The sequence below is a fragment of the Canis aureus genome, chromosome 20 (assembly GCF_053574225.1).
Source record: "Canis aureus isolate CA01 chromosome 20, VMU_Caureus_v.1.0, whole genome shotgun sequence".
NCBI classification, from domain to species: domain Eukaryota; kingdom Metazoa; phylum Chordata; class Mammalia; order Carnivora; family Canidae; genus Canis; species Canis aureus.
This window is the reverse complement of record NC_135630.1, coordinates 41616563-41718444: the sequence shown is the minus strand read 5'-3', so window position 1 is coordinate 41718444 and position 101882 is coordinate 41616563. Positions and strand designations below refer to the sequence as shown.

The window sequence follows — 101882 nt, the reverse complement described above, 5'->3', positions numbered from 1 at the left end:
TTTCAACTTACAGCACCTTTGGTTGTATATGTGTAGACGCTGGCCAGGATGAATTTAGATTTGTAACATTGATTCGATGTCAGATTACATAAGCATGGTGCATTGGAAAAACAACAAAATGAGACCAGTGATTGAAAGTTTTATTCTGGTTCTACAAATGATACAACTCCTTCAACTTAAATTTTTTGTTGTTACTGTTAAAATGTGAAAGATATATTTGTATAATCGTAGACAAAGTCTTTGAACTTTTTGGATCTTAATTAAATTTACTTAGAAGGTGGTAGTATCTGGATTAACTGCAGTTTTTATGATTTGTGAGAATTGATTCATTTGTGATAAAGTTCTTTGATGTCTCCATTTTTAATAGGGCTTTGATCAATTGGGAAATATTAATGGACAGAAATAAAGTAGATGATGGTTATCTAACTTGCATACTCTTCAGTATGCTGGTTTTCACAACTGATCTTTACCTACTAGTAAATGGCATGCACTGCAGTTTATCACCTTCTTCTGGTCTGCCTGCCTTTATGATAAGAGATAAAAGCAGTTATCTATTCAGGTCCACCAATATAATGTTTGGTTTGCTTTCAAGCTACTTGAACAAGTCAAAGTAACTGCTTTTGCAGTTATTTGTAGAAATATCTTCAGAAATAAAAATATGAAGGTTAGGGGTATTAGGCTATTCTTTATTTAATTTCTACAGAGACGCCCTAGAGAATATATCTACATAAGTAGAAACTTCCTTCATTCAGATAACTATAAAGGTGGTACCAGAATACTTTGTAATATTGGTGATGAAAATTATTTCTCGTGTCAAAGGGTATTTGTGCTATTTTAAAGCATGTTGCTGTTCCGCTAAATACTGGACTAATCAGTCAGTAATAAAGTCCAGTGTATTTCTACTTTTCTTACCAGCTTAGCTTTGACTCCTGTGACCCTCTATTACCTGATCTTGTTTATATCACCATACTTGATAGCCAGTAGTCTTCTGCAGTTTCTGTAGCTGTTAACACCTCGAATCCCAACTTAGGTTAATATCACTAAATATATTACCCTAAAGGACACACAAACCAACGTATGTACAGACTCTCAGAGTGAAACCTTCTACTCTGTGCCTTAGAACATATTTAAACATATTTATAAGCACATAGCTTATACACCTGTGGACAGAGTTGTCAGCAAGAAGTTGTGGAGAACTTTCATAGCAAATCCTAAAACTAAGTACTTTGTTTTCATAATTAGGTCCATATCACACCTAGGCTGACCTTAAGAATTTTTAGGTCTGCTGGAGGGTCTGGAGATGAGTGAAAAGGAATTTCTGCCACTGTTTGTTGATGTCTCCTCAATACTTTTCTTTCTTCTTCCATAATTTGTTTTTCAGCATACCAGAACTTTCATCATAATATACTTGGTCTTGATAGAATCTTAACAAAAATAAATTAAAATGTGTGATGGTCTCTGGTACTCTCTATGCCCTAATCCAGTTTAAATGATGCATTTGGAACTTGGGAGTGGAATTAAATCATATTATTTGATTTCAGAATTGTATTAATCTTGCTTCAGTGAATGCAGCAGCAATAAAAAAGGTACAAAAATAGAAGTGAACGATTTAGCAAAAATGGCAACTGAAAAATATATGAAAGAAAAATTAAAAAATTAAAAAATACATTGTTTTGTTATTTTGATTTAACAACTGATCGATATTTACTGTTTTTTAGCATTTTCATCACTTTTGGTGACTTTTACACAATATTTTAAAACTAAGGTGCTGAATCAAAATGGTTTCACATTTATTCAAACACTATAACTCATTTATACTACCCATGTACTACATACATCAAGTTTTGGGCCTCCAATCTTGGAGGCATTTCTTGACTACGTACTGTGTTTCAGGCACTCTGATGATGAATAAAACTTTCTCTCCTGAGCTCAGAGGATAGTGTAGTGGTAAACACACAGAGGAGTGAGATTTCAGAGATGTCTTAATAGGCTTAGGATTTTTCTTCATAACGGTGATGGTTGTGATGGTTGTTTTGAGGGAAAAAAAACTCATCTAAGTACAGTAGAAGTTACAATATGTGGCTGTGGTTTAAAATTGGTCTTTTATATGTTCCTGACATTCTTATTTAAAACAGTGATAAATGTTACATCCAGCAATAGTTGAAGAAAATAATTACACAGTAGGATCCATCTCAATTTATTTGGTATATGTAGTGCCTTACATATTACCTGGCGCATAGTAGTGTTTATGGATGAGTGAATAAAATCATCTTTCATTTTGAAATTGAAACTCAATTACTTGTGTATACAACTTTTCATCCTTTTAAAAAAAACTATTTGTCAAGAAAAGTAAAACTGAATTACTCTGTTTTTCTGTTCCTCTGGTTTTTATCTTAAAACCGTGATATTCTGTATACAGCAGTGGAGGATTATTAAGTGTTCATAAATTTTCTGAAGTGGGTCTTCTGTAGTTCTTTAGGTTTTGGTAATTTGAAAATCTTCATAGTATAAATGATTGTGCACTCTAAATCTGAGCATTGTACAATGCTAACTGAAATGCTTTTAAATGTTTGGTACCATTCAACATCAACAGTAGAAACCCTACTAATTTCTAACTTTGCTTTTGTTGATCAGTTTTGATTCTTTTTTTTAAAGATTTTATTTATTTATTTATGATAGTCACACAGAGAGAGAGAGGCAGAGACATAGGCAGAAGGAGAAGCAGGCTCCGTGCACCGGAAGCCCGACGTGGGATTCGATCCCGGGTCTCCAGGATCGTGCCCTGGGCCAAAGGCAGGCGCCAAACCGCTGCGCCACGCAGGGATCCCCCCCCTTTTTTTTTTTAAGATTTTATTTATTTATTTATGATAGTCACACAGAGAGAGAGAGGCAGAGACATAGGCAGAGGGAGAAGCAGGCTCCATGCACCAGAAGCCCGCAGTTTTGATTCTCTTATCCAGATCCCATTTTGAGATAATTTAGAAATGATGACTTAAAACTCTCTGCAATTTCTTTTCTTTGTTTCTTGAGAGAGAGAAACAGAGAAAGGGGCAAGGGAAGAGAGACAAACAGAATCCCCACTGAGCAGAGGACCCCATACGGGGCATGATCCCAGGACCCTGAGATCATGATCTGAACTGAAGGCAGATGCTTAAGCAACTGAGCCACCTGAGTGCCCTCAAATTTCCTCCAGTTTTAATGAATAAGAATCATTGGTACATCAGGTTATTTCTCTTTCTTGAAGGCTTATTAGAAATTTAATATTGGAATTGATAGTATATCCTTTCTCTGATTGGAAGTACATAGTATCTTTTGCAAAGAAATTAAGAATCCACTGATCAGAGGGTTGTGCAATAAGAAAATACGAGACTTATTTTGGTGCAATAATACTTAGTTGGGATGTCTTGTACCTTTTTGAGGTGACCAAAGTACTTTACAGGGCAATTTTGTTAGAATAGACTGATGTCTCTTTACCAAGACCTTGAACAGTAAGATTTTGATAGATGGAGAGAGTAGGTAGGGAAGATATTTTAGGTATGGAAGAAGCAGCCTGAGTACCAGTTAGTGATTGTGGGCAAGGGTGAGTGTGTTGTGACTGTAAGCATGTTGGAAATAGTGGGGATAGCATAGCATTGGGGATGTCTGCTATGCTCATACATGGGCTGAAAAATTTAAAAATGGATGCAGTTAAGGTTGAGATCATACATGCGAACAACTGACATCAGTTATAATGAAATTTTCAGTTTGATGTAGTCCAAATCACATTTACAGATAGAGAACACACTGTGATACTGTAAGTGACTTAGCAAAGGCTGCATAAATAGTGGTAGAATAGGACTGGTTGATAATGATTCTTTTTATGTTTTATTTGTACTGAATAGCAGATGTTTTTTTTTTACGAATTAGGAAGTACCCAAAATAGTTTTAAAGGCCAGGAAAACATTTTTTGGCTATAAGTAAAAGTGAACTTTTTGATAATGTTATGAAATAATTCTTGGCATGTGGAAAATGCTCAAGTATTTGTTAAATAAAGTTCTGGACTAAAAAACACTTATGAAAATGGTGTTTCTGATCCTATCACTGTTTTGATCTGTTAATGAATATTTATGGTACAGGCAGGATGATAACTTCATCGCTTAGTTGGTTGAGAGTCCAACTCTTGACCTTGGCTTGGGTTATGATCTTGGGGTTGTAGGGTCAAGCCCCATATTGGGCTCCACATTGGGCAGAGGAGACAGCTTGGGATTCTCTCTCCCTCTCTTAAAAAAATTTGTCACAAATTACAATTCTATTTCCATATTCATTTATAGCTGTTTTTTAAAAAGTTCATCCCTTTCAAGATGGTCCATTGAAAAAAATGGTTCAACCCTTATATGAATGTATGTTTTAATAAACTCAAGATCAAGGATCTGCTAGTGAGCTCACATTCAGATTACATTTGAATTGTATGTCTATGGATTCACTTGCCTCTAATATATCTCAAAAGAAGTAGGGTTATTTGATCTGAGCGGTACTAAATTTTTCTACCTATTTCTTTTTCTTCATCTTCATAAAACAGAAAGTTGCACCTTTATGGCCATAATTCTTTAGGACACTTGAAGCATAAATGAAATGGTTTTAAGTAACTTTTTTCCCCCCAAGGAGAAGGAAGTGACTTCTCAAACTTCCAAGTAGAAGACTTCATTCATGCATTAGCATTCTAGTAGTAGTCTTGAAATTGAAGTAACTACTTGTCTTTGACATCTTTCACAAAGGAGACAAATGATTTTTTCAGAGACATTAAGCAAGAGTTATATGTATGGAAGGAGAGGCACATGTGGCTTTTGAGTTTTGAATCTTTCAATCCATCCACTAGATGTCTCTCTTTTCTCCCTTATCTGAAAATGAATATATTTCAGTTAAATCTGCTGCTGTCAAAGGCAAGTTGGATCTGAGTTATGCAAATAACACATTTCATGTTCCCATTTAAAGTATGCCATTTTCATCAACATACCATGACTTCAGTAGAAACAAAGATGTTCCTTAGGCTGTGACAGTAATTAACTGGAATTTATTTACTCAGCAGTATCAATTTGGAACTTTTTATATGCTAAACACTGTTCCAGGTGTGTGGGGATAAAATAGTAAAGCAAAACAGACATGTTCTTGCCTCCTGGATCTTTAAGAGACTGTTCCAGCTATAGCAAAATATATTAAAATTTCAATATGTGAACCACCAACATTGATATTCTTGTGTGAAGGAAAGCCAGAGAAGGTAAGGGGTTGGGTAACATTTTAAGCTTTTTTTCATGCTTAAAAATTCAGTTTTTAATAGTACCTCCTAGTGTTCTCCATGTTTATGGTTAGACTTTGTACAATTTCTCTTTAGTGATACAGATCATTGAAAAGACGCAAAGTTTGACTGCAGAGTCAACAAAGTAATGTGAGACAGATTTCCTTCCCCTACTTAAGGTACATGGACATGATAATGGCCGTTAATTCATCATGCAAATTTCAGGCAACCATCAACTTAAATGTCCCACATTTTCCTATTCATATACGTAGTGTAAATGGAGGTTTTTTTCTGGAAAAAAATCTTCAAAAACAGTTAACATTTTGCAGCGTGTAATGTAGAACTCCATGAGCGGTATGTTTTACATGTTATCAAACAAACTGTACCTTTGGTGATAGCACGGATTGGTTGAGCCAGTTGCTCTTTCTATTTTAGCATAGAACTAACTTTAGGCAGCCTGGGCCTAAGATACTTGAACTGTGGCATGGGAGAGGATTTTGGTTTTGGTTTTAAATTCCAGAATATATTAACTCAGGATATTCTCTCCTCTGTTCTATATACTACTAATGCATTGGTTAGTGATTTCCCATAGAAAATCTCAGTAACTTCTTTTTTTCTAACTGATGAATGTCTTAACAATTCTAACAAAAAACTGAGAATTTATCATGTTCCGAGACCCAGTAATTGGGTTGCTTTGTTCTTGGCTAGATAGTGGCCCATTACTAGGAAGCTTTTATGCTTGGGCCCATTATGGTCTCAAAAATGAGCAACATGACAGTAGTAGAAGGAAGTGATTAAGTAAGTGGATGTGTGGGGCATTTAGGCCTAAGTCAAAAAGAAATAACTAGAGTCATACTTTATCAAACAAGCATTTTTCTCTTCTCTATGTGCAGTATGTTCTCCTAGAGCATCCTCATAAACCTCAAAATGGACTCAGCACAAACCAAAGCTACTCTTAAAGAATCTCCTCCCACCCCTGTCCCATGGCTATTTTGAGTTTGGGGGATGATGGTTCAGATTGAGATCAAAACTCCTTGAAGTTAGATACAAATGTTTTGGAAAATGGAATAAATGTCCCATGTATTGTTTTGACAGTGCATAAGTATTTGAGGTGGCCTTGAGTTACTTTGCAGTGAGGGAGCTTTCAGATTAGAAGAGCCCTGGCTCCAAAGACACAGCTGTAGTAATTGTCATGTTGCTCCTTATCTCCAAAGGGGCTCCACACATTGAATGAAAACAGCAGTCTTTTTTAGGAAGAGGCATTACTGACATTTGTCATCACTGCTGCCTCTGAACGTGTGTCTTATGTGCCCTGAGATGAGTGCCTGTTCTCCCAGATGTGGCTGATCATCAGGACGGAGAAGAATGCTCGGTAAGGAATGTTCTTTAAGAATGGTTTTCATTTAGTAATTTCAATGTTGACATGAACTCTTGCAGTTTAGTGCAAAACAGAACTGCTTTCTGAGATGGGAATTCTGGGTTCACCAAATCCTCTTAAGTTTACCCTATAATTATTAAGTGCATAGAAAAATTCTAGTGTCATTTCTTTAGGTCTTGTGAACAACAGCTTTTTGTACTGGTTGCTCTCTGGTTTTCACCCACAAGGCCAATTACAAACAACTTGAAGTGTGTTAACATTTCATGATGAGAGGAAGTGGAAAGTGTTCCTATGACACAAAAGCCCTTTACTTAAGGGGTACTTCGGGGTTAAGAACAGTTTTCCACTCCAAATGGTCTCATTATATTCTCTATAATGGGTGTGATTGTTTAATGATGACATATTTGAATTGAGATGATTGAACAGGCATTACTTGAGCAAATAAAAACTTGACAGGCTGTGCCTTTTTAAGCAATTATGTATGCCTAGAATGGGATAAGATAGAAAAGGCTGATACTGTCAGCATTGATAAAAAGAGCAAAATCTGAATGATGCAGATTTGAAAATATATTGTTTATGTAGCAGAAGGCCAACCCATGTGCCCAGCTGCTTAGGCAAGTTCCCTTGGCAGGTGCAACTTTCCTGAATGGATTCCTGTTGAAATCCTGTTAAGTGTTTCTACCAGCTGAGGAAAAATGGCCTGCCTGGTCTTAGTTTTGCTTGGGCCTGATTGTGCCCTTATTGATGTAGTTGAAATATTGCAATTGATAATCAAATCTAGAAAATAGTTTTGAGCACATGGGACATTGGTCATGCTGCTAGATCTTGGTGGGGATACAGCACTTTGTACTTACAGTCTAGCTTGGAGACCACTCTGAACATTACTAACCAAAGTGCAAGGCAGTGTGTGTTTTGAGTTGTCCTGGAGGTGAGAAAGTGAAAATTAGCTCAGACAAAAGTATAAATCTGCCTTTCCTTGCATCAGACACAGATAAAGCCAGCTGTAACTAACAGGAAAAAATATTTTTCCCAAGGACATGCTGCAGCTGTAACATGTCGTAACAACTGCCTTCCAGTGTCTACTGCTTTCTCACTCAAAGGAACTTTATTCTCTGAAATCAGACTATCAGAAATTTTGCTATTTGAAATGACATCAGTATGAAAGAAACATCCCCCTTTTTACATAATTTACTTTGACTCAGAGAACTTAGTTTCCAAACAAGGTGCAGAGCTTCAGATAAGGGGTTTTGGGACACAGCATTCCACATCTAAACTTTAGTTTCCAAGGATACAGGGCCCTGGGTCCACTTTGCAGTCCAGACCTGATGTCCAGCCCTTTACATAATAGCCTTGCTTTGCTCTGAGCCTATTGCCATGCTAATTTATTTAAATTTTGTTGAAAAGTCCTACCTCAAACCTCTACTTTCCACTTTTCTTCCATGTGCAGTGTCCTTCATAGTAATGGGTTAATAAACTTGACTTTGTCAGACTATTGATTTGTTCCTGAGGTCTTAGGCTGATTGGGCTAGGACAGAAGGGCATTCAAAGTAGAAAGCACAATAGAATCCAGAAATGGATTATAAATGAGTGTTCAGGAACACATCCAGAAGGCAGTTGCATTAATGATTTATTAGGTGTCACTTTTTAACAGTTTATTTGGTATTACAGATGCGAGACCATGTAAACTTTCTTTTTGACAATTCCATTTTTTAATTTTTTTCCATTTTGACAATTCTCAAGCTAGCATTAAACATGTGTATGTGTAATATATCTATGTAATATGTACATTACATATATTCCTCTGTCCCATTTTTTATCTTTTGTGGTTTTGTATGTAGATACTTTCCTTCCACAAAAGTAGTATCTCTTCTTGGAGGGTGGAGTCTGGCTGCTTAAGATTCCATTGGAGTTTTTTTCAGTGTCTTGGCTGGTGTTGTGCATACAGTAGATGTTCAATAAATACTTTCAACATTGAATCATGGAAGCTTTGTGTCTTAGCTATTTATTTCTTTGATACTTGCCCTAACTTTGAAACCAGCAGATTGTGGTATCTTCTTCATCACAATTCCACCTCTACCTTATAAAGTACAAATTGCCCTTAGGCAATGAGGCGTTGAGCAATTGAAGCTTTTTATAGCTCCATTTGTCTGCAGTCACCTAAATGTCAATGGATAGATGTGTTTGTCATAATGTGCGGTAAGTGCAAATAAGCCCCCTGTTAGCAGTATCATTAGAGATAAAATAGATGCACAGGAACTCAAAGAGGTGATAAGCTGTCAGATTCCACTCTTAAGAAAATAACAATGTCATTTGCAGTTGAAAATGTGTAGAAGTAAATGCACAATTCCTCACCTCAGTCTGAGTTGTTTTTCAAGCCTTTGCCTATTTACTTATGTTCATCCACCACTTAAGTTGAAGAAGAGCGAATTAAACCATCAATTAAAAATAGCCTAGTAAAACCACTGAAAACAATAGATCTGAAAATAGCAACATTGAAAGAGCAGCCTCAATTTACTAAAGTGCCTTCACTGTGGGCCTCGCTGTTTATGTAGAGGATTGGTGGAGAAACGGAAATCTGCCGCTCAGTGGCTGGAAAGGGGTCTGTGCCATTGATCTACCGATACCTATACCAATACCGTAGCATTTTCCCCCATCTTTCTGCTGTGCCCTTCTCACTGGAGAGGCTCTGTCCCCAGGGTATCTCCTCTTTTTGTTGACAAGATAATATTGCTGTTTCAGGCTTCATATCCAGACATAAATCTAGCAGCAGAAGAGAGATCTCTTCCTGGGCAGTCATTTTTAAGAGAGGAAAATTTCCTGCAAGCTTCTCAGAAGAGTTTTCCTTATGTCTCAGTGATCAAAATTGCCACGTATGTCTATCCTAAGTAGGATGGATTTCAATGACTTGATTAGTGGGAGACTGAGTGGAGGAATGTGACTTGCTGAAACAAGTCTGGCTGTTTGGAAGGGGTGTGTGTGTGTGCACGTGTTGGGTTGTTGGATTCACATCCAGCCATGTCTGTCTGCTACATTCAGAGCAGAGCAGGGTTTCAGACCCAGTCTGTCTCATCCCAAAGCCTGGGTTTGTCTCACTTATTCCCCAAACTCATGTTTGTATAAGGATTTCCTATGTGTGGCTCTTACAAAAAACATAACTGGAGCAAATCCTAATTTTTGATAGATTTGCACTTACATTTGGGTTAAATAAGTATTAAAATGTGTTCATATTCTCTGAACATTAGCCAAGTGATATGGAACAACTGTAGTCTTGAGTGTGACACCCCCGCTCCCCACAACAGTACAGCAGCATTTAAAACAGTTCTGACTTATGTTAGTGGTTTGTAGTGTCTCTCTTGCTCTCTCCTTACTAAGAAGTGCTGGCTACTGAGTTTGGGAAGATAAATTTAAGGAGGCCCTTGAATTTAAGGCTAAGGGATACAGACTTCTTTTTTTTTTTCCCCTCAAGGAATATAGGGTCATTGAAAATTTTAACCAGAGAAAGACATGACCCTGACTGTGATTTAGGAAGAGCACAGTCTTTCAGAGTACATAAGAATTGAGAGACATAGTAGAGGTTTTTATACTTGCAGGAGGCCTGACTCAGTCCACCAAGTATGCCAGAAATGCCCATTTCTTTATTTTCTTCAGGTTGAGTTTTCAGTTTCATTCTGCTAGGCTGATAGGAAATTCAGTATTAACCCTCTTTTGACACTCCTGCCTTCCCAAGAATGCTCTGGAATCTGGAAAGATTAACTACATGCCTGGTAGGCCTGGAAGGGACCCTTGACTTTAATTCCTTGATGGTCACACTGATATCTGTGAAGGCTGGTGACCTCTTATGGCTTAGATGTGTGAAGCTTTGTTAAGTCCCAGACCCTTGTAGGCCCAAGGTCCAGGTTCCCTAAAGACACCAGACAACAATCTCCTCTGAGTGGGATTTCCTTTTCAGGGTGGTGCCATCAGTATTGCTCCTACCACCATCCCCCAATCTCTGACCTCTTTCTAAACTTTTGAGTTCAGTGAAATTTATAGATCACCTATGTAGAGTTGGGTGCATTTGAATAAATGGAACACCTATATAACCACATCCCATTGAAGATACAGGACATTTCTCTCCAGAAAGTTCCCTCATGCTCCCTTCCAACCCCTTGTTACCCTGAGGTAGCTACTCTTCTGAGTTCTATCCCCACTTAGTGCTCTTGTTCTAGAATTTTGTGTAAGTAGAATCCTACTCAAGCTTCTTTGACTCAACATTTTATCTGTGAGACTCATCCATATTATTGTGTATGACAATATTCATTCCTTTTTTGTTGCCTAGCATTTTTATTGTTGTGGAATAGTATTTCATTTCTTTTTTTTTTCTTTTTTAAGTCTTTTCCTGTCTCTCTTCCTCTTTTCTTAAAGTCTTTCCTTAAAAGCATCTTCTCCTTCGCCTTGTTGCTCTCAAGGGTATTAAGTATGTTTCCTTCAATTAAAGCCAGGAAGGCTTTTACTAGAGGCAAGGGTACAGAAAGTATTCAGTATCTTCATGGGATGGAGGAGGGAAAGGCAACATGAAAACACACAAGTTAATATCTCAACAAATTAGCTTGCCACACAGTCATCCCAGGAAAAAGGCAATGAGGGCCTGAGTTAGAGTGGAACATGGAAACAGGGCAGAGAAAGCTGGTGCCGGGGCAGCACCCATGGAGTTTGGTACCTCATCAGGCCTGGAAGGACAAGGCTGAGTAGCTTAGCATGGGTGGTAACCAACATGACCAGGTTGGCAGTTGGAATGAGTATTGGTGCCAACAGCAGAAAGAATGGTCTAGGATGGAAAATGATGAATTAGTTTGGTACTTGTTGATTTTGAGGGAGTATGGAAGGTAACACTGGAGATGCCCAGGGGGTAGGTGAAAGTAGAGATCTCCAGCTCAGTAGCATCTTCAGAACTGAGGGTGAGGTCAAGAGTTATACACGAGGTGAATGTTGAAATCCTGAAAAAGGAAAGTTAAAGGAGATAAAATAGGCAAGGACAGAGCTTTGAAGAATGCCATACAGAGGGCTCAAGGAAGAGGACTCAAAGGGGGAAGGGAGCATGGTGACAGTGTTAGGATTAAAATAGCAGGAAATGGAGTGTCTTGGGAAGGAACTAGGAGAGCAAAGGATAGGAAAGTAGCTGGCAGAAATGCCAATGCTGCAGAGCTGACCAAGATGAAGATGGAATGACAGGTCATTAAATTTTCCACCTGGAAGCTCACCGCTGGTTTTTGAGGGATCAACTACAGAAGAGAAATAGGAGTTGAAGCAGGTTGCAAGAAGCTGTGGAGTAAGAGTGCTGAGACAGAGCCAATAACTTTAAATAGCTTTTTTCAAGAAATGTGCACTTAGAGGAGTGAAAAAGGGCACAGGGGTGGCAGGAGGATGAGAGAAAATGTTGGAGGACAGGTTACGAGATTTGTTTCCTTGGAAAGTGTTGAGCATTCCCGTGACCTGGGCAAAGGAGGCAGAGAGAGTTTCTGACTCGGTTTTCCATAAGAGGTAAGAGACAGTGGGGAGGAAAGTGCCAGGGGGTGAGTGAATTGTAGAGAAGAGTCATTCTTCTAACGCAGTAGAGGAGAAGACGGGTGAGACCTTCCTAAGTGAAGATGGAGCATTCCAGCTGCAGTCACTTGTTCTCAGCATGACACGCTCCTTAAGAAATTTTCTGTTCTATTTACTCTGGATACATGAAGTTTATAAAATGGCCTCTTTAAGGTTCAGGAGGTTGGATTTCAAAGCAGTGCATCTAGAGGAGGTCTTCTCCAACCGCTCAAAGCTAGATGGTAGAGCTCACTCTCCCAGGACACAATCTGTAGTGCCTATTGTATTGTGGCAGATGGCAGCAAGCCCTAGGTTAGGAACCCAACTATGATGTGTTAGCAAGAGGCACTAACCACATGTCCTTTGATCAGATTAATCAGAGACAGAACAACCAAGCATAAAGAGTTGAGATTAGCATTGGCTGGGGCTCTGGCAAGGCGAACCTGGGACATACTCGACTTTGAATTCAGAAGCACTGGTTATTTGCATTCATTTTCAGAATTAGATCAGCACAAACGGGGCTCCCAGAAGATTGGATGGGCTTCACAATGAATATGATGCTTGTGAGTGTATGGTTTGCTCAGGCTAGGATGATTCTGTATATTCCTTGAGTGCACACCAGTTGGTGGCAGAGCAAGACAATGATGCTGTGTATTTTTACTTGATTGCCAGTATCCTGGTTTGTGTTGGAGGGTTGACATTGCTAGAATCCTGGCTACCTCTTAAAAAGGATGTTCTATTTTTTGAAACCCCTAGCAGGTGTTCTCAGTATGGCTACTGTAAAAGCTCAAATACACACAGGGATGAAACATATGCAAATATATCTGTGGACCTTCTAGATGGAGGACACTGCTCCAAGGCTGCTGCACTCATGTTGTGGTGGCTTCTTTATCTGACATCACAGATTTATTGCTGATCCCTCTAGGAAAAAGGGCACCTCCCACCTCCCTTCTCTTACTGTGGTTCTTAAGACTTTTTGTCAGTTCCTTCTCTTACAGTGCCCTAACCTCGAACTACTTACAGGTGGTGCTATAGGTCTCAACATACAAAAGAATAAACAATGTGTGTAGGGGGCTATCTCTCTGGAAGATTCCTGTATTCAAGGGCACTGATTTTTTTAAAGGTTTAGAAATCAATTCCTAAATTCTATCAGTGTGAAACAAGTGAGAGTAGTTCAGAAAGTGGAGGCCATAACAGTGTGTTTCCTTCCTGCTCCCACCTTCCTTCTCCTCTTCCACCACCATCCTGGGCTTCTTTACATGTAAACTCTTTCTGCCTGGAGTTGGATGCGGCATAGCACTAAGCCCTGGAAGATGTGCTCCAGGCCTCTGGGAACACACACTCTATGACAGATGGCGGCAAATTAAACTGGCAATTGAAAAAGCCAGAGCATTTCCAGGACCTCTGTTAGAGAAGCGATTCCAGAGGGGGAGAGGCAGGGAAGACAAATTGCTGGAAAGTGGCCAGAACCATTTGGTGCTTGACATCAATTTGATCAATAAACACTTCCTGAACACCTAGATAGAAGAAGCTTTTCCAGATTCCACAGGCACACACAAAGATCAGAGAGACCAACATTTTGTCCTATGTTTAGGAAAACAGCACACAAAAAGGTGCATGGACAATTCTAGGCTGGTAGAAGTCTGAACAAAGGCTATGTAAGGATGAGCTGAAAATTATAGCCACCACACAATAGTACGATAATGCATGTTGATGGCTATGTCCTTGATGGTATGTAGAGGGTGGGAGAAACAAAATTATGGGGCTAGAAGGGACACTGGACAATCCCTTCAATTTAAAGATGAGGGAACTGAAGACCCTTCTCCACAAGAGTAAGTGGTTTGTTCAAGGTCAAAGTCACTCGGTTGTTTGGAACTCAGTGATTAATAGTACTACTACTAGTAGTATCAATGATACAACTAATAATAGTACTAATAATAGTACCAACAGTGCTATTAGTAGCTAAGATTATAGAACACTTACTATGTGTCAGCTACTATCCTAAGTGCTTCAAGTATATTATCTAATATAGAAAGTTATGTTATTTTCACCTCTGAAATGGTATTTTCACACATGGGGAAACTAAGGCAGAAGAGTATAAGTACCTTGCTCAAAGTCCAGCCAGTAAGTGGTGGAACTGAGACTCAACACCCTGCAGTGGAGCGCCAAAGTTTGTGCTCCTAATTTCTCAGTTCCTTTTGGCCTCTTAGGCCTTAGACTCCTGGTCCAGTGCTCCTTGTCCTTGGACTGGGGATGTCGTGAGGTGAGGTGACTGAATGCGGGAGTGACATGACAAAAGTGAGTATTTAAAGTTACGGGTATGGCTTCAGTTGTTAGGGTAGATGAGAGAAGAAATGGAGAAGGGAGAGGGGTAGTAGAATGTCTAAATACAGTTGCGATGAATGTTTGGACCACAGCAGGGATAGAGAAGATTTTATTGGACAGGTATGGTTGGTTAGCAGTCATTCACTCCGTAGTATGAATCAGCCTATCCTGTTGGCTTATCCTTCTTGAGAACAGAAGCCTGACCGTAGAAGGAAGGAACGGACAGTGTACAGCAAAGGGAATTCCGAGGCAAAGGAACAAGAGTAGAAATGGGACAGATATTGATGACTTTGCAGTATTCTTCACAGAGGTCCTGATCTCTTGGGGATGGTTTAATCTACTGTAGGTAAAAATGTCCATTGCTCATTGAGGTAAAGGAGGAAGAGAACCAAAACAAGCAAACAAAACAAGGAGAAAAAGAAAGATGCCACCTCTTAGTGGGAATGAGACCTTAACAAGTGGGTAAAGTACATGAAGAACCCGGTGTGTTTTCCCAGACTGGGGTCTGCCTTGGGGAAAGACCCATCTCACCACTCCACTCTTACCCCTGGTGGCCAGAGGACAGCCTTCAGCTGTGGAGAAGAACCTCTTTATTCAAAGTCCTGGCCCCTTCCAGGTGACCCATGCAGTGACTGGCTGATGCAAGGGCATAAAGGCCAGGACAGTCTCAGCAGAAGGGGCCATGGAAAGCTGGGGAGGGGACCCCACAAAGGGTCACTGACTGTGTGAATGTGTTCACAGAATGAGGTGTGACTGGACTTCTCAACATAAAGCCCTCATAGGGAAATTTCTCTGATAAAGAGAAGCGAGAACTATACTTTGAGAGGAAGAGAACAGACCATGAATAGCTGCTCGAATTCATGGGAAACTGGACAGATGAGGCCAGAAAACAGAGAAGACTCTTCTGGATACTTCTGATTGGTTCTAAGGATAACTGTCTGTCCGTAGGTGGGGTCATGTATTTATACTCGAATGCAGAACTCTCCTTCTGCCTTGAAGTCACATTTCCATTGGCATGCTGCTACACAAGCTGCCCTCAGACGCTCATTTTCACATGCAGGACGTGAGCAGTTTCCCAAATATCCACCAGATGGTACCTTCCTACCAGAAATTAGGTTTCAGTTGTGGAAATCCACATTGTTTTTTCCACTCCACAGACCAGCTACAGAATCAGATGCCTGCTCTGGCTACTGTGGAAGGAAAGGGAGCTTGGTAAGAACCAGTCTCAGGTGGGAGCGCTGCAGAGTGGCGTGAGGGCGGCTCCAGTGTTTTTATTTTCAAGAATAGGAGACTGAAGTCAAAGTGTCCTTTTTTTTTTTTTTTTTTTTGTGATGGGGAGAGCTACGTGTGGAATAGAGTCCTAGAGAAGTCTCCCAGGGAGGGAAGGACTGTTGTGAGTTTAGCTCCCAAGAGGCTGTCATAAAAGCCCTCAGTGCCACCCTTGTGCTATTCCTTGGAGTCTGCTCGGCACTGCTGAGTGCTCTGAAATGTAACCAGCTGTCCCATAAAGGAAAGTCTTTGTTGGAGAGACTCACTCATTGTTCAGCAGTTTGGGTTCAAAGGCCCAAGCAGCAGTCTCCCCGGGTTGCGTAGTGTCCTTGGAATGGGAGGGTCACTGGTCTTTACTGTTGGGTGGCCCCTGGGTCCTGGTTTATTCAAAACTTTTCCTGGTCTTGGCTCTGAATGTAAAATGCAAAGGAGTTGCTGTAGCAGCTGAAGGGGTCTCAAAATATACTAAGGACCCCCTCCCATCAATGACTTGCACGTTTCTTTCACACCCAGTCATCCTGGCTGACTGGAATGTACACACCAGGGACAAAGCTAGCCCTTCTCTCTCTCTCTCTCTCTCTCTCTCTCTCTCTCTCTCTCTCTCTCTCACACACACACACACACACACACACCGTGAGCTAGGTGATTTGGGGCAGTGCGATAATATTTTCAAATTACGAATCATTTTGTTGCTGTTGTTTTCTTACCAGATTCCCTTGTCCCCTTTAGCCAGTGAGACACATGTCAGGAAAGGCAAAGTTCTGGGGAAAAGAAGTCTTCTCTTGGTTTTTGAGTTTCAGAAGTTCAGGCCTGAGCGGATAGAAGATGTAGGTAAATACAATGTTCTCAGGATGGGGAAAGAGGAGAGAGTAGCTGGGGTGATGAGAGATTGGGCCTCTGAGCAGGGAGACACATTTACTCTTTCCTGCCTTCTGCAACTCCCCCAGCAAGGATGGTTTTGCGAGCTCTCAGGATGAGGGCCTTGAGCCCCCTTGATGAAAGCACAGGAAGGGGGCGAAGACCTCAGAGAGGAGAGGGTTGTATTCTCACCCCAGAGCAGAGGGCCAGAGAGCCAGCAGGGGAGATCTGTGGGCTTGCAGGCACCTCTCAGAGAGTGTACTGCAGCACAGTGCCCTTCCAGACTCGTGTCTACCTGGGGCTTTGCCATGTGGCCGGATTTGGAAACAGGGTCTTTGCAGATATAATCTATTAAAATATGGTCATACTGGATTTAAGGTGGCCTCTAATCCGATACTTTAGGTGTCCCTTTAAGAAAAGGGAAATTTGGACACAGAGCTGCACACGCAGAGGGAAGGTGCCCTGTGAAGATGGAGGCAGAACCACGGAACGTCCAGAACTGCCAGCCACCACCAGGGGTGACAGAGATGAGGAAAGATTCTGTCCCAGAGCCTTGGGAAGGAGCCTGGCCCTTCTGACACCTTGATTTCAGACTCCCAGCCTCCATGCCTGTGGGAAGATAGTTGTCTCTTATTTTAAGCCACCCAGGTTGTAGGGCTTGGTTTTGACAGCTGTCCTGACAGGAACAAGGATGATGGAGAGGCACTTAGCATGGTCACACTTGACGAGCAGGGAGGTGGAGAGGTCTCTGTAGATGCCAGCACACAGAGCAGGCCTGAGCACTGGATGGGCCCACCGTGGCACGGAACACCTAGAGTGGGAGCTCGGACTATGGGCAGTGACATTTCAGACATCAAGAGGAAGGGGGTCTAAGACAGAAAATGAGTAAGAAAAGTAATGATGACCATTAAACTTTTCTTACTGCTTGGGTTTGTGGGCTAAAATTTGCTGCTTAAGGAGCTGAGGCTTAGGGTGTCAAACAGGGAGTCGGCCACGGCCACTGAGTGGTTGCTGTGGCAGTGGGATTCAGGCGCTCCTCTGCCTGCTTGCCAAGCCCTCCTGTCCTTCATTATCGTTTCCAGTTTTCCCTGCTACATGCCTGACATCATGGCCGAAGGGACTGGGCCCTGTGCTCTGAGCGCAACCCTGTCCTTCCTACTGGAGTCCTTACATCAGGCTGGACCTTTGCGGTTTCCTATCAAAATCCTACTAGCAAAGGAAAGCTTTCCAAGTCTCCCAAACATACTGTTATCGCCTTTTCAACTCTGGCAATTGTTTTGGAGTATTTTTGATGGCAGCCCTCACTGTGTCTCACACTTCTTTGTCTCCCTCGTAACACGAGCATGGCTGCCCCCATGATGGCAGGTCTCAGCGCAGGCTTGTTGATTTGTTTGGTATAATCATTACTGAAAATGCTACAGTTCTCCACAATGCACTATGGACAGCGTGTCTTGTTTGTGCCCGAAGCAGACCCTTTATGTGTTGGGACATTGCCTCTTGGCTGCGCCGCACCTGTTCCAATGGACTCTGTCATCAGGACTGAAATACTATAAGCACTTACAGATGTGACTTAGGATTTTCCAAAAAGGTGAAGGAAGAATAAACATTTGGGGCCACTCTGTCTGAGGAAATGGTCCACGTGCTTTGGGGTGGGGGTGGGGGCTCTTGTAGCTTCCCTAATAAAGCAGGGTGGGATCTGCAAGTCCCTTGGGTGGCGTGGTTTTTATTACCTCACTGACTGCCTTTCACTTTCGTATCTTCCTCTGCAGAAGCCTGAGGTCCCTTGAACTGGCCACACACACCTGCATTCTGGAATCAGAGATAAGACATGGGAGGAAAATTTTCTGGGAGGGAAAAGGAGCGATTTAAATTCTCACTGAGGTCTGAGCTGCTGATAGCAGATTCTTTCCCGAAGAGATTTCAGGTCAGAGGAGGAGGTTAGGCAGGGAGAGAGCAGGAGGCTCCTGTGCTGGCTCATTGGCTAGGGCAGGGGCCGGGGTTGTGAGCACAAAGGAAGGAGCAATGGGTGGCAGGACCGAGGGCCCCGGGGACCCAAGGTTGAAGTTCATCTATTCCCCTTTTCCTGTTACGGGCCCTGCCTGATTCTGACATTCAACACTAAGAGATCTCCTGACTGTTGATTTCATAGACCAAAAAAAATCATTTATTGAGAGCAATCTGAAACACTGGAAGGTTGCCATTACTTATATTGTTAAATAAGAATGTAAAAAAAAATTAATAAAAACCCTATCACATGAAAGAGAGGATGCTTTCATGGTAAAAAAAAAATGGGGAAAGAAAAAAATCTCAGAATAAAGGGTAGTCCTTCTAAATGGGATGAATATAGCTTTATAGGGAAAGAAAAAATGACTGTCTATCTCCCTTTTCAGTGGGTCCAGGATAATGTTGGCAGAGCCTGGCGTCCCAGTACCAATCGATGATTTATGGGAATCACGTCCACCCTGATTCTGAAGGTCCCACCGCAGTTTATAGTTCATGACATTATGCTGCCCCCTGGTGGCCAAAAGGAGTTGCTGTGGCGGCTAAAGGGTCTCAAAATCTACTTAGGACCCCCCATCAATGACTTGTATGTTTATTTCACACCCACATGTGCTAAGGGGGGGGGGGGCTGTGGGGTGAGGACACATAGAAATGAGAGACCCAGGCCCTTGCTCTCAAAAGCTTTCCTATAACACTGATGTTTCAAACAAAAGTTAGCAAAAATATTTGGGTTTGGGCATTGCAATGTCAGCTCCCCATCACCATCCTCCCCGGCTGCCAGGGGCCCAGGGGGGGCGCTGGTGTCTGCATCATGGAATGCGGCCAGTCTCTCAGCGTCACAGCAGATCTGTGATTGAGTCCAAGTTGCCACTTAGAGCTTTATCTCCAGCCCTGCCCTGAAGTCAGGGCTCAGGGGGCAGGCAAGCCTACTTTTTCCATGAAGTCCTTCAGTGCCTATTCCAAACCCATGATGACCTCTATAACCTCAAGACTACTCTCTACCACCATGTCCTCTTATTTTTCAAGTAGATAAGAAATTCTCTGATGGTTGAGGCTCTGTTTTAACATTTTTATATCCATCTCCCCTTCTCAAAGTATGTCTTGGAGCTCTCAGTTTTCTCCCTTATTATACAGAGAAGCTTCCCACCAACTTTCACATATTAGGGCCACACTTACGCTTCATCAAGATATTCTCGTATCGGGATCCCTGGGTGGCACAGCGGTTTAGCGCCTGCCTTTGTCCCAGGGCGCGATCCTGGAGACCTGGGATCGAATCCCACGTCGGGCTCCCGGTGCATGGAGCCTGCTTCTCCCTCTGCCTGTGTCTCTGCCTCTCTCTCTCTCTCTCTGTGACTATCATAAATAAAAAAAAAAAAAAAAAAAAAGATATTCTCGTATTAAACATGAGAAATCATTAAGTCAGTTTAGGCTAAGTTATTTGGCTGTGACAAACAATTCCCAAGTCGCTACAGCTTAAAATAACAAAGGTTTATCTCTTCTAAATGCTGTGTGGCCTGTGTGCATTATTTGGGGGGTAGAGTTGCCAGGAAATAGCAAGGAAAAATATGGGACACCGTCAAATAATCAGTAATTTTTTGGGGAATAAGTATGTCCCCCAAAATCCATACTAACAATTATTATAATTTTGTGAACTTCAAATTTAGCTGAAAATTCTATAATTTACCCCACAACCCTATTTGGGGGCCCAACTTCACATCCCCATTCTGGACCCAAGCTAATGGTGCCTGTACTATCTAAACATCACAGAAAGAAAGGGGATGTGACCATTTGCACACTGATGCCTGAAGTTTTCTTCTGGAAGTAGAGCATTTCCAATCACAATTTTTTTTTTTTTTTTGGTCAAAATGAATCATTTGGTCATTCCTAACCTCAAAGGGGTGAGGAAATGCGATTCTGCCATGTGCTCAGAATGAGAGAGCACCAGGCTATTTGTGAAAAGCCCAAATCCTTGCCCTAGTTAGAAATTCTGGTGACAGCTGCTAAGAAAATACTACTTTCTCCATCTTATTACAATAAATTATATCAAGTGTAATCTTTATCCTTGCGATTTCTATCTAATGGCTTACTATTGATTTCTGGTAAGCAAAGAAAGCTTTCCTGACCCATTTAAATACATGGAGACAACTAAACGCTCCCTTTCAACTTTTCTTCTCAGCATTAAATACCTTCCCAGGCCCCTAGTACTTCTTCCTATGATGTAGTTTCCAACTCTTTACCTTCCCACTCTTTATCTACTTGGTTATATCTGACTGTTAAGTGAATGTGATGGGAAAACAAAACAAAACAACAAAAGGTAGTTCCTTATATGGATAAGCCAAAGGTGACTTTTGGTGTAACCCTTTGTTTTTCTTCCCTGTAATCCCACAGAAGATCAGCAGTGTTTCAACCCTCAGCATCAACAGCATCACCTGGAGAGATGAATCAGTGAGGTACAGACTTCTACACCAGGGATTCTGATTCAGTTGGCCTTGCCTGGGCCTGAGTATCTATACTTTTTAGCAGTTTTGTTCCATTTATCTATAGCTATGTAACAAACCAACCCCAAACTGAGGAACTTAAGGCAAAAGTAGTAATTTTATTGTTATCTTTCCAGATCCTTGGGGTTGAATAGAATCAAACATATAAGAAACCAACTAACATTTTAAGAGAATGGTATGGGCAAAAAAAAGCCACCAGCTCAGAGTAAAAGAGACTGCACCCATTTGATACTTAAAACAAACTCTGACCCTTCCCCTGACATTTTAGGGGTAGAGAGCAGCCTGAGGGCTCTGCTTAACCCCCAAAGAAACCATATTCCTTTTTGGATATAGCAGAGGAGAATAGTGAAAAAGGAAGGAACTCGCAGTGGGTAGAGCCAAGGACCATGGAAAACAAGGACTGGGGAATTTATCCAGGTGGAAAAGAATCAGTGGGAGCTCATCAAGGAATGTGACCCACCTTTAGGACAAGGGGCTGCTTGTAATGTCTATTTGGAGGGACTGTAGACTCACTGTGGTTCAGTGACTGGTAAAAGACTCCCATGCTTCTACTTCCAAATGGGAGTGTTTATTGTGTCCTTGTCCCTAATTGCATATTGAGTTTGTCTGTGGGAGCAAGTGACTTAATTTTTGAAGTGTCACCATTTAAAGGAGGCATATCTAAACCTGCTATAGAGGTGCTTATGTCTTATTCATGGATCCTGGACTTTGAGCTCAGAACAGTACCTGGAGAGGAATTTGAGGTTGTCTCCCTTAGAGGGAGTAAGTGTCCTCTTACATGCACAGGGAAGGGAACTGCATGTCTGGGGTACAGAGTGCAGACTGTGGTGGATTATGTTAATATTCACCAAATATTGTGGCACCCTTCTCTGCAGGGCCTCTTTCTGTGGTGGGAGGGCTCTACATCCTGGTCCTTTGGTATTCAGGTGACCATTTGATTTACTCTAATGACATGTGAGTGTCAGAAGTGACAGGAGCTACTTCTGAACAGAAGGATTAAGAACCACAGTGTTCACCTTTCCCTCTGCTATGACAACTGACAATGTTCCGGATAGAAGCTGTTTTCCTATCGTGGCCATTGCTGCTATAAACATCGGGGTGCAGGTGTCCCGGCGTTTCATTGCATTTGTATCTTTGGGGTAAATCCCCAACAGTGCAATTGCTGGGTCGTAGGGCAGGTATATTTTTAACTGTTTGAGGAACGCCTTGGTCCTGGAGTAAAGATGATGCAGAACAAAGCCATAGCCAACTAACTACGAATGAATTATATGAAAAATTAAACTTCTGTGTTGTGAGACCCTGAGTGCTAATATGAATGAAGAGGGCATGGGCACCCTGACAACTCTGAGCAGCCTTGGGTCCCTCTTGCATGATGGCTACCAACTGCGGAAGGACACAGCCTTTTTTTTTTTTTTTTCTAATATTTTATTTACTTACTCATGAGAGAGAGAGAGAGAGAGGCAGAGACACAGGCAGAGGGGAAACAAGCTCTATGTAGGGAGTCTGATGCGGGACTTGATCCTGGGACTCCAGGATCATGCCCTGGGCTGAAGGCAGGCACCAAGCCACTGAGCCACCCAGGGATTCCCAGACACAGCCTTTTGACTGCCCAATTTTACTGTCCTCTCTGAGGAAGATTGATTCCCTTCTCATTTCAGCATGCCTGACATCAACAGTAGGTGATAGGGAGCAACCCAGGAAGTGCCAGCCTCCATTGAACCTCCTGTTGACAGTATTTGTCTCTGTGGACCAGAGATTGTGGGAAGGTCTTGGGTAATGAAAGCTGGCTGGACACAGCCCAAATTTCAAGATTGTGGCAAACCAGAGGGTCCTTCGGTCCTTACCTGCTGAGGTTTTTGTTGCCCTGGTGACATCTCGGTCTTGGCATTCTCATTACATGATGAAGACACTGGTCGTGACAATGGGAAGGTTGAGAAGATGAAATGGATGGTACCCATAGCTGGTTCTATGCAGCAGAACTGAGGCTCAGGAGTTGAGGTAAATTAAAGATACTTGTCCCCTAAAATCTGGATCAGCCTCAGTCATTCAATAGAACCAGTAGACCAATAGAATGTGACTGAAGCAACAGTGCCTGCCTTCCAAAGCTGGGTCAGGAGAAGCCTTGTAATTCCCGTCTTGGTCTCTTATAATACTGCCTCAAGACTCCAGCTACTGTGTAAGAAGTTTGGCTACCCTGAGACTACTATGTTGGCATAGTTGCATTCAGGTGCTCCAGTTGACAATCAAGCTATTGGATTGTTTTTCAATGCCATCCAACCTTCCAGACGACCAGCCATTCCTGCCAAGGCTCCTAAAATATGAGTGAAACTGTCTTGACCCCTTCAGTCCAGCCAGCTCACCGTCTAAATACCACTAAATCTAAAATGACGCAGTTAATGCCATGTGGAACTGAAATGTCCTCCAGCTAAACTTGGCCTGAATTCCAGGCCCACAAAATCATGAGATATAATAAAATGGTGTTAAGACATGAAAATAATGGAACAGATATATATATATATATGTACTTACTATGCACTCCTAGGTGCCTGTTTTTCCTTTTCTCTTAACATGGATCCCTCATGTTGCATGCCTGGGTGCTCTAACCAGATTTCAGGAGTTGGGAGGTGTGATTAGCCTGAGATTACCACCTTCAACAGAGATGGTTCAGATAAACTCTTCATTCAAACAGAGTTTGGGTTACCCCGAGGGCTCAATTTTGTTCTCAGCTTAAGTCCAACAAGTAATAAGTCTAGCATTTAGTGAGCACCTCCATGGGTAGGGAACTATGCTGGGTGGTAATATAAGAGGTCTTGCTACATAAGGTAAAACAGCTCACTGTGGTTTAATGCTCACATGCTTAATTTTGTTTTTTACAGTTATCCTGTGAAGTAGCATTATTTTATTACATAAGCAAGTAAATTGAGATCAGGCTGGAGAAACTGTAAGTGCCAGAGATGAGTTTTGAATACCCAGCAGGCTTATCCACCAAACAGGCTACCATGGAAGTTAAAGCTTTATAAGACAGGTGCAAACCTTCATTTTATAAATGAGAAGATTGAGGACTAGGAAGAGGGAGTAGTATTGCTGATGTGTTTTGCCACTAACCATGAATTCTCTGGCCAGTACAATTCCATCCTGGTCCTAAAGGCTCTCTAGAGTATAGGCCAAAGCCATGTTGAGTGAGTGTCTTTAGGGAAGGAGATAGAGGAGATGATGTCAGCACTGCCTTTTCATATATGTTCCCAGAGAATGCGAGCCTTTGTTTATCCTCCTGTTTAACTCCTGAGAAGTGCGGGCTGTAACTTGGCCAATGAACAGTTTGTGGGCTTAAAGCATTGGATTGGTAGTATGAGCTTTTCTCTGAAGAAAGCATCTTCCCATAAAACTATCCATCCGTGTCATCTGGGATGAGTCCCAGAGATAGTTCCATTTTTGTTTCAGAGTATGGAAAAACTGAAAAGTAATATGTCAGCGGGGCTGTTCATGAATCAGAAATTACTCAAAAGACCATTCCTAGCTTGTCCTGGATCTCTTGGTCTGCTGGAATGGCAAGATCCAAACCAGTACCCATCAGCCACAGTGGGAACTGTGAAGAGGCTCATGCAGAACATGAAATCTTTACAGACAGAACAGGGACCCTGTGTGATTTGGATAAGAAGTCCAGATGAAGTGAGTAACTCTAAGTTGAAGTCTCTCTAGAGTTTAAGTATTTATGAAGCACTTTGTCCCCACAAAGTGAATTTCAATCATTTATCATCCAAACTCACAATATCACGGTAGCATGTAAGTATTTGTATTATGGCTAATGACCCAAACTTGAACTACTGCTTGTAAGATGGGATATTTTCATGCACTTGGGACCTGTTTTTAATGCCATGGTGAAGCATGAACAGGATTTTTTGAACTAAATGCCTGAATCTTGATCCAGACCCATCATTACCATGCAAGCCTGTAATTTTCTCCTGTGGCACTTCTGTGCTGGCTCTCCTGTTGTCAGGCAGCAAAAGGTGAATTCTTTAATATGAATCCCTGACAACTCTTTCCTCTTTATTCCACAGCATTGTGATTTGCCTTTGTGCAGCCCTTTGTGCTCTGAGATGACCAGATGACATATTGGGATGTTGATGATTCTAAAAAATATGTATATCTGAGAAGATCACACCAATTAATTTTCATCCAGAATTCAAGGTGAAAACTGCTTCAGATTGTGGTAGTTGAAGCTGTTTGAAGAACTAGGGGCTGGTTATGGCTTTTTCTGAAATCACCAAGAAGCCTTCAGGAAGGCATCGCTATCTCTTATTTCTCATCTGACTATTCAAATGACCTCCCTCACAAAAAGACTTCTTTTTTTTTAATCAACCTTATCTCTCCAATTGTTTAAAAACCTATTCTACTTTTTAGCTAGAATTATTGACCATAGGACCATAAAAGAATTTTATAGATGAGGAGACAAAGATCCTAAGAGGAACACCAGAATCCAAGCATTCCAAGTCTTCCTTCCATACCGTGTTTCAGAATCATGTGGTGTTTGACGTTAGATGTGTTGCCATAGTTATATGGAATGGTTTTTTACCTTGGCTTTTTTCTACATCCCCCAGCATGCCTTGCAAAGGGCTTATCCATAGCCAGTCAGATGTCAGATATGCTATGGCTGGCCCTCCCTCAGTGGCCAAATTCCTCCCCAAAAGTGACCTCTACAGAGAGGATTTTAACCACCCAAGCTAAAGTGACATTCCTCCCCCATACTCTCAGCCATACTCTATCACCTTTCCTTGCTTAACTGTATTTCTAGCACCTCTCATGATCTGAAACGATCAGCCTTTCTTGTGCATTGCCGCTTCTCCTACTAGAATGTGAGTTCCGTGAGGGCAAGGATTTTGTTTCTCTTGTCCACTACAATGTCTGTGCTTATTAGAGTGCTTATTTATCAATAAATTTATCAACAAATGTTTGTGGAATTGATGGCTAAGTGAATGGTGAATAGATAGACAAGTCATGATGTTAGTGCCAAGTTTTTGTAATCATAGGGTTGAGGCATTGGATAACTAATCCAGATAAAAAACTGGTTTCCTCCTGACATGAAACTTAATTCAGCTTGATTAGTTGTTAGGTACTTTGGAAATAGGAATTTCCTTTAATTACTAATTTAAAAGAATTAAGAATTTAAAAGGAGAAAGGCACATTTTCTGCTGTTTTCGCCTTTACTCAAAAGTATCATAGTGTCTCATTCATCACAGAACTTCTATGACATTATACAATTCTTTCCACAGCAAATATTTCTTTGACCACTTGTGTTTTTTTCTGTGCCATTTTAAGGGATTTTTTACTTTCCTATTAATCTAGGATAGCTGCACCATAGTACGCAGTACATAGTCACATTGTTGTGATCAATTACAATTCAAATGTACAAAGCCATGAGCAAAGTTCAGATGAATATCCAAATTAAACTGTTTTAAGTAAGGTGAGCAGCATCCATTACCTTAGCCCTGAATATTGGCTGTTCTCATCCATCCTTTCTTGGAAGTCAATATTTGAAATAGGCTAGTGTAAGGCAGGAGAGGCTTGAGAAAAATAAAAAACCAAAGAGGGATTTAGTGCTTAAATATATAGTTACAAATTCATCTTGATTTCTTTTTATCTCTTTTTTAAAGAATTGTGGAATATAGGGAAACATTTGTAGCAGGTAGAGGTTTTTGAAAATTGGCTCATTTTTAACCCAATCGATACTGTTATTTCATGTCAAAAGCAAGATATGTTTCAGTGCCCTGGTAAATCTGATCTGATTTAATATTCCCTAGCACTCTGGGGTTGTATACAATCTCTACTCTCCTAAATTTGATGGTGTCAATATGACCTGACATTTAATTATTTGCATAGCCTATTTAAAATTAAAATAGCAACAGGCACTGAGTTCTTTTCAAGTTTTAATACACTCTCCCTTTAAAAATATATTTTTCATAAATTACTCTGCTGTCTGGCAGGCCATCACATTCTTCAGTTCCTGTAATAAAAGGGGAATGGTGCTATGTGGGTGTGAAATGTGAAACGTGGAGGAGAACACCGTGGTTAAACAAGAGCGGACACTGATCAAGTCCATTAATCAAAGTGCCTTTTAAATCTCTGCAAGTTGAGAACTGTAGCATCCAGGGATTTGATTAAAGAGGAAATATAAAATGGCAGAAGAGGTCCAGTAGCTGCCTGGGCAGGTCACATCTCAGAGCCCCTGATTAACAAGGCTTCCTATGGGATTTGTTTTCCAAGGGTCATTTTTTTTGGAGTTTATTTGCTAAGGAAGGGTAGGTTTATTAGCTAAGGAAGTAAATGGGTTTATTTGCTAAGAAAAGCTCCAATATTTCCTTCTCTTTGGGTATTGGAAAATCACCAAATCCATATTACAGAAGGTTGTAAATCTCTTCAGGCCAGTATCTTATGTCTTTCCATATTTGGATTATTGTGACTCTCCTGATTTCCAAGTATCACAGGTAGGCCCCCTACCATCTAAGTGCAAAAATACAAGTGTGAAGAAAGGTAAGAAGACTCCAGAGTTCTTTTCTAAGTGTTTGCATCATGGATGAGAGAGAGATCCACAAAATATGGCAAGGCCTGGCTACCTTAGAGGCTATATAAGGTATAACAAGGACAAGTAGAAAGGGACTCTGAAATCTCTGGGGGGCAGTGTTGAGGAGGGCTCCCAGGAAAGTTCTTAGGTGGGAGAGTTGCTGGGAGGCTGAGAACAGGGAGACCTAGTGAAAATAAATGTATGTTCAAGGATTAGAGGTGACAGAGGAAATGTGGCTTGCTTGGAACAGCAAATTTGGCAAGACTGAGTAAGAATGAGGTGTGGAGGTGTGGGCAGGCAAGCAGGAGTCCGATCATAAAGAGGATAATGGGAAGCAATCCCAGGGGTTTCAATGGGTAAAATGTGTTGATTTACATGTTGGAAAGACCATTCCTGGGGCAAAATGGACAATAATTGGGAGTAGGAAGAGATTTGAGTGAAGGAAGAAACTAGGAGCTAAGCTTTAATCTGGATGAAAATGGCTGAAGCAGGAGGGAAAGGGAACAGGAAAAGGAAATTTGTGACGTGTTCTAGAAACCTCTAGGACCAGTGTGAGTTAGGACAAATCCGGTAAGAAGCAAGACTTCAACTCAGTCCAAGATTGCTTTTGCTTTGCTCACAACACCTCAAGTAAGGAGTAAGAAGATGATATGCCATTGGTGACATACTACTGCCTCTCTTGCTTCTAGAGGGGTCCTGTATTTTGAAAGTTTTGGTAGTCGACCTCAGTGAGATGTCCACCAGGTTAGGGAGGCCAAGGGCTGTGGGTTTTGTGGCCTGGCCATATCAGTACCTATAAAGCCTCTGATAGTTCCACATGAAGCAAGCCACACTAAGCTCTGAATTCTGAGTCTTGAGATTTTGGATTGAGCAATTTCCCCTTTGCTCTGCCAGTGCTTCAGGGTCTGAACACCTCTTATATACTTTCTGTCTTTTTATGGGCAGGAGATGCTAAGGTTTCTGATACAAAATGAGTGCCTAGCCATTATCGGTTAAAGGAGAAAAAAGTCTAGGCCATCTGTTGTTAGTCTTTCAACCTGGAAAAATGGGTGGATGGATGGTCATGCCATGCATCTACCATAGTGGTGAATATGGTGAAGAAGCGGAATTGAAAAAGGATAGACACTTCAGGGCATGTGAGTTTGAACTGCTTGTGGGACTCAGGGGGAAATGTAGTTCTGGAATTGGAGTTTGAATCTTTTCGACATATTTGAGATAAAAAAAAAAGGATGGAAACCATCAATGTGTGTTATTATGGAGAATGTGTAAGGCATCAGGACAGAGTCCTGGAAAACATCCGTATGTAATTAAGAGGAGTGTTATGGAGTGTGTGTTGTACCCTGCTCCCTCATTCGTGTGTTGAAGGCCTAACCCCCAAAGTGATGATATTTGAAGGTGGAGCCTTTGGGAGGCAGTTTGTGTTATATAAGATCATACAAGATGGTATTAGTGGGTTTATAAGTAGTGGAAGAGAGAGATCTCTTTCCCTGCTTGCACGCACTGAGGAAAGGCCATGTGAAGAGAGGGAAAGGTGCCATCTGCAAGCCAGGCAGAGAGCTCTCACCAGGAACTGAATTAGTCAGCACCCTGGGTTTGGACTTTTAGCCTCTAGAACTTGAGGAATAAAGGTCTGCTGTTTAAGCCATCCAGTCTATCATATTTTGTTTCAGCATTAGACTGAGATAGGAGCCTCTGGGGAAGAAAGCAAGGACTGATGGGATGCTAGAGGGAGAGCATGGAGAGGGCTTCGTGGGGTGAGCATCAGACGAGGAGAAGAGCTGGGAAACATCTGATCTGGAGCTGTTGGGTGGACTCTGTCAGGCTATTTTTGGCTTAAAGGTTAGTGTCATCCATGTGTGTGTGGTATATGGCAATTTGGGGTGGAATAAACCTTTTAATTTGATTGGGCCCATTCTGATCATCAACAAAATTTCAATTTTCATTTTGTGGCTTTTTTCATATTGCAGTGGTAACAGCTATTTATTACCCACTTATTTATTATAAGAAAAAATTTAGATTAAGATAAAGAAAAAAACACAGGGGCATCTGGGTGGCTCAGTGGTTGAGCATCTGCCTTTGGCTCAGGGTGTGATCTCAGGGTCCTGGGATCGAGTTCTGATTCAGGCTCCCCACAGGGAGCCTGCTTCTCCCTCTATGTCTCTGCCTCTCTCTCTCTGTGTCTCTCATAATAAATAAATAAAATCTTAAAAAAAAAGAAAAAAGAAAAAACACATAAAGAAGCTTGTATAAAATTGCTATCTTTCTGTAGAATCTCAGTCCAGTGTATGCCCTTCCTTGCCTCTTTACTCTTTTTTAAGTTTACGTTATATAATATTGTGTGAATACAATGGGAACATACTGCTTTGTAACCTGCCTTTTTCAACCTAATGAACTCATTCTATGGCAGTAAATATTTATCCATGGAATGATTTTGTAAATGGCTATACTCCATCTCCTATTGTTGGTTTGTATGTATGTATGTATGTATTTATTTATGAATTTTAAGTAAGCTCCACACTCAACATAAGGCTTGAACTCACAGCCTCAGTATCAAGAGTCACATGCTCTACCCACTGAGCCAGCCAGATGCCCCCTGTTGTTGGACATTTAGATTGCTTTTATAAATGATGGTGTAATGACTATCCTCATAAAATTAATGCACATTCTTAATTATTTCCTTTGGCTAACTTCCTTAAAGTAGAATTAAAAAGGTCAAAACATGTTCAAATTTTTAAGAAATCACAGCACTGTTCATCTGCCTGGGTACTGTATGTATGAAATATTGAAAAAATGTCTTTAAGTCAGAATTTGTTGACATTGACTAATCCATCACCATTCTATTATATAGTTCACTTTGCATATTTATATAACTTGGAAACTAAAAGGCTTATAGCAAATTCTGGTGGCAACTTTTAATTCTTTCACACTGAGAAAGTGGCTGGAACCTCAGACCAGTGGGACCAAGAGAACAGGCCAGGCCCTCTTTTAGACTACTTTGGATATTCTTCTGCTTATTGCATACTGCACTTAACTGTGTGAAATTCTTATTATTTACTTGTGTACTTGTCCAAAGTTCTGTTTTAAAGTGCTGAATTTATTGTAACTAATTTTTAAAAAATATGTTATTTCTTCCTAGTTGCCTGTTTTTCTACTGATGGGAAATGGCTGTATGAGATATGTCCCCTGACTTTCTAGGTAAAAGTAAGTTCTGTGAAGTGCTGAGTAGTTCTAGTAACCTTGATGGTCAAGGGTAATTTAAATCTGTTCTGTTGGGAAGAGTTCCTTTTAGGTGGTAGCCTGAGCTGAAAACAGATCCTTTATTGAGCTGTACTGCAGTGATTTCTCATGGAGAGCTCAGTGCATGGCTGCTCCTTTACTCCTTCACACAGTGAACACTTATCAAGCGTCTGCTGCATGCCAGGCACCGTTTGATGACACTAGTGAGCAAAGCAGACAACACCTCTGTCCACGAGGCTTCCATTCTTGTGGGAGAATTCTGACATAGAGTAAATTAAAAATATCACATAATTTTAAATGTCATGGTGGCAGAAGAAATTGATACAATAAGTGTAGCTGGGGTAATGGTGGCGGGGATCCATCATTGGATTGGGTGAGGAAGTGATGTTTGAGCTGAGAATTGAATAATGAGAAGGAGTGAGCCTCAGGAAGATCTGGGGGAAGAGTGATGAGTGGAGAACATAAGTGCAAAACTCTCCCCGGGACAAGGTTGGTATGTTTGAGCCACAGAAAGAAAGTGTCAGAGTGAGTGCACGGTGCACAGTGGGTGGTCAGAGATGAACTGAGGGTCAGGCGAGGAGTGGTGATGTGGACCCTTGCAGGTTATGGTAAGGAAATCAGATACTTCCAAAGTGTGTTGAGAAGCAGGAGAATGGCATGTTTATTTTACATTTACCAAGATTGTGGGAAATCTACATGGTAGCAGAGAGTCCTCTTGTCATGGAGTAAATAAAGAGTTTCTGGAAAGAAGGAATACTAAACTGTGTTAAGTTCTTCTAAGAGGCTAAGATGAGGACAGGAAAAACATTCTTTGGGTTTAGTAAGATGGAGGCCATTAAGGACTTAGATAAGAGACTCTTCATTGTAGAGCTTGGGATGGAAAACTGATCAGAATGCGCTGAAGAGAGAAAGGTGCCCGGGACAGTGCCTGGGAGTGGCCACGAGAGGTAAGACTAGAGGATTCAAAGGGGATCAGGGGAAACTTTATGTACTGAGTGGGATAACCTTCACTTCTTGCCTTTCCCAGCAACCAGAAAGCTGGCAGCCGTCAGTGAGAAGGCCCTGAGGTGGGAGGACTTCTGCCTGGAGAAACTATCTAGTGTAAGATAGAATAATGCCAAATGCTGACATCCAGGAACCACAACAAAGGAGACTCAGTGAGCTCACCACAGTGAGCTCAGTTAGCATACTACATTCTGACACTTAGCTTCCAGTCATGTTTTAGTGCCTTGTTTTTAGATGTGAACAGAGAGCCAACAAATAATATATACTTAGAAGAATCCTTTATGATGAAACAGAGAGAACAAAGAAACAAACGGGTGGGGGGGAGGGGGGGAAGAACCCAGAGAAGTTAGGTAATGTGGAGATCAGACAAAAACTTCCAAAACCTGTAATTAATACCTTCAATGACATAAGAGAAGATTTTACATTCATGAAAAACAATAAGATATTATAATGAAGGAATATTCAGAGAAAAAGATAGAAGGTTGAGATGTAAAATGTGCTAAAAGAATTGGTGCAATAAAGTTAAGGAAATCTTTCAGAACATAAAATATAACACAAATATGGGGGGGGAAGCTAAAAAATTCATACTACTATGATAAAATAAAAGCTAAAAGAAAATAAAAATTTAGCTGTTTAACAAAACCAAGATTTTAAACTGTAATAAAACAGAAAAGTTTAAGTGCTAGATATCAAATGAAATGAAAAAGAGACATTTATTGACATAGTTATAATTAAGTGGAAAAATGCATTTTAAAGAATATTGGTTTGTTTTTAAAATTATATTTATGCAAAACAAAGTCCAGAGGATATACATCAAAATAAGTATTTCACTGGGTTGTGAGATTATATTACTATGCAATAACTAACAATTATATTGTTATGTTAGTTAGGATAGGCTGAACCATTGTAACAAATAGACCCTAATAGTCAATGGCTCAAACTTTTATTTTTATTTTTTTAAGCTTTTATTTATCCATGAGAGACACACAGAGAAAGGCAGAGACATAGGAGAGGGAGAAGCAGGCTCCCTGTGAAGAGCCTGAATCGGGACTTGATCCCAGGATCTTAGGATCACGCCATGAGCCAAAGGCAGACACTCAACCAATGAGCCACGCAGGTACCCTGGCTCAAACTTTTAAAACAGCTTTATTGAGATATGATCCACACACTATCTAGTTATTTTATTTAAAATACACTATTCAAGGTTTTTTAGTATATTTGCAGATATGTATAGCCACCATTATGGTGAATTTTTAGAGCAATTCATCACCTCATACAGAAGCCCCACCCCCTTTAGCTATCTGTCATTCCTTTATTCCCACATTGCTAAACTCCCAACCATAGCAACCACTGATCTACTTGTTATCTCTGTAGATGTCCCTATTCTTGACATTTAGTATGAATTGAATCATAGACTATATGGGCTTTTGTGACTTCTTTCACTTAGCATAATGTTTTCAAGTTTGGCACATCATATGGTATGTATTAGTACTTCTTTCTTTTTATTGGCTGAATCCATTGTAGAGATTTACCTCATTTTGTTTATCCATTCATCAGTTGATGGACAGGTGGGTTGTTTTCACCCTTGCCTGTTACGATGTACTGTAAACATTCAAGTATAATTTTTGTATGAACATATATTTTAACTTACCTTGGGTGTATATATCTAGAAGTGGAACTGGTTGGTCATATTGATTGTTCAAGGAATTGCCAAATTGTTTATTATTCTAAAGTGGCTGCATCATTTTAAATTCCCACCAACTGTATATGAACATTTCAATTTTTCCATATCTTCTGCAATTTGTTCATTTTCTTCTCATGTTGCTTATCTTTGTTGTCATGTCTAAGGCTCCTTTGCCAAAACCAGGTCATGAATGAATATTTATCTCTGTTTCCTTCTGAAATTTTTATATTTTAGTTCTTACATTAAGGTCTTTGATTCATTTGTGTTTATTTTTGTATATGGTAGGAAGTAAAAGTCCAGTTCCATTCTTTTGCATGTGGCTATCCGGTTGTTTCAGTGCCATTTGTTGAAAAGACTGTTCTTTCTCTTTTGAATGGTCATGGCACTCTTGTGGAAAACAATTGACCATTGATGTATAGGTTTATTTCTGGACTCCCAATTCTATTCCATTGATTTACACGTCTAATCTTGTGTGGGTACCAATGTGTCTTGATTACCATTGCTTTGTTTAAGTTTCAAAATTGGGAAGTATAATCCCTCCTATTTGTTCTTTTTCTGGATTTTATTAACTATTCTGCGTTCCTTGCAATTCCATATGAATTTAGAAAAAGCTTGTCAATTTCTACAATGAAGTCAGCTAGGATTCTGATGGATACTGCTTTGAATTTGTGGATTGGTTTGGAGATGATTACCATCTTTTAAAATTTAACTTAACTTTATTATTTTTATTATTTATTGAAGCATAGTTGACACACAATATTACATGGGATGATTGCCATCTTAATATAATGTTGTGCCTTTTGATCCATAAACATGGCATGTTTATTTATTTAGTTCTTTAATTTTTCAATAATGTATTATAGTTTTCAGCATATAAATTTTACACTTTTTTTGTTAAATTTATTCCTAAGTATTATATTCTTTTTAATAGTGCACTTCATAATTTTATCTTTGGATAATTTATTACAAATGTATAAACATACAATTGATTTTTATATATTGATGTTGTATCTTACTTTGCCAAGCTCATTTATTCATTCTAATAGTTTTTTTTAGTAGATTCACTAGGGCTTTCTTTTAAAATTTTCTTAGAAGATGTTATTTATTAATTTGAGAGAGTGAGTAGGAGAGAGATAGAGTGTGAGTGCACAAGTCAGGGGGAGGGGCAAAGAGAGAGGGAGAAGCAGACTTCCCACTGAGCAGGGAGCCAGAAGCAGACTCCATCTCAGGACCCCAGATCATGGCCTGAGCTGAAGGCCGATGCTTAACGGACTCAGTCACCCAGGTGCCTCTCATTAGGATTTTCTGTATATAAGATCATGTCATCTGTGAATAGAGATAGTTTTACTTCCTCCTTTCCAATATGATTTCCTTTTATTTATTTTTCTTCATTAAGTACTATTATTGACTGAATGTTTATATCTTCCCCAAATTCATGTTTAAATCCTAATCCCTGAGGTGATGGTATTAGAAGGTAGGGCCTTTGGTAAGATGATCAAGTCTTGAATGCAGAGCCATATAAAAGAGACTCTATTGAGCTCCCTTGTCTCTTTTGGCATATGAGGATAGAGTGAGAAGACTGGTCATTGAACTAGAAAATATGTTCTTACCAGATAGAGAATCTGTTAGTGCCTTGCTTTTTGATTTCCCAGCTTCCAGGAATGTGAGAAAAAAATATTTGTTGTTTAATCTACCTAGTCTGTAGTATTTTTGTTACAGCAGCTCAAATGGGCTAATTTCTCCAGCTAGAACATTTAGTACAGTGTTGAATAAAAGTGGCAAGAATGAACTTCCTTTTTTTTTTTTTTTAAAGATTTTTACTTATTTATTCATGACAGACACATACATACAGAGGCAGAAACACAGGCAGAGGGAGGAGCAGGCTCCACACAGGGAGCCTGACGTGGGACTTGAGCCCGGGTTCCCAGGATCACGCCCTGGGCTGAAGGCACTGCTAAACTGCTGAGCCACCGGGGCTACCCAATTGATTTTCCTGTTTTAAACCCAACCTTGCATCTCTGGGATAAATTCCATGTGGTCATTGCATATAACTTCCTTTGTACAATGCTGGATATGGTTTACTAGCATTTTGTTGAAGAGTTTTACATCCATATTCACAAGAAATATTGGTCTGGGCTTGCCTGCCTTCCTTCCTTCCTTCCTTCCTTCCTTCCTTCCTTCCTTCCCTTTCTTTCTCCTCCCCCCCTTTTTTGGTTCAGTTATCAAGGTAATAATGGCCTCACAAAATGAGTTGCAAGATGTTCTCTCCTATTCTGTTTTTTTGGATGAGTTTGTGAAGAATTGCTGTTAATTCTAATTTAACTTATTGGTAGGATTCAGTGGTACAGACATCAAGGCCTGGGGTTTTCTTTGTGGGTAATTTTTTTGATCAATAATTTAATCTCTTCATTTGTTTTAGGTCTAGATTGTTTACTTCTTCTTAAATCAGGTTAGGTAGTTTATATATTTGTAAGAATGTGTTCATTTTATCTAAGTTGTCTAATATATTAGCATCCATTATTCATACTATTCCCTTATAATCCTTCTTATTTCTGTAGGGTTGGTAATAATATTCCCTCTTTCATGTTTGATTCTACTAATTTGAGTCCCCTGTCTTTTTTAACTTATTGTACTTTTCAGCTCCAAAATTTTCATTTTTTAATAATTTCTTTTTATTGATATTCTATATTTGATGCAAAATTGTTATTAAACCATCCTTTACAATTCTTTAATCATGCTTTCCAATAGTTCTGTGAATGTGTTTATAATGGCTACCTTGAAACCTTCTTTCTGTTAAATCTGTTGTCTGTTCACTCTGACAAGTAGTTTCTGTTGCCTGTTATTGGTCATACTTTCCTATTTCTTTGCATTCCTTGCAATTTTTTAAAATAGAAAACTCACATTTAAGATAATATGTAGCAGCAACTCTGGGTATTGGTCTTCTTTCCCCCAACACTGCCTAGGCTTGTTTACTGTTATTTGCTTGTTTAGTTGTTTTCACTGGCTGGATTATTTTAGTGAAGTCTGTTCCCTGCCTTTCTCTACAGTATTAATCCCCTGATGTTGCTCCTCACATTAGGATGACACCACATGGCAGTGGTAACTGTTAAAGCTTTCTTCTACTTCTTCCATACACAGCTATTAAACTCCACTAATTGCCATCTGATTGCTCTAGGGTTTTAACAGTACTCTGGAGTATATATTCCTCTGCAAACTAATCCAATTACATTGTGGTTCTTTTGTAGGAATGATTTTTGTGGTTAGTATTTGATGTTTGTTCGGATCCCAAGAAGGCTCCTCCTAGCTGAATTATTCTTCATTTCTCTCCTGTAGTAGCCAGCCTATGGTCTAGGGTGTATCTTCATCAATCCATGAAGCTTCTTCCAATTGCCTTTCACTACAATTCTCATTATTCTTGAGAGCATACTTAGGTTTGAACTCCTACACACTCTGTTGCAAATGAAATCAGTTCTTTTGGAAAGAGATTAGGAGCTATCTGTTTTATGATCTGCTTCTTTCCCTAAACAAAAATCTCTGAGTTAGGACTCTGGAGGCTGAGAGTAGGGATAGTGGTGAGCTTCTTTGAAGGATATCCCCACTGTAGGACCTAACACTGTTAAGGGACACCAGCCTGGATTCCTCTGAGCTTGCCTCTCCTGGTGTGGAACCACTGATCCATGAATCAAAGAAAGGACTATCAGCATCCTACTATTCTCAGTGTGTCACACCCAAGGTAGAGAGTCTCCCATCTATGAGTAGGAGTTGGTGGAAGAAGAGAATCTCCACTCTTAATCACACTTGCCCAAAACTTAGCTTTGGTAATAAGGTACTGAGGATGGAATAAGAAACACAGATATCCTGTAGGAGGATATCCTACTCCCAAGTAGGAGCCCTGGGCTCTTGAAGCAGTCTGGGGTGGAGTCTCCAAATGTGAGCTGGTAGGAAAGAGAAGAAGGAACAGTATTGGCTCAGATACTATAGATTCTCATCTTTCTTCCTGAATTTTAATGGATTTTCTTGATTAGGTGCTTCTTCTTTTGCTTTTTACCTTTAGGACCATTACCAAAGGCTTTGAATAACTGTTTTCTTAAAAAATAATTTTCACCAGTTTCACCGGGAAGTTAAGTCCATGGCATTTCTTAATGCTGGAAATCAATTTCTTAATGGCTCAAACTTAATGGAGGCTTATTTCATCATCTTGGAGTAGTCTAGGGTAGACTTCAAGGTTAGCAGATGGTCTCTCTCCACAAAGTCCTTCTAGGACCGAGACTAATATTGACTCTGCCGTTTAAAAAAAACCTGGCTTTCTCAGTTGCTCTGGTTTTTGCTATTCAGTCTTCCAGGGAGAGGAAAGAACATAGAGGGGTATGCAGGAGGGTTTGTGGCCCATGCCAATAAGTAGGATATAGCACTTCCACTCACACTATGAGACTGTCTTACTCACCAGTGGAATATAAGTGTTCCTTTGAACTACAACAGAGGCTGCGAAATATAGTTTACCATGTGCTTAGCAGTTTCCCACATAAATACTTTTAATTTTCTTGTAGTTTATCTATATTTTCTAATTTTCCACAATGATTTTATATTTAGTGCAATATAAATATAAATAGAGGATAGACAGTGAGAAACTAGAGACAAGGAGTACATAAACAATCCCTTCTGAGAAGTTTTGCAGGTGTCATTTCTGGAGGGGGAAACTAGGTTAATAGAAGATAATTAAACATAGAGATTCGAGCATATTCTTGTAAGCTAAGAATTATCCAAGAGAAAGGAAACAATTAATAATGAGTACTTGAGTTGACTCTCCTTAAAGACTATATAGAATCTCTTTCTCACTTGAGAGAGGAGATAAAAGAAAAAAGAGAAAAGTTTGAAAATGATTGCCCATGCTAATTCCACTCATTAGAGGGGAAGTTTCAGGATTTCAAAGCTTTCCCTAGAAAACCTGTAGGCAGAAAGAAACAGTGTTTATTGAGCTTAAGAAAGTTAACAAATTGTGAAAATTTCCAAAGCTAATTGTTGTTGTTTTTCTAAAAAATTCCTTTGATATGCTGAGAGTTTTAATTAGAGTCATTGAATATAGAAATTCTTAGGTTGCAAGGAACACCAAAACCACCCACTGATGTGCTGATGTGCTGTACCTTAACCATATCATGGAAAATGAGACCATCATGCAACGGGGCTGTTTCACAAACTTTCATGGAACTTACTACAATATGAGGTGATCTTTTGAAAAATTTTATCAGCCATAAAAAGGAAGTACTATCCGAGCATATAAAAGGAAGGATTAATTCTCACTGAGAGAATTGGGATCAGCTTCAGAGAGGAAGTGGCATTTGAGAAAATTCTGAAAGGACAGTAGGATTTTTTTACAAAGTCCTTGAGGAAAACGCATCATGGACTGAAAGTGACAATATGGATTGAAAACAGAGCACAGGATACAGGAGGAGCTAGAAATTGGCTTGACTGGGCTATGAACATAAAGAGGCTCAGTGGAAGGTAAGTCCAGGGAGGGAGGTGACAGCCAGCATGGAGGATCACAAATACCAGCTTGAGGACTTGTAATTTCTGTTCTTGGTTCTGATCAGTGTTTTAAAAAAATTATCTATTAATAATGTGGAAGGAAGAGCGAGGAGGGGAGAAATACTGGCAGCAGATTAAAAGGAGGTGACTGGCATGGTGTTTTCAAGAGGGGATACGTTGACTAGAGCCAGCATAGAGAGATGTGGGAGACATATTGAGACTCCCCTGGAGTGTGAAGAGGAATTTTTACAACTTCCGGAGTGAATGAGGTGGTGATCACAGGTGTGCAGGGCTCTTTGACCCTTCCCCACATGGGAAACAGAGAAAGTTTGAGGTAGATGCCATTTTAGGAGCCAACATATGGATTCTCTCTCTCTGTAGAACAACATTCTTGCACACTTTCAAGGGAAACTAATTCTTCATGTAAAGTTTCATCATAGATTTATCAAGAAGGCGTTGACAAAGTTGTGGCATAAATTGTTCTTCAACTGCCAAATGTTCCTGCCAACAAATCACTAAGGATTCTCTGAGATTTGCAGGTGTGGCATTATTGATTTTGTGCCCAACCTTGAGTGCACTGAACTAAGTCTTCCATGTGGCTGAAGCCCTGCCCCATCCAATCACCTCACTTGCATCTGGAATGTTCTATACTTTACTGGGATTAAGCCATAGAGGTCCTCATAGGCAAACACTCTGGGTGTACCCCAGAGACCTGCCTTACCTGCTCTGGCTGGCTGATGCTTGGCATTTTGCTCCAGGCAGTCCTCTTTATGAATCTGTTATCGGCATCCTCACTTTCCCAACCATGCAGTCTTTCCTTCATTTATTGGCTCATATTCATCTAGCAAGACTTTGCTGGGCACTTACAGGCTCTCTGCCTCACTGGGTAATCTGTCCAGCAGTGAATCTCACAGGCATGGACTTGGTGGGGAAGACTGGGAATTGTAAAAGTCTATGAAGCCAGCTCCGATGGGAGTGATGCACAGGTGCTAAGGGAACACACAGGAGATGCATCAGGAACACTTCCAGGAGGAAATGGCCAGGTGAGAACTTCAATCATCTTCGATGAGTTCCCCTCCCACAGTGTCACCACATACAATGCAGTATAATACAATACACTCTGCTGAGTTTCTCCTACAGCCTTGGACAGATCAGTTCTTTCCTTTCCATATCTTCCCATAAAGGAACATTTATAATAGCTTCTCTGGGAGGCAGACTCTTGTAGTTGCCAGGCAGACCTGGCTTGCCAGCCCTGTGGCCTGGAGCAAGTTATTAAAGCCCTTGTGGTCTCAGTCTCTTCAACTAAACAATGGGGATGTCAATGCCTTCCCCATAAATCTATGATGAAGAACAAATAAGATAATATTTTAAAAATAGCCCCAGGCCTGGCACTTTAAAGATAATCATTCCAGTCTCTTTCCTGTGCTTGTAATTTCTCCCTTTGTTTAATATACTCTGCTCTCAGCTGCTAAATTCATCTTCCCCAAACTTTAATCTTATCTCTCTCTGGCTTGAACATTTTCAGATTCCCATAGCCTGTGGAATAAAGTTTGTACTGATAGGAAAGAGATGCGTACTCTCAGAGATCAATGAAGAAAGTGTAAGGAAGAACAGCTCAAAAGCACAGAGCAGGGACCCAGAGCATGTAAGCCATTGAGCATCTGGACTGTTCCTTGAGGAGGTGATCTTGAGCTGAGATATGAAGGATGAATAGGAGTTTACTAGGCATAAGGAAGGATGGAGGGAAGAACATTCTAGATAAGGGCCCTTGAGGAGGAGGCAGAGAAGAAAGAAGAGGGTGGGGAAGAGGTAAAAAAGGATGGGATAGAGGAGGAGGAGGATGTGGGAGTAGCCAGTATTGTTGGAGTGCAGAGAGCAGCAGGGAGGGATAAGAGGAACCAGAGCTGGGGGATCCATGGGTGGCTCAGGGGTTTGGCGCTTGCCTTTGGTCCAGGGCGCGATCCTGGAGTCCGGGGATCGAGTCTTGTGTTGGGCTCCCGGCATGGAGCCTGCTTCTCCCTCCTCCTGTCTCTCTCTCTCTCTCTCTCTCTCTCTGTCTGTCTATCATAAATAAATAAGTAAACAAATCTTTTTTTTCTCTTTTTTTTTTTTTTTAAAAAAAAAGAGGAACCAGAGCTGTTCAGGACAGAGCCTGGTAGGCCATGCAGTTGTCTAACAATTATATATAAGCAATGGGAGCTGTGGGAAGATTTTTAAGCTATAACTTATTTTCACATCAATTTCTTTTGTTTGGAAGGGCCACCTCTCTATTTTTTATGGTAAACTCCATAGATGCTCAAGGACTATGATTAATGAAACAAATGCAATTATAATTGTAGAGATAGAAGAAAAGAATCCTGGTAGTTGAATTTTCTGGTTATTTGGGTGAGAGTGAACTGAGGCTTCACTGTACTTCATCATCCACAGAGTGTCTAGGGACTTCTGCCAAGTTAGAGTTGAGTTGATTCAGCTCTCTAGGAGACTGACAGACCCATATTCCCCCAGAGAAAGAAAACCCACACTACCCAAGAGACCTAGACAAAGGGGAATTAAGCTCGCTTGAACTTGAGCCTAGGGACCAGAGAGCTGATGGCAGATTCTTGGGTCTCCATGGAAACGGGAAGATTCTGGAAAAGTTTTCTTCTTGAAGGGAAAGGCAGTATTGGCTGCTTCCTTTCCTCTGGACACCTTCAGCATGCATGATTCATAAAGCATCTGTCTGTAGATTCGCTCCAGACAGGGGGCCACTTTGTACCATTTCTGACCCCTATGCTCCCATCTGACCCTCCTTCAGAGCTCTCAGGCACTCCTGTACCCAGTGTGTCCAGCTGTCCCACACACACAGTGAGGCTCAGTCACAGGAGACAAGAGTCACAGAACGCAGTCATGTGTCTGGTTCATCCTCTTATCTCAGGGCCTCAGATAGTATCTTACTCAAAGAGAAAGCTCAACACATTTTTAGCAACAACAACAACAAAAAAAATTGTGTGAAGAGTAGGAGGAAATGATACCCAAGTTCCCAGGTGACCCTCTTTCTTAGAGCTGAGAAACAGAAACGCATAGCTCAGTCTTCTCAAATATTAAGTGCATGCAATTAACCAGAGATTTTGTTCTGATTCAATAAGCTTAGGATGCAGCTGTATGTTCTACATTTCTAACAAGCTCCTAGGTGTTGCTCATGCTGCTGGTCCTTGGCTTACCCAAGGAAATAAACAGAACAACTGACTAAACAGCCAAATTTTGAGAAAGGGCAATTGTCACAACACTTTATAAATTAGTAGCCAACCCAGCTCACCTATGAGATAAGTGTACAGGCTCAAGTTCATACGCATAAGGTTCAGAGTAGTTTTGGAATATTCATTTCATTTACACCTGTGGTCATAATTGGGCATACATACCAACCATATTATTAAAACTCATGTCAACACCAAAGAGATCAGTGGGGAGGTCAATAGCAATTTATGGCATATAATTCCAAGTGGTTTTGTAATTATTTCAGAAATATTGAATAGTTATGGGGTTTTCGTTTGTTTTTGGCTATAACTTCCTTCATTCAACAAGCATTTGTGGAGGGTTGACCATGGATAGATCCTCTCTCAGGGCACTGGAAGGCACTCCTCAGGTCCTCTTTGAGCTCCTAGTCTAGTAGATGAGACAGAAAGAAAACAATAATGACAGTACAATATGAGAATTGTCCTTCCAGTGCTATACAACAGAAATATACCATGAGCCACAAAAGCAACTTAAAATTTTCTAGTAGTCACTTAAAAAAAGTAAGACAAACAGTTGTAATTAATGTTAATAGTTTATTTACTGAGCCCAATATATCCAAAATAGTCTCATTTCGATATATAATCCATATAGAGAGATACTAAATATTTTACTATGTGTCATACTATATCATCAAAATTAGGTCTGCATTTTGCCCTTATAATTTATCTCAGGTTGGACTAGCCACATTTCAGGGCCCTCAAGCCACATTTGATAGTACATGTCTTTGTAGAGGGACAGTGAGAAACTTCTCCACTGTAGAAACTGGGGGGCGTCAGGGAAGGGGATAATCAACTCTACTGCAGGCTAAGAGTGGCGAGTAACATCTGGAAGGGCACAGAGGAAGTATGAGGTGTGGGAAGCTGGATCTGCCATCTGGCCCAAGACAGAGGTGTGACAGGTGAGCAGCTGCCCTGGTGATGGTTGGATGGGCAGGCACAGTGTTTAGAAAGGGGGCTCAGGCAGGAACTCGGGAACTCTGTGGTTGTGTGGTACTCAGCTTTTCTCTCAGGCTAGTCATTGGGTGTCAGACAGGCAGTGGCATGAATGGGGTGATGATTTTGGTTTCATCTTCTATCTGAATGGATCTTGTTCTCAATGAGTACTGAGCCTGGGATGGATCTAAACCTCAGGGTATTTATTCCCTGAAGTCACTGTCTTCTGTGCTGGGGAATCTCATTCCTGGGAGGCAGGTTTAGAGTGGCCATGTCCTGCTGCCATACCTGAGGGTCATTAATTCTGATCCGACTCAGGGATGAGATTGACCAGGCACTGTGCTAGGACCTTTACAGGCCCATTTTACCGATGTGGACACTGAGGGCTCTGGGAGGTTAAGGCAACTGTCCAAGGTGTAACAAGTGATTAAGTGATAGAACCAGGATGGAAACTGAGGCATGTAAGACTATTCGTGCTTTCTCCACAGCACACTGCCCCAAGCATGAAAATCCCAGTATAATACACTCCCCTGGGATTTGCATTTTCAACTTTATAATGAATCAGCCAGCACTTATTTAATACTGTCTGATGGGAAGGAATGCTATAGTAAGTGTGTAGGACATGGTTTCTTCCTCAGTTACTTATGTTCTTAGAAGGACAACACACAAAGGCATCTGGCCAGTGAATAAACTGTGAAACAGAAAAAAAAACACAGTAATTTTAGGAGAAATTTGTGAGGTTAGACATATTCAGTTAGCATTTAAAATCATGAAAGCAAAAAAAAAAATCATGAAAGCTTTAGCTATGGATAAAGAAATATTGACCAGCTATGTGGAAGTGGGTGGGACATATTTTGGGTTGGGGACAGGGTAGCTTTGCCAGATTTCCTGAAATCATACTTCTAATTGGCCTGAGATTAAAGTCTTTTTTATTGTTTTCTAGACTTTTCAGGCCACAGAATTGGCCGAGGCGGCAGATAAGGATGGTGATGTCCCTAAGCTCATAGAAGGCAGGTTCTCAGACTGATGCAAACATCAGGGTATCGAGGTGTCCATCAGGAGACACCTGGTACAGTGGGAAAAACAAAGATCCTGGAGACTAAAGTCCGCAGCCTTTCACCCCACCTCAAGATCTGTGGCCATGTTGCTTGATGTCTCTGAATTTCACTCTCTTCCAGGACTGTCTTGAGAATTTAAAGAAGTAAGTAACACATAAAGTGTCTCTGAAGATTCTGGACCTATTTTAATTTTTTAAAATCTTTCCTTTACACCTAATACTCTAATTAGCCTTTGAGATCCTCACTTAATAAAAACAAGCAGAATTAATTCAAGCAATTTTGCTACAACCATTCATAAGTAGATCCATATGACACACGCTATTTGTTGACCACTTAAAAAGTCATTCCTACCCCCCTTTCTCCCAATAGGCTCCTGGTCTAGGGGCCAGAGTACCAAATACTTGCTAGTAGAGGCCAAGCAAGACAGTTCCTTCCCATTCATTATTGCATCCTGCCACGCATTATTAAGCAGACAGTATATGGCCATCTGACATGTGCCAAACACTGTTCTGGTCACTGGAGGAGAGAGTTAGAAAAAACATGTATATATATTAGATAATGCTGTGCAAAAACAGTAAAATAAAACACAGGAATAGAAGAAAGGAAGCTGGAGTTATGAATAGGGTGGTCAGGCAAGGTGTCACAGCAAAGTTGCAATGTGTCCAAACCTGAAGGAGGTGAGGGAACCAGCCATATAGGGATAAAGGGGTAAACCATGCCAAGTGGAGGGAACAACAGATGCAAAAGCCCTAATGGAGATGAGAGAGGACCTGGCCTTCTTACAATAGTGGGAGCCAGTGTGGCTGGAATGGAATGGGCAAGGACTGTGTAGTCAGGGAGGGAATCAGAGTGGAAAGAAGATAGCCAGATCACATAGGCCTGCTAAGCCCCTCTGTGGAGTTTGGAGTTGACCCTTGAATGTACTGGCAAGCTATTGGGGCTTGAAGCAGAGGAGCGCCGTTTTTGATTCCTACTTTAATGTGCTCACTTTGCTTGCTATATTGAGAAAGGACACAATGGGTCAAGGGGAAGAAGGTGGTGACAAACTGCAAGGCAATGGGATGATATAATGGCGACTTGGACCAGGGTGACAGTGGAGGGATGTGGAGATCAGCTGGAGACTTGTGGAAAAGGTTTTGATTTACTAATAAAAAGAGACAGACCATGCTAAACTGATTCTTCTCCCTTTACTCTTCTTTATGGATATTACGAATTGACTTGTAACATCTATCTTTGGTCAAAAAACATGGTGAGATGTTGACCAGGGGCATTGTCAATCTCCACCAACCAAGATCAGTGACTGTTCATCTCGAGATTTCTTGTACTGTGAATAAACAAACCTCTTTGGCTTGCAGCTGAATGCATCTCCAGGGACATGGTATCCTCCAGGATGTCCTTCACTCAGACCTCTTCATCAGGAGCCCAGTGACTTGAGAGGCCAGGCTCCAAATGGCTCCAAGGAGGCTAAGATCCCCTGTGTGATTGCAGGAGGAAAAGAGATTTGAAACATATTCTCTTCTAATCCTCCTTCATCTGAACTAATTTCCAAATGGACAAAGTAATCAATTCAAGCTTATTCGAAGGGCTGAATGAGTGGCTGGAACAATTCTCCAAACTATGATTTCCATTGAATAATTGAAATTATGCTAGGGCATGGAGATTTTTCAACAAATAAAATATGTCTGAAAATCTATTAAAGATACGTCTGCAAGAGTCATTTGCAAAAGCCCAACTCAGCAATAAAAAATAAATTACATTTCCATTCTTGTCATCATTCCCTTTGGGAAAGAGCATATTACTACCACTTCATGGACAAATGGAACCAGTGTGTTTTGGAATGAAGGGTGCGACAAGTTCTAAACCACGAGGTTTAGACATATAGGTGATGATTCTACCCTGGGAAGTGAATAGGGAAAAATTTCCCTGGCTTCATGTTGCTCAGATAATATATCTGCTGTTTTGTCTCATCTGTGGGTGTTTTTGGAATCAGAGTTTTCCATCTGTGACTTTGAGTGACAGACAACTTTACTCAGAGATTTTGAAGCTCATTCAGGTCATTTGGACCAGCTCTATAGGGATCAAAGAGCTCACTAGAATCCCTTATTTCTATTTTCATCTCACCCTGAGCACAGGGCTCAGAGGAGAAAGTCCCCTCAAAGGTAGGTTAGAAAGTTGACCAAGGGAATGTGATTTTTGAACTATAAATTGAAAGACCTTCTGAGTAATTTTTTCTGGTGTGATGCAGCTCTGCCAGTTGGCTTCAAAAGCTGGTTGGGGTTGTGTTTCCATCCCTCTCCTATACCCTCTCTATTGGTTCAGAGAGCTTGCTGGACACCTCTTTAATTTAAGATCATGTAGCTTAAAGACACAATCCTTTTGCCTATTTCTTCTTTCTCCTCTCATTATTTTTTGTTACAGCTCAGGGTGCTGGCTTGGGGTTTGCTGACTGCCTTGGGCAGGGCACGATCTGTGATTCCCTCTCTCCAGATGGGCATTGGCACTCAAGAGTTCCACATTTATACTAGGCTGCAGCAGCCATATTTACCACCAAGCAGATTCATTCCAGGAGAAACTTGGAATGGGAGAGACACAACCTTTCCTCCCAAAGTCCAGACCTCCTCCTAACAGTGAGCTACCAGAGCTGTGATTCTGTTACTTAAAAGAAGCCATTGTCTCTGGCCCCAAATTAAGAAAAAGAAAAAAATCAACTGCCCACATCAATTAGCTGCTGTGTTGGAGGCAGCTCATGGGGGAGCTGATGGCATAGCCAGTTGTTGAAACAGAACAGTGGAGGGACGCCTGGGTGTGGCTCAGCGGTTGAGCGTCTGCCTTCAGCTCAGGGTATGATCCGGGGATTCGGGATTGAGTCCCACATCGGGCTCCCTGCATAGAGCCTGTTTCCCCCTCTGCCTTTGTCTCTGCGTCTCTCTCTGTGTGTCTCTCATGAATAAATAAATAAATCCTAAAAAAAAAAAAACCCAGAAAAATGGGATAATGCAACATCATATGCTGCTCCCTCCAAGTACAGAGTAAGTGTCAACAATGGTGCTAACCTTTGTCCTGTGAGCAAAGCAAGTGTGTTTGGGAATGATGGCAGGAGTGGGAAGGGAGATAGAGAACAGTCGTTCTTTTCTTTCATGGTGAGAGCAAGCTTACCAGAGCTTTATTTTTTTTTAATATTTAATTTAATATTTCTCTCCCCCTGCCTCTTTCTCAGTCAGCCCTCTGCAAACCATGGCTACGAGAGGTCTGGCAGTGATTGACCTGAAGGGTGCAAATGTTTCATTTGGCAGCCTTTGGTCTATTTGTAGTGGGATGCTGGCTGGCTGTGCACAGCTGAGCCTGGCAGCCATGGCCCCAGGGAAGCCCGTTGGCCTCACTAGTTTCTCCCAACTCAGAGGCAACCCGAATGTGATTTAAAGGGCATCTGATAATTCCACTGTGTTTTGTTTAGTTTCCTGACATAGCTGGAGAGGATGGTAGTGGAAGCATGAATCCAAAGTGGTGCAGGAGGAGAGAAACCAATAGGGAGGATAAGGGAGCACCTGCTAAAGCCTGCTGCAGGAAATCAGGTTACCCAGGTGGTGGCCTGCTGACTGGTAGGATAAGTGGGGTTGAGACAATTTCTGGACCCCAGGGAAGTGTTCCTGTCCCTACCATCCTTGTGCCCCCATTCTTGATTTCTGAAATTCCATAATTAGACATTAACTTTAAGACTCTTATATTTTCTTAAAAATCAATGGTGGATTAGTAAAAAAGAGAAAAAGGAGAAAAATATTATGTTGATAGAAAGATCCAGGTACTGAAATTAGAAAATCTGTAAAGAATTTGTCTTAATTATACCATACACATACATGTTTTATTTTTTTAATTTATTTTATTTTTAAAAATATTTATTTATTCATGAGAGACACAGAGAGAGAGGAAGAGACACAGGCAGAGGGAGAAGCAGGCTCCCTTTGGGAAGCCCGATGTGGGACTCGATCCTAGGATCCAGGGATCACGCCTTGAACCAAAGGCAGACAGTCAGCCGTTAAGCCACCCAGGCGTCCCCACATACATGTTTTAAAAGCTACATTTTATTTCTTTTTTATTTTTAAAAATATTTATTTATTTGGGAGAGAGAGAGAGAGAGAGAGAGAGAGGGAGAGGGAGAGCGCACAAGAGAGCATAAGCAGAGGGAGCAATGGAGGGAAAGGGAGAAGCAGGCTCTCTGCTGAGCAGGGAGCCAGACATGGGAGGCTCTATCCTAGGATCCTGAGATCATGACCTGAGCCAAAGGCAGTTGCTTAACTGACTGAGCCACCCACGTACTCCAGAAAACTACATTTTATTTAGAGTTACCTATGAAGTGACTGTGGAATGTCAAGATCTTTTTCCTGCCTTTCATGCTTTTTAGTACATTACAGCTCAGTTTGGGCCTAGTTAAAATATACTCTTGGGAAACTCTCTGGATTTCTATTTCTATGTAACAAACTACTATACATGTAGCAATTTAAAAGAACGCCCATGTATTGGCTTTGTGATTTTGACTAGCCACTTCATTTCTGGGCCTCAAGCTTCTCTTCCATAGCGTGCTGTCTGTGAAATGGACTGTTTTAAAAGAGTGCTGTCAGTTTAGACTTCCTGAAATTTGGTTCCAGAGTCACACAGGCTATCTAGTGGTACAGATGCTTGGCATCACTTACAAGGAATGATGAAAGGGTTGAGGATGGCTCATTAAAATGGAACCCTATTGAACGTGCACTGCCGACAGAGCCCCCAGGGTCACTGTAGCATCTGAAGGGTCGCTTTGGAAAAGTAATTGATGTCAGAGGATCATCAGGACGAGGGTGGCCAGGCTTGTGTTTCACACTAATTCATTCAAGCATTCTTACTTCCAAGCACCTGGACAGAACTCCCTATCATGCTTGGGGCTTTCAGAAATCAAAGTAAAAAGTAAACAATAACAAGACTTCTTGTATTTAGGAGCAGGCCAGGTGCAGAAGACATGACAGCTGCCCACCAATATTTCCCACTTTCCTTCCTTTGGGCAAACAGCATAATTGCACCTCCCCAGCCTCTGAAGATGGATATTCCATGTGATCTTTCTGATCAGTGAGATGTGAATGGGAGCAGTGTAGGTCCCTTCTGGGCGGAAATGCTTAAGACCTGGTACGTGATTCTAATTAATGATGCTGCATATCATACCTTTGAAAGTTGCTAAGAAAGTAAATCTTAGAAGTTCTCATCATAAGATGAACATAAGAAAAAACAATGAGTAACTATGCATGGTGAAGGATGTTAACTAGACTTACTATGGTGATCATTTCACAATCTCTGCAAGTTATCAAATCATTATGTTGTACACCTGAAACCAATATAAAGTTATACATCAATTAAATCTTAATTTAAAGAAAAGGAAAAAATAATCCTTGTACTCCAAACAAACAAATAAGGAATACCAGAGAATTAAAAAAAAAAAAAAAAAGAAAGAAAGCAAACACTGTTGTGATTTTCCATGTTCTCTCTTCCTTTCCTACGGTGATCATACAAGTTGGGGTGATGAGTGATATAACACCCAAGACAGTGACTGGAAGGTGCCAGAACTTGCATATACTGTAAAACAAACTACTGTGTTTTAAGCTTGTAAGATTTGGGGCTTGTTAGTCACTGTAATGTCACCTAGCATAACCTGACGGATACAGAAAGAAACAGGCCATAAAATTTGGTCAATGGTAGAGATTGTAGTGTAGAGAGAAATATCACTTTACTGACAGGGGAAGAAAAAAAAAGTGCTGATAATCCAAATTCCTGGATGAACTATTTTGAGTTCTCTTTTTATGCTCCCTCCTAGGCTTGAGCAAGTTGGTGAAGTGTTAAAAAGCTGATAGCAGGGATCTCAAAGAGATGAAGAATTAGTCTGGATTCACAGATCGAACTGCCAACCTCTGGCTGACTGAGAGCTGGTTGGATTTGCAAGCTTGGTTTTCTAAGGAAATACCTCTTACGATATTGTCCAAAGTCTCTCCCGGTTCACTTGTTTCAGCTCTGATGGGCGGCATGCAAGAAAAAGTATGGGAATTGTCTTTCGACTAAATAACTTGGGATCTTTTGAATTCTTATTATGTTTGGGTTGATGTGTTTTGGCCATCGTCTCAAAAATGCTGTCCCTGTTGCATCTGCCTCAGATCGATTTCCTGGAATCGTCTTCTGAGCTCACCCTTTGCTCTCTGTCTGTCTTTTCTTCTTCCAGAGGAGAATCTATTACAATCCAAACATCAGCCCCCAAATCTGAAATTTAGGACTGTTCTTTATGGAGATTGAGACTGCATTGTTCCTCTCAACACCAGCTAAGGTATACTGGGTCATCCTGGGAGAATAACCATCAGCTCTTCCACAGAGCCCAAGGCACAGCTATCATTTTTCTTTTTCACATATGAAAATCATCAGAAAGTTCAGATCATTTGTTAACTGAGTAAATGTTGATAGTTCTCACACCTATGTAAAAGCAGTGTTAGATACTTTGTGGATACAAAGATGAGTAAGAATTTCTCTGCCTTCTAAATATTCTCTACTAGTTGTCAGCTCATATACTGCAATAATGAAGAGCAAAAAATGGTATGTTAAAAGAGGTTCTGAGAGCACCTTTTTCCTGAATGATGAGTAGGTGACCTGGATAGATAAATTTGATTCTCTCTTTTTTAAGATTTTATTTATTCATGAGAATACACAGAGAGGAGAGAGAGAGAGAGAGAGAGAGAGAGAGAGAGAGAGAGAGAGAGAGGAGAGAGAGGAGAGAGAGGAGAGAGAGAAGAGAAGAGAGAGAGGCAGAGACACAGGCAGAGGGAGAAGCAGGCTCCAGGCAGGGAACCTGATGTGGGACTTCATCCTGGGTCTCCAGGATCACGCCCTGGGCTGTAGGTGGCGCTAAACCGCTGAGCCACCCAGGCTGCCCTCCCGATTAATTTGATTCTCAATATAACTTGAATAAATTAGAAAATACCTCAAGGCTCAGTTTGGGCAGGGTGTTATGTTCAAAGGAGCAATATGGTGGCCAAAGGGTTATAAAAAATATTTCAGTTCTCAACTCAATTTCTTATGAAATGGGAAGGAAGCTAGTATGCTCTTAATACATGGCCACCTTCTTTAAAAGAGTTTTGCTCTCCTTGCTGTTCTTTTTAATATCTTTTACTCCTTGAAAGTCTTTCTCTTCTGCTCTCATTTCCCTGTCCTTGAAAATCATCTCCTGATGCTTATAAACACAACTGTTCTCTCCACTTTCCCTTTTGCCCTTTCCAGAATCTCCACACTGAAGAACAGCCCAGGAGCCCATCTGGCTTGCAAGAATTCTTCCTTCTTAGATGCCAGAGTGAGTAGTTACACACCCATTTTTGTCCCTTCTCCACAATAATAATTTTGTCTCTGTTAAATATTGAGAATGTTTACTTAAGTATGAGTTTCCTAACCTTCAAACATTTCCACAGCACTTATTTATTGCTCTTTCAAGACTGAGCATGGTATAAGGTAAAGTATCTTGGTCTGGGAGGTCAGGAACTCTGCCTTCCCTGGATTCATAACTTTGGAAAAAAATCACTGGACACTGGGTTAATTTGGTGCCTCGCTATAAACTAAGAAGAGATGGATCAGTTGGATCTCTGAGGCCTCTGATACTACAGTAAGTGGAATCCCAAGTATTGCCTAGGTAGGGGCAGGCACTGAGTGGAAGAGAGTGCTGACACTATCTATATCGTCAGAATGAGACAGCACAGCTAGAGAAAGCTCTCTGTTTTCATATGATTTTCAGTGCACGTGCACCATGTGTGGCCCTCTATTGAATCATGAAACATGTCAAGGAAGGTTAATCAGTCTATAACGAAGATAACAATATCTTAAACAGTTTAAAAAGAAAGCTCATTCATCCTACACTCCTGGACTGTCATCGTTCTTTTAAAAAAATCTTCCTCTTTTCTTTTCCTTTTGTTAATTTGTAGGGCAGCAGTTGTGATTCCTAACATGGGCATGGCTTTACTGTGGCATTCTATCACCAGTGAGATTGATGGCATGAGGTATTTCTGCAAGCGCGTGCAAGCTCATGCGTCATCCAGGTACTGCCTTGTGTTAACTTTCCTATAGCAGTTTCACCTTGGGCTTTATATTTGGTAACAGCTATATTGAAATATAATTCACACACTATACAATTCATCCATTTAGAGTGTGTAATTCAATGGCTTTTAGTATATTCATATATTGTGCAACCATCACCACAGTCCATTTTAGAACATTTCATCATCCCCAGAGAAACCCTGTGTCTATACCTGTCACTCCCCATCCCCACTTCCCCAGCCCCTGGAAACCACTAATTTACTGTCTCTGAAGATTTGCCTATTTTGGGCATTTCATATAAATGGAGTCATACCTTGGTGACTGGCTTTGATTACTGAGCTCAGTGTTTTCAGTGTTCATCCATGTTGTAGCACGCACCAGTACTTCATCCCTTTGCTGACCAAATCATATTTCACCATATGGATATATATCACATTTCGGGTACCCATTCATCTGTTGATGGATCATCACTTCCTTTTTCCCCTTTATTTTTTCAAACTTAACTCTCTTAATTTTGCTAAAACATGTCATGATTCCAAATGTCCCTAGAGAAGAAGTGCACAGCTGTTACCTTCAAGGACCATCTATTTGTATGCACATTGGACGAGTACCCCCTGAACTATGGATCCCTACATGGAAACTGGTTTACCCTTTGTTAAGAACATGAGACTTCTGAGTCAGACTGCCTGGTTTACTTTTTTGGTTTTTACCACTTATTCTCAAGCAGCACTTAGCTTCACCTTCTGAAGCCTTAGCGTCCTCATCTTCAAAATGGGAATTATACCAGCACCTCTCTATGGCACAGACCACCTGTCAGCCCTTTGTTACTATTCTCACTCCAAAGTGATAAAGCTCCATTCTTTAGAGAGACATGGCTACCCAGGATGGAGGTGGCACTTCCTAGATCCTCTTATTGTTAGATACAGCTGTGTCTCTACCTCTGGCCAACAGTATGCAAGTAAAAGCATCATTTAGCAGCTTCTAAGAGCCTTCTTTTAAAGATATCTTGCACATGCTCCTTTCTTTCCCTTTTTGATTTTATCTCTTCCTCCATCTTGCTCTCTGGAAGCTGATGCTATAATCCTGGACCATAAGATCAAAGCCAAAACTACAATCGCTGTAAGACAGAATTTGGTTTCTGAAGTGGAAGGCTGCAAGTAATAGACCGCCAGCATGTGACATAAGATTAGTGGAAGTGGTTGGGTAGTAGTGGGTGAGGATGCACAGATTGCAGGCTAACAAACTGGTGAGCCTTGCTATGTGGTGGCAAGACATTTACTAAAACTACTTCTCTGAGTTCACTGGGAGGCAGAGTAGGGCCATACTGAATCCGCAGTTTTAGGGAACTGGTGGGAAATTTTTACAGCATGGTGTGTGTTGGTTGTTTCTTGACACTTGCCATAAGAGCGTCTGGCTTGGGTTAACAGCCTCTAGGCGTTGGTAGAAAGGAGTATGGCTTTGCTAAAATAGGGTTTTCCTGCATCCTGCAACCTAAGCCAACTGAAAGTGCAGTAATATCGGGGACCCAGCAGGGCTGAAAATACCAAGGACATTTGTCTTGCAGACTGAAGAGGTTAGTAGAGATTCTGAATCTACCGATTCTAAATCTATCTTTATCAGGATATAGCTTACAACTGCAGGCCTTGCTCAACATGCTCTGTTAAGTTCTCTGCATCACCATAAGCCTAGTAAAATAATAACAGTGACAAAGATCAGATAGGGTGTCACCTTTGTTCTGAAGCCTACTGACTCAGTGACTTCAAGGTTATCACTGTGGGATGAGTGGAAGTGTGTGCTGCACAAGGGCCAGGCATAACAGACTAGAGCGGTGGTTGGCAGACTGCAATCTGTCAGGCAAACCGGCCCTGAAACAGGTGAGAAAAAAATTGGACATTTATCTTCTTTCTTATTATCTAATTGCCTGCGTGATCTTCTTGATTTTTGCCTTTTTGGATGCACTAAGTCCAAAATATTTATTATTTAGCCCTTTTATAGGACAAGTTTGCCAACATCTAGACTTAAGTCTTAGGCATAAAGATTAGGTCAAGATAAGATCTTGCACACAGAGTGACTGACTGTAGGAAAATAAATAGACAAGAAGCTTGGCAGATTTTCAAGGGAATTTCATTGCTGTAAGTAACTATTATCTTTACCTGCAAAAGTCTGTAATTGTTCAACTCCTGAGATAATGCTGCTGATCCCGAACCTGCGCCTGCAGAAAGTGAGCCATTGGCCTCCAAGATGAGTATCCTCTCCAAAACCTACATGCTCTCCAAGGATAGAACACAGAATACCAGATGGCCCACTGACCAACTTACCCTCAGGCCTGTAAAGGCAGCTTTGCAATCCTTGCCATGTGGGATTTAACAAAACTACAATAAGCCAGTGACTGCCACGTATCACTATAGTCACCCTTTTCCTGGCAGGTGTTTTATTTGCCACTATGGAGTCTTAGTCCATCATCCCATATTGTGTGTGTGTGTGTGTGTGTGTGTGCTTATATGTGTGTGTGTGAGTGTGTCCTGTAGTTGGTTGGTCATTGGGCGATGAGAAGTCATACATGTTCCCGAGGAGACATGATGTAAGTGGAAGGTAGTCTCTAATCTGGTCCCAGGAGACGTAACTCTAAAACTGTATTTTCATTTGGACATCTCAAACAATTCCACATCATTTGTATTTTTTTTTTTAAAGAGGGCAATAGAGAGGCAGAGGGAGAGGGAGAGAGAGAATCTTTTTTTTTTTTTTTTTTTTTTTTTTGAGAGAATCTTAAGCAGGTCAGTGGAGCCTGACACAGGGCTCTATCTCACAACCCTGATCATGACTAGGGCAAAATCAAGAGTCAGACATTTAACTGGCTGAGCCACCCAGATGTCCCTAGGTTGTTTGGATTTGATACAAAATACCTATGTAATATTCTGTCTTAAAAATAAAACCAATAAAATAAAAAGAAAAATTCTGACATACATATTCAGCTGAGGATAATATTTGTGAGCTCTCTTCAAACTTTGGAACGATGGGAGTCATAGCTTTGACATTTCAACACACATACTTCAAGGGTTTCCATTCCAATTCATAATCACTTTTGGGGAAAGAACAAACTTTTGTGCTTCTAACACAATTCTATTTTTTTTCCATTTGCTGAACCAGTATCTTAAGATAGGACTTTCAGTTTTTTTGTTTTGTTTTGTTTTGCTTTTTGTTTGTTTGTTTTTTGTTTTTTTGTGTGTGGGATAAGTAGTTCTCATAATCACAGTCATTATAGCTACATTTTAGTGAGTTTAGACATTAGCACAATAATATCTCCCAATACTACCAATCTAACCCAACTTTTAACACAGCCCTTACTCCATTCTTGCCTTTTTTGGTAGGTATTTTAAATGGTTACAATTATAATGTACAAAATTTTTTTGTCTTGTGATTTCACCAGATAGCATGTAAAGGAATATTTCTGTGTTTTTACATAGTCTTTTCAATTAAGCTTTTTAATGGCTGTTTCATGTTCTGTGTAATAGGGATTTCCATTTTAGTCATCCATTGCTGTGCAACAAACCACTCAGAGCTTAGTGACCTAAAACAACAACAGCCATTGTATTATGTCTCAGGTGCTGAGAACTTGGGAAGGACTTGTCTGAGTGGTTTAAGTTTAAGCAGTTGCCATCACATGGTGGCTGAGACAGTTGGGGGTTGGCCAGGCTTCCATCTCTCTTTACGTAGTCTCAGAGCATCTCAGGTGTGGAGGTCTGAATTATGCAACTTTGGGCTTCCTCACAATATGGCAATCTCAGGATGCAAGGACTTCTTTTGTGGTGGCTCAGGGCTCCAGCAGCAATGTTCTAACCAGCCAGGCAGAAGTTGCATGGCTTCTATGACTTTCCTATAGTGTCCCTCCAGCTACACTAACCAGTAATCCAAGTCAGCCCAGATTCAAAGGGAAGGAATATGTCTAGCTGACTGGGTGATAAAAGAGTCTGCGGAGATTTTTTAAAATTCAATTCATAACAGCTTGATTATTCTTTTATCACTGGACATTTGTTTACTTCTATTTTTTGCTACCAAGACAATATTGTGATAAACATCTTCATGTGTAAAGCTTTTCCCATATTTTATATGAAAGCAGGATTATCATTTCCAATAATATAATCTTTCCTATGGTCCCTGAAATACATTGCCATGGCTAATAGCTTTCCTTGGAGGTTAGGTGTTTTTAACTTTTTCTTACAAATCTGTCCTTGTTCTCTCTGATTTCTTTCATCACATTTGTACTTAGAAAGTTGTCCCTCCTCCAAACTTTCCAGAAGTAAAAATCTACAGTGACATGAGTATCTATGATCATGTTTTCATTGTTACAGTTTTACATTTAACTTCTTATTCATTTCAAAGTTATTTATCATGTTACTTGGACCTAAAGCAATCTTTCCTCTAATGCTAATCAGCAAAACCAATGTTATGGGATATTTCCACCTTTGCCTTTATTGATTAATAATATCTTTTCACTACATATAAAATTCTTATTTGTAATATGGTCTAATTCTGGACTGTTTATTTTATTCAAACTAAATAGTCTCGTTTGTTATTTTCCTTTGTTATGCTTATCTGTTTTCTCTCATAGATGAACTCCATAGTTACTATGTACTAAGTTCAAAGGAGAACTTTTTTTTTTTAGAACTTTTTTTGAGAGTATGATTGAGATTGCATTAAAGTCTGAACTTCATCTTGAAATATTTGACATTTTTGCAATATTTAGTTTGCAAATACAGGTACACAGTATATCTCTTCATTTATTGCAACTTTCAAAAAATATCCTTTAATTTATTATAGCTATCTATATTTGTCCACATTCTTGATTTAAAAGTCAGGATTTCTTTTCTCCTTAAGGGCCAGTACAGATATTGGGCCAGTCTCACGGACAAAGTTTTTGATTGATGGTCAAGCAGTCAAGTATCTCTTAAGCAGTCCCTTTAGTGCCTTCTAATTTTTTTTCTTGGATTTTATGTGAAGTATCTGTATGATTTTTGTCTTAAGAAAACTGTAGACCTGATGTTGAGAAGACAAACAGTAGTCAGGGGTTGATAGGATTAGGGGCGGCAATTCACAGCTCTCAGCCTAAGAAAGAGGAGGAGAGGAAGCAGAGCTGCGGGAAGCTCAGGCAACAGTGACAATGCCCGGGATGTCTTCACAGGGCTCAAAGCACAAGCACCACCCATGTCTTCATGAGGGGCAGACGCAGCACATCACAGAAAGTGGCTATGACAGATATGCTCTATCTGGAAATTCTGTCGAGCTTGGAAGCTTGAGTCTATTCTCAGTGCCCAGCCAAACAAGGAGAAGGCATTGACACCCTCTATGCGGGAAGAGGAGACCACAGTCTGCCAGCAAGACAGGGTATCCTGGGCTCCAGCAAGGGCCACCAGATAGGGGCACACTCAGACAGTCTACTGTATAAACACCACCTCAGGTTCCTTTTAAACACCCCAGTTTCCAAAATGCGAACACACATGGTCGTGCCTATCCTCCAGCAGGATGACCCCTGGGTGCAGTCATTTGAATTGACAATCAGTTCCAGTAAGTGCTGAGGGCTAAAGCCTCATCCAGGAAGAGAGAAAAAAAAAAAAAAAAAAAAGGAGAGAGGGACCCAAGTAAGGGGAGAGGGAGGCAGTCTGGAAAAGGAAATGGCATACCAACTGTCGAAGTCTAGCCGGGTGGTCAACTTTAATATGCACTAAAGAGATGGGATTCATGTGCCACGTCACCACCAAAGTCACCTCTGCTGAGTGTCAGGCTGAAGCCCATGCCCCAGATGAAGGCAAGTTGGAGCTCCCTTTATCTCAGGAAAAGCCTTGCGTTTAATGGTTAGGGAGCACATACATCACACACCATTAAAGCTGCCAGTTTCCATCTCTTTCACACCATTAGTAGAATATATATATCATTAAAGGAAGTGAGTTACAATATAAAAATATGGTAATTCAGACTGTCAGGTCACAATTGACAGCACATTTGGGGGGCTGTTTTCCTGATCTGTCTCCAGAGACCCTATATTTAGCAAAAAGACATTTCCCAGAAAAGTTTTCATAAATATTCTCCATGGGAAAAATGTATATTTATCACTTCACATAAAAAGAAATCTAAAGTAAATGTTTTAGAAGCCAGCTTCTCAGAAAGTGAGTGGTTATTTTTAATCTGTAGCTAGAAGAATTTTTTTCTTATCAACTTCTTAAGAGTCAGGGAATGCTCTGGGTTACCTGAATTGTTAATAGCAATATTATCCATATTTTTCCCTTTTCTTTGTTCTCTCTGCAGCCATACTTCATGCCCTATGGTCTGATTCTGGTGTTAGGAAGTGTATTTATCATGTTTTTTATTTTCTGTATTTTATGATGCTCTGATATCTTGGGAGACTAGCTGATAGGGGAGACATTGTCCTACCCAAGGTAAGCCAGTTTCTAAGGGATAAATAATGACTCCCCTGTACCTTCCACATGCAGACCAAAACCCAACTGATCCAAAGCCCGTCTCCCCTACCCACCTCCTCTTTTGGGATCTCACACTCTGGACCACTATACCCTGCCATAATCACTGCAGGGCCAGGTAAAAAGACAACTAGGGACAGCCCTTATGCCCTAAAGTCCACTTCAGGTATTCCAACTAGCCAATCATAAATGTGTATGGCCCACTTACCCTGCCTCATTCATTTCTTTCAGCCTAAACCATGAGAAAAGTTCTCACCTATGCTCTCTCCTTGCTTCCTCTACCTCCGGACTAATCCCACTCCTTCCTCCTAAGGCTCTGATGCTGTGATGTGCCCCTTCCTCCTGGGAACTGAGAGTAACCAAATATCTTTTCAATGACAGCCATCTCCAGTTCTGTTGGCCTCACCAGAATGGAATAATAATAAAATCTACATTTTAAAACTGAGGTGGAGAAATATTCACAAATCTCCTCTCCAGTGGCTCAGAGAGCAGATAATCCCTCAAACTACATGTAAATAATCCCTCTGGTCACTGCTTTACTCCTTTATTGTAATAGGTCTCAGTTAAAATGCGACTTTATTCTACTTCAGTGGGTTGTCCTACATACTGTCAGAAGGAAATGACATTGATGAAAAGCTTTGGAATCCAGCAGCCATGGGAGAGAAGTATAAGGAAAATGAAATTGGAAAGTCCGAGGTTAGTTAAGGCATGACCAGGCTAGGGTTGGAAGTTTACAGAGGAAAAAGACTAAAAAAGGAGGCAGAAAAATCAGATTGGGAAAACTGGGGAAATATTCATTTCAGCTAGAAAAAAAATGGGAAAATATAATTCAACAGAAATCTTCTTAAGCACAGCACTAAGGAATACTTTGCTAAATGAGCTGGGCAGCAGGCTGGTCTCCAGAGATGCAGAGATGAAGGTTGCTGAAGTACCTGTGTGGGAGGCCTTCACAGTCTCTTAGGGTGAACAGACATGGTAAATGGGCAAAGTCTTTGTAGGGTGAGTGCCCCAGTGGGGTAAGTTTAGGGGCCACATTAGCACAAAGGAGGCAAGTTGCAGAAGGAGTACAGTAGGACCAGAAGGCACTTGCCAGGAGCTGAGGAAGTGGAGGAGGGGAGGTGTTTTGAAGAAGGTTCCAAGCACAGCAGCAGACAGATTTTGCAAAGACCAGAAGAGAAAGTGAGTCAGGGAAGGGTTTACAACAGGCAATTATAGGAACAGATTTTTATTTAAAAAATTGGTTAATTGTGGAAAAAAAATCACATAATATAGGATTTACTATCTTTACCATCTTTAAGTGTACAGTTCAGTAATGTTAAATATATATGCACTGTTGTCCAATAGATCCCTAGAACTCTGACATCTTGCAAAATTGAAACTCTATCCCCATTGAACAACTTCCCTTATCCCCCTCTCCCCAGCTCCTAGTAATCACCATTCTATCTGTCTCCACAAATTTAGCTACTTTAGATACCTCTTGTAAGTGGAATCATACGTTTGTCTTTTTGTAACTGGCTTATTTCATTGAAGCATTAAGTCTTCAAAGTTCATCCATTTGATAGCTTGTGATGGGATCTCCTTTTATAACATGGAATAATATTCCATTGCATGTATATAGGACATTTTCTTTATCCATTCATCTATCAGTGGACATTTAGATTGCTTCCAGCTCTTGGCTATTGTGAATAATGCTGCAGTGAACATGGACATGCAGACATCTCTGAGATCCTGCTTTCGATTCTTTTGGTTAATACCGAGAAGTGGGATTGCTGGATTATATGGCTGATTTTTATTTTTAAGGATCATTCTAGTGACCGTATGTGATATTAATTGGATGGGGTAAATATTGGAGTCAGGGAGACCTACTGAACAGTCCTGACAAGATATAACAGTTGCAGAGACTAAGGTAGCAGAAGTAGAAAGAGAGGAGTAGATGAAGCCAGATAGAATGATGATGACCGCGTTGACTCGTTGAACAGGAGAGCAGGAGGAAAAGCTAATGGTGAGGCTCATGTTTCTGGGTTAAGTAGCTGGCCTGAGTATCATGGAGCCTCTCATATTAGCAGCATGGGAAGAAGTGGGGGAATGGATCTTAGCTGTTTTGGAATGGTGCTTTAACAATAGTGGGGGCACATGGTGATGAAGAGATCCAGATTTATAGTCCTGCAAGAGAGCTGAAGCAGGGCAGTAGCAGCAAGAGTGGAGAGAAGGGCACAGACTGGAGGGAACAATCAAGGTAGAGTCTATTACAGTGCCTAGAGGTTAGTTGATCATGGGGGAACTTACGGAATGGAGGCCTCTCAGAATTTTGATAAGATTTTGATCAGATGGTTTGGTGGTATGACACCAAGCTGCTTGGAGTTTTGATAAATATTTTACCTGGTTATACATAATTTGATTTTGAGATATCTGTGTAACATGATAGCTCTCTGGCTGGGAATACTGGAATATTAGCTTGATACTTTTTAGTTAAAGCTTAGAGCAGTGTCAGGCTAAAGACAGGGATTTAGAAGTCAGTTGTCAACATGTAGGTGAGAAATGGGGTTATGGGTAAGTGACACTTAACCAAGGAAAGCAGAACAGAGAGCCAAGGAAACTGCGGAACATCAATGTTTTGGGACTAGCAGAAAAAATGGGCAAAGAAAGGAGAATAGGAAGGATTAGGGATGGAAGAGAGGAGAGAGTAGTGTTGGAGGGAGGATGAGAGAAACAGGGCAGAGAAGGTTTTTGGGTCTGTAGCCAAATCTGGGTTAAGGGCGTGTGAGCAGAGCTGATGTGAAAAGGGAGTGTTATCTAATCTCTCCCTTGAGCTGCCTAACAAACCTTGAAGACTTTCCCAAGTTGAGGGTGGCCTATTTCTGTTACTCTCTGTAGAGTAGTTGTTCTCAGTGGGGTGCGTACTTTGGGTACATTTTTGGTTGTCACATCTGTGACAGATGCTTTTGGCCATCCAGTGGATAAGAAGCTAGGAATGCTGCTGGACATCCCACAGTGCACACACACTCCCCCGCTCCCCCGACCCCAACAAAGAATGATTGAGCCCAAAAAACCACCTGAGAGTCTGAGGAACCCTGGTATAGACTTTGTGTGTTGGATATGTTCATTCCATACATCTCTTTAAAGCTTCAAGCATTGTATTTACAGTGAGAACAGTCTGTGACCACATGGCATTCCAGCTCCTCCTAGCTTGTGGCTCAACAGTGGGGTCCCCCTTGAAAGATTTGACAGAGTCCAGGGATCCAGCCCACCTTCTCAACCAACCCAAGCTGTACATGAGCATGGTAATTTTAGAAATAGCTCCTAAATGCCGTAACAGACTTAAGGGAAATACGTTCAAAGAATGAAATGTCTGAACTCAGCAAGATCACTCTTCCCTTGGAACTCCTCCCAGCTGCTGCTGCAAGTCCACTCCCTTTCAAGTCTAGGAGTGAAATGGGTCTTCTTCTACTTGTACTCTTTGAAGCTTTGGCCCTGCTGGTCCTCCCAGGAATGTCCACTACAAAGCCCCTGAATTCTTTTTAGCTTAGGTTAGCACACTGGGGCTTTTCTTAATTGAAAGCACTCACTAATAACTCAATTTCCTGGAAACCAAACAGCATTAACTTCTGCTACTAGGTGGCCAAGCATCCTGCTTGTTCCACTGCTTCCCATGGATCCTTATTTCTGCTGTCAGTGGGGTAGAGACAGTAGCAGGAACAGGGCACCTCTGTGCTCATACCAACTCTTGCCCGCAGACATTTCTCAGTGTCTCTCCTCAACTGTCAGAACTCATGATTGGAGGTTCCAAATAGGATCTGAGTTAGAACCTGCTTGAGCATCAGCTGGGTAACCGATGTGGGCAAGGGACTTGATATCTTTTATGGGATATGAGAAAAATAGTACCTCCCTCAGAAGGTTGCATGGGGGATTAAACGGGCAAACACATTTGAAGTGCTCACAGCAGTACCTGGCATGGGGCAAGCTCTCAAAATAACATTAGCCACATTAGTTATTAGCTACTGTATTAGTTTTCCAGGCTGCTTTAACAAAGTACTGCAAACTGCATGGCTTCAGACAACAGAACTGCATTTTCTCACAGTTCAGGAAGCTAGAAGGCCAACATCAAAGTGTTGGCAGAGTCATGAGCCTTCTGGAAAACCCTTCCTTGCCTTTTGCTGGCTTCTTGTGGTTGTTGGTGTGGTTCTTGGTGGTTCCTTGGCCTGTAGCTGCATCTCTCTGATGTTTGCCTACACGTTCACATGGTCTCTTTACCTATGCTTGTCTATGTATCTACAGATATCCATCTCCTTAGAAGGCCACCCAGTCACTGGATTTGGGGCTTACCCCTATATAATCTCATCTTAACTGTAATTACATCTGCAAAGGCCCTATTTCCAAGTAAGGTCACAATCAAAGGTTTGGATGGACATGGATTTTTGGGGAGTGCTACTCAACCTACTACGGCACCATTAAGGTTAATGGACAAATTCATACTGGCTTAGCAAGTGCTTCTTTTGGTGAAGAAAATCTTATCAATATGTTTAATTTTTCCAGGCAAATTTTAAAAGCTGATCCTTTAAAACATTCTGCATGTTGTAGCCCGAACACCATCCTTAGAGACAATTTATAAAAAATCAAAAATAGTGTTTGACTCAGACTTCCTTTGGCATGAGAGCCAATGGAGAGAATTGGGGTGGGAGGAGGGAGTTGAATTCAACTCAGCCTACCACCTGTCCACTGACAAGGGGACGGACATCCATGAAATCAACTGAGGCAGCATTGTCTATAATGCAGAGTCACTGGTTTATACCAAGCAGGACTATATTTATGTGCTCTGAATATTGAGTGGCGCAGTGCCCCAGGACAGCATCAGAAGACACGTGATAGCAGAATGGTGCTAGTTAGTACCCTATTTATGGGCAGACAATTCATGCATAAATGTCTTTAGGTGGGTGTCCCCTTCCCCGGTTTCCCATGTGAGAGACTTCCTGGTACCCAGCCTCATCTGTGTATTCCCCAGTTTATGCTGCTTCAAGTTTGTAACAGGTCCAAGTCTAAGGTATGTGCCACTTCCTTCACATTCTTGTTGTGAGAACCAGGTAGTGCTCACCAAATCAGTATCTGAATGCAAGCAGATGCATAAAATATCCATGAAACTCTCATAGAACCTACCCGAGAAGATTCAGCTTCTCTCTACCCACTGCTGACTGCCCTTGTGTGCATGTCTTCTATACTGGTGGTTCTCAAAACTTGGCATGTATACAAATCACCCAGATCTTGTTAAAATGCAGGTTTAGATTCAATATGTCCTGGATGGGCCAAAAGTTCTGCATTTCTAACAAGCTCCCAGGTGATGCTGATGCTTCTGGTCCTTGGAAAGCTTCTTCTGCAAGGCTCTGTGTGAAATGACTTCCCCAAACCCTTTCCAACAGGTGGTACTTGTGTACCAGAAAGGTACTTGTGGGATAAAGCTTATGGATTCTGAGAATGAGAAATATATCCACTGTTTAAGCAGTGCTTCCAACTATAGAGGAAAGAATGCCAGACTGGAAACTGGGAAATAGGTATTGGCATTTCAGTCCTGGCTTTGCTACTGAGTAGCTGTATGATCTTGGATACATCCTTTAACCTCTTAAATGCCTCAATTTCTTTACCTCTACAGTAGGAATGATATTGCTCCTTTAACTACCTATCACTCAAAGTCAGTAAGAATGCACTGAGGTGATATATCTTTAAAAACTCTGTGAAAAGTGTAAAACATTGTTTTTTAAAAAATATTTTGTTTATTTATTTGAGAGAGAGAGAGAGAGAGAGAGAGAGAGAGAGAAGGAGAGGGAAAGGGACAAGCAGACTGCATTGATCCACAACTATGAGATCATGACCTGAGTCCTAATCAAGATAATCAAGAGTTGGACCCTTAACCAACTGAGCCACAGAGGCACCCCAGAAAAGTTTAAAGAATTACTAAAGGTAAATTGGAGGGGCACCGAGTGGCTCAGTGGTTGAGCATCTGCCTTTGGATCAGGTCATGATTCCAGGGTCCTGGGATCGAGTCCCACATCAGGCTTACTGCAGGGAACAGAGGAAGTGCAGCTAGAAAGGAAACAGTGTGCACACTGACCTGTCTGGTACAGTAGCTGAGTTGGAGTTTACAAGAAAAAGGAATGGGCACCTGGGTGACTCAGTGGCATGATCCTGGGGTCCTGGGATTGAGGCCTGTGTCAGGCTCCCCACAGGGAACCTGCTTCTCCCTCTGCCTATGTCTCTGCCTCTCTCTGTGTCTCTCATGAGTAAATAAATAAAATCTTTTAAAAAAGATAATTTTTAATCTTTTGTCTTTCCTTCCATACTCTCTGGAAAATGAAAGACTGGTTATTGGTCCAAACAGGAGAGTACTATGATTCAGGGGGCTCCATTTGTGGTATGTGTGTGTGCCTCTTTGAAAGGTGCACTAAGACCCTGAAGGGTGCTAAAAAACATGTTAAAACCTAAGGCTTTTATTACTAACTTCCAGTAACTCAATATATTTAGCATTTACTCAGTTAGCTCTTTGTGCATGAAGGGTGTGGTCCTTGGGCTATGGATGTATCAAGATAAATAATGTGAGAGATAGCTCATGGACCTAGAGAGTCCAACACAGAGTAGAGGATGGTCATGTGTAATGGGGATGAGGGTCTTCAATAAAGTACCACGCAGACCTACTTTTCCAATCCTCAAACCAATACTTCTTAGGATTCATACCCTCTGTTTCAAGGAATCTAAAATGTATCCTGAGTAATGAGAGACAGTTGAATAGTGGTCAGAACCAGGGATCTGGAGCCAGACATTCAGCTCTGTATGACTTTAGGCAGTTTATTTAATCTCTTTGTGCCATCGAGAGGTTTACACTAGAGATACTATAACAGTATCCACCATAGAGCTTTGTTATAAAGAATAAATAAGTATATATGACACACACACACACACACACACACACACACACACGTACATATATACCTATACATGTAGTTACACAGTAAACTCTATGGATTAACTACTATATTACTGCTGAATGAAAGGGGAGTCGCAGAAGGCAGTAGGGGTGGGATTCAGGCAGTGTGGGTCCCAGCTGGGTGTGCTTCCACCCCCTCAGGTGGAGAATCCACAGGCAGGGTACAGGCTGCTGCGGGCTGAAGACCGTGTCCCAGAGCCAGCAGATGGACAGTCATGGGGCCTCCTGCTTTGGGTAACATGCTGGCTTAGCTTTCACCCTCTCGTTCTGCTCCCCTGCCACTCCCTGGAGCCAGCCATGTAGGTCCTGACTCCTGAGCAACCCCTCCTCTCACCCTGGCCCCCCCCAGATCAGAAGATCTTGCATCTCCTCCAGGTTTCTTCCAAGGTCATACCTCATTCCATTCCCTCCTATTGCCCCACTCCTAGTATTCCTGAGAGCAGGATAAAAAAGGGGTAGTATGGCCTCCTCCTTTCCCCATTCTCCTGTGCAGTTCTGGTGTTGTGTACTCAGCGCAGCCCCTGCCTGTCTCAGGTCTTCTGTTGTTCTAGCAGTAAAATATGTTAAGTATTCATTCCCTCTACATGACAACTCTGAGTCTCCAGGCAACGTGGGTCTCATGCACAGATGTAGGAAAAAGAAAAACAAAAAGTCTTATTCAGTTTATGAAGCCTCTACACAGACTGCAGGAAAGGTGTGAATGCAGGAAAAGGAGAGCAGAAGAGGGTGCCAGCAAGGAACCAGCACGCATCTGTTTGTTGTCATTGCCATACAAGACACCGTAGGGACATGCAGGATGGGTTAAGTCTGCAAAGCCCAGGTAGCCACTGGTGTGTGGCCATGGCATCTGACAGGATAATGTTCACCAAAGGAAGGCTCAGGTCTTGGGGAAAGAATGTCAGCTCCCTAACTGTTAACTCTTCCATGAAACCTTGCTAGCTCCAACCTGGAGGAATTCATTCATTCATTCATTCACTCACTCATTCATTCAGCAAGGGTTTTTTGGTAAACCTTGCTCTTTCCCTATTCCGGGTCAAATAAGGCTACTATAATGGCTTATCCATTTCTTATTGTCTAAGTAGCCTACTTCCCCTTCCTGTAACAGCGTGGGTCAGAGTGAATGTGGCTTCCCATCAGCATCTCAGTTTAGCAAAAGGAAAAGAATGTGGAGTAGAATTTTGGCTCTGTCAACTTACTGACTATATGATCTTGAGCAAATTACTTAAGCTTTCTGAGTTCAGTTTTCCAGTCCACGAAATAAGACAGACAGTACCTGTATTAGTCAGCCTGGGCTGTCAAACAATACTATACACTGGGTGGCTTAAACAGCAGATACTTATTTTCATGCATTTCTTGAGGATGGAAGTCCCATATCAAGGTCAGGCAGTCCCATATCAAGGTTGGTTCCTGGTGAGAGTCCACTTCTTGGCTTGCAGAGAACTACCTTCTCTTTCTTCTCACATGGTGGAGAGAGAGAGATACAGAGACAGAGAGAGAGACAGAGACAGAGAGAGAGCGAGATCTTCCTCTTCTTATAAGGCCAGAGTCATATTGGGTTAGGGCCCTACGTTTATGATTTCCTTTAACCTTAACTACTTCTTAAAGCCCCTTTCTCCAGATACAGTCATACCTGGGGGTTAGGGCTTTTGGGTAGAGGACACAATTTAGTCCTTAACAAATGGCATGCAGCCATTTCCCACAAGTACCTTCCTCAGTGGAGGAGGAAGGGCCAAAGGGAATTCACCAGTTTAATCCCAGCCCTCCCCACCAAGAAGCAAATTCTGAGCAGAGTAATGCTCTGTTAGTGACCCATTTCTTCTAGGGAGCCCCTCTGTCCTCTCAGGCAGGGCCCTGGGCGTTACTTCCCTTCCTATTATGAGGCTCCCAGGCCTTGGGATAAATTTGCAGATGCAGACACCCACCAGGGAAAGGGCAGGGACTGACTCTCCTGCCTCTAACTGCAGAGCTCCTCGCCAAGACAAAGACATCTGCTTAGGCAATTCCTTCAGAATGAATGAGCACTTAAAGCACTTGCCTTAACCTAAATAAGTCAGAAAGACCTCTCAAATGACTCTTTTCAGAGTAACAATGTCCTCCAACATGATGTCTCATACTCTAGAAGCAAAGAGGGCTAGGGCTGGAGAAAATCTGTTTTCTTCCCAGTGATTGAGTTTTGCCTTATCAGGCATATCACTATATTTAAAAGTGAAGTAAATCAACCTTCTTTTTTTTTAAAAAAAATTGGGTTTATTTTACTTTTCGTTGTTATATGCAGGGCTCTTTGCTACAAGCCACTCTGGAGAATGTGAACAATGAAAGACAAGTGCTTGAGGCTTATCTTCTCGCTTTTGAAAAGCTTCCAATCTAGCTTGAAAGACAAAGCAGATACGTGTAAAAAGATTAATACAGTATGGGACTTAATAATATCAGAGGACTACAATGAGCTGCCTTTCTGCACCTATTTCATGTGGTCCTGGTGAAATTCAAATGAGTAAGTGAAGGCTGAGGTGGTGGTGGGGCCCAACAGGTATTGGTTGAATAGATGAGTAAATGCATGGATGCTTGTGGCTTGTGGGGGGGTGGGGCGTGGGGGACACAGCAGCCAATGGAGTGGGGCATGGGGGGGATGTTACCCTGGCCCAGGAGAAAGGCTTGGAGTGCAGCCAACCCCCCACCCGCCTGGCTGTGCTGGAGCTCAGTTGCCAGTCACTCAAGGATGCCCCCTCTTTCCCTGTCCTCAAGCACTTGAATTACCCATCCATTGACAATGCTCACAGGCAACAGAGGAGCGGTTTAATTTTTTTCCTTTCCACTTTTTGCCTTTCAATTGATAGAGCAGATGGAAATCTTGTTTCTCAATTACTCAGTGTCCCCATTTGATCTGAGTACATCTGGAAGGAGATTATTTGGATACATTTGCTTTTTAAAAATGAGAGTCAAAACAGACATGGAGTTGGGGGTAGGCTTTTTATCTTTTGTTTCTTCCCCAGCCTGCCCCATCAATATAGTTTCCCAAGAAAAACAAAGAAATAAGCTCTTACAACATTAAGTCACAGCGGGGACTGCTTCTGCTCTATTCCTCTCATCTCAAAATAAACTTAATTTATAAGGACTTGGGGGGCTACAGTGATATTCTGCAATGCAAATAAAACACAGCGTGAACACATACGTAGGGAGAAAGTTTTGCTCTGTAAATATACCGAGGAAGTTCAGAGAGGCATAAAAAGTTGGGGCAGGCGCTAGAAATGATTACTTTGGAAATGAATTGCAGTTTTCCATTTTTAAGGGAACATATGTCGCTATGGTTTTTCTCTGCCAGGATTGACGGGAGAGTGGCCTTTAGCCAGTGTTTTCAACCTGATTGATTTGGCTGGCTGTGTTGCATGGGAAATGCCGGTGACAATGCTCTTCTTTGGCTATTTTCATTCCCACCGGCTTCTCTTCTTACAGCCTGAGCAGTTCAGAGCTATGCCACTACCAACGGCAATTAACCATTTACCATTTATTTCTTCTGGTGATTAAAAAGTGTGCTAACCAAGCTACGACTGACCTACTGATTGAAGCGTGTTTCCCTCCTGCACCTCACTTTTTGGAAATTCTACTTCCAAGCCTAGAAGCAAGGATGGAATGATAAATCTTTTCCTGGCCTTTCTATGAAGTCAGAGTATTCGGACAAGGCAGGGATCTAGGACCAGCTTCTCAATCAAATGGTGAGGGTAGAAAGTGTCCTGGGCATGGCTTGCCTTCCTTCTCTGGGGCTAGCCATGCTACAGCTCCCTGTAGACCACCCCAAGCCCCCACATCTGCCAGTTTCCTTGTTCCTCCAGTCAGGAGGAAGGCAGTCTGATGAAGGCCAAGGTGTTAGAGAAATAATGAACTGTCAACCTTAACAATATTTAAATTTATTGAATTATGTCTGCAAAGGGTGTGGCTTAACTGAAAGGCATAGTGATGGTGAGATTTCAGACACAGTAAATCTTGGATTGAGGGAGATATTTGGGGAGATGAAACACTGACACTTAAAAAACAGACATTATTTACTTAATTTTCTATCATCTGCGTATGTATGCATCTATCAATCTTCGATCCTGAGAGTTTATTACTTATAACAACCAGATGACTATGCTCAGACATTCATGAGCTTGGGTTTCTCTTCAGGCCAGGTCAGGATGCTCCCAAGATATTCTCCATAAAATGCCTGTGGAGTTCTGGCCTCTCATCCCTGTGGGTAAGGAAGGGTCAGGTCATGGGCAAAGCTTGGAAAGAGAGACATTCATCTTTTGCATCCACTTTCTCTTTCCAACCTTTCTCTTCCTTCAGCTATTTGGTGACACTAGGTGGCTTTTTTTTTCTTATATCTGAGGCAAAATTAAGGTTACTGAGAGAACTAACCATTAGATTATTTACTTTTGATTCCCAAAAGTGAATGGGGAGAAGCTTGTTATTGCACAGAATTAGCAAAAGAAAGCCTGAATGGTTCAATTTAATTCTTTAAAATACTTTGAGTTAATTTTAAGGCATTGAAAACATTTTGATGAAGCTCAGTATTTAATTCACAGTTGTTGTCCTAGTGATTCTGGGGTGTTCTCCTAGGTGGCATGATCAAAGGGGCTGATCTGGGGAGGTAAGAGCAATGTTTTTCCAGGGGCTACTTCCTAGCAAATGTCATTAGCTGATTTTTCAGGGAAATCTGGTTGACAAGATTGGACTGGTTACCAGCTTTATTTTCTGTCCCTTTGGGACACCTCTGTAAAAAGAATGTAAAGAGCATGTTACTGTTGGATTTCTTGCTCCAATTGTCCCCAGTCCCAGGGACTGGGCAGTGAGCCAGCCTTGGGGCTTTCCCACTGGTGGAATATGGAGAGTGACCACTCCTTGGGCTATGGACTCAGGTGGGCTTCTTGGGTTTGTTTCCTTTGTCCTGAATAATCTTGGAGTTGCCATAATGCCTTGGGTGCAGATAAAATCAGAGAATCTGAGTGTTGAAAGAGAGCTCTGGAAAGTACCCCCAGGTAAGTGATCATCTGACCTGCAGTACATGTGTTCTTTTTTCTTCTGGAAGCTCTTTAGGATGAAAGTCAGGGCAGTATTTCTCAGTCCTTCTTTATTGATATCTCCTTTTTATTTTTTCTTCTCGTGAAAGAATTTGAGCTCTCAGATACAATTCAATATAATGTAGAAGAGTCAAATTAAAAATAACAGTAGAGTTCACGCTTTGAATGGAACAGCCTGAATAGATGTTCCCAGGCACCTAGGATGTGCTAATTTAACAGTTTTTCATTGATCTTGGCTCCAAAAGAGTGAAATAAAGTTACATAATTTTCCTTGTTGGAGAGAAGAAATCCTATAAAATTTTGATAAGTGATAGCTACTCTTTGGGACTAAATTCAAGATGGGGTTTATCCACAAGGTCCTTTAAACAGGGCATTTAGTCATTAGTGAATACTGTCTTTAAACGTAAACGAAAGCACTTAATGGATTCCTCTCATATCAGACCTTATGGCATATCCCTGAGGCATATCTTACCAAAGACATTTCTGTGGGTGTTGGGAAAGCTCTGTTGTGGTAGCAGAGCATTTGAGGGTATTCAAAGCATGTACACAAACATGAATGATCACCGTGGCTCATTATTGAAACCCTCTAGAGGTCAGCAGCACAAGTATTATTGTCCTTATGTCTCATTAAAACTACATGGTAGGACTGGGACTTGGATCCAGGGCTTCTACCATGAACTCTTTGCACTGTACTGTGTAAGGTCCAAGTCTTTAGCTTTCTAATGATGTAAAAAGGAAGGAGCCTAGAGACCCTAAAAAAAAATCATGCTGTTAACTTGTTCATTAATGTGGCTACCTTGATATCCTGTCCATTGAGAGTCAGATTACCTAGCAAATGGCTATAGCACTGATTCTCAGTATTATGGGAATTTTGCAATGTTCATTCAAGTGATTGGGGAGACAGAGTCACCATTTTGTTGAGAGAGTGGCAACTTTTAGGTCTATCACCCTGACCAAATCACCCTAAGTGGCAAATGGATCTTATTTCCTATTATCTTTAAAGGGCCAGAGGTGGCTGTCTTCTTGTGTGTTGAGAAAGGTCTGAGGCTGCATGTGAACTTGGCAGATAGGATTGGTATTGGGTGATGTGGGGGAAAGAGGGAAACAGTGCTGGCATATGAACATGTATCATTCAAACCCAAGACAATTTTACTTCAAAGAAAAAAAAAGGAGATGCAGATGTCATAAATGTTGACAAAAGAATCCTCTTTAATCTCAAAAATATGTATCATTTATTAGGAAAACATTTAGGACAGGTGTTACCAGCCAAAGACTTGTTTCATCAGAGAATCACTTAGTATAATCTTGGCAAAACTTCTGACTTCAAATTTAGCTGTATTGGGATGCCTGGGTGGCTCAGTGGTTGAGCATCTGGCTTCAGCTCAGGGTGTGATCCTGGGGTCCCGGGATAGAGTTCCGTATCCAGCTCCCCATGTGGAGCCTGCTTCTCCCTCTGCCTATGTCTCTGCCTCTCTCATGAATAAATAAATAGAGTCTTAAAAAAAAAAAAAAAGAACTTAGCTGTATCATTGGAATAGGCCCACCACGATGAGTTTACTGTAAAAGTGTACCCTTAAGCAGATACATGAAATTACTTATGAGACTCATGGGCAGTCTTGTTTATTGGACATATGGGGAAAATGTGCCAAACACAAGCATCTCAGCTCTCATGCAATGAGAAGCTGAGCTACTCTATTTGGACAGTAACTCCAACATGTTCAAGTGCTTCTTATTCTACGAGCTAACATTTTGGGGCCTTCTCTATGAACCAAACACTGTCCTAAGCACTTTGTGAATCTTACTTACTGTTTTTAATCTTTATAACATCCCATCATATAGGCCCTATTGTCATCCCTGTTGTGTGGGTGAAGATAATGAGTCATGGTGAAGTTAATTACCTTGCCCAAGGTTACCTAGTTGGTAAGTAGGAGAGCCAACATTCAATCGCAGGTAGTCTAATGCCATAGATCCTGTCAAGTATTAAGTAGAGGATCAGGGGTCACTGAAAGCCTAATTGTATGATAGCTGGTGGATACCTACAGAGCTTCCTTTGCACCAGTGATGTCTGATCGGGGGTGGGAATGACACAGCAGATGAGTCCAGGGTGGGGGGGGGTTATAACTCTAGGGATGAGAGCTACAGAGTCAGAAGGTGCTTTGTTTATCTCTTTCCATGACAGAGACATTACAGAGATGTTGATGCCTGTGTCACATCTGAACTCCTGCAGTGACAGACACACACACAAATTTAGAAGAGCTTCCTGACCCAATTTCTCAAAGGAGAGAGAAGTGCTGCTCCCCAAAGAAAGAGGGAAGCTGCTGCTGCTAGTTGGGAAGCAGCAGTGTCTGCTACAACATACACCTAATTTGCTCAACAGTAGTGTATCAGGGCAGTAGCTACTGACCGAATAGGCTAGGATGTGGCCATGTTTGGTACCATTTAACATAGAATTGGTTCTTCCATGAGACCATCACTCCCTACTCTGATTTCAGCACTGAAATGTCAAACTGGTCTTTCTCCCTCCTCTTCCAATATTTTAACTGGTCCCCCTTTAACCTTTATTCACCTGCTTTTTCTACACCCAGTTCCCTTACCTTCTATTTTTTCCTGAGGACTATTCTAACAATTTAGCTTTGCTAGCACAGATCCTATCAAGTTACCCCAGCTAAAAAAGCCTTATAAACTTCCCTGATTTTTCTTTCATGCTTTTCAGGATTCTCTAAAATCTGGCCCTCATCTAATCTTCCCAATGACACCTCTTGACACAGTAGGCACCTCAGCTAAAGTTTAAATTTTCCACCTCCTTTCCTTTGCTCATACCATTTTCTCTACCTAGATTACTTCCCACCTTCCCTAGAGCAATCCCACTCATCTTCTGAAGATTATTCTAAATACTGATTCTTTGATATCTAAATCATTCTTCTTTGATATCTTCTCTAATAAGGTAATCTACCTATATGCTGTTGTCTTGTTCTCAACTCCTTTTTATGTGTGCATTATGTTTCTATTGCTTAGGATGCTTAGGAGTGTAGAAACGAAAACTAACTTTAGTCAGCTTAAACAAAAGAAGAGGATTTGTATATGGATGTAAGCAGTATCGTAAGCCCAAGGGCAGGGATGCAGTCAGTCAATAGGAAGGTAACTAGAAATCAGGTTTACAGTCTCTCTCTCTGTCATTTCTGTGTATCTTTGTATGTCTACCCCATTCTCTTTTCCTGTGGATTGATTTTTCTCTTTTCTCTGTTCCGTGGGGTAGAAAATGCCTACCCTTCCTGTTACAGAGTCTGTTACTATTTTCAGTCCAATCCGTAACTGGTAAGAGGGTAATATAATTAGCTTATCTTGAGGAAGATGTCAGTCATAGGTCCAGTGAGCCATGCCTAATGAATGGCATTACCATACAAACATGGCTATTTGGGTCCATTAAGGGGGGTTCAGGACGAGCTTCCAAAGAACTGGGGCATCAGGCCAGGGACAGATATATAATTCTAAAAAGTTCTACTATAGTCTCCACTAGTTTGTGAGGACCTCAAAAATACAAAATATATCTCTTCTTCATTTTTTCATTTTCTCCAATTTCTTATCTCTTATCTTCCCAAGGTTTAAAGATGGCTACTCTTACAGTGGTACTCAGTAAAATAAGGCAATGTTGTTATGGATAATGCATATAGAAGAGTAACAAGTTGCTAGATGTTATTGTTACTCTTGTCTCAGATTTTTGGGAAAGTTTTCAGAGAGCAAATCAACTGGTACCAAGTATCCACACTCACAGGGTGATGTGCTAGAACAGGCCACCTGGGTGGAGTCTGTACTAATTGGTTTGTTTTCATTAGCCCATCACCCTCTTCCAGCATATATATTCAAGGGAGAGACTGAAGAGTTGAAAGAAAGTGTTTCTCTGGAGAGAGCCAAGAGAATTCTATGCATTTCTTCTATCAGTATTCATCAGTTCTTTTCAAGCCAAATGATTTTCATGATTTTAAGCCAAATGAAGAAGAGTTTCAACAAAACTACTCGGAAAGGCTGGCCACATTCCTTGGAATTTGGGAGACTTAGAGACTGTTACCTGCTTCTTGTTTAAAGTGGATATAGGCAGGTGGCTGAAGCTGTGACTGGCCAACAGCCCTGGGACAGCAGGATCAAGAAAGAGATGACTGAAATCCTGCCGACAGGGTAACAAAGAAGCACATTTCCTCAGAGATGGCCCTCAAGGAAGGGAGATGGCTTGGGTGCCTGCCCAGGAAGATCATCTGGAGGGCTGATACAACTGAGAGATAAATCTCTGGAAATGAAGTGGGAGTCAGAAGCAATCAGCCAGAGAAGAAGCACCATATGAGGCAAAAAAACTGGAGTCAGAAGTGGAGAATCCCCAGAAGCCAGCAAAAGCACATCGGGAGACGAAGAGTCTGCTTCAGACATCTGCAATGGCAGAAGGACACCATTTCCAGACCTCAGCTATGCTGGCAGCTAGTGAGTGGAAGAGAATGTAGAGCAGTGAAGAGGGGCAGGGTGGCAAAGGTGACTGCCACTCCTCCTCCACTGCAGGCTTCCAAGGCCGAGGCAGGTGCCAGGTGGAGTACAAGAGAAAGTTTAACTGAATAGCAGTTTGGATATTATACTGTCCTATGCTAAAGTTGTATGATTGTGAGATGGGGCTGGATTGATGTTCTGCTACTAGTCTCCACTGGACATTTTCATATCTAAAAATGGCCAAAGCAGAGGGAATCTGCCCCAAATTTTTTCAGAAGAGGTAGTGAGGAATGATGGTGCTAATCAAACTTACAGAAAGACAAGAAAAAATAAAATTGGTTTTTGCTTGCTTCCCATGAAAACCAGCCCATTCAATAAGACATTTCTGAAGTTCAAAAGGAGAGATCTCTGAGGGCAGGGATGGGCAGAGAAAATATCGTGAAATAAGAAAGTCTTGAGCTGTATCACAAAAGGATGGGTTGTGTACAGATAGATGCTTGACCTTATTTTTCCCGATGAGGTGTTTATTACAAAATCTCATTTTCTGTGCTCATTAGTTCTTGGAGTCTCTGTAGATTCTACTACCACTCAAACTGAGTTAGCAAAAATTGGCCGTGAAAATTTTATGCTATTTACTAACAACTGGACACAGAGCTTAGCTTGACAGAAACAGCAGTGGCAGTCAAAATGTCACTTGAAAGGCTTCCCGCGTTCTGAAGAGTCTTCTTAAAAAGCAGTATTTGGAAACCTTTGGAGATAGGTCAATACCCAAGGCAACATCTATTAAATGATTTGGTGTTGATTCAAACTAGCTACATTATTTGGGTTAAGATACCGCAAATTTGGTCAGTATAATACATACATCACAGAAGGAGACTGATGGACGACAGAACATATTTCTTCCAAGGAGTTTTCCCATCTGATCTTATTAGGTTTGTGTGGGGAAGGGAAGGGTAGGAATTGCTTTTCTCATTTTATGAGGAAATTATATGACTTTTCATGCTGACACTGTAATAGGTCATAACCTACCAGGATGAATTTCATTATACTCAAAGTTCTTTTTCTATAAAGGGGTATCTGAACTCTACTCCTACCAGGTTGAAGTTCTCCAGGGGCTGGAATAGCCCAATTCTTATCTATTTCCATCACAACATGCGGTAGACTGCAAAAATGGCCACAGATTATTCCCCTTCCACTATTGCAGTCCTTTGGTCGTGCCACCCTACACTGACTCTGGCTCTGAGACTATCTTTGGCCAATGGAACTTAAGCAATGCAACACAGGCAGAGATTTAAAAAGCACTTGCATATTGGGACCTTTTCTCTTGCTGTGCTTGGAACCCTGAGGCCACGAGGTGAATGAGCACGTGAAAGCTGCTATGGGATGAGTTGTGTCCCTCCACCAAAATTACATCTGTTGAAATCCTAACCTCCAATACCTCAGAATGTGACTAGATTTGGAGATAGAGTCCTTTGAGTAATGGTTAAGATTAACTAAAACCACTAGGGTGGGTTCTAATCCAGTATGACTAGCATCCTTATAAGAAGAGTAGGTTAGGTTATAGACACAGACAGAGGGGAGACCACATGAAGACACGGAGAGAAGATGGCCATCTATAAGCCAGGGAGGAAGAAGTCTTCAGAAGACCAACAAACCTGCTGACACCTTAAGCTCAGACTTTTATCTTCCAGAATTGGGAAGAAATAAGTAAATGTCTGTTGCTTAAGCCCCCCCAGTCTGTGGTGTTTTGTTACAGCAGCCCTAGCAAAATAATACACTGGCTTAGTGGAGAATGAGAGGTAGTGTGGAACAGAACTGAGGGATACCAGCTAACACTCAGGCGAAAGCCAGCTAACACTCAGACACATGAGTGAGGCCATCGTGGGTCTGCCAGCTGCCCAGAGGTGTACTAGAAAGCCTGGCAGAGAAACTACACGGGTTGGCAAGAGAAGACAGGAGTCCACTGGAGTATCACTCCTTTCATCCATAGAGGCTTCCTGGGCTCATGGTCCCTGTTGTGTCCCCGTTCCATAGGTAATTGGGATAGATTGGGATAGTCACTTTGTCATTGGAGGGAAGGATAGTCTACATGGGCACTAATTAGTCTGGAAATAGTTTTTCTTTTAGGAGGTATTCTAGAAAGCCAGCTGCCAAGGATCAGGTTATCTCAGGGCTGGAGCGCTCTGGTGGAACACGGATCTCAGCGCAGGCCCTCCCACTGGGAGAGGGAGAGCCCCTGGACTATGCTGGTTCCTTGTTTGGGAAACCAAGAGTAAAATGTGAGGATGGTTTTGGGGTATCCTCTTCATACCACACTTTGTCAGTGGAAACCCAAGCAAAACCAAAGAGAAAGAAGAAGCAGCCTACATATTAAATTCTTACCGGATTTTCCATTGTAAAAAGGCAAATTCTTGTTTTCCTGGTTAACAAATAGAAGAACCAAAGGTACCATCATGGAACTCTGCCATCCTTCATACATATAGGTGATTGATTTTTCCAGTTAGTGGGATAGATCTGCCCTGAGCCGGTCACTGATTCTCATTACACTTCTTTACTCTTCAAGAGACTATCCTTTCTAAAATGGCTGGTTGGATTTAGGGGTGCTGTCAACGGTTGGAGAGTAGAGGGAAGTGAACTGACTTACAGGGAGATGATCATAATTCACCTTGATTTTCCTGTTACCTCTCAACAAACACAGGTAAGGGACGCCTGGGTAGCTCAGTGGTTGAGTGTCTGCCTTTGGCTCAGGGTAGGATCCCAGTTTGGGGATCGAGTCCCACATAGGGCTCCCTGCATAGAGACATAGAGACTGCTTCTCCCTCTGCCTGTGTTTCTGCCTCTCTCTGTGTCTCTCATGAATAAATAAATAAAATCTTAAAAAAAAAAATGCAGCTAACTCACCTCTGTGGGGCATTCCCAGTGGTCTATCTTTAAGATGCCTTTTCCATATGGGCTGTGGGGTCTGAAGTTTTTTTTTTGTTTTTTGTTTTTTTTGCCTTTTCACATGTAAGGCAATTATTTCTGCTTAAAATCAGCCCAACAGAATAAAGATTGAATATTCTCTCAAAGGAGCTTACTCCTTCCTTCTCTCCCCCCACTTCTTCCCTTCCTCCCTTCCTCCCTCCCTCCCTCCCTCCCTCCCTCCGTCCCTCCCTCCCTCTCTTCTTTTCTTCCTTCCTTTCCTGTCTTTCCTTCCTTTCTTCTTTCTTTCACTCTTATATAATTTACAGCATCAGGGGATCGATAGGTAACTCTGACACTTCAGGAGCAGTTCTTCATAATCGGGTTTATTCTGATATCTGCTGGAAACTACCATTTCAATTTCAGTGAGACTCTTTTGAAACCTGCTTAAAGATAATCTGTCTGAAGCCTTTGATTTGGAAAAATGGAAAGAGGAAAGAGAAGTGACTCGATTTTCAGAAGTTTTTGAGATCAAAGGATTTGGTTAATCCTTTATGATGTTTGCTATAACTTTGTAAGTTCAGGTGTGCAAGGTTAGTCTCCAGAATTGTTTCCTGCTATTACCCTGCCACCGTGCGCGTGGCGTATCCTGGGTTATAGTCTCAGGAAGCCCACAAGTTATCTTGGATTTGGTTAAATTCAGTGGTTCTCACTTGGGCTGCACATTAGAATCATCTGCAGTGCTTTACCATTTGTGGATGCCCACAGTGCATCCTCAGAGTAATGAAACCATATTTTCTAGGGGTGGGACCTGGGAGTCAGCGATTTTAAAGCTCTCCAGAATATGATGTGCAGTCAGAGTTGAGAACCATTGAGACAAGTGAAGCAAAGAAAATAGGAAAAGCATCTTCACCTAATTATTCTTTTAAAAATAACCAGAAACATTGGAGTAAGCTGTGAAAATAGTAGTAGTATAAGCATTACCTTTAAATAGAATGCAGAGTTTAAATTAGACTATAAAATTTAAAGAAATATAAAGATCTATGCATAATTAGGTACCATTTTAACAGAATGACTTATGGTTTCCAATCATTGCTTGATCTTTTCTTCTGTAAAATTTTATGATTTTTTTACTCCAGTTTTCTCCAGTTTGAAACAAGTATTATTCATGTAGAATCTTTCTGCTTACAGACGAAATCTTCCCTCTCTCTGAATGTGCACCAATATTTAAGATCTCCTGATGAGCTGGTGCCTGCAGGGGCTTTTCCTCTGCCACATGGTCAATTTACCCTCTTAGCAGATGATATTAACTGAAGCATTGCTGCTGGAGGTGTGGTTTTGGACCAGCAGCGGCAGCACACCTGGGAACTTATGAAAAATGCAGAAATTTAGACCCTACTCCAGATCCTACTGAATCAGTCTGCAATTTAATAAGATTCTATGCAATTCAGCAGCATGTTGAGTTTGAGAAGTATTGAATTAAAGAAACTTACTCTTTTTGCACATGCCTTTATACCTGGCTCTCCCCTGTCGTTCCATTGTAGGCATAGAAAGAGAAAGATTTCTATCAAAAATATATGTGTGCTTGTATGAGTCGTACTTTTCTCTTTCAACAAGAATAGATTTTTAGAGCTCTGTGGCTATTCTGCTTTGTGCTAAGTACTTGCTCATTAAAAGTAAAAGTCGTGTTTCCAGGTGAACCGCAAGTTAAGTTTTTGCTAACGACAACAAAAATTAAGCTGTGACCTGATTAATAAAGGTTGTTTTACTGAAGATTAGGGGATTTTTCTGGGCACGCTGCTTTAAGGACTAGTGCTTTGGCTGCAGAGTCGAAGCTGTATCATCTCACATGCTGTCCTTTGCTTGCCAGCATGGGATATGGCTGTATCATCTGCGAACCCGAATGTCCTTGTTTTATAAACTGGATGAGGACCTACAATTGCTTTTGACTTGGCATGTTTCCTCTTTCGCCCTCCCTAGCTCACACTCTTGCTTACATGCTTCGGGCATTTGGTAGATCTGTCAATGTTGGACAGAGATGTAATGAATGCCCAGGGTTTGGTCTTTGGACGTTTTTTTTCTCATTTACATTCACTCTCCGTCTAGCTTGTGGCTTTCCTATTCATATGCCGATGGATTCTAGATTTATATCTCTATTTTGGACCTCTTGTAGAAGTCTAACTCTCAAATCCCACCGTCTTCTTGGCATGTCCAAATAGTGTCTCAATGTCATAAGTCTGAAATTGAACTTCTAATCTTCTTTGCAAACCTGAAATTCTTCCTCCAGCCACTCAGTCCAAAACAGAGGAGTCCTTGGTGACTTTTCTCTTTCCTTTTTACCCACCCCTAACTCATCAGTAAGTTCTGAAGGCTCTTTCTTCAAAACATACCCAGAGTCTCCCCACTTCTCACAAGCCACCCCTGCCACTCCCCACCCCCCTCACTGCCACCTGGTACAAGCCATGGTCTGTCACCTGGATTGTGCTATCCCCATCCTACTTCTGCTTTTGTCTTTCTTCATTCTATTCGTGACAAAGCAATCCAGCTCACTGCTCCAAACTTTCCAGAGCCAGTAACTCGGTAAAAATCCAAGTCAAGGTCCCAAATAACTTTCTGACCTTATCTCTGACTACCCTCTCCCTGGCTCACTCTTTACGGCAAGCTGAGTTTTCCGGAAGCAGACACTGGAGATAGAATTGGTGGGGCTGGATATTTATTAGGGTTTAACACACATAGAAAGAAGTGGGTTGAAGCAGGATAGGTCAAAGAGAGAGAAATCAAAGTGAAGCAGCCAGGCAAGGCTGCAGGCCGCCTACAAGGAGCTTGGGGGGACACGTGGCCTGCCACAGTTGACTCTTGTAATGCCTCAAAGGCTGCACCTTTTTTTTTTTCTTTTTGGCTGCACCTTTATACCTGCCTCATCAGCTACTGGCTGAGCACTGCTCTGAGAAGGCTGTGACTTGTGGAAGGTGGCCCTCTGCAGCTGAGGCACAGGTGGAAGCTATCTGCTAACACCTTGGGTCATGTTTGTCCATGTCCACTACATTTTTCTCAGCCCTACTGGCTTTCTTAAACAAATCCAGCCCACTCTGTCTCAGGGCCTTTGCACTTGCAGGAATGCAATTTTACTAGATGTTTTTCATATGTCTTGCTCCTTCATCTCCTCTGCTTAAATATCACTTTGCGAATGAGTTCTCTCCCATGATCATCTTTTTAATAGTAAGAAACTTACACTCTACTTTTCTCCACAGAGTTTATTGTCACTTGATATGCCTACTATATATTTAATCCCTGACTTGTTATTATCTCTTTCTCCAAGTAAAATGTAAGTCCCAAGCTCTGTCACATAGTAGGTGCTCAATAAATATCTGCTCATTGAATGAATGACAAAGGAAGCTTTTTTTATATGGGGTTGAATTGCAATTTATCTCCCTGTATTGGTAGGGTATAAGAATAGCCTTAATCCCATGACATAAGTAAAATATTTTGGAACCACATTTATTAAAAAAGATTTCTGATATTGATTCCTTGAATTCAGATATGATCAACATTAGAAATGATGTTTTTTTGATGTGCTTAAATTTCTCCCTACAAAATAACAAGTGTCAGATAATGAATACTGTAGAATTAAAAGTTTTAAAGAGATGAATTGTTTAAAATGTTAAAGAAAATAAGTGTTGTAGAAGTACTTACATCTCCTTTAATAGATTAATTTAAAAATAATTCTTTTATTAACAAAAGCATTCTCCATCTTTATTTGGCAAATTATCTGGGAAGCACTTATGGATCTCATTGATATAAGTGTCATTGCTGGAAAGAAAGAAAAATGTATTTACAATTCTTTATATTTTTCCTTAATCCAGACAAATCTTCCCATAATTAGTTCTTTTTTTTCTCTGCTGTGTTATTAAGCATTTCATGGGGGAAAGGATAATCCCAGCTTGTGGAGTTAGGAATGGGCTGAGGCCATTCTGGTTTGACGTTGCATGCTCTTTGTCAATATCATTGCTGGTTTTCATTTGTTTGATTGGGATTTTTTGGTTACATTTGTTACAAAATGGGGAAAATATTTGTAAATTTAAAAAATATTTATTTATTTATTTATTTAATTATTTATTTGAAAGAGAGAGTGGGTGGGGAGGGGCAGAGGAAGAGGGAGGGAGACAATCTCAAGCAGACTCCCCACTTAGCACGAAACCTGGCCTGGGGCTCATTCTCATGACCCTGAGATCATGACCTGAGCTAAAACCATCTGTGCCACCCAGGTGCCGCAATCAGCAGTTTAAGAATAAAGATTCCTTTTGTCATGCCTCTGATTCCCCACTACCCCTGATTCATGCTCCTCCCCAGATCATCTATATTTTCCTTGCTTCTTTCTCCTTAAGTTACCCAAACGTTTACTTATATAACTTGAGTCACTCTCCCAAGGGGGGGAAAATCCAAATCCAAATGTTTGAAAACTGCCTATTCAATGGTCATCTCTAATTCTGATTGCCAAGATGACTCAGCATGTTCTCTTTCCTTTTTGATTTCTTTTCGTTGGTAATCCTGGTGTTTCTAGAATTATTTTTTTCTATAAGCTTCACAAAGATCTCTTAAATGTTAAGATCTCTTAAGATCCTTTTTTGGGCCAATGCTAGCTGTATATCATGACAGGGCATAAACACTAAAAGAGGGGGTTTGGATGGGCTTTCAGGGCCCTTCACTCTTGGGCTCCCTCCTTCCTTCCCTCTAAGTCTCCATTTTCCATGGTTCTACTACCAAATTGGTCTAAGTGGTCAACACTGGAGACATTAGCCCACCACTGCAAAAGTTGGGGGTAGGGACCAAGGTCTCTATGATTAGTGTTGGCCTTTCAAATGTCTCAAATGGTACATCTCAACAGCACACCTTTCATTCGCTATTTTGTTTTAAAAGAAATAAAATAAAACAAGACTAGCTTTTTGTATTGGCTATTTTATGGAATGCTGCAATTCAGGGTTCTTTACATTTGTTTGATATAAAATACATTTTCCTCTGTTTAGGTATTTATTTTCAAACATGAACAAGTTATTTAGACATCTATTAAAAATGAACATTTGTTTGCTAAGTCTATTTTCATAGTTTTTGAAGGTAATCTAGATTTAGGAAAAAGTGAAGTGCTATTGTCTGTTTTTATTTGGGAGATGGGAATGGGGTATTCTTCACGTATTTTTTTAACTTGCTTTCTCTTTATATAATAGTTTATATATTCTGGGGGAAAGATTTTCTTTGGGACCAGGAGGGAGATGAAGGAGGGAGAGAAAAGCTCTACTTATTCCAGAGTGCTGGGAAACCAGGCCCTGTTCCCTCACAGACATGCGAGGGTTTGGAAAGATCCAGAGAGAAAGTATTACAGGGTATGTCTGATTGTAGGACAGGGACCCAGGGCAAGTGTCCCTTGCCCACAGGGTAGCAGACTTCTGGAGTTGAAGGGACCGTGACAACAAGAGCACTGGTGGCTTGTAGAGCCAGTGTAGACAGGTGACTGATGACCAGCTTCCTGTTCCTGCCTCTGTTTCCCTGCCTTCTATAGAACTCTGGACCTGAGGCCCAACTGGGAGTAGGGAAGCACTTCCAGAAGTCATGTTAAAGGAATATCCTAGCCCCAAACTCAACTGTCTAGACATAGTATGTCTTTGTCTTCTGCAAGCCTACTTAGAATCACATTTGAGACTGTCTCCGTAAGGTGATGGAGAATAGAATATTCTGTATTTTGTTAAAACATAGACAAATGAGATCATACTGTATATCTCCTGGTAACTTCCTATTTGCCTTAATAATTTACCTCTTTCTGTGACATAAAATAAATAATTTTTGTTTATCTTTTTTTCCCAGATGTATAATATTACATGGTATGGATGGTTTTAATATTTCAGGTTTTCTAGAGTTTGAACAAATCAGGCATGAGCCTGTAGAGACAAACTGCATGGCGAGCATAGGGACCCAGAGGAGGATCTGGAGAGCCTTCTGTAGGCAGGTGGTCCTCACGTCGTGAGGGGTCCAGCTCTGTCTCAGTCCCTGCTGAGACTTTCCTCACCAGGCGCTGCACTAATAGTTTAGCAGCAGATGGGAAGGGGGAGCTCACAGACCTTTTCACCGCTGCCTGCATTTGGCACAGGGTGTAGGCTGAAATAGCGCATCCTTTCTAACTCCCTGGCTCGGCAGTTTTTTGTTTTTTTTGTGATTAATGTCTAGTCCAAAGGTGAGTAATGTAGCAATTCATTGTAGTAATTCGAGTTATGGGGAATATATGGACTCCTTTGCTCAGCATCCCCTTCTCCAATTCCTTGTCACATAAAAAGAATCATTACATTGGGAATACACTGTCATCAGCCACAGGACCAAGCAGAGATACAACTCATGTGCCCTGACGATCTCCACTGCCAGCTCCTTAAACCCTTCTTTGTAGAACTGGATGATGTTAATAGGACTCAAAGAGTAGTAAAGAAAGCTCCCGGAGTCTACTCTTTGGCCCTACCAAAGTCACAACAGTGACTACGATCTAAAAAATGACCCATCAGGTCTAAATGACCACAACTGCTACTAAATTCTTTTCAACTTTAAATTGTATTATTATCACCCCAAAGTAACTTTTGAGCTCCCAGGAGAAGTTTGGGAGTGGGGTTAGGGGAAGAAATCTGGTTGGCAGTGGTAGGAGGACCTCCCACTCCAATAGGTCTAGGAGAGCATGGTTGCTGTCAACTTGTAGGGGATGGCAGGCAGAGCAGGTGAGTAGATGAGATGCAGATGAGAGCCTTGCTATTGGCTTCCAGATTCAAGGGAAGTGGTAAGATGCCTGCAGGACTGAGGGCCGCTAACTCCACCTGCTTTGGAAGCAAGTGATTGCACACACCTTGGGTTGTTTCCATAACTCTATAGGAAAATGGGGTGAAGTGAATCTGGATTTCCTGCTCTATACTCTGAGACTGCAGTCATGTCATTCAGGTATTAATATTAACCTGAAGTATTTCTGAATTCATTAGCCGATGGGATCTGAGACCTTGGGTTCTTCTTTTACTAATGCTAGGTAGGCATATTAAAGTTAGAAGGGAAAAAAGTGCACTTGGATAGGGTTGAGCAGTATTATCATCTTTACTGCAAAAATGCCCTGCCCATGGAGAAGGTGCTTAAAGGTAAGGGACGAGAGGAGGTAGCTCAGCCCCTATGGATTACTCGCATTCAGCAGCTAAGTCCATGTTGATGCACCGTGGGTGTGTGCATGCCTCCATGTGCATGCATGTTGAGGGAGGAGAAGGGGGAGGCATGCCTCTCTCACCCATGTTACCTGGTCCTACTGGGATTTCCTGCCACCTCTTGGTGTCTGTCACTCGAGTTGGAGGGGTTTGAGCAGAGGTGGGAAAGGCACCTATGTCCTCGATCCTTCTATTATCTCCTACAGTACTGGTGCCAGCAGCTGCCTGTGCAGATGGACCCAGTGCATTGGATCTTAAGCCCAGGTTATTGTTCTCACAGATGTGTGAATAGCACTACTTGGCTCACAGGGACAACAACACATGCTACTTAAAAAAAAAAAAAAAAACCCTCTTCAATGTTACACTCAAATTTCAGAAAGGAACTGTGTGCACAGTGTCCCTTCTGCTCTGCTGCACCACACCCCTAGCCGCATCGACGCTCCCTCCATCTAGCATGTGTCTGATTGAAAATTCAATTCAACTCACTTCAAATACGCATTGAGCACCTTTATGTTGGCACCAAAGTGGTAAAAGCCATAGGGGATACAAAATAAGTATAAAGCACAGTTTCTGTCTTCAAAAAGTCTGCCGTGCTATTGGGAACAACATGGAGAAACAACAAGAGACCAACATGAGACAGAATATATTTACTCATCAGAATGTGTTGTTCTGACATTAAGTGTACTGGATGTTCCAGAAAAGGAGATCTCAGTGAGGGCCAGAGCTGTCAGGGCGGAAAGGCGTCTTAGAGAGATTGGGAGCTGGTTTGGGGCTTTGAAGGATTCGGAGTGTTCAAATATGTAGCCGGATCACACGCAGAATTTTTCCTGTTATTTCAGTTTTTCCACTGAAGCCTCAAAGCTGAAAACAACACCACCTAATTATTTGCACCATCTTAAAAGCTCAGCAAGGAGCTGTCAGACTGAGACAGGACGTACTTAGAGGTGGCCAGGATGTCCTACGATCTTCACTGGCCACTGCTCAGTTCTGTGCCCCTCACACCCTCCAACCAACGTATGAAGCATGAGAGGAGGTCCTGCTGGGATTTTTAATAATAGGTGGTCTGCTTGGTAAGAGTGGGGGGCGTTTTCTCTCCCTTCCATTTGGAAGAGGGTAGGGTTGTCCTCACCTCCCCTAAGACAAGAAAGAAGAGAGCCTGGCACCCACTACTGGGCTTGATGCTTGCTGAGCAGTTGAAGCTGTAGGCCCACTCTGGGGCTGTTTCTGGCACAGAGCATGCTGGGGGAGATCGTGGGAGAACTTGGTGCACAAATCCCCAGATGAGAGAAGGTATTGTAAGCATAAAGACTGGTGCCCACTTCTCACAGGGGAAACTTGGAACACAGGGGTGGATGGAAGTACCCTGTGATGTCAGAGCTGGGGGCTACCTGCATTTCCACCACATGGCCTGCCAAGGATTGGTCAGTTTCCTGTGGAACCAGTGGGTGCTACGGAACAGAGAGACAGATTGAAGAGGGTGGCCTGCTGGGGGAAGACTCTGAGCCATGCAAAACTATGGGGTGTATGAAGGAGAAGAGGCGAGAGGAGAAACGTTCCAGGAAGGTAGTGAGGAACTCATCCTTGTTCAGGAATCATGCAGTCCCCTTGGAGGTCCCCTTAGGAACACCCCCTAAGCGCACATGTAGCCTCAGTGTGGAACACCTGTCACATCAAGGCTGTTGCTCATAAAGCATGAATTCATGCTTTAAGAGGGGTCCCTTCATGTCATTCATGTAAGGGGGTCATTCATGTAAGAGGGGTCCCTTCCCTCAATCCCCTGGATTCCAGCTCTAGAGGAGGAAAGGAGACCAGGGAGAGGGAGTTGGAGAGTGAGGAGGGGGAGTGAGGGGATCTATCAGGCTCTTTCTCTCTCTGTGCTACAGGTCAGGCCTGACTGGGAGAAGGGGAAAACTTTTACATTGCGTGGGAGACTGGATTTGATTCTTACTCTTACTGGGCAGGACTTTCTAGTTCCTGAAAGGAGAATCTCGATGATTCAAATGAGGCTTTTCTTAAAACCGTTCTAGACAGCCTCAGGAGCTGTTGTCCGGTCAGGGGGCAGGAAGGGAGAGGACACAGAGTTCTATTGAAGGGTGTCTTTCCCAGGCACCCCACAAAGGCCAGCAAACTGATTTCAGAGAGACAGGAGCACAAGGGAGAGCAGTTCAGGAAGACAGAGGGGCCAAGTGGGAGCCATGGGTGGTGTGGGCCTGGAGTGTTGGGGGTCTCAGTGACTTGGCATGATTGGAGGGGAGGGGACAGCAGGGACTCACTGTGGAAGCCTTGAGATAGGGCTCCAACGTTTTTCAGAGGATCGGCAGCAGGAGGGGTTAAAGCAAATAAACAACAAAAAAAGGAATGTCCAACTTCTCAAGAAGGTTTCCTGGGAAGGGCTCATTCTCCACAAAACCACCTCCTCCTTCTTTCCTGAGCATGTCTGGCTGCCAGCCAGCCTTTCTCCCCAGCACACACCAGTTGGTTTGTGTTGCCACATGGGTCTGAGATTCTGTCTTCTCGTAATATTCTCATTTACCCATTTGGAAACAGAGGCCCAACTGGGGGCGGGGAGGGGTTCCTGGAAGGAGGGACACTCCACTCCTTTTTTCTCACTTCCCACAGAGGCAGGAAAGACTCACTGAGCTTGCACTTGTGTTACTTGATTCAAGTCAACTTGGACACAGAGATGGAAGTTGAACTTCTTGTGTATAAAACAGATGAGGAAGAAACAGGAGAGAGGAGGCATTTTTGTTTGTGGGGCAAGAATGGTTCCCTGAAGAGCGCATTTCCAGAGGGTTTTACTTATGGTCGCTGAGGGGAGACACAGCTGCTCCAGCATGCAGCTCTCTGACCCACACTGCTGTCTGGTGGGCTTGCACTTTCCCAACCGTTCACAATTTAGTTCACACTCTTGGTGGGCAAGAGATGCCTTGTTTTCATAAATCGAATTCATTCTGACTTTGAGCTTTAACTCTCTAGATGGTGAGAAATTAGATCTCGATCCGGTTTGGAGGGTGCTTCATGTCCATACAGGTACATAAGGATCAGGACAGTGCAGACGGCAGAAGGGCCTCTGGTCTATAGCCCACCCTTGTGAAGGCTAGATTCTCCTTGTTCAAACTCATGCCTTATCGGAAGGTGGTTAGCTTTACCGCTTCCCTGCCAAGCAGTGGCATGCCGTCTTTAGCTACTGTTCCCACGGCCACCTCTTTTAATGTTCTGTCTCCCCAGCATCCCTGAGCCAACTCTGGTACCTCTCCTTAAGGGGCTGCAAAAACTTATCTCCTTTGCAGGCTCTTCTGGAAGGAGATACCAGCTGCTTTTGATATGGCCACTGCTGTATACCCGGCCTAGCTCCATCCATTGCTCTGAGACTGTCCAGCCTAACTGCTTCACTGAGCCATGGGTCTTGGACACAAAAGTCTGGTTGGAGGAAGAGAGTGCTTTTGCCCCCTGCAACCCAAAAGCACGCAAGGAAAGGCAACACCAGGTCTTGCTCCCTCTTCATATTTGCTGGAGAGTGGAGAAGGAAGATACCTATAATTAGAAGTAAGAAACCACGAATTCATTATCCTATCACAACCGTCTAGTCTTTAGAGTATAAACAGTGAATAACTAAGGCAATTCCCTCGGAGACTTGCCTCAGCTGTCCCTGAGAGCTGTCAGCTGCTGATGTTCTTAGCAGAGAAGGTGGGAGTGCAGTAGTCCTGTGGTGGAGTCTGGGCTGAGCTGAGTCCAAGCATCATCTATCAGCCCTCATTTCCATGGCCCAACTGTGGGTTGTTACTCAAGATATATGAGAGAATTTGACCATGACACCTTACCCACTGTCAAAGATGAACATCTAACAAGTAAGGAGATTGATTTTACTCAGCCTGTTGCAGTAGGGAAAGTACCCCACATCTGAAGCTCAGGGTAAACACATTGAAGATGGGGTGATTAATAGTTGGGGTTGTAGTTTAGAGGAAGTCTCAGTCAGCACAAGAAATGTTTTTATTTGCCCCCCCCCCCCCCCCCGGTGGCTAGCTAGTTTCTGGGAAACAAACAGCTTGAATCATTATGAGATAAAGAATGGGAGATTAGAAGGGCACCTGGGTGGCTCAGTTGGTTGAGTGTCTAACTCTTGATTTCAGCTCAGGTCATGATCTCCAGATCCTGAGACTGAGCCCTGCATCTGGCTCCCTGCTGGGCATGCAGCCTGCTTGAAATTCTTTCTCCCTCTGATGCTCCCCCAAACCCTGCTCACTCATATGTGCTCTCTCGCTCAAAAAAAAAAAAAAAAAAAAAAAAAAAAAAAAAAGAATGGGAAGAAGTTGGAGGGTCTAGGTTGAATGGTGTCCCCCTGAAAGATATGTTGAGATCCAAACCCTCATCACTATTTGTTAATGTGTCTTATTTGGAAATGGGATCTTTGCTGAATGTAATCAGGTTAAGTTGAGGTCATAGGGTAGGCCCTAATCCAATATGGCTGCTGTCCTTACAAGAAGAGGTAAAGATAGTAACCCATAGGGGAGAAGGCTGCATGATGCAGAAACAGAGATTGGAGTGATGCCTCTTCGAGCCAGGTAATGCCAAAGATTAATGACAACACTAGAAGCTAAGAGAAAGGCATGGAACATATAGTTCGCTATAGTCTTGAGAGAGCATTGTCCTATCAACACCTTGATTTCAGGTCTCTAGCCTTCAGAACTGTGAGACGAAATTTTTCTGTTGTCTTAAGCCACCTAGATGTGGTACTTTGTTATGGCCACCTAGGAAGCTAATACAATCTATGCCTGGCAAAAGGGGAAAGGTCTGTGTTCAATCTTGCTCAAGGTAAACAACAGAGGCATCATGGCCTTATGGGAGTCATGATAAAGAGTAGATGGCATGTCTTGCATAAGTAATGTGGGGAGGACAGGTATTTTTGTGAAGCCCTTTCAGGAACACAAAAGGGTAGGGGATTGCTTAACCATCACTGGGAATATGGCACCCATCATTGTTAGCCCACTTAAAAACTTATAAATGGATTTCCACTCCTGCAAATTGAATTCCAACCTTCCTAGTCTTGAGTACAAGAGTGGGGCCTCCCAACCCCACCAGCCTTGTCTGCCTTGCTCATTACTCTAGCACTATCCACATGCCTCCAACTGTTACTCCACAAACACAACTGGCGGTTCACTGATGTGTCTTTGTTAGTGACATTAATTTTGCCTGGAACACACCCTGTCTCTCCTCTTTTTCTCCTTTAGTTTCACACACCTTCTATATCCATGTCTCTGAAGAACATACCCTCACATCCATTTCCCAGGTCTCTCTGGGATTTTATGGAAGCCGGGGTTTACCTCAACAGAACACTCCTCCCACTGGATGGGAGTCAGATGTTCCTATTTCTCTGTCTCCTGCTGGGCTGTAGGTTCCCTGCGTGCTCTGATTCTACTTTGCTGCAAAGCTCACTTCGTGGTATGGAGAAGGGTGATAAATAAGTATTTGTTGAGCTGAAATGAACTCTGTCTCCTTCAGACACTTCTCCCTGACCCTCTGAAATGTTTCCTCCTCAAAGTTAAATGTTATTTCTGCCCCCCACCCCCCAAGTGCTCCTTTGCAGATGTATGTTCAGCCCTGGCAGAGAGGTGAGGTCTGTATTTTCAGGTTTCGTTGCTTTCCCTATAGAAACACTCCATTTACAGTTTTAGTATTCCAGCTATAGCCAGAAAAAAAAATCCTGTTTCTTTGCATAGGCTTAAAAGAATATTTTTATCTCATCACAAAAGTATCATAGCTCATTGCAAAATAAGTTTGGAAAAATATAGAGAAGTAAAGAACTCTAAGAACATGAAATCATCTATCATTCTACAACTCAGAGTTAACTATGTATCAATGTCGTATCTTTTAACAAAGTGATTTTCATGTTGCACATTCTATTTTGCAACCTGATTTTTTTTACTTAACATTTCAAGATCAGTCTTCTGCATTAATATATACTAATTTTTGTGAAAAGCACAAATGTTTTTCAGGAATGAACTTTTCCACCTAGGGACAATTTCACTCTTCTGGTGAGAAAATCCCTTTCCCCCACATTTTGACAAAGAATATATTTGGCTAAAGATCCCCCACACGTTTGGAAATGTTAGAAGTATCGCTCATGGAAGGTGATATGAAGATTGGTTGCTAAAAATAATGACTAAATTAGCAAGTGAAATGAAGATATGTCTAATGTCGAAATGTGGTTTCTCTTTCAGTTCCAGTGACTGCCTTTTTAATGTACTCCTGTATGTTAGGAACCTAGAAGTGTATACTTGTGGCTAATGCAAGAAGGTGCCCATCATGTCCCCTATCAGCTTCACCACTGTCATCATCATCACCAACATCACCAGCATCAGCATCATCACCACCATCACCACCACCGCATTTCCTTCACCCTTATCACCCTCATCCACATCATCCACCACCATCAGCAGCATCACCATCATCGACCAGCAGCATCACTTTCACCACCCTGACCATCATCACCATCACCATCTTCACCATTATCCTCATCTTCATCACCACCACCACCGTTAACAGCATCACTATCATCAAACACCAGCATCACCTTTACCACCATCACATCATCACCACTACCAGAATCTTCTTCGCCATTCTTACCATCATCACCACCACCACCATCAGCAACAACACCATCGTTAAACTCTCAGCATCTCCTTCACCACCATCGCCACCAGCAGCATCAACTTCACCACCATCATCACCATAACCATTACTACCATTACTATCTCTTTCTCGTCGTCTCTTCCTCTTCCCCCTTTCCTTTCCTCCTCCTCTCCTTCTTCTCATGTCCTCCTCATTCTTCTCCTTCATCATTTTCATCATCATTCCCATTCCCATTTCAACTTGCATTGTTTAGAGATCTGGGAGTTATACGAATACTGATGTACATGAGAGCAGAAGAGATGATGTTAAAAATTTACGGAATACATTTAGGATTTTTCCTGAACTATTTTAATCTCCAGGCCTGATTTAATTCTCTGATGTGGAAACATGACCTGTGAGATAATCCTGATGCAACAGCTTTCCTTTCAGCTTGATCAATTTAAAAAAAAATCTCCAAAATAGCATTAATAAAGACAAGCCATAGAAAGTATATTTTACTCATCTGCATTTATATTTATCTAACCCACACAACTGCTTAATGTGAAAAGGTCAGGCCTTTCGATCTTGAAAGCTCACATGGATTTCCCTGAATTATGTAGACGTTTACCTGGTTGGATAATTTGTATGACTTTTTACAGAAACTGTAGAGAACACATTCCAAGTCATAATATACAAATTGGTGTTTATATTTTCTCCTTTGAAGAGGGCAGTAACCCTGAGAAAGAGGTTAGTACTGATACCACAGAGCAGACCCCACGTAAGAGCACCTGGTGTCTCCAGTGATTGAAATGATATATTAATGAGCTCTCATTCTCAGTGACATTTTACCAGGAACCAATTAACCGTAGTAATTACATGTCTTCCACTGTGTGCTCTGAAATGTGAAGTGCATGGGTGTTGGGTTGCTGTGTTTGTTGAGCATTTTTTTTCCACATGACAACCCTTTGAGCACTAAAACTTTGAGTCATTTATTATGTTTCCCTTGCCTTCTGGGTGTCCTAGCATGAAGGAAGATCCTGCCAAGGATGGGTTTATAACCACAGATACTGGTGCATGTAAATGAGCGTAGCCCAAATACGAGGAAGCCTCACCAAAGCTGTACTTCAAAGGGTGGCAGAAGGTATGGGAGGAAGAGGACACATTGCTAAGAACAGAAACAGGTCAACCTTCAAGTTAAAAGCCAGATGGCTTAGGTAAGGAAAGATTTAATAAGGGGTCCTGGTTATTTGACTCTTCTAGGTAATGGGGTGAGTGCTATTAGATGGGAATTTTTTTTTTTTTGGCTTCAAAACTGTTTTAAAATTTTTAAAATTATCACAGTTTGGATTTCTAAGTAAATAACTTTTCTATACTTCACTTCCCTCACTATAAAATTTGGATAATTGTACTTGCCTATAAGTTTGTTTTGAAGATAAGTTAATATATGTGCAAGTACTTAGGATGGTCTAGGTAGATCATAAATGCTCAATAAGTACCAGTTATTGTTTTATTAATCTATTGAACATAATTTGACATTCTAAGACTTGGAAGTTATGGAGCTGCAGACTCAAGTTTTTAAAAACAGCACTATAGTGCTTATAAAATATAATATATAATTGGGTAAAAATTAAAATAGTACGAAATAATGGAAAAGCACAAGAAACTAAAACTAGCTCATATATCACACTTTCAAAGATAACCATTGTTAAAATGTTTTGGGAAATCCTCAATGTCTCTATAAATAAATATGAATATATATATATATATTCACAGGTAAATACACATAATTTTATACTTTTGTTTTTCTTTGTTTTTTTTGTTTTTTGTTTTGGAATTTTATACTTTTGAATCATAGTATGTTCTTCTGTAAGTGACCTCTATCACTTACATAGTATGTCCCAGATGTTTTTTAACCAATGAATAGGACTTCCATCATAATTTTTAGTGGCTGTATAATATTATGGAGCATATTATCATATATGATTTGACTGCCCCCCCAATGATGAATATTTGGATTGTTTTTGTTATTTTTTTGATATTATATAATTTCTTGTATTGTAAATTTAGAGGTATAAGATGATTGGGTCAAATGGTTATATACTTTACATTTTGAATCATATTTTTGTACTGCTCTTCTAAAATGGTATTGCAAATTTATATTCCATGTGGGTAGGATTTCCTAGGAAAAGGTAAGAAGTTGGTGTCAGGGAAGAAGGATTTTTTTTTTAATAGAAGACTGTCTTTTATTTTTATTTTTATTTTATTTTTTGTATATTTTTTGTTGGAGTTCTATTTGCCAACAAATAGTATAACACCCAGTGCTCATCCTGTCAAGTGAGGAAGAAGGATATTTTAAATAGGAGGGACAATATGAGTAAAAACAGGAAGAATGGGAAAATATATACTATATTTGGGGTGACTCCCCACTTTTCTTGATCTTGCTGTTTTTCATTCCACATTTTGTGGAACCCCGTAAATTATAAAACTGGTATAAATGACATCCATTCTTCTAAAAGGTATGGTGTGGGTGAACCCTGATTCATTCAACTTTTAAAAATTTATTTGTTATTCAATTTTTAATCATTATTGATTACTTTTTTTTTAACCAGTGTTTACTATTATGAACAATACTATAACAAACAGTCTTTGAGTTCTGGTGGTTTTATTTATTTCTGTGGGAAAGCTTTCTAGGACCAGGTTTGCTGAATTGACGAGTACATATATTTTAAATTTTAATCTATATTTTAATCAGCGTTTCCAGATTGGTTTCTCAAGAGGCTGTAACATTTCACACTTCCACCTGAAAGTACGGTTTCTCCACATCTCAACCCATAATAGGTATGTTCCTTTTAAATTTATGCCAGTTTAATGGGCATAACATAATTTTGATTTGCATTTCTTTGGTTACTGGTGAATTGGAGAACTGTGCACATGTTTTTGGCCTGTGTGGATTTGCTAATCTGTGAACAAGACAAAAGGCCCCATTTCTTTTGCCAACTCCTACCTTAAAATAAAAAAAAAAAAATCTATTCAAAGTGGTGCATGCACATAGCAAAAAATAAATAATACAGAAACGTTTATAATAAAAGCAATAACCACTTGTCCTATCCTTCCTCATCCTTATTCCTAATCCCCAAAGTCAGGCTACAGAGTCCACATTAGTTTATTTAAGCGTAAAGTGATTTATGTCAGGGTAATATGTAGTTTACAGAATTTCTGCCTTCTTTAGAGAAGATATGACAGAGCCAGGAATGAACATTTTTTTTCTGGGAGAAACCTTCAAGTGTACTATGGGAACTCTGGGCAGAGATGCTTTTGTTTGGCAGCCTGCCGCTCAGCACCTGGGACATTAGGACACAGGATTTGGTCTCAGCTGCCTCAGGTATCTCCAGGTCACCTCCTGCAGCAAGTAGCTACTGAGAGCAGGGGAAGGGGAGTTTTGAACTTTCCAGTGTCTGAGCACCCTGGCTCACAGGAAGGGGGTTGGTTAGCATGTGGGTTGGGTGAGCTAGTGGTGTGTCTGCCACAGCTGTGCTCCTGTCTGTCTATCCCTTCCTTGTTTCTTTATTTTGTGGCAGTAACTCCCAGGTACATTACGATAAAATGCAACTTGCTGACTGCCTCTCCTGAGCAAACTTCCTGAAATCTGTCAGAAAATGTATTGATTTTTCCCCTTGTCACTGTGGATCTTTGTCCATTGGATCTGAATTTTAGATTCAATGTTAGATTCAATTTTAGATTCAATGTTATAATTTTCTACAGAGCTTTGAAATCATGGCTCATTGTCTTCTAAATAATGTTGCTATTGAGAACTGATTTGCATTTCCTTGTAGGTGAGGTGTTTTATTTATTTGTTTTTTTTTTATTGTAATCTTTGTGGAGACTTTTGAGTCTTTTCTCTCATTGTGGTGGTCTATAATTTTGTGGGGATGTGTGCTCAGCCCTCATCTGGCTCCCTCAAAAGAAGAATCATCTGTCTCTTCAGTTTGGGAAAATTTTTGTTGAGTATTTATACTCCTTAATTTATTTTTCTTTTTTTTTTCCTTCTCATTCTAAAACTGTTGTTTTAGAACTGGATTTATCTTCCATCTCATTCATATTCTCTGCCCTTGCCTCTCTATGCCTTAGAATTTGAGATTGTTCTCAACTTTATCTAGGCTACCTGTCGTCTTTTTGTTCTACAAATCGCTATCTTATTTTCCAAGAACCTTTATAGAATTGCTTCCTTTTCATGGTAGATTATTCTCTCCTTTTTTCTTTTTCTTTTTTAGAAGGGGGGGAGGGAGAGAGTGAGCGAGCAAGAGAGAGTAGGGGGAAGGAGGAAAGGGAGAGAGAGAGAATCTTAAGCAGGTTCCATGCCCAGTGTGGAGCCCCACACAGGGCTGGATTTCACAACCCTGAGATCACGACCGGAGCCAAAATTAAGAGTCAAACACTTAACCAACTGAGCCACCAAAGTGCCTCAACCATTCTTGTTTAATGAACGTAAAACCTTTAGCATCCTTGTGAGGATACTAACTAAAAACTTTAAAACCCTCCCATCTCTCTTTCCTTTGGCACTAGTTGTTCTGTATGTTCTTGATCCTTCTCTTTTGTGTAGGAACCCAGACCTTGCATTGCAGACTCTTTGATTCTTTTGGAGAACACTTATCCAGCTTGATCCCGAGGGCAAACAGTGCGGTGCTGCCAGTTGTTCTGATTGCAAAATGTGACACCAACTTTTGTAGCTGCTTAGAACTATCTCATATTGAAAGACTTCCTTCTTGTCCTGCTTCTCACTTCACTCCGTATATCTCCTTGTCACATGTGTTAGGCAAAATATATAATGGTTCCCACAGATGTCCACATCTTAATCTCTGGAACTTCTGAATATGCTGACTTACCTAGCAATAGGAACTTTGCAATGTGATTAAGTTAAGGATCTTGAGTTGGGGAGAGTAGCCTGGATTATCCAGATGGCTCAAATAATATAAAGGTTCTTGTAAGAGGTAGGGGGCAAGGTCAGAGACAGAAAAGGAGATGTGACAATGGGAGCGTTGGCAGGGTGCTTGGCCACAAGCCAGGGAATGTGGGCAGCCTCTAGAAGCTGGCAAACCATAGAAACAGATTTTCCCCTAGAATCTACAGAAGGAACACAGCTTTGGCTTTGGTTCAGTAAGACCCATTTTAGACTTCTGAAATTGCTCCCAAAGTGAAAGATAAGATCATTGGTGTTGGTTTAAGCCACCTAGTATGTGGTAATTGGTATATTCCAAGTCATGGAGGAACTGCTCACCTAAGGGGAAGCGCATCTCCCACACTATGGACTTTTCTCCTTGGCATGTTCTGGCTGTGGCCTCGTCCATCTATTTATGGACCAGAGCATCATTTTTTAATTTCTGGAAGACTGGAAGCATTTCTGATTGGGCAGTGGTCCACTCCTCCCTATTCCTAGTGCTGTCATGAGATGGTTTTCTCTTGTTTCTTTACAGTCATACTTGAGAAGGATGAGAAGGTATCAGGGTGCTCTTGGCATCAGTGACGCTCTGATATATACACAGGTTTACCGAATGCTTCCAAAGCCTGGTTATTTTAAAGTCATAGCTGTCAAAGATGACCCATCAAAAGGAATTCTTCTGGCTCTTCCTCTGGCTCCCTGAAGCCTCACTTTGGTTCAACACAGGCATTTGTGAGACAGCTGGTGGAGATTAGCAGTGCAGGCTCTGTAAATTATGCAGAGTGTTTCTTCACAGAAAGATAACTGGGGTGAAGCAGCAAGCCGACCTCCTAAGCACCAGGCGTGGAGCCGCGGAGCCGCCGTGCAGCCATCTGATGCGAATCCCAGCCAGGTGCCACTTCCTCCCAGCCCTGGGCTGGCCCTGCTATGAGGAGAAACACTGCTTTTCTCCAGGAAACTTTAGGGAAAGTATTAGGAAGCTGGGCAGGCCTGCGTGGGAGCCTGTGTCCTGGAGTGGTGACTGCTGTCTCTTGGCCTGCTCCTTCAGGCAGCGACCTTAGTTCTTTGTTAAGGCTCACGACTGGACTACTGAGTTAAGTTCTCACATTTCTTCAGGTTCTGCAACTTCCTTATGCATCATGGAGAGAAGTCGTGTGCTGGTGGGTGGGCAGCCTCAGCATTAAAAGAGGGAGAAATTTCCATTTTCCTTCTAGCATGGGCACCGTAAGCAAAGCATAGCAGTTTCGTCACCAGCCCTGTCTCAGACTTGCAAGGTAAAATATCACATTAATAGTTTTATTGTTTGACTGTTTCTGTCATTTGAGGAGCAGCAGAGACCGTCCAGGTTGTAGAAGACAGACAGGGCTGAATTTAAAATTCAGCTCCTCTGCTTCTTAGTCTTTTGATTGTGGGTTCATTTCTTAAACCTCCATAAATCTCAGTTTTTTCCCTTTCAGTTGAACAAGTGGACAACGCTTATAACACAGTCCTGTCGTGAGGATTAAATGAAATAATGAACAAATGGTTGTTAGTACATAAATATTTGTCCCTTGTCTGTCTCTACTATAAGGGCTAGCAGTGTATTTGCGGATGCTAGCAAGAGCTAATGGTTCTCACACATTTTATGGCATTTATTTTTTTCTGATTATGAACATTATAAATGTATGCTTATATAAAAAATTTGGAAAAAACCCAGCAAATATTATAAACAGAACTCTCACTATCCATCTCACCCTCTAGAGATAACTACTATTAGCATTTTGGTGTTTTTCCCGTTGTTTTTATAAATAATGATAGAGCAGTTGTTCATTTTGCATGTAAAGCCATAACTTGTTTTTCTCACTTAATTTTACATGGACACTTATCTTCTCAAGAGAGAGAGATTTCCTCTTTCAGCAGCCATGGGTGTCTAGACTTGGGGAAATTTGGTATGAGGAAGATTAGACAACACTGGGAGAGAAGCCAGAGTCAGGAGGCAGTTTGGCCTCATAAAGGGCAACATTTTAAGGGGGTGAAGTGTGGTGGGTTGGTTTCACAATCCTATATAACATAATTACGTTGTGTTTCAAGATGGTATATTTGGGGTATGAGAGGTTTAGGATAAGGGCTTGCTTGGGCCTGGCTGGACCTCATGCTGAGCAGGCCAAAGACAGCATCCTCCATCTGAGCTGAGAAGTCACCTTCATCAAACTTCCTCCTGTCTGTATCTTCTCTTGTGTTTTGTGGAGGACGCATCATATGGATCTGAGAACCATGCTACTGTAAGATGCATGTATCAGAGTATTCCTTTGCATCAAGCCTCGATGCAGGTATCTGTAGGAATAGGACAAGGACTCAGCATGTGACTAGGAATGTGTGCTTCTAGAGGCAAAGTCCAGGGGCCCAAAGGCAGTTACTAGAAAATACCATTTAATGACCAGGTTCCCCTCAGGAATCCATAATGAGGCTCAAAGTCTCTCTGTGGATCTTCTAGAATTCTGTGTACATATATTTTTCTAGGAAAATAAGATTGATGGGGAGTCTGTGCCCTCCTCCCAATTATTAAGAGCTATTGATCTCAAAGAAGGGGTAGAGTGCATAGTCTGCAGACAGTCTCCTGGGGGGAAAAATGATTTTTTGTCATTGAACTTTGGATAAGGACCAGAGAACAGAAAACTGGAAGTTATGTTTTTTGGCAAGAATCTGCAATGCAAATATTCAATATTGCTAAATAAGGGACGATTAATTTGCTTTTATATATGTAATCCTTCCTTCCTTCCTTCCTTCCTTCCTTCCTTCCTTCCTTCCTTCCTTCCTTCCTTCCTTCCTTCATTTATCTGTCATCTACCTCTTTATATCTATTATCTGTTTGAGAGACTGGTTTGGTTTTAGACAGACCTGTAAGTAATTTATCTTTTTATTGCTTTCTTCATCACCCACATAAATTTGGGATAGCTTTTTGCTTCCTAAGGATTAAAGGATATAACATTTGATGTAAAGCTCTTAGCACAATGCTTAGTATATAGTAAGTTCTCATTAAATATTTGCAATTCTAATGATACTGATTGTTAACTATAGACATATTATAGCTCTCAGGTCATTATGCTCATAGGAAGCTCCTAGACTGTCCAGCTCTGGAATCCCTTCCGTGGCACTGTGCTATATGTTGGAATACTGAGTGTTAATGGTTTCTGTATCCATGTTTCATTTCTTTAAAAATGAGCTCTTTCCTAGGGTTAATTTGTTAATTGATTGTTTGTGTATTAATTACTGATAACACTGAGTTAAAATCTTCCTTTAAGGGAAACTCAATGACTAGTTTTGTTGGAGTAACTCTCGGATAGGCTCTGTTATAATCCATTAACAAATGACCTCAAAATCTTAATGACTGGAAACAAGAGAGGTTTATTTTATGCTCTTGCCACATTGTCTCTCATGAAGTAGTTGTGGGCTCTAGTTATGTATCTTCTGCTTGGTTGGCATAGCAGCCACCATCTTGAATGGTGCAAGTCACTGTATGAACAGAGAAAAAGCTCTCCGGAAGCCCTCCCACTGACATTTAAATCTTCTAACCTGGTGATATACATGAGACTTTTGACTGCCATTCATTTGCCAGAACCAGTCATTTGACCACACCCAACCACAAGGAATAAGAAATACAATCCTACCATGTGCCTTAATGATTGGAAAACCATAAATATTTGATGAATTTATCTATGACTAAAAAAGTTGGTAATGACAAGATTTTAGGTCATATATGGTAATCAGTTTTGAATATTTAGACTATATGACTTCCCTCAAGTCATATTACATGAATGACCACCTACAACAACTTCTATTAAAAAATGTTAAAAAAAAAAAAAAAAAAAAAAGTAAATGCTGGGATCCCTGGATGGCTCAGTGGTTTAGTGTCTGCCTTTGGCCCAGGGCATGATCCTAGAGTCACGGGATGGAGTCTCACATTGGGCTCCCTGCGAGAAGCCTGCTTCTCCTTCTGCCTGTGTCTCTGCCTCTCTCTCTCTCTCTGTCTCTCATGAATAAATAAATAAAATCTTTAAAAAAATGTAAATGCTTAGGAGCCTCTGGTGATATCTTGGGATGTTGAAGAAGGAGAAGGGGGATGCCTAGGTTGGCTCAGTGGTTGACAGTCTGCCTTTGGCTCAAGTCGTGATCCTGGGGTCCTGGGATTGAGTCCAAGCAAGGGTCGGGCTGCCTGCTTCTCCCTCTCCCTGTCTCTGCCTCTCTCTCTGTGTCTCTCTTGAATAAATAAATAAAATCCTCTAAAAAAAGAAAAAGAAAGAAAAAAGAAAAGGAAAGGGAATTGCTTATCTCTTTTGTTTTTCTTAATTACCTTCAGTTTGGGTTGAGTGTGTCAGGACTGGTATTGATATGCTAATAGAAAAGTGGTCTTTTAGGCATAATATTCTCCTTGGATGGTGTTTGAAATGGCATAAGAAAGAGCCTTTGCTGGTAGACACAGAAAGGGGAGGGATCTTTAGCATCAACAGGGGACAAACTGTTTCGAAGGGGAGATGTAGAGGATTTCTTTTTCTTCAGGTGACTAAAAGACATCTGGTGTGAAATGTGAGGATAGCAATATATCAAGACAATTTGGGTTAATTTTAATCTTACCCATATACTCTGTGAGCTGAGATTTTCCATTTTGCAAATATTTCTTTTTATCAGTTAAATCTTGAATGTTCATAGTATCATATAAATTCAGTAGGCATTTTTTGTTTTAGATATGACAATATTGAGAT

General features: G+C 41.4%; 2 long non-coding RNA genes across 3 annotated transcripts; one reads left to right on the top strand and one right to left on the bottom strand.

Annotated features, from left to right (window-relative positions):
* The first annotated feature begins 10982 nt into the window (after positions 1-10982).
* LOC144291738 (uncharacterized) lies at positions 10983-95050 on the top strand. Of its 2 annotated transcripts, XR_013359206.1 has the most exons (14): positions 10983-19251; positions 21054-21115; positions 23070-23161; positions 25222-26016; positions 30859-30923; positions 44320-44577; positions 49403-49588; positions 50271-50488; positions 50670-50771; positions 51716-51785; positions 52408-52521; positions 68235-68450; positions 93231-93421; positions 94960-95050. It is a non-coding gene; the product is annotated as an uncharacterized LOC144291738 (long non-coding RNA). The 2 variants fall into 2 exon arrangements; XR_013359207.1 differs by lacking the exon at positions 23070-23161.
* On the bottom strand, positions 14226-23589 carry LOC144291739 (uncharacterized). The gene is made up of 5 exons (XR_013359208.1): positions 23008-23589; positions 19842-20018; positions 18395-18473; positions 16514-16616; positions 14226-16216 (listed from the first exon to the last, which is right to left on the bottom strand). It is a non-coding gene; the product is annotated as an uncharacterized LOC144291739 (long non-coding RNA).
* Positions 95051-101882: the final 6832 nt, after the last annotated feature.